We start from the raw sequence: 114,640 nt of genomic DNA on the forward strand, positions 1-114,640 counted from the left end.
ATCGGGGTGGTGGAATTCCATGGTACCGTGCACATTGACAACAATACCACTCAGTGATTGTTTGTGGGTCGTGGGGATCATACATGTCTGCCATAGAGGGGGTTTCAAGGTCTTGTGGTTGGATGGTAACTGCCATTGTTGAATATTAAAATATTGAATGCTAATGTCTAAATGCTAAATGCTAAATGCTAAATGATAAATGATAAATGCTGAATGCTGAATAATAAAATGTTGAGAATGTATTTTAGATCAATGCCGATTTAGATTTTAATTGATTGATTGATTGGTTGATTGGTATGCTTAATTGAGAATGTTGATTGAATGTTGAAAATCGTTTAAGAAAAATAGGTTTTGTATAAGATTGTATATTATTATTCAAAGGAGTGTAAGTATTTGGAATATATATAAATTTTAGATTAATTTTTTTTTTTTAAAAAAAAAAAAAAATTTATAAATGATAATGATTTATTTAGAAAAATTAAAAAAAAAAAAAAAAAAAAAAAAAAAAAAATGTGGGAAGAGTAGAAGTTATATATAAATAAAATAAATTATATATAGAGAGGGATTACAATAATTTTGATATATATAAAATGTATAAATTTGAGTTAACAAAAATAAAATAAAATAAAATAAAATAAAATGGCCAGACCTTAAAAATCAAAGCACCTTTTTTTTTTTTTTTTTTTTTTTTTTTCACCACCACTACCACCAACCAAACAACAACAACAACACAAACGGGTCCACCACCACAGCCAACTTCTTTAGTGGAATTATTATTTTATTTTATTTTATTTTATAAATTAACCAAAAAAAAGTTTTTGATAACAAAGACTTATAGAATTCTTTTCTTTTTTTTTATTTTTTTAATTCTTCTTCTACTTCAACTTCAACTTCAACTTCAACTACTTCAAAATTTTCTTCTATTATTTCTTCTTCTACTTGAACTTCTTCCCGCTACTTTTTTTTTTTTTTTTTTTTTTTTTTTTTTTTTTTTGGTTTATTTATTTATTTATTTTCTAGTGAGAGAGCAAAAAAAAAAAAAAAGAAAGGCGCGGGTTTTTTTTTTTTTTAAACTTTTTGCTCAAAATCTGTTACTTTTACTTTACTATTATAATAATAATAATAATAATAATAATAATAATAATAATAATAATATACTTATATATAAGTAGTTATTACTATATTACACTTCTTTTCTGTCTGTCTGTTTGTCTGATTGTCTGTCTTTGAGGGCTTTTGGCAGACAAAAAAAAAAAAAAAAAAAAAAGAATAAGACTTGTGGCCATTTTAGACTTTAAAAATGAACTACAACTACAACTACAACTACAACTACAACGACATCAACTAACTACAAAATGATGAAAAACTAAAAACAGTTAGCTTCAATCTACTTTATTGAATGAGCTTCTTCTTCTTCTTCTTCTTCTTCATATTCTCCTTCTTTTTTTTCCCTTTCTTTCTTTCTTTCTTTCTTTTTTTTTTGCTGGTAGATAGGATAATTAAGAATTAAGAAAAAAAATAATTTTGAAACTTATCAACTTTCTCTCTCTCTCTCTTTCTCTCTTAAACTATCTGCAGCTGCTTCTTCTTCAATGATTTTAAGAAATAAAATAAACTTAATCTCCATTGATGAACATAAGTTGAGTAGGTTTTGGTGTTTGTGACTCCATCCCTCTCTCTCTCTCTCTCTCTCTCTCTCTCCCTTCTGCTCTTTGTAAACTAAAATCAGGACATATTCCCGGGTTATTGGAGACAGAGAAACAGAAACATAGAGATGTAAACGTTGAAGTTCAAATTAAAAAAAAAAAAAAAAAAAGTTTATTGTAAAAACAGACAGTTTAAAAGGAGCAAATGAAAGAAAAAAAATTATATATCCCTTTAAATATTTTAAACCTTGAATAAATAAAAAATAAAATAAAATTATTTAAGCCTGATTGTTCAATGGTACAAAAATTCCAATAAGCGAATATTTAGACTTTAAATAAGTCTTAAGTCTTTTTTTTCTTTTTCTTTTTTTGCTCTGTTAAGGAACTTAAAGTGGAGTCATATATATATATATATATATACTTTTTTTTTTTAATATTTTTATTATAATTATTCTTCCTCTTCATTTTCTTTTATTTCATATTAAATAAAAACATAGTTAACATTTCTCTCTTTTAGTCAAATAATTCAATCCGGTAGCAAAGTCCTGATCTGGGAGTTCAAAAGAAAAGGGGGGGATTGGGGAAAATCACAAAATTGGCGCAAAAGATCTTTTTTTTTTTTTTTTTTTTTTTCTTCTTTTCCTCCCACCATTACTACTACCCCCCACAAGCAAAAAGCTTACTAATAAAATACTTAGGGCTTTTAGCTTGAAATTCCTTCCCGTTGCCTTAATACCACCACTACTTAATACTTAAAACTCAACCACCACCATAACCAAAATAAACTTTCTTATGTCTTGCCATTTTTTTTTTTTTTTTTATATTTTACTTTACTTTATTTTACTTATAATTATAATTATATATATATATATATATATTTCAGTTGCTTGCGCTTTTTACCCAAACAGGATTCGAAGAATCAATTTGTGATAGTAGTACTTTAAAAAAAAAAAACAAATTCAATGTGGGGGAGGAAAAGTATATAGAAAGATTTTTTTTTTTTTTTTCTCCGAGAAAATGAGAGCAATGATTTTGATTCGCAAACAACCCTTTTTTTATTTTATTTTATTTTTTTTTCTTCTTCTCATCATGATAATCTTTATAAATTCTTAAGAATAAAAGGTTTTTTATTTTATTTTATTTTTTTCTCATTTTTTTTTTATCATCTTCTTTTCGGCACTTTTGATTCTCCCCACATTCTCCTTCTTTTATTTTATTTTTATTTTTTTTTTTTTTTTTCGTCCCACTTTTTGGTCATCTCTTTCTCTAACTCTCTTTTTTCCCCACCATAATCATTATCAACTTTTCACAAATCTTGCTATGAATTGAGTTGAATAAAAGCAATCATTGAGAAATCAAAAAATTTAAAAAAAAAAAAATTAAAATAAGAAATAAGAAATATAAAAATATTGTAAATATTAAATCATTATAATGATGACTTGAGCGATGTTTCGCCGACAATGTTTTGTTTTATATTTAATCTACATACACACACTTTTTTTTTTTTTCAGGCAATTAAAATAGTTCAAATTTACTTGTTCAGTTAAAGAATCCTCGTGTTTTTCCTCTTCATCTTCTTTAAAAAAAAAAAAAATTAATAATAATGATTACTCTATTTTTGAGCATAAAAATAAAAATAAAAATAAAAATAAAAATAAAAATAAAAAATTTATAATTCTATATATAAAACTGGACTTTGTCTTGTTTTGATTAATTTTGGTTTATAATTAGAAAAAAAAAAAAAAAAATTTGCCCCATCGCAAATCCTTTTTTTTTTTTTGCACCAATTGATATTCCTAATAATAACAATAATAATAACAATAATAATAATTTCTAACTTACAAGTCCCAGTTAAGTTTTTCCTTTTATATTATAATTATATAGTATTATGGGATCATCATCGGTCTTCATAATGTGACCCGAGATGTGAAATAAAAATAAATAAAAAAAAGTTTAGTACAGAATCTTAATAATACATACACTCCCCTCCCCACAAAAACCCAAATTCGCACTGTATTTTAATAAAAAAAAATTGAAAAAAAAAAAAAAAAACTTTCAAACCATGTGATTGATTGGTGAAGACAAACAAAAACAACAACTACAATGTACAACGGTTATTAATAGAGACTTTACTGATTCAAACTTTCTTGCATGGTAAACCAAAAGATTTTTTTTTCTATCTCTCTTTCTCTCTTTTCTTGTCACCGTTATTGATATTGGTCTATAAACATTTTAAACTCTTATTTAAGTTAACATCGCTAAACTGTTTAATTTTAATTTTAATTTTAATTTTTTTTTAAAGTAATAATTTAACGGTCTGGCCATTAGAAACCAAATTCCATTTAGAATTGAATATATATATATATATATATATATATATATATATATATTTAAGTCCTAATTATAACTACCCATCTCATATACAATTCAACGTTATAATGATATATGAGTCTCTATTTCTAACTTTCATTTATTCATTCATAACCAGTTATATATATATCTATATATTTTACCATATACTTTAATATTCTCCGTCTTTTTGTCCTCGTATTGTTCTTTTTTATTTTTTATTTTAACACAACGCGTATGCTTATTTTAATTTTTTTTTTTTTTTATGTTACCAAAATAATCCAACGAATATTTAATTTTTTTTTTCTTCTTCTTCTTCTTCTTCTTCTTCTTCTTCCTGTTCCTGTATTTTTTCAACATTCGGGACCTTAATCCGCAATCAATTACGTCACAAAATCCTGTACATATTAGAAAGAAAGGAAAATATGAGCGTTATTATATGAAAAAATAAAAAATAAAATAAAAAAAAAACTCCGTCGGTAATAAATATTTCCTTGAAATTGAGGAGGGAAAAAAAAAAAAAAAGAAAAGGATTACAGGAAAAACATTTGTAGTAATTTTCTACTAATTTATTAGCAATCGTGATCGTAATCATAATGAATGAATAAATGAAAATCATTTCAAAATCCTCGACTTAGAGCTGAATTTGGTTTACTAACTAAACTGCAAGTGATTTAGTTCACAAAGATTGAAAGCCACATGAAATAACGAAAAAAAAAAAAATAAGAAAGAAAGAGAACTCCATAATTAGCATCACATATTTTCTTAGAAATATATTTTAAAAAAAAAAATAAAAATCAATGTGACAGATGCAGAATAAATGTGATGTTATTGACTTTAATCATACTCTTTTATAAAATAAAGGTGGGTTTAAGGGGGGGGGGGGGTAGGGGAAAAAATAAAATAAAATAAATTAAAAAGAAGGTAGTATTTCTTTTTTGTTACTATATTTAAAAATTAATTGATTGATTAATTGATTGATTTCTATTCTTACAATTGATGACTGTTGATTTTATTTTATTTTTATTTTATTTTTATAATCGTCTATTTTATATATATATATATATATATTTTGAAAACCCAGTAGTAAGCCTATCAAATCAAGTTCTCTCTTGTTTTAACTAAGAAAAAAAAAAGTAAATCAAAGTCAGTGGACTGCAAATGCATATATGTATGTATACCCAATGAAAAGACGATACTTTTTTTCTTAAAATAGCTACTACTACTACTATAGTAGTACTACTATTGATATTTAAATGGTGTAATAATTATTAAATAAATAAAATCAGCTCTTTCTTTAACAAAAAAAAAAACTATCACGATAATCTAATTGACAAATGTATGGTGGAATTGGTGATAATTTTGGTAATTTTGTTCAGTAATTTTATTTTATTTTATTTTAATATAATTTTATTTTTAAATAAATAAATAAATAAAAATAAAAATAAAAAAAAAAAACACAAAAGACCTAAATATAGATATTTGGAATTTTTTTTATCATTTCAAAAATCCTTTTTTTTTTTTTGATTCAAAACTTTCTTTTCCTTCATCTTCACCAATCGGAGATTCGCTTGTTATATATATATATAAGCTTAATCTAAACATCTTCCGAATAATCCTTCTTAAGTTTAATGGCTTCTCCATCACAGGGTCCCTTAAAAAAATCTCTTGATTATGTTGTAGTTTTATATATATATAGAAATCATCTCAATTGACAATTATAAAAAAAAAAAAAAGAAACAAGAAAAAAAGGGTATCTCGTTTAAACTACCTTAAAAAAAAAGATTAAAGCTTTCAAATTCATTGATTTTAACAAAACAACAAGCTCTCTTATTTCTTTTTTTTTTCAATCAATCTAACCTTATCCTAATGATCGTTTTGAATCTTCATATATCTTTCTGATTGATATTCTTAAAACATCTTTTTATTAATAGTAATAATGTATCAAAACTTTTTTTTTTTTTTTTTTTTTTTTTTTTCAGTGTTACTTCCGTTCAACGTCATAGGCAATAATAATGACTGGTATATCATAATCTATTCGTGCTCAGATATACTCACCCATGTGCACACATATACGCACATATGGCTCTTACCTCCACGGTGATGATGATGATGATAATGATCATCATCATATATATTTGTTTGTAACTTTTTCTGTTTCCAAAAATAACAGTTTAGATCCTCCATTTTTTTTTTTTATGAATAAAATTGTCAAATGGCTTCTATCGGATATCTTCAATTTTTTTTTTTTTTTTTTAAAAATAAAAGAAATTTAAAACTAATTGATTCTCTTATTAACTAAAATAAAAATAAAAAAACGGCTTCTTTAATAAAAAGGCATCCTCAAAAAAAAAAAAAATAAAAATAAAAATAAAATTTTTTTTTTTATTCTTTAAGGCACTTATTCCAAAAACTACATTAATTCGAGTAGCTTTTAGCAACATCTACCAACTCCCAAATATGTCACTTTGCATTGTTATTATACACCCTATTTTAAGATCTCTCTTTCAAATATTTTCACACACACACACACACTCTCTCACTCTCTCTATTTTCAGCAAGCCATGACTTGATGCCGTATGTTTCAGAATATCAACATATTGATATGAGTATTAAAAATGGTAAGTATAAACTAGATATGTTAGTTTACCTTTCCAAAAAAAAAAAAAATAAAAAAAAAAATAAAATAAAATTGGCATTAATCGATAAAAAAAAACAACAACAACAACAACAACAACCAAATATAAGCTATGACGATATTCTTAAGCATAATATTTATTCCAAAGTTTAAGATGGCTATTACCAAGTTTGATTATCTTATTATTCGGTTAATTTGCCCTTTTTTTTTTTTTCTTTCAAAGACTCGCTCGCTATTTTTTTTTTAATACTTGCAATCGGTCCAAATGTTCTTTTTTAAGCTTACAATAAACTCTCAAAATCCTTTTTTTTTTTTTAAAAAAAAATTGTGCCGTAATATATAAAAGTAAGTATGTAAGTAAGTAAGTAAGTAAGTAAGTAAGTGAGAAGAAGAAGAAAAAAAAAGCCTTGTTAGCCAATCTATTTTTTTTTTATCAAGGACCAAAAGTTAATTTTTAATCCAAATCTTGTTGAAGTTAAATTTAAATCTGACTATCAAATGCCTTTTCTGTTATTTTCTTTTAGGGCTTCTGTCTGAATCAACGGCAACAAAATTTCCTATTATTATTATTATTATTATTATTATTATTATTAATTTTTTTCCAACGTCTGGCTAACTTGAATTTTTCACTTATTTTTTCGCTTGTCTTAAACGTAATCACTTTTCCTTTGAATTACTTCTTCTCTTTTTTTTTAAAAAAAAAAAAAAAATTGATCAACTTTTTAGAATCATGATTCTTCTTTTGTCTTGAAAAAAAAAAAAAAATACAATTATTAGGATTAAATTATAATAACGGCTATTTACTACCTCTCTTTTTCCCTTTCCGCTTAAAAAAAAATCTTGCTATATATTTTAAAATTGAAATATTTACATCATAAGTACCTGATTTAGGTATTTTTTTTTTTTTTCCCTGGACCTAAACTTTTCATTTATAAATTGATCCAACCATGAAACTGTTTTCTAGAACTCATAATTATAATCTTCTTTCCCCTTTCCCCTTCCTTACCTCCCTTCCCATGGAAACTATATAATCCAAGGCGTTCTCAGACCCTTAAGTTGGAGTTGTAGTTGGAGTTGTAATAATAATATAATATGTTGATCACTTTGTTTGTTTGTTTACATTCCTTCCCAAAACAATTTGTTTTTTTTTTCACAAAACCGGGTCAAACATTGGTATATAAAATTTATGTCGATAAAATAATAATAATAATAATAATAATAATAATAATAATAATAATAATAATAATAATAATAATAATAATAATAATAATAATAATAATAATAATAATAATAATAAATAAATAAATAAAAAACCACTCAGCCACGATTAACAAAAAAAAATATACAAAAATTTCAATCACTTTTCTTTTGCATTTAAAAAAAAAAAAAACCATGATAGTATTGCTGCATCGGTTTCTTCTACAATAATAGACTTTTCTCTTACAAGCAAGCAAGCAACCTACTGCTCATCCCCAACATTAGTACATTCCACAGCTGGCAAGGTGCATGTTTGCGCACGAGGGAGCGAGCAATTGAGAGTAAGAGAGAAAAGTTTGGGTTTCTCTCACCTTGAGCAAACCAAAAAAAAAAAAAAAAAAGCAAGAAAGAAAGAAAGAAAGAAAAGAAAAGATTGCGCAATCTACCTCAAGGGAGCAGCACCCAGTAACGATTTAGATTAAAATATATGTGGTTTCAAGTTTAGAACGGCTTATTGAGAATGTGTGCCTGAAGCTTTCAGGAACCAAAAAAAAAAAAAAAAATTCATTTTCCCCCCAGAAAATATTACACTACACACACGTGTAAAAAAAAAAAGAAAATATTCAATTATATACAATTGTATAACAATTTTTTTTTTATCAATTTCAACTACCAAAATTTCATCAATCTCAACCAGCAAAATTTTTTTTTTTTTTTGAATATATAACATCCTTCTTCATAAAAAATTAAACATATTGTATATTAAAATGCTTTCTCATGTTTCAATTCAACAATCTTTCATTTTTTAAGATATCTTTTTTCTTCCCCCTCTTGCAATCATTACTTTGACTCGTAGTGCCATCTCAAAGTACTTTTACAGCTCTGTTTTTTATGCTGGGATCCGCGCTTTACCTTATCATTTCCTACCAGGACCCATTGATCAGGTCTCTAGACAAACCTTTCCTCAATACCAACAACAGTTACCTCAGCAATTAGATTCCGACACAACACTCTGTTCTATGTTTAGGTTCATGATTGACCTCAAGGTTTAGCATAAGCTTCAGGAAGCAGTATGGCCTAACTGAAAAAATGATACAATCCAAAGACCAGCTTAGTACAAATTTAAGAAATTTTTTATTCTCTCGTGATATCTCGGCTAAAACACTCAAAAAAAAAAAATCGATTCCAATAACATTTTTCTTATTTTTTTTTTTGGGTATTATGCGAGACTTCATCTTTATACAATATTTGTCAGGTTTCAAGCGGGGCTCTCGTATTTCAACAATCAAAAGATGATGGACTCATTGCGCAACGAAAACAAAATTAAAAGCTCAGCTTGACTTGATTAAGCAGAGTGGGACCCGCACCTCCCCTCCCTTTGTTTTGGCACAAATCGTGCATGTCAAGGCCAACAAGAAATTCAATCAATACTGTAGACATTGTTTTTCTCTCCCCAATATATAAAAAAACTGTACTTAACTGCATTCCGTTTAAGCTCAAATGCAATCAATGATTTCAATATTCGTATGATTATGTTGGCAAAATGAGTTCAAACAAAGAAACGGAAACAACATTAGGACTTGACTAATTCAATAAAAAAAAACAATCTCATCAGCCCATTAAGAGAATTTGCTGCACTTTCCAAGTTACAGAATTCCCCCTCCCCTGAAAAATGATATTTAGACTGCGTCACCGCCAAACTAACCTCCTCCCACTTATTAATCAAAATTTGCTGGAGGCAACTAAAGAGATTCCCCAACGCTAACGAGTCTCAGGCACGCGCTATTCAGGCTGCCATTTCAAACAGCCTTACCTTAATTCAGGGGTATTTACAAGTCAAAACTCCACATTTTTATTAATTCAAATAATTCTCATCTAACCCATTAATTATTATAATAGCCCCCCCTCCCCTTTCCTTTCAGGAACAGGCAAAAACTAAAACAATCATATCCATTATTGGAGTTCTTTTGGAACCTCTTAATGACAATCAAAAACGTATACCGCTTAATAATAACAATTATAGAAGCCTAAATCTTTTAAGATTCTAATCTGCGCACTTTAAAACACTACTGTTGATAAACTTGTTATTCACATCAAAAATGGCTTCCCCGGTGATAAGGGGATTCATCTTAAGTCCACACAATTTGTGCGATTGTATTGTAAAGAAGAGATTGACCTGGAAATTCACTACAATCTTATTGAATTTTGAGCAGTCTCAAAACATTCTAAAATTTTAAAATTAAAAAGATACATGCAAAAATTCGTAAATTGGTGAATGATAAATAATTAGTATAGGAAGCTACCCAAACTGCGGCTGATGAAAATAAGGAAATCCAAAATAGAAAAAAAAAAAAAATCAAAAGAATTTTTACCATAAAGGCTCAACTTAAAAAAAAAATATAAAAAAACTGCAACTATATAGTTACACTTTCAAGATCTGCTCAAAAAAAAAAAAAAACTCCTAGCTACTCAAGACTTTCCTTTTAATACAATTAATGTTGACGAAGCAGCACAAGTTGTAGATACTTCAACTCTTATCCCAGTCGCATATTCAGCCATCAACCAGCACAAGCTTGTTGATGGCCCGCTCCTGCTTCCACCCACTGTGTTGTCTCCTCAAGCCTTGAGTTTGGGCTGCAATGGGTCTCTGCTTCATAAAATACAAGAAACCAGCTCAAATTGTATTGAGATGCTAAATATACAATTTCTAATGAATTCTTCAATTTCATATTCCCTTAATGAAAGGTTTTATAACGGGCAAATTCAAAACGGAATCAATGAAAAAGATAGAACATTAAAAGATCTCAAGTATAAACCTTATTGCCTCTTTGACTTGGTGTCGGGCGTGCACAAAGAATCGCGAAGGAACAAGAAATTGAATTTGTGTTACATCTCTTCACCATAATCCAAGTATATCATTTGTCAGTATCATCTCATTTTACAAGGAACAAGTCGAGTGACTGAGAGCCACTTTTGTTTACACGTCGGGGGAACACGTTTTACAAATGGTTTCTTTTAACACTTTAGACGGGTTTTAAGGACAAAAAAAAAGGATGCGTTTATTTTATCATGCGTGAGGGCATACCCATAAAAAAGATGGCGAAAACCACACAATTAGGTTTTTGGATAATGAGCAACGAGCCAATGTGGCCATGACACAGGCACGATGGGTGCTGTGAATTGAAAAAGAAATTGAAAAAGAAATTAAAAGAGAAATTAAAAGAGAAATGGTGTAGGAAATTTATTAGCAGAACTGAAAAGATTCACTGTTTATGCTGCATAAAGGTCTTGAAATAGCTGATTATCAAGATTAGATTATGAGCCGCATGCCTCACCCTTGTCACGACCTCAACCTGGTTGTACTCTTTGATTGTTTTGTAAAGTATATAAGATTCTTTTTACTTCTTTTTTATATACATATAATCAATTCACAACTAATTTTTTTTTTATCATGGCTAACTTATTCTACGATGAAGTCTTGCGATGGGATTATCATGCATCGATGAATTTTCCTCAATATATCCCGTCTCTCAAAAAACAAACAAGAAACTATAACCAACCCGTTCCTACAACGTTTAAAACCGCTGCTGAGTACATTCAAGTATTTACCAACATGGTATTACTTGAATGCTGGCATGCCATCAAATCTCCTTCAGACGAAGATACCCCATCACCAGTACCCTTCACGTGCACACTATTAAAAACCTTTGACTATATCGATTCATACAATCCTCAATATGGAAGAAAAAGGAAACACCAGTTACAGGGACGTGTATCCGACGTATTTGTTACGGTTTCTAAACTTGAGTTTGTAAAAAGTGCTGCATTTTGTAATGACTTGATTTTGCTTTCACAAATGCCTGAGAAAAAAGAAACTACAGCTGCTACTATATTTCCGGACCCAAAGACCCCACACGTATTTGCACATATTGTTAATGTCCGGTTTAAAGGCAACCATGATGTAACTCTCAAAGTCAAGATGATTCCGTTACATGAGCTAGGTTTTTTTGAAGGAGCCAAGCTGCAAGGAATTAGAGTGTCGAGGTGAGGAATAAAAAGCGATCAAAAAAAAAAAAAAAAAAAAAATAAAACGATAAATTTACTAAACAAGGTTTTAGCAACTTGATTAGCTTTCAAAGAGAATATACGGCTGTAATGAACTTGCCAAAAATGGTTATGCGAAATCACATTCTCAAAGGAACAGTGAAAACAATTAACTCGGCTAAAAATGATAACCAATTATTGCAGTATACTATTGAATCATTTGGCATAAATCAATCTCAGGCACAAGCTGTAATTTCCAGTCAAAATAATTCATTGACACTTATTCAAGGGTATGCCAAAAACTTTGATACTATGCTTATTTTTTTTTTTCTTTTCTAACTTGTTAAAGACCACCAGGAACAGGGAAAACCAAAACTATTATTTCCTTAATTGGTTCACTGCTATCTCAACCAAACAAACCAGTTCCCGACAACTATAAAATCTTGGTCTGTGCCCCTTCAAATGCAGCAGTCGATGAGATAGTATTGCGACTTAAAGATGGCATTGATGGATATGGAGGCCTAGTTATTAAACCAAAGGTGTTGCGTTTGGGTAAAAAAGAATCTGTAAATGTGAATATCCATGACGTTACACTGACTGCCATTAACGAAAAAGAATTGGAATTTCATAAAATTGATTTTTATTTAAAACAACGCCGTAGTTTATATGAATCTCTAGAAGAGTCTCAAATACAACTTGAGGCAATTAACAAACAATTGAATTTTTTAAAAGAGACGCGAAAGAAAAATGAAAAACTTAAAAATGAAGCTAAAGAAATACAAAACAAACTACTCAGCATTAAACGTAAACTGAGTGAGTGTCATAGACACATTGATAATTATAATTCACAACGGAATTGGAAGTCAAGAAAAGCAATTAAAGATTGCTGCATTCTTTGCACAACTCTTTCTGGAGCTGGCCAGTTTTTAGTTTCCGCTCAGAAAATAGACTTTAAAACTGTCATCATTGACGAAGCTGCTCAAGCTGTTGAAGCATCCACTTTAATCCCGCTCCTTTACAATTGTAAGCGTCTTGTACTTGTGGGGGACCCTAAGCAACTTCCACCTACAGTATTATCGCCAGTGGCATTTGGGCTAGGCTACGGGAGATCTCTTTTTGAACGGATATATATGAATGCCTCAAAAAGTGTGATGGTTTTGGATACTCAGTTCCGTATGCACCCGGAAATTTTGAATTTTCCCAACCAGCAATTTTACAATGGGAATATTAAAAATGGAGCTAAAGTTTATGAAAAAACTTATCGGAAATGGCATGGGAAGGACTCCAAAGCATTTGGACCACTGTGTTTGTTTGATATGGATAAAAGTCATCATAAAAAGCATCTAAAAACCATGTCACTCTACAATGAGTTTGAAATGGAGCTAGTTGGAAAGTTATTTGAGTTGCTGAGAAAAATACTATTTGATAATTGCTTTCGAATAAAGAAAAAAGAAAAAGATTCAATTGGAATTATTTCTACCTACAAACGACAAGCTGAAATGTTAGAAAAAAAATTTATTAAAAAGTTTGGTGAAAAAAGTCTTGAATTTGTTACATTCAACACTGTTGATGGATTTCAAGGTCAAGAAAAAGATATCATTATCTTATCCTGTGTGCGCGCATATAAGGATGATGTTGAGGACAAGAATGTTGGATTTTTACAAGACTTGCAAAGAATGAATGTGGCCTTGACAAGAGCAAAGTGCTCATTATGGGTCATTGGAAATTTCAATACACTACGAAGTCATCCGACCTGGGCCCGGCTCTACAATAGTGCACGATCCCGGGGGTATGTTTTTCGTGTTGAGGGAGATTTAAGTTTCAAATGGATAAATGAAGAAAATGAAGAAGAAAAAACTGGGATTGAAGAACAAAAAGGAAAAGACAAAAACACGGAATTATATTGCCATTTTGACCGTTTACAGGAAACAATTGTGTTTTAAAAAAAATCCTTAAAAAGGAAAGATATTCACTGCATGATGTGGTGTTTTAAACTTTTCACATATATACTGCCAAAAAAATATTTGTATTCCCCCCTAAAGCTTAATAAAAGATATTGAAAGCATTTTTTTTATAAAAAAAATAATAACTCCGAGATTATTATTCATCATTGATTTTGTTGAACTTGCTATCTTTTATGGAATTGATCATTGACAGTTTTTTCCTTTTTTTTTTCCATCTGCGGCAAAAAAAATTGATGGATGAGGTGAATTTAAATTTAAATATAACAAAATATATAAAGCTTTTAAATTCCTCATTTCTTCCCTTTCCTTTCCTTCTTTCTTTCTTTCTTTCTTTTATACATATATTTATATATACTAGCAGTTCGGTTTTACCTTTTTATTTTTTTTATTTTTTTTGCTTTGCTTACTTTCTTCTTAAATGTCCGAGTTCACCAAAGAGATTTATGACGAAGTACTCAACTGGGATTATTTCTGTACCAAAGATAGTCCTGAAAATATATCTCCAGAGTTCCGCAAAAAGCAACAACAACCAGAACCCAACTCCTTTTCAACACTCAAGCTATGCAAACCTTTACAAGATTCATTCAACTCTGTGCCTGATTACCTAAAAGCCTTTCAGCCTCTTTTACGATTAGAGACTTGGGCTGGGGTTTCAAAATCTAGGTTTCAGTTGCGTGACGATGACTATTTTACAATCACACCCTATGAAGATAAGTATATTTCAACTCCAAAAACAGCAATAAGTAAACACCAGCAAGTGACTGTGGTAATGAGTAGTGATGATTTTGAGAATTTTGAAATAGCAGCTTCAGATGTGTTATTAGTTACATTTTACGATAAGATTAAATTTCGAAATCAGTTTGTAAAGTTAAAATACAAGTATGATTATGCATTAGCTATTGTTTCCAAAGTTATATACTCGTCAAAAACACAGATCAAACTGTGCTTGAATATCAATCTGCCTTTTGAAGACTTTGAGGTCTTCCCAAATCCAATAAGAACATGGAATGCAATTAAATTGACAACGTGAGTTAAAATCCAAAATTTAAACAGTTAATATTTTTAATTAACAAAAAATGGAATAGGTTGATACCTGTTGAACGGGAATATAATGCGATTCATAAGCTTGGGGAATTCAAGTTGAAAAATCAGATTTTGAAGGGTATTCCTTCAGTTATTTCCGAAAATTGGGAAAATGATCCCAATTCCAAAGAATTTATTAGATTGGCTCAACAGGAGCATGGCCTTAATCAGTCTCAAGCTGAGGCCATTTCTGGGATTTTGCGTGTAAAGGGTGTTTCGTTAATTCAAGGGTATGTATAAAGGTCAACTTTTTATTTTATTTTTTTTCATTTTATTTTATTTTACTAACAAAATTAGTCCTCCAGGAACTGGAAAAACAAAAACTATTGTGGCTATGATGGGTGCTCTCTTATCATACTCTCAGATTTCAAAATTCCCACCTCTTATTATGGGTCAGAAACTTCCTGAAAAGTATCAACCTATCCGAGGCTTAAGGGTGGAGCAAGAAAAATTGACGGACTATATTTTGGAGTGCAAAGTGAATGAAGATATAATTGAAGCTATTCATAACCACATTGATGAGATTTCTGAATTTCTTGATAATGAAATCTTGCGTCTTGAAACGGAAATAGCGATTGAGCCTCCGATTCGGCGCATTTTGATTTGCACGCCTTCTAACAAGGCTGTTGACGAGGTATTATATCGCGTGGTTACTGGTATGCTTGGATTAAATTTGCAAATGGAGAAAGAGAAGGACAAAAATATATATCCAAGGGTTGTGCGAGTTGGTCGTTCAACATCTATGAAACAAAATATTAAGGATTACTCCTTGGAAAACATTGTGAAAAAGCAGTTGGGGTGGTGTCAGGAGTCAGTTATTCAAAAATTCTACTCTGAAATACAGTCGCAGTATCTGTTAGTGATGAATGAAGTTGAGAGGTTGAGAGAAAGAAACAAAGAAATTGAAACAGAAATTAAAAATGTTAAACAAATGATGGATTTAGAGGACAGGGAGTATTACAATTCAGAAGACGAAAACTCGTCACAACTTAAAATTGAATCAAAAAGAACAAATATTGATCGAAACACAGCAAAGATTTCTTCTTTAGAAGAGGGACGCTCCAAATATAATCATGTTTTTAATTCGCTAGAACAAATTATGGAAAAATGTGGAATACTCAAAAAGCTCAAGACTAAAGAGGTTTTACAAAACTCTAACATTGTGTGTTCGACATTGAGCGGATCAGGTCAGCGAAATATTGTTTCAGCCGAAGTGAGCTTCCCGCTTGTTATTATTGATGAAGCTGCGCAATCTGCAGAGCCAACTTCTTTAGTTCCATTTCAGTTTGGGTGCGAGCAATGCATCATGGTTGGGGATCCAAAGCAATTACCCCCCACGGTGATTTCTAAGATTGCATTAAGCAATGGGTATGACCGGTCATTATTTGTACGATTTTTTGAAAAGAAAAACCAGGTTCATTCAAATCCTGTATTAAGTGAGGATCAAGATAATGACGAGTATGGATCTGATTTGGAATTGGAGTGTGTTGGTAGTGGAAGGGTAGGCAAACGGGCAGTATTTTTACTTAACACACAGTACCGAATGCACCCTGAAATTTCACAGTTCCCAAGTGAGGAGTTTTACAATGGTCAAGTGATGGATGGTCCCAACATGAATGTATTGACTAAGAGTGTTTGGCACAACTGGAATTTTACGGGTCAAGAGTTTAGTGGAAGCAAAACATTACTTGGGCCGCTTCAGTTTTTTAATTTGCACAATGGGGTGCATGAAAAATCGGAGAGAACCCCATCATTGTATAATAAAGATGAGGTAATGTTTGTTTTTGAATTGTACACGTTATTAGGGAAAGAATTGGGAAGGGAGAATATTGCAGGGAAGATTGGGATAGTTGCGCCATATCGGGAGCAAATGTTTCAGCTTCGCAAGAAGTTTAGTATGGAATATGGAGATTCAGTATTGGATGAGATTGAGTTTACGACAATAGATGGGTTTCAAGGTCAAGAAAAGGAAATCATTATTTTTTCATGTGTGCGAGCATTTGGCAGTTTTAATGGGCAGAAAAGCGGGCAAAGCGAGAGAAAAAGTGTTGGGTTTTTAGGAGATAGACGGCGAATGAATGTAGCCATGACACGGGCCAAGAGTTCTTTATGGGTAGTTGGACATGAGCAGACGTTAAGATCGGATTCAACTTGGGGCCGGTTTTGTTCTGACGTAAAAAAACGGGGTCTTGTATCAGACGTTGATTGCGAGTTTTTCAAAAACAAAAAGGTAGAAAAGTCTTCTTCGTTGACAACAACTACACCGGAGGTTGATGAGTTAACTCTGATTTTAGAGAAGATGTATTTGGAGAATATGTGATATATATATATATATATATATATATATATATAGTTTACAGTAGGTATATATTTAAAGAATTTCAGATAGGTAATATTAATCAAGTATTAAAAGAGAAAAAAAGAGTATCCATGGTATTAGAATAGGAATATAATAATATTTATAAGCTTAGGGAGTTTAAGTTGAAAAATCAAATTTTGAAGGGTAATTCGTCAGTTATTTTTTGAAAGTTGGGGAAATGATTTCACATCCAAAGATTTGATTTGATTTGATTTGATTAGATTGCCTCAACAGGATCATAAAAAAAAAAACTCTTCAAAATTGAAAAAAAAAAAAAAAATTAGTTTCTTGAAACTCCAATATTATGTATTCAACATTGATCTAGTAAAGTCAGTAAAAATAATTTTTTTTTTTTTTTTTTTTTTTTTTTTGAAAAGAAAAAATCATATTGGGGAAGGGGAATGGGAGGTTTTAGAAAGTCATAGAAGAATTAATCAATAAATCATGATAAAATGAAGTGGAGGTAATAACACTTGTAGTTGAGTTGTACACTTTTTTAGGCTGGGAAAGGCAATTGCTATTATATATATATATATATATATATATATATATATATTTTTCTTGTGTATTAGTATTTAACAGTCTTAAGATAAAATGAAAAGAAGTAAGAGATGATAACATGTGGCTATGATTCATACCAAGTTATTGTTAATGTTAGTGGAACGTTAAATTAATTAGTATACTATTATAGTTTTTCAAAAAAAGAAAAAAAAAGATTGAGATAGAGCTTGAGAAGCTAAGAAATCACAAATAGGAAAAGTTCAGCTATATTGTGGTTGATTTTTTTTTTAGATAATTAACAGCTTAGATTAGAAAAGTTTTTTTTTAAATTGATATAAGAAGTTCATTTAGTTAGTTAGTTAGTTAGTTGCTTTATGATAAATAAATATATATATATATATATATAAAGAAGGAGTAATTTACCTCGGAAGGAAGCAATTTCCGCGGTGAGTTAATTGATTTTATTATTATAAGCTAAGAGATTATATGGAAATATTGGAAAAAGACATTTATTTATCCATGTTTGTGTATATATTTTAATTGAAACAGAATAGATTATATAAGTTGGTTGCAATTTTTTCTTTCTTTCTTTTTTTTTTTTTTTTAGTTTATCTGTCAAAATAGAATAATTCTAGTAATAGCAGTTTAAAGCTATCGTTATATATTGCGTATATACTTGTGTGAGTGTGTTTTTTTTTAGATATTTTAGATATTAATCACCAAATTTTATTCAGTAAAAACGACAATTTTAATAGATATGGGGGTCACATATTTTTTAAATGTAGTAGACTGATAGCTATTCCACATAAGCTTTGATATTAAGATAAGAAGTATATAAATATATCAATATTCTTTGTTTATTTTTGTTAAACAACACCAAACACAAGTAGTATTCATTAATAATTAAAATTTAAAATTTAAAATTTAAAATTTAAAATTTAGAATTTAGAATTAAAAATTAAAAAAAAAAACTATTATACTAACTATTTAAGATATTTATTTTTATTCTTATTTATTATTTAATAAAGATTTTGTTTAAACAAAAATCTATATAAATAATTGTTTATAAAAAAAAAAAAAGTGTTGGTTGGTTGGCTGTTTATATGTTGCCATTAATAGTAATAAAGTATGGTCACGTGTACATATATATATATATATATATATATATTTTTTTTTTTTTTTATTATTATTATTAAGACAGCCGCATTTAATGTTCATCACTATTAAACTTGTAGTTTGAAAAGCCGCAAAGACCCAAATTATAAAGAGACACACGTTTTTTTTTTTTTTTTTTTTTTTTTTTGGGGGGGAGGGAAAGGTGATACAACACAAGTATTGGCGATATGTTTTCCCGGAATACACATGAATAACCGGTTATTGTTGGGTTAGCAAGAGAACAACAACAACAACAACAACAACAACACTTTGTATTGTTTTGATGGAAAGAGTTTTTTTTTTTAATGATTCAATCAATCCATCAATCCATCAATTCCATCAATGTTCATGAATAATCCATTGGATGATATCTTAAGAGCTATATAGTAATAAACTACGTAACATAATTATGTTATTATTATTATTATTATTATTATTATTATTAAAGTCCAAAGGTATTTGTTGGTTGACAGTTTTGCCCCCCTGAAGTTTGGCAAGCATTTTATTTTTCCTTTCTTAAAAAGACCAAATGGGGTTATTGATGGACGAAAACACAGAGAATGATAATATTCTTTTGAAAAAATAAAAAAATAAAAAGAAGAAGAAAGAAGAAGAAGAAGAAAGGAAGAATTCATTGCGCCCAACAAATGTGAATTTTAAGAAATTTGGTTATAACAATTATTAATGCTGTGAAAAAGTGACTGAGGTGTTTTTTTTTTTTTATATTTCATCTATTTCTTTAAAAAAAAAAAATTACAAATAGCTTTTAGTTAAATCTTACGATTGATGATGTTAGTTTTTATTATTATTATTATTATTATTATTATTATAATAATCAACAATAATCATTAAGAGTAAAATATGTTTGATTGTTTGATTGTTTGATGACAACCCAACATGATGTATATATTAGTTTGTTTGTTACATTTTGGCGGATCCTGGGCAAAACAAATATTTTAGAAAGCAGAGCACTATGATTGGTGGAGAGCTTGTTGGTTGTTGGTAGTTGTTGTTGGTGATGGATAAATAGCCCATCAAAAGGGTTAGGTTTTTATATATATTTATATATATATATATATAAATCAAAAAAAAAAAAAAAAAGGGCCGGTTTCGTCCGTGCATTAAAGTTCGGGAATTGGGGTGGCTGGGTAAAAAGAAAAAAAAGAAAGAAAGAAAGTTATGCTGACATAATGAATGATGTAAGAATAATTGCACGGCGTGTATGTAAATGAAACCACAAACAGAAAAAAGCGTTGGGTCTTTTAAAAAAAATAAAAAAAAATTAAAAAAAATTAAAAAAAATTAAAAAAAATTAAAAAATAAAAGAGTTACCCGGATGTTGGGAAAAATAAAAAAATAAAAAAATAAGATGCCTACAAACTATATATAACAAATACTAACAAATATTAACAAATATTAACAAATATTAACAAATATTAACAAATATTAACAAATATTAACAAATATTAACAAATATTAACAAACTAACTAATTAACTAAGATTGATTGATGTCAAACAAATAAACAGGACAGTCAACCAGATAACCATTAGAGTCGAGAAGCATGGAAGGGTTTTTTTTTTTTTTTTTTTTTAACAGAATGATTGAGTTACCAATCATTATATAAATTACAAATAAACAAATATTTTGGAATTTTTAATTGTTTATTCAGATCGGCATTTGATTGATCTTTTTAATATGAAATTAAACTAAGAAAATATAAAAAAATATAAAAAAATATAAAAAAATATAAAAAAATAAAAAAATAAAAAAATAAAAAAAAAAACAGTACTACCACCACCAACTTTTTTTTTTTTTTTCTAACCCTTTTTTTTAAGGCCCATTTTGTGTGTGTGTGTGTGTGTGTGTGTGACGAAAAGATGAATGAAAGTTTTTGGTGAAAATTTCGGGAAAGATTGGAAGTGCGGCTGAATGGATTATGATAATAAAAATATAATAAAAATATAATAAAAATATTTGTATGTTTGTTTGTTGGTGGGCTTTTAAGACAATTAAAATATAAGTCTTTATATATATATATATATATTTATATAAAATTTAAAAGATTTAAAGATTTGGAAAAAAAAAATTGACTTTCCATGAGTCCGTAATTCCAATCAATTAGTCCTAAGAAGAAGAAGAAGAAGAAGAAGAAGAAGAAGAAGAAGAAGAAGAAGAATAAAAAAATGTTCCGAGATTTTAAAGTTTCAAAGCAAAGAAAGTAAAAAAAAAAAACAAATTTTTGAATTGTTGGTGATAATAAAAATAATAAAAATAATAATAACTGATAACAACAGCTATTGCTATTAAAGATTGAATTGATTTCAATCTATAAATCTACTACAATCCTTTTTTTTTTTTTTTTTAAATATTCTATCTATTGATAATAATCATAATAATCATAATAATAATAATAATAATAATAATAATAATAATTTTTTTAATCTTTTTGTCTTTTATATATAACAAATACAATTTTGCAATTGATAAGACCCCATCATGGTTCTAGTATATATATATATATATAATTGATACTTTTAGATTCTTTTTAGATAAATCTAATTGTTCAGTATTCTAACATCAGAAAATTTAATAAGATCATCATTATCATCATCATTATCAATTTATAAAATGTAGATATTTGTTGATTGTTGAATTTTTAATAAAATAAATAAAATAAATAAAATAATTAAATAAAAATTAAATAAAAAAAAAAACAAAAAAGGCCCACAAAAGTTTTTTTTTATTTCTTTTTTAAGCTAATAATGGGACATATATTTTTTTTTTGTTGAGAAAAAAAAAAGTTTCCCAACCACCACCAAAACTTTTTTTTTTTTTATATTTTAATTATATTCTATATATTTATATATTTATATGGAAATATATAAATCTCAACGGATTCCCACTTTTTTTTTTTTCTTTCTTTTACCAAAATTCTTTTCAAATTTTTCTTCCTTTCTTCCTTTCTTCTAATTCTTGATTTTTTTTTTTTTAAAAAAAAAGAACTTGTGAATATATATAAATATACTAATTCATTTATTTATATATATATATATTAAATCCAATCTTTCAATATTTTCTCTCTCTCTCTCTCAAACTCTTAAAATATTGATTGTTTTTTTTTTCTTATATATATATAATAAACAACCCCTAATTTATATATATCCAAATTTCCATTATACCATTTATATATAAAAACACTATTCCATCTTTTAATACATCATCTTTTCAATTGACCACCAGTCCCCTTTTATTTTGAATCGTAAGTATTTTTTTTTTTTTTTTTTTTTCATTTTATATTTCTGCTTAAGTTCAGCCACTTTACTTTGAACTCCTATAATATTTTTGTTGGTTGTGTGTTTTTTGTTGTTACATACAAGGTTTTTTTTTTTTTGTATTAAAGAAATCTTGTTGGGGATAGTCGTTCACCACCAAAAAAAAAAAAAAATAAATAAAAAAATTATATATAACATATATACACTTTTTTTTTTTTTTTTTTTACTGACAACAAATCCTTTTTTTTCTTTCTTCCAATCAAACCAGATTTTTTCAACTTTTTAATAAATTTGATTCATTTCTCAGGTCTTTTTTTTTTCCCATTTATAATTACCTATTTTTTTTATTGAAAATTTAGGTAGATCTTTTTTAAATCATTATTATCAAAAACTTAATTAATCCGGATCCAATACTAACTCTTTCCCTCCCTTCTCATTAGCAAATCCCTAAATTCAATTCAATTCAAAAAAAAAAAAAATGCAACCAGTCACTGGCGTTTCTACCCCTCACTCGGCTGCTTCGTTGAGACCTTTCAATCTCGCCCATGGCTCAATCGAACACACCCTTCTCGTTCCTACCGCCCTGTATCTTAACTTTACTCAGATCAGAGACCAATTCTACACAACTCTCCCTACACCAACAGAAGACTTTGTCGGAGATGACGAACCCGCTTCTTCTACAGAACTTCTTGCTGCTTTCCTCGGCTTTGTAGCTTCTACCGTCGTCGAAGAACCTGGACCATACGATGAAGTTCTTTCTCTCGTCCTCACCGAGTTTGAAACTAGATTCCTTCGCGGTAACAATGTTCACGCAGTCGCAACTGCCCTTCAAGCCTCTCCAGATTCAAACACAACCACCGCTAAAGTCAAGAATGTCGTTAGATCATACTATGCTGCAAGACTCGCCGCTAACCGCCCAATAAAATCTCACGAGTCTGCTCTCTTTAGAGCCATTGAAGATGGCCAAGCCTCCATCTACGCTATCTTTGGTGGCCAGGGCAATTCGGAAGATTATTTCCAAGAACTTGTCGAGATTTACTCCGTCTATGGTGACCTTGTCTCTGACTTTATTCAGCTCCTTGCTGACAAGATTCTCTCTCTCTTTAGAACCCACGAAGACGCCAAGAAGATCTACACAAATGGTTTCGACATTATGAAGTGGCTCAAGTCTCCAGAATCAACCCCAGATGTCGACTACCTCGTCTTTGCCCCTGTTTCAGTCCCAATCATTGGTATCATCCAACTTGCCCACTTTGCCATCACTTCAAAGGTTCTTGGCAAGACTCCTGGTGAACTTAGAAAATACTTTTCTGGTGCCACTGGTCACTCTCAAGGTCTCATTTCTGCCCTTGCTATTGGCTCTTCCGAATCTTGGGAATCCTTTGAAGAAGAGGCTCTCAAGGCTATCACTATTCTCTTCTACATTGGCTTTTACGCCCAGCGTTTCTACCCAATCACTTCCTTGACACCTACTATCCTCGAAGACAGTGTTGCCGAGGGTGAGGGTAAGCCTTCTCCTATGCTTTCTGTCCGTGATCTTTCCCGCTCTCAGCTCGAGTCTTTTATCAAGGACACAAACAAGCATCTCCCCAAGGAAAAACACATTGGCATTTCTCTCGTCAATGGTGCCAGAAATATGGTCGTCACTGGCCCTCCTCAATCCCTTTACGGTCTTAACCTTGCTCTCAGAAAGGCAAAGGCTCCCTCTGGCCTTAACCAATCCCGTGTCCCCCACTCCCAGAGAAAGCTTCGCATCACCAACAAGTTCCTCCCCATTACTTCCCCCTTCCACTCTCATCTTTTGAAGGATGCCACTCCTTTGGTTCTTGAAGCTCTCAAGGATGCCAAGGTCAATTACCAATCCAAGAATATCAAGATTCCTGTTTTTGATACTTTTGACGGCTCTGATCTCCGCGACTCTTCTGAAGACATTATCTCCAGAGTCATTGAGCTTATTAACTTCTACCCTGTCAACTGGGAAGTTGCCACTAAGTTCACCTCCACCCACATTGTCGACTTTGGCCCCGGTGGTGTTTCCGGCCTTGGCCCCCTTACTCACAAGAATAAGGAGGGTACCGGTGTTCGCATCATCCTCGGCGGTGTTCTTGATGGCTCCCTTAACAATGAAGAGTATGGCTATAAGCAAGAACTTTTCGACCGTGATAGCAGATCTGTCAAGTTTGCCATTGACTGGGTTAAGGAGTTTTCTCCTAAGCTTGTCTCGGCTTCTAACAATACTGTCTTTGTTGACACAAAGTTCAGTAGACTCTTGGGTAGACCCCCTATCATGGTTCCTGGTATGACACCCACCACCATCCATCCGGAATTTGTTGCTTCCACCTTGAATGCCGGTTACCACATTGAATTGGCTGGTGGCGGTTACTTCCACCCCACGATTATGACCGAGGCTATTGAGAAGGTTGAGAAGACCACCTCTCCTGGTGTCGGCATCACCATCAACCTTATCTATGTCAACCCTTTCATGATGAATTGGGGTATTCCTCTTATTAAGACTCTTCGTGAAAAGGGCTACCCTGTCGAGGGTCTTACCATTGGTGCCGGTGTCCCCTCTTTGGATGTTGCCAATGAGTACATTCGTGATTTGGGTCTTAAGCACGTTGCCTTCAAGCCTGGTTCCACTGAAGCTATCAATACTGTTATTTCTATTGCTGCTGCTAACCCTACTTTCCCCGTTGTTTTGCAATGGACTGGTGGCCGTGGTGGTGGTCACCACTCCTTTGAGGACTTCCATGCCCCCATCTTGCAAACTTATGCTCGTATTAGAAGACAGTCTAACATCATTCTCGTTGCTGGCTCTGGTTTTGGTTCCCATACTGACACTTACCCCTACTTTACTGGTGAGTGGTCTACTGCTTACCACTATCCTCCCATGCCATTTGATGGTGTTTTGTTTGGCTCTCGTGTCATGGTTGCTAAGGAGGCTTTCACTTCTCCTGACGCTAAGACTGCCATTGTTGACGCTCCTGGTGTCGAAGACAAGGACTGGGAGAGAACTTACAAGGTCCCTACTGGTGGTGTCATTACTGTCAACTCTGAAATGGGTGAACCCATCCACAAGCTTGCTACCCGCGGTGTTTTGTTCTGGCACGAGCTTGACAATACTATTTTCAACCTCCCTAAGCCTAAGCGTCTTGAAGCTTTGAAGTCTAAGCGTGCTTACATTATCAAGCGCCTCAATGATGATTTCCAAAAGACTTGGTTTGGCCGCAATGCTGAGGGTAATACTGTCGATCTTGAAGACATGACTTATGCTGAGGTTGTTTCCCGCTGTGTTGAGCTTTGTTATGTCAAGAAGGAGTCTAGATGGATTGATGTTTCTCTTAGAAACTTTACTGGTGATGTCATTAGACGTCTCGAAGAGCGTTTCACTCACCAGGCTGGTCAACAGGCTGTTCTACAGAGCTTGTCCCAGCTCGAGGAGCCCTTCAAGCTCCTTGACTCTTTGTTTGCCAAGTACCCTGCTTCTACCAAGCAACTCATTAATGCTCAGGATAAGGACCACTTTTTGATTCTCTGTCGCAGACCTACTCAAAAGCCCGTCCCCTTCGTTCCTGTCTTGGACGATAACTTTGAGTTTTACTTTAAGAAGGATTCTCTTTGGCAATCAGAGGACTTGGCTGCCATTGTTGGCGAGGATGTTGGCCGTACCTGTATTCTCCAGGGTCCTGTTGCTGTCAGATGGTCTACAGAAAAGGATGTCCCTGTTAAGGATATTCTTGATGGTGTCCACAATGGTCTTATTGAGTCTCTCCTTAAGGACATTTATGGCAATGACAAGAAGAAGATCCCCACCACTGAAGCTTTTGGCCTTCCTGCTTCCCAGCCTAGCGCTGATATCGAAGCCCAGGTTGGTTCCAACATTCTTGTTTCTCGCCAGGGTTCTTCTATCTCTTACAAGATTTCTTCTAATGAGTCTTCTCTCCCCTCCATTAACGAGTGGATTGATCTTATCGTTGCCGACAAGGCTGGCTGGTTCAAGGCTCTTTTGACCACTGACATTATTGTCCAGGACACTAAGCATAGACCCAACCAGATCCGTCAGCTCTTTACTCCTGTTCAGGGTCTCAATGTTGACATTGCCAATGCTGACTCTGATAAGCTCACTGTCACTGTTTCTGAGCTTATTCATGGCAAGCGCACTAATGTCATTACTATCTCCAAGACTGCTTCTGGCACCATCAAGGTTGAGCTTATTGAGGAGCGCACTTTTGAGCGCGCCCCTGTTGCTTTGGAGCTTCTTTACAACTACAGACCCGAGTTTGGCTTTGCCCCTATTGCTGAGGTTATGGCTGACCGCAACACTCGCATCAAGAACTTTTACTGGCGTGTTTGGTTTGGCTCCAAGGAGTCTATTGACTTGAACATTGATGTCACCAAGCCCATCCCTGGTGACAACACTGTTGTCGATGTCAAGGCTATTGCTGACTTTGTCCACGCTGTTGGCAACAATGGTGAGGCTTATGTTTCTCGCCCTAGCAAGACCACCTTGGCTCCTATGGACTTTGCCATTGTTGCTGGCTGGAAGGCCATCATCAAGGCCATTTTCCCCAAGGTCATTGACGGTGATATTCTCAAGCTTGTCCACCTTTCCAACAGCTTTAACATGATTCCTGGTGCTGAGCCCTTGAAGGAAGGTGATAACGTTATCTCCAAGGCTATTCTCAAGTCTGTTGTTAACCAAGAAACTGGCAAGGTTGTCAGTGTTACTGGTGTTATTTCCCGTGAGGGCAAGCCCGTCATGGAGGTCACCTCTGAGTTCTTTTACCGTGGCGACTACAATGACTTTGAGAACACCTTTGAGCGCAAGAGCGAGGCCCCCATCCAGATTAGCCTCCAGACTCCTAAGGACGTTGCTGTCCTTTGCTCCAAGGAGTGGTTCCAGCTTGATAACACTGACATTGAGCTTCTTGGCCAGACCCTTACCTTCAGAACTGAGTCCTTTGTCAAGTACAAGAACAACACTGTCTTCTCTTCTGTTGAGACTACTGGCCAGGTTCTTTTGGAACTTCCTTCCAAGGAGATTATCCAGATTGCCACTGTCGAGTATGAAGCCGGTGAGTCTCACGGCAACCCTGTCATTGACTACCTCCAGCGTAACGGCAAGACCATTGAGCTTCCTGTTTACTTTGAGAATGCCATTCCTCTTAACGGTGGCACTGAGCTTGTTTTGAGATCTCCTGCTTCTAACGAGCCCTACGCTAACGTTTCTGGTGATTACAACCCTATCCACGTTTCTCGCATCTTTTCCAAGTATGCCAACCTTCCTGGTACCATCACCCACGGAATGTACTCCTCTGCTGCTGTCCGCTCCCTGGTGGAAGTTTGGGCTGCTGAGAACAATGCCGCTCGTGTCCGTGCCTTCAAGTGCTCATTTGTCGGCATGGTTCTCCCTAACGACGATATCCAAGTCAAGCTTGAGCACGTTGGTATGATTAACGGCCGTAAGATTGTCAAGGTTGAGTGCATTAATGTCGAGACCCAATCCCCTGTCCTCACTGGTGAGGCTGAGGTTGAGCAGCCCAACTCTTCTTATGTCTTTACTGGTCAAGGTTCCCAGGAACAAGGCATGGGTATGGACCTTTACGAGTCTTCTCCTGTCGCTCGTGAAGTCTGGGATCGTGCTGACAACCATTTTGTCAACAACTACGGTTTCTCTATTGTTGACATTGTCAAGAACAATCCCAAGGAGCTTACTGTCCACTTTGGTGGCCCCCGTGGTAACGCCATCCGTGAGAACTACATTTCCATGATGTTTGAGTCTATTGATGAGAATGGTCAGATCAAGTCTGAAAAGATCTTTAAGGATATTACCGAGACTACTGACTTTTACACATTCAAGTCTCCCACTGGTTTGCTGTCAGCCACCCAGTTCACTCAGCCCGCTCTTACCCTCATGGAGAAGGCTTCTTTCGAGGACATGAAGTCCAAGGGTCTTGTTGCCGCCAACTCTTCCTTTGCTGGTCATTCCCTCGGTGAATACTCTGCCCTGGCTTCTCTCGGTGACGTTATGCCTATTGAGAGTTTGGTCGAGGTTGTTTTCTACAGAGGTATGACTATGCAGGTTGCTGTTCCTAGAGATAGCCTGGGTCGTTCCAACTACGGTATGTGCGCTGTCAACCCTTCGAGAATCTCACCCACATTCGACGATGCTGCTTTACGATTTGTCGTTGACCACATTTCTCAACAGACTAAGTGGCTGTTAGAAATTGTCAACTACAATGTCGAAAATACTCAATACGTTGCTGCTGGTGATCTTCGTGCCCTTGACACCCTGACCAACGTTCTTAACTTCCTTAAGATTCAGAAACTTGACATTGTCAAGCTCCAGCAACAGCTTTCTGTTGAGAAGGTCAAGGAGCATCTTACTGAGATTGTTGAAGACGTTGCCCAAAAGTCGTTGGCTAAGCCCCAGCCCATTGACCTTGAGCGTGGTTTCGCCGTCATTCCTCTTAAGGGTATTTCTGTCCCCTTCCACTCTTCGTACCTCCGTGGTGGTGTTAAGCCCTTCCAACGTTTCCTTGTTAAGAAGATTCCTCAGAATGCTGTCAAGCCTGCCAACCTTATCAACAAGTACATTCCTAACTTAACTGCCAAGCCTTTTGAGATTACAAAGGAGTACTTTGAGGAGGTTTACAAGCTTACTGGTAGTGATAAGATTAAGAGTGTCTTGGACAACTGGGAGAAGTACGAGAGTTCGTAAATGTTTTTGAAGAAAGAGGGGGGGGAGTTTTATGGCTTTTTTTATGGATTTCTTTTTATGTTGTTCATTTTATGTTGCTTCCTAAAGTTTTTTTGAGAGAGGACTTTAGTGATGTTTTTTTTTAATGCAACTTTAATGAAGAATATGGAAAGAAAAGAAAGAAAAAAAAAATTTAAATAACAAAAAAAAACCTCACCCTTTGATAATCAAATGGAGAAAAAAGGAATGAAAGAATAAAAAAAAAAATTTAAAAAAAAAAAATTTGGAACTTGTTTAATGAATGATAATAAAAAAATTTATATAATTTTTGTTTAATGTAAAAAAAAAAAAAATAATAAAACTTTTTTAAAAAAAAACTCCTTTTCAATCTTTTAGTAAAAAATAAAAATCATAACCTTTTAATTTAAGAGAAGAATAGAGAATGCATTTTTTTTTTTTTTTTGACAAAAATCCTAATTTTATATATCTAATATACGCTTTAATTTTTTTTTTTCTTTTATTTTTTTTTTTTTTAATATGATGAATCTTCTTTTTTTTTTTTTTTTTTTTTTTTTTCTATTTCGATCCTTGATTAGCTCCTCGTCGTACTTTTTGATACATGGCCATAATTTTCGCAGATGCAACCTTGCGTGGCCAAAAGTATCCAGCAAACGACCACAAATGCTTGCGCAACTTATCCGGATTCCGTGCGCCCGGTGACCCAGATCGCGCCTCTTCCTCCTTTACCTTCTTTTCAATAAAGTCTCCTACAATTACCATCTCCCGTTTTAACATATCCAAAAACTCCTGCTTCTCCAGCCCATTCATCCCCTTTTTCAACTTCCGTAGACTGTGTCGCACCGGATGTAACTGGGCTTTACACTCCTGCTCATCCATGCTCTCGTACTCAACACTGTCATCGGAATCTTCTCCATCGTCTTGATGCGACGATGGCTGTTGACCGTGGTTGTCGTATACCCGTGGGCTTCCTTGACTTTGCAAAGACCCCGCACGTCGAACCCCTCCTCCTGCACTACCACGCATGGACTGTGGCCGCGAATTTACTGGTGTCGAACCTCTCGACCCATTATATCCGTTGGCTGGCGAGCTGTAATATCCATTGGTCTCGCCATCTTGGCCAGATCCGCCATTAGCCTCTTCACTGCGTGTCTCTTTGCGCTTGGGTTTTCGGGCAACAGAAACGTTTGTATTTTCATTTTCTCCCCGAATAACTGTCAACAGATAATCAACACGGCGACCCAGATGAACAGCGCCAGGAACCTTGGCTGCAGCCTTGACAACAGCACCACCTTCAGTACGCTGCTGCTTTTTCTCCGCACGATGCTCCTCCAAAAACATCTTGTCGCCCATTCCAAGCACAGGATCGTCACGGATATTGGTCCAGGCGCCATAACCATACTTTTTAACGCCAATCAATAGACGCGAGTCCTCGGAAGGCCCCCATTCACAAGACCAACCATGAACCACTTTAAGCATCCGTGGAATGATCCAGTTGGTGTTCTCATCGGGAACAAACTCGCGAATAGCATCCATGTCTTCAGGACGCTGCAACACCAGCTCAGCATTAATACCCTTAACACCACGATACTCAAACAATATGGCACGCTTTTCCTTGCGGCGAATGAGGTGGTTGGGCACTGTTGACTGATTGCCATTGGCTGTCGAAACAGGTGTATTGGGAATACTGCTGTCTCCAGATTGCCCTGCAGATGAAACAGCAACTGCTGCTTCTTGACGACGTGATGTCTCCTTATCAACTTCTTCCTTGCTTAACCTCATAAGCTCTGCATAAGCTTCTTTGACTAAAGAAGGTTTCCGGTTTGGAAGTGAACCATCACTAAAAAGTTTATCCCACATTTTAGAGAGATCGCCATACCGTAAAAGAACCTTGTATAATTGTCGCACTTCCCGCTCTGCGAGAACATTCAAATCAGTATCTTCTTTAGATCTTCCATTATTCGTAGAAGAATTTCCACCATTTCGAGTTTTGGCCTTACCACGAGAAGCCGTTTCATCCTCCTCAACTTCGTCTTCGATATCAGACTCAACGAGTTGGCCAGTAGTTTTAACAGCAGCTCTTCGTTTGCCGTAAAGTGTCATTTGTTCACTGAGAAACTCTTCATTCTTGCGTTTTTCTTCATCAGCTTTGATCTTCTCTAGCTCGTCTGCAGGAATAATATCGTCCCACTTGACATCAGCCTTGTAGTCCGTAACTTCAAACTGTTTGAGAAAATCCTCACCGCCAAGATGTGATTGTGCAAGCTCAGTTTCAGCACTTACATGATCTTCAGCGTGATTAAGAACGTCGTCAAGATTCATGTCTTCCAGCTTCTTTTGGTTATTGTTGTTTTTGAACATGTTACCAGCACCAAATTTAAGAATGGCAGAAAGCTCTGCAGAAGAAGCATCTTTTTCGGAATCACTGGACTTTTTTTGGTATGTAACACCCATAGAAATAACGGCATACTCCAAAACCATTTTTCTCTTGGCACGCTCCAAAATCTCTTCTTCAACAGTGTCTTTAGACAAAAATCGGTAAACCATAACATGATTTTTCTGTCCAATGCGATGAGCACGAGCCATAGCCTGTAAATCAGCCTGAGGATTCCAATCAGAATCAAATAAAATCACAGTGTCAGCAGTCATAAGGTTGATACCTAAACCTCCTGCTCGAGTACTTAACAAGAAAACAAAATCTTGACTTCCAGGAGCATTGAAATGATCAATGAGTGTCTTTCTTGTATATGATTGTACTGTACCATCCAGGCGCTGATATTGATAACCCTTAATAGAAAGATAATCGGCTAGAATATCAAGCATGCGGACCATTTGACTGAAAATTAAAACTCTATGACCATCCTTTTTTAGCCTAGTGAGCAACTTGTCCAACAAAACCATTTTACCACTGTTCATAATTAGGCCCTTCAAAATAACTTCACGGTTCCTAAGATCACCATTATTTTGAATATATCGCTCTTCAGCAAATGGGAAAAGATAAGGATGATTTGAAGCCTTTTTGAGCTCAACCATAATGTTTAAAAGACTCATCTGGTTACCACCAGTGGTACCAGCATTAAGGGCTTGAAAGTTTCGAGAAATGATGTTGCGGTAATACTCGGTTTGCATATCAGACATCTCGACACGAAGAATACGTTCAGTTTTTGAAGGAAGTGACTTTTCAACATCTTTTTTCAGACGACGTAAAATGAATGGCTGAAGACTTTTATGCAAAGATCGGATGAGTTCTTCTTGATTTCCAGTATCTGCTTTATCTTGCTCCAGATCAATTTCTGCAAACTCCTGAAACGCAGCGTTGTTGGATTGTCCTCCCTTTAAAAATGTAATCAATGCGATAAGTTCTTTAATGTTGTTTTGAAGAGGAGTACCAGTGATGAGAAGTCGATTGGCAATTTTGAACTCTGAAAGGGTAAGAGTAAGATTTGATTCAGGATTTTTCAATCTGTGAGCCTCATCAACAGCAAGAAATTGCCATTTGATTTGTCCAAGCTCATTTTTGTCACGAATTGTGTACTCGTAAGTAGTGAGAAGTACATTGAACTTGACTTTTTTAGGATTGTTTTTGACGAAAAATTCATAATGTCGAATCATTTTCCGAGACTCATCATTTCCGTTGTAAACAATCACATTGAGATCGGGAGCCCAGAGCTCTAAAGTTTCTTGCCAAGCGGAAATAGTAGATAATGGTACAACGACCAAAAATGGGCCATTTTGCTTTCGAGCGTAAACCAACCATGAAAGAAATGCAACTGTTTGAACAGTTTTTCCAAGACCCATTTCATCCGCAAGAATTCCATTTTCATTGCGCGACCACAAAAACGCCATCCAATTTAAACCGGTTAATTGGAAATCTCTTAATTCGCCGCCTTTGACAAAGCTTGGTTGCTCAGTAAGCTTTTCAAAACTTGGTCGAGGTCCAGAATACACAGTACCATGGGAAGGGGAAATTTTGGAATTTTGACGTGCTTGAAATACTTCAACTTCGTGAGGAGCAATTTTAGCAATAACTTCAGCATCCTCCCAAGTGCTCAGGTGATAAGTAAGACCTTTCCATTTCACAAAGTACTCGAGTTTAGTATGATTTGCTTGAGTGGTGACGCGCTGGGATGCAATGACACGTTCAACGGTTTTGTATATGTTATATTCGTCTCGCCTCTTATTCATCTCTATGCTGAAGATTTCAAATTCGTCCTTGTAGGTATTTAAATCACCCAAGTATAAGTTCTCAGGGAGAACATACTTCTTAATGTAGTTTTCCACTCGTTTAACACCTTTGCGGTTTTTGAGATTGTCGTAAGGCTCCCATGTATTGTGTATATGAGAAATACCTTGCCATTTTATCAAGTACTCTAAATCGCTTTTGGGATCACGAGTAGTTGCATCTTCAATCTGACGATGATCAACAATAACATCAATAGATTCTAAATTTTGGTTAAACATTAATATAAAAAAAGCAAAAGATAGACTTACCACTTGGATCTTCAACGATGTAATCTTGAACATAAGCAGCTTGAGCACGTTTTTCATCTTCGGAATCCATTAAATCAGCGTCATCATTGTCCTGATCAATGTTATAATTGACAATTTTACTTGTTCTAGAAGAAAATCTTGTTGGTGTATACTGAGGGGTAGATGAACCCGACTTGATAACACGCTGTTTCTTCTTGGCACGACTAGAAGCTTCATGCTTTTGAGATTGGAAAAATTCACCATCCTCATCTTCTTCATCATCATTAGTTCCGGCATTGAACCCTGTATCTTCGTAAGGTTCAGCATAATAGTCGTAAGAATCATTGCTATTAGAACGTTTAGAGCCTATTTTTGATTTTGTACCAGCTTTCGATCGCTTCTTTTTCCTCCGAGAAATAGAAACATCTTCTGAGTCGTTATCTTCATCACTGAAATCATTGTCTGAAGAAGTTGGTCTTGAGCTGCGAGAACGTCTTGGTTTCTCTTCATCCGCTTGAAAGCGCTCTGGAGATTTATGAGCACGCGTGCTACGACGAAGCCCATAAAGAGATGGATTATCATAAAACTCCGAGTGAAGTGGAGCCTTCATACCATTTGGCTTTGAAGTCATTGGCGACAAGAAATATATCTGTGAAACAGTTCAAGTTAGATTATACGGTGTTAGAGCGCGTTCATAGTAAACAATATAGTGTGAGGAAACCTTGAATAAATTTTTTCCAATAAAAGGGAGTGTGTGCATCGTCATTTTGAAAGTAAAGGAGAAGAAAAGAGAAGAAAAAGGAATATTAGCACCAACAATTTAAAGACAACATAAGTAAATAATTTTCATGAATGATTGAATCTGAAAAAATAGAACTATAATAAGCTTAAAATAACTATACTAATCATAAAACCAAAGGTGTTGTGATATAGGATTCAAATAAAAAGAAAAAAAAATGTTTATTCAAAACAATGGAATTATAATCATACCTGTAGGCAAAGGCTCAGTAAATATCAAATAATGATAAATCAAGATTTAAAAAAAAAAACTTTACAAAATAAAACAAAAAATGAATAATGAGAAATGAGTAATAACGCGAAATACCTCCGTTATATTTTTTGTTTATTGTTTGTTTGTTTGTGTGGGAGGGTGCACTGATGGGTAAGTGAAGAAAAAAAGGAAAAAGTGAAGGATACCAAAAAAATTTTACATAGGGTTCGAATTGGCAGCATGGCGCACAAACAAAAAAATTGGTGGCAGTGACAAAAAACAAAAACAAAAACAAAAAGGACAGCAAGCATTCTACAGTCATTACGTGACAGTAACAGTAACAGCACAATCGTCAACAACATAGGAATAAATAAATTTCAATTAAATTATAAAAACCATCTTGGTTCATTTAATTACAAATAAGTTGATATATGAAGAGTTGTAAATTTACAACAATAATGCTCAGTATTTATACGTCGTAAAGCATTATTGGCAGGGCATAAACGATACAAACAATAGTGATACATTCTAGCTGTGAAGCCGTTATAGTGACTGATATACATAACTCGATAACATTCTTGACAGAAAACTATAGTTAATCAACGGGTATCAATATGAGAACCTTCTTTTAAATATAATAACACATTATTCCATTATCAGTTGTACTAGGATAAAAAATTAAACTAATATAATCAAAAATCAAAAATCAAAATAATCATAAAAGTAAACTGAAAAAAGTATGAATCAAAAGAAGATTAAACCCAAAGACTATTGAGTTAAAAATATCATTAACCTTTAAGAGAAGATTGATACAAATAGGAGTAGCAATGTAATGTGGTGGAAGGATTTTAGTTTGAAAACAATATTCTGAGAATAAGGAGTCTAACGGAAAACGAAACCAAGCCCAAAATCAAAATCAAAATCAAAATCAAAATCAAAACCGAAACCAAAATCAAATTTTTAAACGAAATGAAATGAAAGAAAGAAAACGGTATGTATAGATTAAAAGGTATCAAGCGGTAATAGAAACATGATGATAGTAATTAAGTAGTAAGAAAAGTTAAACTCGTCTAAAAACTTTTTAAGTCAAGTAAAAACATTGATAAAAATTTTTATTGTTAAAAATCGTTAGGCCGACTTAAATTATAAAAAACAAAAATGACAGAATTCCAGTAGAGATAAAGTTAATGGTAAGAGTAAGAAAATTTTGGGGCAAAGCCAGAGAAGCAGAAAATCTATTTATACTTGTCAAGTTATCACGTGTAAAAATATTTGAGAATGGGATATATTTGAGTACAAATAAAAGTAGGGTAACTTTAGATAACAATAACATATGGGTTAAATAAACAAAGTTATCATATGACAATTTTAATTTAAGTTCTGTCGGACTAATTTTACACCTACTTTGTAAACTCATATATTTATGAGATTTCATTTAGATAAATTTATAAATGAAATCATACATTTAAAATAGATTAATCTTGATTTTTTTTGAGTTTTATTTTAACGGGAAAATAAAATGAAAAAGCCTGGCAATGTTGTAGAAGTTGTGCATAATCATAATCTCAATTAACTGTTTAAGTAACTGATTCCATAACATAAAATGATTACCAGTTAACTTTTTTTATTTAAGATATATATATATATATATCTTTTTAAGCAATCAATACAAGCTATAGAAGCTAAAATATATAATTATTTTTAAAAAAAAAATAAAACGTACTAGAAAGTAATTTGTTTATAATCGTTCTATTATTCTATTTTGGATGACATTAAACAGCATTTGTCAGTTTACTTTTGGTTGAGCTGTTTTAAATGGAATATCGATATAATCATTAGCTAGATAATGATGCATAAAAATATTCCTAATATTGCATTACTTTTAATTATTTAACTCAATTTTAGTTTTTTTTACAATAAATCAGAAATTTTTCTAATTGAATTGTCAAAACAGTTCAGCTATTTAAATTTTTATTGTTTGTTTGGTTGTTTTTATTTAAGGGTTATAGAATTATATAACATTAGCATCTGCGCTATCTTTTGAATTTTTAATAAATAAAAGATTTGCTTTTTAATGATTAAATTATTATTTGAATAATTTTTCATGATTAAATTATCATTTGGATAATTTTTCACAACCTTTAAATGTCATATTGTGTTTCTTTTCTAATTATGCTTATTATAGAGCTTAAAATAAAAAAAAAACCGTTACATAAACATGGCATTAACTTTTCGTTTGTATTTGGCATTCTAATAAACCATTATGATTTTGACTTCAAAAAAATAGCATAAATTATTTAAGAAGTGCAGAAGAATTTCAAATCAAAATGGTAGTTTTTTTTGATCAAAGTAACTATTTTTACAATATAAATACTATATAGTTCCTCATTTTTTGAATGATTTTTATCAATTTCTACAATTGAAAAAATTAAGAATGAAATTTTCAGCTTTTATATATCTGGCATCATTTTGTTGTATATCTGCAAAAAGCTATGGAACTGAAGTTCAGCTTATCCGAAGTGATGGAGATGTTATTACTGGTCTAGAGAAAAATGGAGTTGAGTCTTACAGGGGAATTCCATTCGCTAATGCACCTTTAGGAAATCTTAGATTTCGCCCGTCAATTCCTTACAATGGGTCTCTTGATGGATTTCGCGCAACAGATTATGGACCATCTTGTTATAACCAAAACTTTGTTAAAAACCAACAGTCACTGAAATATATTTTACCTTTAATTCGAAATATCACACCTTCCCTTTTGGATTTTGCAAAATCAACAGATCAGTCTGAAGATTGTTTGAATTTAAATGTATATCGACCTGCTGGAGTACCTTCCAATGCAAAACTTCCCGTGATGGTGTGGGTTTATGGAGGCGCTTTTCAAACTGGAAGTAGTGCTATGTACCCAGGGGAAAAATGGATTCAACATAGCGTTAAACTTGGAGAGCCCGTGATTTTTGTTACCATCAACTATCGTCTTGGACCCTTTGGTTTTCTTGGAGGAAATGCAATTGCCGATGAAGGGTCTGGAAATCCAGCTATTTGGGATGTCGTTAATGGGTTTAAATGGGTACAAGACAATATTGCCGATTTTGGAGGTAATCCAGATCGCATTACTGCTTTAGGCGAAAGTAGTGGTGCGATGATGATCACGCATACAATGTTATCCTCAATTTGGAAAAGAAAACCTCTCTTCAATGCTGCGGTTTTGCAAAGTGGAAGTCTTTTGCCATTTGGACCTGTTGATGCCCCTAAAGCTACAGAATTATTTTGGTTTTTTGCAAATGGTGCAGGTTGCGGCACTACATCTTCTGGTCAAAAAGCTACAGAAGAAGAAGCACTTAAATGTTTGAGATTTTCCAATACTAAAACACTTTGGGATGCACAAAGTTACAATATGAATCCTGGTGAAGTTTATGATATTGCAAATGAGTTTATTGTTTGGGGCCCAAGACAAGATGGTTATATTCTTGAAAAAAATCCACTCTTGTTAGCAGAAGAAGGGCGGCTTCCAGATATCCCAATTATTATTGGAAATCAGGAAGATGAAGGAACTTTAATCTCCCTCATTACAGCGACTCGTTCAAACGAAGAGTTTGAAAGTTTAATGAGAAAATGGTTCCCCAGTGGTGGTGAATGCCTTGAGACAGCCTTAAAAATGTATCCAATGGATAAAGCCGAAGGAGCTCCATTTAGAACGGGAAACGCAAATGAGCTATATCCAGGCTTTAAAAGATCATCTGCATTCCTTACTGATCTTTTATATGTCAGTACTAGAAGACAATTTCTTAGTGCAACTGAAAAAAATAGGTCTCCAAGATACACATATTTTTCTGACTCTCTTCATAACAAAGTTCCGTTTTTGGGAACTTTCCACACTAATTGCATTATTTTTGAGTTTTTTCTTGATAAGTTTTATCCTAGCAACGCCTACCGGGGATATTTTATTTCTTTTGCAAACCACTTTGATCCTAATACAAACAATGGAGGTCTTATCCAATTTCCTCAATATCACGAATCCACTCAAGATGCAGTAAAAATATCTTTTAAAAATGGAAGCTTAATGAAGGATGATTACAGAAGAGACCGAACAAACTATATCCTTTCACACAAGGAGTTTTTTGAAACTTATTAAGTTAAACAATAGGTTAATTGATATACTTTTCCAATACGAAATATTTAAAGATATTTATTTTTTTTAATTTTTGATGTAATTTTTTCGCATAGTTTGACTTTGGAAGCTAGAAGCGGCGTGACCAGTTCTCCTTTCTCAGCAAAAAAAGATAAATTAACAGCATTATGCAAATAATCTGCAAACTCTCCGAATGCCCTTAAAGTTATAGGTAAGTATATGCGAAAAAAAATTTTCAAGAAGTCACAGTTTGTTTATGTAATAATATCAGTATTGTTATGTAATAATTTTTTAGTATTTAAGGGTAAAAATTTTTTCGTAGACTTTTGCTTTTTTTTCTACATTATCTCAAATTATTGTGATAAACCAACCCTTTATATTTCCAAATCTCTCAATTATTAAATTACAATGTCTACTGAGCTCACTCACCCTTCTATCGTTGACGGATGGTTCCGCGAAATTTCTGACACCATGTGGCCTGGTGAGGCTATGACTCTTAGAGTCAAGAAGGTTTTACACGCCGCTAAGTCTAAATACCAAGATGTATGTTTAAAAGTTTTTTTCATTCTCAATTGTTCCATTTGTTAACATTTTTTGCAGGTTCTTGTTTTTGAGTCTACTGACTATGGTAATGTCCTTGTTTTGGATGGTGCTATTCAGGCTACTGAAAGAGATGAGTTCTCGTATGTATTAAAAAGCAATCTGGCCAGTTAGGAATCTAGTTTATTAACACGTTTTTAGCTACCAGGAGATGATCACTCATCTTGCCCTCAACTCTCACCCCAACCCTAAGAAGGTTCTTGTCATTGGCGGTGGTGATGGCGGTGTTCTTCGCGAAGTTGTTAAGCACAAGTGCGTTGAAGAGGCCGTTCTTTGCGATATTGACGAGATGGTTCCTGAAGTTTCCAAGCTTTACCTTAAGGAGATGAAGAAGGGTTTTGAAGATGAGAGAGTCACTGTTCACATTGGTGATGGTTTCAAGTTCCTTGCTGAGTACAAGAACACTTTTGACTGCATTATTACCGATTCTTCTGATCCTGAGGGCCCTGCTGCCTCTCTTTTCCAGAAGCCTTACTTTGAGCTCCTCTCTGACGCTCTCACTGAAAAGGGTGTTATTACTACTCAGGCTGAAAGCATCTGGCTTCATCTCGATATTATTAAGGATCTCAAGAAGGCTTGCAAGTCTGTTTTCCCTACTGTTGAGTATGCTTATACTACTATTCCTACCTACCCCTCTGGTCAAATTGGCTTTATGGTCTGCTCCAAGGACCCCAATGCCACTCCTAAGGTCCCCCTTAGATTTTTTGACGACGAAGAGAATGACAAGATCAACAAGTACTACAACAAGGAGATCCACTCTGCCTCTTTTGTTCTTCCCACCTGGGCTCGCAAGGCTCTTAATGAGGCCTAAATGGCCATAATGACTTTATGAAAAAAAAATAATGTAATGTTTCTTTTTTTTTCAGGCCATACAATGATTATTTTTACACATATAGATTACGTGTAAAAGTATGGCTCTTTCTTTTATGTTTGATGACCCCCCTATTGTTTTATGTAATGAATTTTCAGTTTTATTTCTTTTATTATTAAATTTTTTTTATAACAATTGAATTCTATTTTATAGATTTCAATGTTATATTTTTTTATAAAATATTTTAAATCGATTTTAACCTTTGTTAATTTATCATTTTCAAGCCTTCCATTGTATTGTAAATATTGTAAATTTATTGTACCGCTAAGCTATATGGCCAAAGTTGACAATCCGCAAAAAACCCTTACCCACCAAAATTTTTTGTTGATCTAATATTTTTCTTCAACCCTCACATAGATAGTAAGTTATTAATTTCAAACCAAAAACACATATAAGAATGACATCTAAACAAATAATATTTCCCGGTGACTCAGATACTCTTGAGCATGCTATTGAAAAAATTTCTTCCCCGGTAAAACTCGGTCCTAATATTTTTCAAAATCCTGTTACTGCTCCAGTGCCTATAAAAGCGGGCTATCTTTCCACAAAAAAGATCAAAAATGGTGCTATTATTTATGTGGAAAGCTCTAACAAACGAGTAAGTTAATTATTAGGATAGTATTATTTGTATGTTTTATATATTTATAGTTGCTAATTTTTTTACAGTATACGCCTGTTTTGGGTGACAATGTTATAGGAATCGTTTCATTGCGACATTCAGAAGGATTTCGCGTAGTGTTACAAGAATACAGTCCACCAGTCCAACTAGGGCAGTTTGCTTTTCATAATGCCACTAAAAAAAATAAAGTGAATCTTTCACCAGGGGCTGTCGTTTATGGAAGAATCTGTGCCGCTGACTTAAATATCGAGACGGAAATGGAATGTGTCAATTCGACTACTGGACAATCTGATGGCTACGGGGAGCTTAAAGGTGGACATATTATTGACGTTCCTTTAGGTTATGCTCGGATGCTTTATTACGAAGGTGGGCCTGTGCTGAAAGCCATTGGTGAACATGTGAGCTTTGAAACCGCTGTTGGATTAAACGGCAAAGTCTGGGTGGTTTCAGATGATGTACTCACAACTTGGAAAGTAGCTAGGTGTATTGAAAATGGCCAGTATTGGAGTAAAGATGAAGTTGAAAATAATGTGGCATCTATTTTTGCTTCTACATGATACAATATATCATTTAATGCTATTGATTACTATAATTGATAATATATTACATGATATAAAAAAATTATATTATTATTAATTTTCATTAAGCCAACTCGAATAAAATCGTATATTTTCTTCGGGGACAACATTCATCAAACCCCCCAGCCCCATATCACATGCCTCTGGTTCCGAATAAGAAAGGCAAGGAAACATGTTATTACTATTATCCAAAAAATGAGAAATGTTTGGTTGTCTCCTTTCAACGGTCTTTGGTGGATTCATGTTACTAAGACTATACGCAAATTCATAAATGCGTTGATCTTGGAAAGGAACATCATCAGTAATGTGGTCATAAACATTTAACGACTTGGTATATAGATCTAAGTTCCTTAGGTTTGTAGTACTTCCATACTCAGTAGGATGTAATAGGCCAGTGTTAACAGTTGAGTGAGAAACACTGTAATCAGAAATTTCTCGATTGTAGTTTTTCTCGTTGTAACTTAAGGGTACAAACTTTTGAAAAGAGGTGGTCGATGATGGATCAATAACTGGGGCCATAAGCTCTTCAAATCCAGCATACTTTCTATATATATGCATCTCAGACTCCGGAACAGAGGGATTTAATAAATCATCTAGCATGGTTTCAAGAGGCTTCTCATTGTATGTGTTGTCATAACCCGAATTCATGTATGGGTCTTCAATTTTAGAACCTGTAACAAAGCTCCCACCAAGAGAAGAGTTAGAACTGTTCCTTCTGTTAGGCTTGTCCTTAGAAGTATCACCTTTCAAACCTCCCCAAAATCTTTCTGAAAGCCTTGCCGGTTCGGAAAGTAGCCGATGAAAGCTGGGCTTCTTATAAAATCTAGAAGAAGCTTGGACAAGAGCGCCAATTCGAGTTGAAGGTGTATTTGGTCGACTTTTTACATCGGTTCTTTTTGGATGAAGGTCATGAAGTTGATGAGATACAGCAAGAGCCGGAATGTCAGCACAAATGTCCGATTTAGTAGTTGTAGGTTGTTCGCGATTACGAATAGGCTTTTGGGCTTTTTGTTTTGCTGTAGTGGTAGATTGCTTGTCTTTTGACTTCTGTCGATGAGAAAATGCAGGTTTTCGGGTTTTGAAAGGGCCTAAAAGATAGGCCTGTTCATCGTAATTTTGATAACGAAGCGTGGAATTCATTTCAAATGCAAACAGTTTATGAAGTGAAGTGTAGATTCTTGGCTTGTAGTATTCATTCCAATAATTATCAAACACTGGGAGATAAGTCAAAATAGCCCTTTGAATTAAAAATTCATTAATTTGAGGATTCTCTGAAATAACAATATTTTCGTGTAACGATCGAATCTGATGAAGCACTCTTTCTGGTGCTGACTGCAAATGGCTAGGAGTCCACCATTTAATATAACTTCGGCGGGGCCCATCATTGATAGATAAATTATTGTGCAAATAATAATCAGTAGATAAATCCCAAAGCCTTGGGATACCTTCTTTCCATTGAAAATTTCCCAGGAAAAGATTGATTGCATCTTGGCGTTGAGCATCAATAAATGAATTGCTATAAAAACGTCGGATACTTTCGATTAGATCTCGTGAATGACTTGACCATTGATTAATTTTGCGATAGGTTTCCACAGTGTTGACAAGATGTGATCCGCCGTACTGCAGTGCAATTGTATCGCCATGGTCATGAAACATTTCTGTTAATAGATCAACTGCATCAGAGTCATACTCAATATCAGTGTCGCTGATGACATTTAAAACATGAAGTTGATAGCCTAAAGCTTTTTTTGCAATCACAAACTGAGCTGCATTAGTTCGATCTAAGCAATCAATGCAATTAGTCCGGCAGATACCACTTTGAATCTTAATGCTGTCCACGCTTCCCCCATTATGAAAAAACCCAGTCCGCTGTAAAGTTTCGTCAGAATATTTTTCGAGAAATTCAATGACATCTTGGTCATGTCTTGATGCACGACTCATATCCCATGCAGTGTAATGCAACTGATTATCTTCAGGTAAAAATTGGTTGAGATATTTGATACACTCACTAAATTTTACACCAAGCTTCATTTCCCTAGCATGTTTTTCCCTCCTTTTTATCAAATTAAGAATTCGAATGTTAGGTCCGTATCGTTCAAACATATCATCGAAATGCAATGCTGCAGCAGCAAAAAATGGATCTGGTGCATTTAACTCAATTGGGGGCTTAGGTGACATGTTGGTTACATCTTGGGACCAAAATAGCGGAATGCTTCCTCGATGTTGCACATATGAAGTGTACCTATGATTGTTAAACAATCCATCAAATGGGTCATGAAAAGATGAAACATTAATGTCGGCAACTATCTGCTCAGTTTCCACCTCATTAGCAACTCGACCATGCACATTTGCACCTCTTTTCAAAAATCTTGCACCAGCAAAATATTGAGATCGTCTTGCAATAATTGTTATGTAAACTGTTCGACCATATATGTCAATTTCTAGAAAAAAAGGTTTCGTCAGTAATTATGTAAAAAACAAATCAACGCCAGACTTACTTGCTTGGTCCATAAATCCGTGAATAATTGGCAAACACCATCTAATCGAATTTTCAAAACTAGATATGAATGGTTTTAAAAGCGCGTGATTCCAAACGAACATTTTATTGTAGTCTTCGAATGACTTTCTTTCTTTTCGAATTTCCAAATTATGTTTTTCGCGAACCAAGTTCGTTTGTAAAGTTTGAGTAATATCATAAGTGTAGCTGTAATAGAATGTCTTGCTCAAGTCTAAGCTTCGAAATGTTGTCAAATATCTGTTCTCTTCAGACCTCCGATCAGGTTTCCTGTACAAACTGCTGTGACATAACGGTATCAACTGCGTTTCATCAATATGATAAACGTAATGTCCTCCAATTAAAGCGACAGTGCTGCGATTCGTAATAACTGACATATAATACCCCATAGTGAATCGAACAAATCCCATAATCCCCCAAGCAGTTAACTTCTTGGTAAATCCACCATTATTTTTGTTCACATCTTCAAAAAGAGCCAAAACTTGCATTACCTCATGTCTATTGTATGGCCCGCCATACTCACGAATAGATAATTGATCTTTTGGGACTCTTAGGTCAATTTCAAGAATTCTAAAACGAATCTCACGAGCGTTCGAGCCGACAATATAAAAATGTGTTCTGGTTTCATATAATGTGAACTTTTGTAACAAAAATAAAACTTTAGACTGTTCTTTATCTTTCCTTGGAGGCACTTGTTGATTGACTGTGTATTCAGTTTCTGGTTCTGGACCTTGTGTCTGATTATTGTCATTGCCATAGATAACTGGGTTTTCGTTTGTCTCTGCAGAACCAAGACCATCAGATCCAAAAAAATCTCTGGGTTGTCCCGAATGACTTTCGGGAACACTTTCGTCGGGAAATAAATGATCCCTATTCCCCATGATAAGACTAATATATAAATTATATTTGAATGAATTCACCAAAAAGTGCGAATAGTTGAAATGGCAAGTGTCTTGTTAATTACCCGGCTTGATAACAATCAATATTAAGTGCCCCGTGAACTTAAATAATCTCAAATATATTATGTAATAAACGATTAACTTAACTACATAATATAATCATTATGTAATATTTGGTAATGCTTTTTTTTTTTTTTAAAGTTGCTTCCTTTTTCGGCTATTTAAAATTTTGAAAATAAATTGAAATTATCTCTGATCCTAAGCATATTTGACTTAATACGAAAGCTTGACTATCAGATTTTTAAATACATATGGCTCTCGAAGAACCCAAATTTCCCAAAAATTTGCCCGATAATCAGCAAAAAATCAATAAGAGCAAAGATGAGAAAAAACAGCGTTTAGTTAAATCAAAAGTCACTGCGCGCAATGAGAAGATTCAGGGCACAAACGATTCTTCTATAGTTTCCAAGCGTTCCGTCGAAAGGTTATATTGGTCTAAAAGAACTCCTGGAATTAATGGGAAAATAATCCAAGATCAAAAGTCAATTGTTGAATTTTTTAGACCGTTTGTCTCTAAGCCTCAGCGAAGATCTCCAACCATCAACCGAGGCTATTGGACAAGAATGGAAGCTATTATGAATCATATTGAGTTCACAATCAAGTCTAGTCCATGCTCTAAAAATGTTGTTGTTGGTCTTGGTGCTGGCTTTGACCCATATCCATTTCAATACCTGTATAATCATGCTCAAGAAAACAAAAACTCTGAAATCGTTTTTTTGGATGTTGATTTTCCCGATTTGATTAAACGTAAAGTAGCAATGATTAAACAAGCTCCTGAGATTTTAAACGTTATTGGGGAACAATTGCCAGTATCTGAAAAACTTAAAGATGCTGTTCAGCTTAGAACCAGTTCATATATTGCACTTGGCTGTGATTTGACTAAATTAAACGATTTCACTGCTGCTTTAGAAGGTTTATTTGATTCAGAAAATACCGTTTTTACATTTACAGCAGAGGTATCTATTACCTATATGCCTCAAAAAGATGCTGATTCTGTTATTGAATGGGCATCTAAGTTTAAGCACTCTCGATTTGTGCTGCTGGAGCAAATTCTTCCGTCGGGTCCTGCCCATCCATTTGCAAAAACAATGTTAAAACATTTTAATCAACTAAATACGCCATTAAACAGTGTATTGAAGTATCAACAGGTAGCGGACCAAAAACATAGGTTTAAATCTCTTGGCTGGGCTACAGTTCAAGCATCAGATTTAGCTACATTTTATGATACAGCTATAACGAATGAACAGAAAGAGTTTTTAGACTCGACCGAAGCATTTGACGAATGGGAAGAATTTATTCTTTTTTGTCAACATTATGTTATTCTATTTGCTTCAACAAACAAATTAGATCAGTCACCATTTATTAACGAGTTTTCTTTGGTGGACACTTTGATAACAAAACCCCATTATAACATTATAACTAAGGCGGCACCTGTTTCATTCCACAAACGATTTGCGGGGGGATCAAAATTTTCATCAAATTCACTTATTAGTAATGGTGGTCTTTCCACAAACAGAACAAATGATAGCATTTTGATTTCAACTGACAGCTCTACTTCTTTTGTCATGGAGCAAGAAACATTACAAGAACGAATGTGTCATACCCTTACATATCTTGAAAGCAGCAAACAGATCATGTTGGTAGGTGGACGATTGGCTCCAAACAAGCCTCTGAAAGACTGTTGGTTATTATCTGATAGTAAATGGGAAAAAGTTCAGGATCTTCCATCTCCTCGATATAGGCATCATACAATTTCGACCAAAGATGATGATGTTATTGTTTTTGGTGGTCGTGGATTAAAAACAGATTCGATGGACTGGGTCAAATTTGCTTCTGGTTCTTGGAAACCGTTAAATTGCACTGGTGATAAGTTACCAAATTTATACAGCAGTGCAGTTGCATGGGATAAATCAAATTCAAATGGCTATATTTTTGGAGGTTATATGAATAACAATACCCTTAATAAAAATGTTTTCTATTTTGAGATATCATCATCAGGTGTTCTAATAACTGATATTTCTAACAATTTTGATGCCGACAGTAAACTTTTACTTAGCAGAATTGGAGCCAAGGCAAGCTTTTTAAATGGGTTGATATATGTGGTAGGAGGTGTTAGCGACAGTCGGACCAAGAATATGAATTATATGGTTGTTGAACTTAATCCTAAAGACAACAAAGTATCTCCTCTTCGATACACTGATAATCTGTTAAATTCTAGTTCGTTGGAAACTTCACCTATTTTGGTTGGTTTCAACATGGAAGTTCTTAATGATTCCTTAGTTACATATGGCGGTGGCGCTGTTTGTTTTTCATTTGGCTCTTTTTGGGATGATATAACGATTTTCCAACCTCAAGAATCTAATTTGAAAAGTCTTCATGTTATTCACAAATCTGCTAAATTATTCAGTCATATTCCGCTAAAAAAAGAACATTGCAAGAAATCCGACATCCCTTTATCTGCCACAGAAGTTGATCTTGATTTGATAGGTGCATCCTTCCAAGATTTCTTGGAAAAGGTTTATATCAAACAAACACCTAGTGTGTTTCGTCATTTAGACCTGGGACCATGTTTAGAAAAATGGAAAGATCCAAGTTATCTCAAAAGTACCGTGGGTGAAGATTATGAAATTATTGCTCATATTTCTGAAGCATCTAATATGAATTTCGCTGCTAAAAATTTTGAATATAAAACAATGCCATTTGGGGATTTCGTTTCCAATGTTTTTGCACAAAATAATTTAAAGAAGTATTATCTTAGGTCTTTGTCAACAGATAATCCTAAAACACATCCAGCTATTTTTCGACAAGATTTTCCCCAACTCGAAAAAGACTTCATTTTACCACCTTCACTTGCAAATCTAAATCAAATTCAATTCTCTTCCCCACTTCGTATAGCAACACCCAATACCGCAATTTGGTTGCATTATGATGTTACAGCTAATGTTTTGTTTCAGATTGTTGGTCGCAAAACTGTACGCCTTTATGCGCCTTCAGAAGTTTCTCATCTACATATATCTCCGGGCGCCTCAACGTCTGTTATCGAGGATATATTTGCATATAATACCGAAGATTTGGCTCTGAACTCACAGCCTCTTGAAGTTGAACTGCACCCTGGTGATGCAATTTTTATTCCAGCATGCTGGCTGCATGCTACCAGGTCTGAGGAATCATCTATCTCACTCAATTATTTTTGGAGAGATTTGGACGCTCGGCATTATGCCGCAGGAAAAGATGTATACGGTAATAGAGATCTGGCAGGATATGAACAAGGCCGAACATCAATCAATAAACTTGTTAGTTCATTTGATGGAACTCCTCCCGAAGTAAAAAAGTTTTATTTACTACGCTTAGCAGATGAGCTGAACAGCTGTATCCAGAATCTGTAATAAATTATTAGATATGATAGATAATCAAGTAGATTTACTTGGTATTTAAATAACATATTAATTCATCTAGTAATCAAAGGTATATATACTGTATTAATTGTGTGTTAGTAACGAGGTTATCAAACAGAATTTCCTTTTGCAAAGCTTGATAAAAATTGGGCAATTTTTGGATCCAGTCCTTCAAATCCTTTTATATTAGAATCAGGTCCTTTACTCGTTTGGGTTGTATTAGTAAAATTGCCAGATTCTTTGTTTAAATCTTTTTCACCAGCCTTTAGTTTTTGGCGCTTGAGAGGGTGAGATCTCTCGTCATCACTCTCTTCACTTTCAGAGCTCGATGCATATGTAGGCGCCGATGTGTCAAATGTGACAGACTTTCGGCCGTTGTTTCGATGGCTGGCTTGAGATGTAGTTGTTTCTTTTTCGTCGTCGTCATCATCAACTATTGAAAATCCACCAAAAGTTTTATCAGTGGGATCCGAAGGAGGGGCAGGAGGTGTCGAAGTACCAGTAGCTAAAGAATTTCCCTCAGAATCATCTTCATATAAAAATGTAGATGATTTAGATGTAGAGCCTCCATGCTTTGAAATAGGCGGTTCGAACGGTGGAGTAGTCGATCCTTCTGTAGAGTGTTCTGATTCTTTTGTTTCTTCTTCATATCCCAGCATTTCACTTAGATCGTTTCGAAGGTCTTTTACTTTAAGTTGCTTTTGCTCCAAATCCTTCAGTTTGTCTTCATCCTCCTTTAAAAGAGACTCGCTAGATTCAGCAAGAGATTTAAGCTGATCAATCAAATCTCGTCGAGCAGATATTTGTTTTGATAGGTTAGCATGAGCAGATATTAGTCGCGGCTCCAAATTGCTCAGTTTTTTGGAATATTCCTTTGGAGCTGGTAAAGAATCACTTTCTACAAGAGCCGTGTAGTCAGCTAAAACTGTTTTAGATGAAAGATCAGAAACAGCGATACTAGCAGTTAAAGATTTGTGCATTGTGAGCAATTTGCTTAGAAATGCCGGCAATTCAGCAGGGGTTGCTGATGTTGATGATAATTGCCCAAATCTACTCGATGATCCAGCAGCAGCACCAAATTTCAATGACCCGCCTAATCGCTTTGGTTCTGTAAAAGCCTGTTCCACTTTATTTAAAACGTCTTCTGAAAAAATATTTCGTTGGCGCCAAACATCTGCTACACGTTTAATTCTTGATTTAGTATCAGCATTAGATGTTTGCCGAAACGTAAACCCCATTGCTTCAGGTACTACCTTTGCAAAAGCTTTAACAAACTCATCCCGCTTTTTTGCGCGAGATTGTTGAACAACCTCGTTCGCTAAATATACTAAGGCAAGGCGCTTGTTTTGAGGAGCTAGAACAAAAAAATATATATACAATTAGTATTCATATTTATAAATATCTTACTGTAGTGTTCTGATATATTTTCAAACATACCTGTTCTAATCGCACGATCCCATATTTCAGCAATAGGACCGGCGTATCTGCGATGAAACATAACCTATAATACAATAAAAAGTAATATTTTTCAATAGAAAAATATTTCACCACAGGTTAATAAACAATTTTGAAAATAACTTCGGCATTTGGTGATGCCTTGAATTTGAACTACAAATTTCAAATTTTTAAAACGTACCCATTGAGCAATACTAACAATGGAGTCTTGTGTTTCCGCTAATGCCGAAAATTTGGCCAAAACGGCATCCTCATTAAAAGACATAATTAAATATATATTTAAAAACTCTGGTCTAAATGATTTTCTTGTGACGAAATCAATAAAAAAAATTAATAAACATATGCTTATGGGGTATTAAAAAGTAAAAAATTAAAAAAGATGGAGGTTTTTTGATGACATTTGATTTTGTGTCATGACATTTTAATGTTTGTAATATATATTTTGTAATAAAACTAATTAATAAAGAGCCACCCATGAGCACAAGTCATCTGACTATTTGAAAAAGTATTGAGCTTTTTTTTGCATACAATCGATCCCACTTGTCCAGTTCTTATAAGAAACCTTAAGCAAAATGAAAATTGAAGAAATTCCTCAAGAAACCGAAACGCCCGTCGTAGCTTCGAAAGAATCAACTTCACCTGAAGTTGATAATTCACCTGAAACTATAGCAAAAGAGCGTGCAGAGCAGGCTTCTTTACCCTACATTTGGCGTCAAACTTTACAAGACGTAACTATCACTATTCCATTACCTACGGGAACGCGCGCTCGTGATTTAGCTGTGGTTATTGGTAAAAAGTCAATATCAGCAGCTTTGAAAAAAACAGGTAGTGAACCTTATATAAATGGTGATCTTTTCAATAATGTTCAAACAGAAGAATCGACCTGGTCTGTTGTTGATCAAAAAGAACTTGTCATAACTCTTGAGAAGATCAACCAATCTGAATGGTGGCCCCATGTTGTTACTAGCGCACCGAAAATTGACGTTCGCCGCATTGAACCAGAAAATTCTAAGTTAAGCGATCTAGACGATGATACAAGAGCCATGGTAGAAAAAATGATGGTGAGTATATAATCTTTTTTTTTGACATTGGTATCATTATTGGTACACTTGGCTTACTTTATTTTTAGTTTGATCAACGACAAAAGCAAATGGGCATGCCGACTAGTGAAGAGCAAAGAAAGCTTAACATTTTGGAGAATTTCAAAAAACAACATCCAGAGCTCGATTTTAGCAATGCCAATATTGATCTAAAATGATTTAATTTGTAAAAAAAAGATTGTATTAATTTATATTTAACCATTTTATTTGCTGTTTACTAATATATTTCGCGTTAATAATGAGATTTATTTTTCTTCTGTCTTAAAAACCAAATTTAAAAGCACTCATATCAGGTTCTTTGAACGCAACAGCGGGTGCTGGCTTAAAATTTTTGAAAGGGTTATTCTCATTGGATTCCGTTTTAGTTCCACCGTCATTCCCTTGACCAGTTGCTGTTCCATTTGATACTTCGGGTAATGGAGCTGCTGCTGCCGCCGCAAACGCTGCCATGGCTGCTGCATTTCCTCCAAATAAGGAGTTTCTTCGAGCTGCAACTGCTTCTCGAAGCTTTTTATTGTCAAGTATAGATCCACTTTGTGAATTCAATAACGAGATATTTGGCGAATCTTTTTGGTCAATGGGGGTAGTTGCAATAGATGTTGGCACAGTGATTTTTCCTAACAAAGCAGCTTTATCCAGTATAAAAGTCCAATTTGTCACTAATGCCAATGCCAGAATATCGCATCCCATTCGCCTGTATATGCTCGCTGTCTTAAGAACAAAGTTAAATTCATCTCGAGGCTTTAGTTGAACAGCACCAAGTAAATTCTTAAGGTTTTGTTTGCGAAGGTTTCGATAAAGCATTATCAAAACTGGATCGTCAACCAAAAACGACTTGTTGTCAAGAACTTGGCAGTCTTCTTTTGCCATTTGAATTGAATCTTGACATTTATCCAAGATTTCCCGTGGAGATTTGACAAGTGCTTGAATGGATGATTCACGATCACCTAGCCTCCAAAAGGCCCAGCTAGTAGTCCAGCGATCTCCTTCCAGCACAGCCTTTGGTAAAACATAACGCTGTAAAAGTCCTTTAAAAGCTTCATGGTCATCACCCCCATAAACTCGTGCAATTGCAATTGCAAGTGGTATATCATTCATATCTTTGGCGATGACATTAACAGCCTCTCGAAGAGAGTCGCCTAGCAAAAAGAAAGCTGCAGCATATTCAAACCGATGTTTTCCTAACAAAGCGTACGCATTTTTTTGTGCAGTTATTTTATACTTCTCAGTATTAAAATCATTTGCAAGAAGTTTCATGGTTTTTACTTGTTCTTTATGCCAAGATGCAGTTCTCCAAAGACCCAAAAGCACTTGTTTTTTCTTCAGTGCAAAATAATATAAAGAGCACTTGGTGGGGTCTCTGTTATTTTGAATGAAATGGTTTCGGGCAAGAAGCTCAAATACTTCACGAAGTTTATCTGTCCTAAGCCAATAAGCCATACCAGTGTCTCTGGCGACAGGCCACATAAATTTAGTATCAGAATTTCCTTTAATGAGATCAAAAAGAATATCTTGCGATTCACTGTGAAGAGCCCAGTTGAAATCTCTAATATTCATTGACTCTTGGACGCCTCTATGAATTAAAAACAGTCTGTACCCAAGAAGAAATTTGATACCATTTGCGTCAATAGAACGCAAATTTTCTTGAACTTTTGCAACCCCTTCGATTACACTTGCAAGAGTTATCTGTTGATGTTGGGTTAAAAAAGGCAAAGATACTTTTTGAAGCCATTCTTGCAGCTGCTCGGCGACAGAAGAATCAAATTTTTGGAGGTCATCAATCGAGGATGTGGGAACTGCTGAAAAATGCTCCTTTTTCTCTGTCTTCTCTTTCATGAGATCCAAGACCTTTTCTGGTTCAAGATCTAAATTGCTTGAAATATCAATGACATTATTGTCTAAAACAACTCCAAATTTGATTTTTTGTAAAAGAAGAACTAATATCCATTTAACCATATCAAGTTTGTCCGCGAATAAGCACTGGATTAAAAATTGAGGATGATAAACCGGTAAAGGGCCATTAAGAATTGCGCAAACTTCAAATAGGCCATTGTGATGAGTTGTTTGTTTCGATTTATCTCGAGTAGAACCCGTCAATATTTTGGTATTAGTATCGGTAATATGAACTTCGGGATCAGTGATGAAAAACTGGTTACCAGCACCAATAGCCAAACTACCTCCATATAGCCATATCGAATCACCAATTCCATGAGTGGTATACATAGAAATATCGATTTTTTTAACTGGTGTCCAGCATGGAGTTTTGTTGGTATAATCAAAACGAAGTTGTGAATAAAGAATAACTTCAGAAGAAAGACCAACAGCCAAAATCCCTTGAGAATCCGGAGTTCCAGTCCAATCTAAATCTGATATGGGAGATTCAAATCGCTGCTCAAATTCAAGCATTTGATTTTTCATGTCCCAAATGCTTAAATTGAAAGAGGTAGAGCATGTAATTGCAACTTTGTTAATCGAAGAAACTTCTACTCTCGATGCATTTTGTATTCCAGTTTCAACTAAGTCGATTTCTAACCACTCAACTTCATCTTTAGACAAGCATGCCGACCAACTTCTAAATACTCCAGAAGGGGACATTGTAGCAAAGACAACATTTTGGCTAGGTTCCTTGCTGTAGTTCAATGTAGCATTCCAGCTCACTGGGTCTACTCTAACAGCAGTTAACATATCATCTTCTAATGGAAGTTTGAAAGTGCCTAAATCTTTAATCATATCTCCATTATCAGTATTTTGGGAGTTGCTCTTGGGTAAGGATATCTTCCAAAGATGACCGGTTTTATCAGGGTAAATGGCAACAACTCCATGTCCATCAAGTACATTTTCACTTCCAGGTAATGCAAATAGCAATATGGCTTCTTGCTTAGATCTTAAAGGTTTTTCAGATATTTTAGAAGCATTGAAACGTTTGCAGTCCCATAAGCAAATACTGTCTTGTAAAATAGTCAAAAGATAATCACCGTTCCCCAAAATAGTTGCTCTCTTAATAGATTTGTTTGCATCAGTAAGAACAAGCGAACACCGTTGCAGAGTAACTGAACCTTCAAGCTTATGTATTTTCCAAACATAATTCTCGTTAAATCTGCTAATAGAGAGCAAATGTTGACCATTAGCTGTTCTAAAAAGTCGTTGCACTGATTTGTTATGACCTGTAAGGATTGCATTAAGTGACCAATGTTTTTTGGTAACTGTGGGATCAAGCATTCTATCAATGAAAGCAGTATAATGTAAAAGAACACCACGATAATCGTGAACTATGATCGAAATATCTTTTAGTCGGGTGTCATTGGCGTCTTTAGTGAAAGTGGAGTTAAAAAATGAAAAAAAAGTCAAATGTCTTGCATCGCTGGGAAATCTTGAAGGTAGGTTGAGATCTTTTACAAAAGGTTTGATGGAAACGCTTTTATCATGCTTGTGGCCCAAATTTTCGACGGTATAGACATCCATCTTATTTTCTTCTGTTAAAATAACACATAAATCTGGCGAGATCTGTGCCAAATCTGTAATTCGTTTTATGGATGAACTTGGAACATCATGTGAACGAATGATGGCATTTTCAATTCCTTTTGCTAGGTCACCATTATCAAGCATAAATGCAAATCTTCTCAGTTTTGGATCATGGTCTATCCCTTGAAATAAATCAATCTCACAGCAAAGGTTTAAGGTAGATGATTCGCACACATCAGTTGGTTGCCAAACGCGAAGATAATTGTCACCGCAAGATGTATATAATGTGTTTGCAATCGATTGGTTGGGATATAGTGACTGGCGCCAACGTAAAGTAGTGACAATGTCCTTATGAGGAAGATATGTGAAATCAAAATCTAAGTTGTCATGATCAAATGATAGGCGATTCCATATTTTGACATTTTGGTCATAAAATCCAATTGAAGCAACAAAAGAGCTATCGGGAGAAAAAATTGCTGTATGAACTTGAGTTGATAATTCACGAGACCATAGTTTTTTGCAGTCTGTTTCTTTTACATCCCAAAGGTTTAAGTATTTGGAGCCAGTCAAAAGCTCGTGTTGAGTTCCCCAAGAAAGACTGGTAATAATGCCTTGACTTTTTTCGTTAGAAAACTCTATTAGTTTATCCCACTGTAAATGTTAGATTTTAATAATATTAATGAAAGGGGTTGTTTCTTACTTTTGGAGGTTTGTCAAATCTCTTTGTTGGGGCATATATCTGAACAGAATTTTCCTGTGACACAGCAAGCTAGAGCAGGTTAGTGGTGCTTCGTTTCTTTCGAGTCAAATATCAAAATGCAAAGCATACCCAGCCAGATTCTCTATCAATGGAAATAGAGATACCATCGGAGTTGAGATAAATAGTTTGAATGAGGTAAGATGTATCTTGTAAAATTATTAAGTTGTTTCCGGAACAGTAAGCCTACACATAATTAATAATTGAGATTAAAAAAAAAAAAATGGACATACTAAAATTCTGTTTCCATCCCAATTGACGGTACAGACAGAGTTAGGATATCTGTTAGGCTCTCCAGGTAGAAAGCTAATAGTCATTCTTGTTTTCAAGAAATTTAAAATACTTTATATTTGTTAAAAATTAATCAGTTGATGAATGAATGTTTAGTTTATGTGAAAAAAAAAAATAAGGTGATGATGATAGTTATTGATAAATTTAAGTGGTGTATGTGTTGTACGACACGTACTGCAAAATAATAGAAGCGATAGACATTTTTGCTACTAGATGCTTTAAGCCAAACAAAAAACAGTATAAAGGAATACAACTTGTTTTTAGCTCTCTCAAAAGTGATGATATTTTTTTACCTATGTCTTTTACAAATATGTAATATCTTATATAATCCATCAAATAACCATTCGACAACCTTCTCTAAAAGCTTTTGCAATTATGATGTCAAAAAGTTAATAATTTAACAAGGATATTGACACAATCTCTGCCAAGTTGCTCTTGGCTTAGTTAAAGTAATAAGAATTTAGAACAGTTTTCATTAAAAGTATGCTGGGGAATATAAAACAGGTAGATTTTTATGATCGTCTTGCCATAAAGTCAAGATACTCATTATTTCTGTATCTAGGTCTTTCGCTTCCGAAAACCTATTTGCAAGATCAAGAATACCTCGAGCACCAACATAGGCTTCTTCGTGGTTATCTTTAATTTCAACATTGATAACATGCACTAGTTTATTGATGTTGGCACCTCTATTCATTAGATCATAACAGACAGCATCAAAACATCGTTCTTCACATGTGAAAACTACGTCAAATATCCTTTTATGTTCAATCCAACGCTCAGGATGATCTTTAATCTTGCGATTTCGATCAAGCATCGTCAATACACCATTTGCTGTATATAGTCGTATATCCTTTTTGGATAGGTCGTTGTACATGGTTTTATATGGTGTACCAAACGAATAGGTATTTGGACGGTCTATACTGGACCCTGGTAAACGAACAGCAGAACCAGTTCCATAAGATTCAACAATGTAGCCGGCCTTCTTTAATACCCGATGAGCTTCCATTGATCTATTTTGGTTTGAAGCACATACGGTGCAAAAGCGAAGATCTTTATTGGCTGACATGTTCAAAAAACAAAAGTTTAATAAAAAATTCTGTTGAAATAATAGAATGGGGAAGTAGTATGGTGGCGATAAGACGTTACTCGCTCGCATTTTTTTTCAAAAAAACCCTTACCTTTAGCTATTTTAAATGAAAAACGAACCAAAAACGAACCACATAGTCGGAACTATCCTTATCCATATTTTTTTTGATTTTCAAAAATCCCGGGCAAAACTAAATACTCAAAAAAAAAATCTAAGAAAAATATAGATAAATATGAGCTTTGTAGATTGGTACTTTTTTGAAAAAAAAAAAAAAAAACACATAATTGTGTTTAATAAGTAATTTTTATCAAACCATCTAATATTAATAATTTAGGGGAATTATTAAACCGAATTTTTGAAAATTTGCGATAATACAAAATTATAACTAGTCAAGTAAAAAAAACATATCTTTTGTATTTTAAACTCACTTAATTATGTGATCATTAATACCATATTTTGAAAATTTATCTTATCTTGAAATAATTTTAATTAAACAGAGAGTTTAAAAAACTGCAAATAGATTAGAGATTAAAAGTTATTTAACAATTCAATCCTCATGGTATATTTAGATTTTGCAAGCATATGATAAGAAAATTTTTCAAGAATTTTTATTATTGAAATCATCATTTTAAAAATATTCCATTGCAATGTAACTTCAATTACGACTATTGATTAGATCAACCTTAAAAATCTAACATCTGTTAAGGATACTTTACAATTGAACTCATAATTACAAAGATACAGCCTGCAAACAGTTTAAGCTTGAAAATTTTTCTAATGAAATTCATTATGCCTATGGTTCTGTTTAAGAAAAATTTCAACGTTTAAGTAACCATGTTTTTTTTTTTTTTTTGAAGGGTTTTAAACTAAGAATTAGTTGAAAAGAATAGCCATTTACATATCATAAGCACTGACTTGTTTCATTAAAAAATATCCAAAATGCACCAAATGACTAAAGTAAAAATAATTAAATCTTTAGAAAAATAGTTAAATATCTAGTAAAAAATGGCTATCTTAATGAAATTCAAGCCAGTTCAGCCAGATAAATTTACAATTTATAATTAGCAAAAGTATTGACACAAAATGCCAAAAATGAAGCTATTATTATTTAGTCTAATAGATATATATATTATCTATTTTAATAACAAATGTTTATTTTTTAAGCGAAATTTCCGTAATGATTAGCAGATTTACGGTATTTTGAAAGACTTTTCATTTTGCAACGCTGTCGAATCAATTTAATCGAACAAATATGCTAATTTTTTTTTCAAAAGATCTCTGATGACATAATCCTGTGGGGAGAACAAAGTTTACTACTCTTAGTCTATTTAGCTTGTATGCAGAAAACAGCCGCTTTTACCCAAGTCTAGAATGCAGTGGCTTAGAAATGCTAAATTTTGACCAATTTTTATTCATCCATTATAAATATTTCAAACCCATTTATCAAAATATTTGTAAGAATTTAGTGACGTGAAAACCCATTCACCAACTGATTTTCCAATCTAGGAGTTAACCAAAAATATACACATGTTGATTTAATTAAGTTATAACTTAAATAATTATTTATGAACGTAAATGTCTTAATACACACTCCCCCTGAATTATAAATTGTAAATACTTGCCATATCATCTGAATACCGAGTATATTGATTTTTATAAAAAGCTAATAGAATTAAGAGATTTAGTTTCAGTGTTTTGAGAAGCAACGAAAGTATGTCAAAATCAAAAAATCAAAAATCACAAGGCAAAACAAAAAATAGGTAAATCACCAGTTTCCTTGATAAAAGGTAATAATGGGGGCCCATAATCATATTTTTCTTCAATTGCAAAATAATCGAACTTTTTCCATGAGCTTACCAAGAAAAACAAATGGGTCCATCTTAATTAATTTGTATCTATTAAAATACTAGTTGCCTAAACTGAAGCCGCCTTTGTTTTTTTTTAATAGCAATGCCAAGTAAAGTATCAATAGTACGACAAGTTCGTATCCTCTTAAATCTTCAAAAACTTCGGAGCGCTTTTAATCTCAAATTCCGTAGGTTTAAACAAAATCCTGATTAGAAAACCGTCATTCAAGTCTCATTTTTGAATTTATCTAGACAGCAATTTCTAGGAACTTAGCATATAATTTCTTATTTTTTTTTTAAAAAAAGTTATTGAAACTCTCACATTAACAAAAATATAGGCAACTGCAGCTCTACATTATGATAATTGAATCAATTAAAATGATAGCATCAATTGAAAAACTGATTAGTGTCTAAGCCTTTCAAAATGAAAAATTTAACTTTATGTTTATAAAAGAGTGATTGACTTATTTAACGCTTGCCCAGCATGATTTTATACTGTTTTTGAATGGTTTAATAATTATAATTATAATTATATAGCCTGAGAAGCCCATCTAATAAGCAAAAGAATATTAAAGGTTTTTTGATGTCCAAAAAAATATTTACTTGATTAGATGAATTTTTTTTATTAAATCTTTAATAGTAAAGACATCACAACTTAGTCAAATGATCGTTCTATCGTTAGAAAGCAAAGAGAGAAAACATAAATATAAAACTATGAAGCTTAAAACAACTTTGAGATTCTATACATTGAAAAAAAAAACCCCCAGAAATGATGCTCTTTGAAAGAAAAAGAAAAAGAAATATGCATGTTAAAGTGACATGAGAGTAAGGCAAAATTCAAAGCCAAGGAAAACTAAACACTGGGTTTACAAAATTTAAAGCAATTTCAATTGTATGAAAATGATAATCCCTAGTCAAGTTCTTGGGTTTTGAATCGATGAAAAAAAGGGTTAGGTTTTTTATCTATGAAAAAATCTATTTATATCTGAAGCTGCAAAAAAAAAAAGTATGAAAATAACGGCTGAAAAGGAATGGTGGGTTTTAAGCCTAAGACTAAGCGTGAGCGAGCCGATCCGATTGTAAAAGTACTTATCCGAGAGTATGCCCACATAGTCGGGTATCATGGAGACAAGATAATTTTGCCAATTACTACAATAAAGGTTTGTTAATAATAAAATCTATAAAGAAAACTTATTAAATATTTTTTTGATAACTTCAAATTTTGGAGTTTTTATTAATTGATGGCAAAGTAAACATTTAAGACTGACTTTTTTTTTGTGTTTCTCTTTCAAGTGACTTAAGAATGGTGACGAAGAAAAACGATTCTTGCAATGCCAACTTCTGTTACAATGTTTAAAATAAAATGCTATATAATTAAACATAACCATGTTTATTATAACATTAGTTAAACTGGATTTAGTTGTATTATCACGTGAATAACACATGATTTTTTTTTTTTCCAAACATTTTCTTCCAGTTTTTTCTAACAGGTCAAAGACCGAAATTCGCCTTCCTTTTTTTTTTTTTTTCAATAAAGCTAAATAAATATCTTTATAGATCAACCGCATCACCATTGACTATCTAACAACAAAAATAAAAATATGCCTTCCAGTTGCAAAGATTTGAAAAATGCTGTTGCGATTTGCTTACAGCGATCCCCTTGTGTTATGATTGATAGAAACACTCCAAAACAATGTATTGAAACTGAAGAACTGCGACGCGAACTTCCAGAAAAATGTCGACTTCAACTAGCATCATTTTATAAGTGCAAGTATGTCTAATCTATTTTCTTGATTTGAAATTCATTTTGATATGTTGTTATTAACATTGATAATTAATTTAGACACGGACTTGTGGATATGAGGTGAGTTAAATTATTTGGCATATAATAAATCAAGAAAAAGAAATATTAATATAATTTTTAGAAAACGATTTCGTGGAAATGCACCACTTTCTACAGGCCGTTACGATGCAGAACTTGCCAGATTATCATCTGGAAATTTTAACGTTGAAGAAGAACAAGCCAAACTTGAAACTCCACTTACAGTGAAAAGCCATGCTTCAGGAATAAAACCTACAGATAGAACTAAGGAAGCTTAACCAGTTATTTGGACATTTCAGAATGTCTGAGCACATCATATGTTTGGGTTTTCCCATTTTTTTGTTTTTATTATTCTCGTCATTATCATTTTGTTTTTATTTTTGAATCATAAGTTTTCTTTCTCATTCTCTCTGTAAATGAATTTTTTATTTAAAATTGTATATAATCCCCCCTCATGAATCACACATCTATCCTTATACTAACACAAAAGGACTGTCCCCCTCTTTTTATTTTATTATTATCCTTTTTTTTTTTGTACTCATCTAGTTTGGTACTGTTGTCCAAGGGTCAAAATTGAACTTATTAACTCGTCAATAGAATCGCTAGTCACACTAAAAAAATGTTAGAAAGATAAAAAAAGAATGATAAACACATACATTGGTGAGTTAACCACAACTCTGAAAAATTCACCGCGACTATCTTTTCCATGTTCAGGTGCATAATCAACCAAGAATTTTCCCGTTTCATGTAATCTCTTAGCAATAAATCGTGTTGCATTGGTATTTTCATTGGGAATTTCAGATAATACGCCATTTGGAGCATAATAAAAGCATATTTGAAGGAATGGTGGAGGAAATTCCGAAACCAAAACTAATTCGTTTTTACTAAGAACTTGTTCAGCAAGGTATTTAGAGAGACTAATCGCATAGTCAATGCGATCACGGTATCCTTGAGTTCCAAACCATCTCCAACCAAGATAAAGCTTAACAGCATCGGGACGACGACCACAGCCCATAGTCCCATCTGCCAAATCGTAATTTTCTTCAGACGAAAAATTGTTATGGAAAAGATAAGGAGCTTGCAAAGAGTTAGCCTCTTGCAAAACTCGCTGGTCAGGAAATAATAAAAAGGAGCAAGTAGCAGGAACGCCCAAAGCTTTATGAGGGTTAACCGTGATGCTGTTAGCCCTTTCTGAACCACTCAGCTTATATCTGTATTTTTCTGAAAAAGCGATGTTTCCTCCCCATGATCCATCTATGTGAAACCATAAGCCATATTTTTCAGCAATATCAGCAATAGCATTAAAGTCGTCAAAAGTTCCGTAGACCGTAGTTCCTGCTGTAGCATTAACATAAAGAGGAGTAAATCCATTTTCTTTTGCTTGAATGATTTTTTTTTCAAGGTCTTCGGGTATCATTCGCCCATCTTTAGTGACGCTGACGCGAATTACAGCATCTGATCCAAAACCGCAGAATATGGCAGCTTTCTCTATACTATAATGAGCATGTGAGCTAGCGAAAATGACAAACTTATGACTTCCATTGCCATATCGTTTTGTTTCAGGGTATAACTTGCTTCGAGCAGTAGTCAAACTTGTAGAATTAGAATAGGATCCACCAGGGAAAGTAAGACCTCCAGAATAAGGACTACTGAATCCAAACAATTTAGCATATTCATGAGATGTTTTCTTTTCAATTATAGTTAAAGCAGGAGAAACGGCTAAGAAAATTGTTAAAAAGTTTTTTCAAAAAAAAAAAAAAAAAAAAAAAAAAAAAGAAAAAGAAAGATTACTTACTAAAGACATGCGAATTAGTGTTAAGAATAGAGAGAAGCAAATCGGATGCAATACCAACTGGGTTTGTTGATGCGTAAAGTTTATCCATGAATCCCTTATTCCAGGTAACAACGGAGTGATTCAAAATATTATCTACTTGATCAAAGAGGTCTTGTAGACCTTGTCCTTCTTCCGGAACATTGAACAATTTAACTAAATTATGCGGGGTTTGTGGTGTTCCAACAGAACCGTCTTCTGAATCGGCTTTGGTCACATATGTTAAAATTTTCTGAGTAAGAGTTTCCAAGATCAATTCAAGATCTTGAACTCTGTTGGACTCCAGGTTGGTTTGTATAGGTCTCTGAGCAGTTGTCACCATTATTCTAAGAGATATTTGCTGAGAATCGGGATGCAGAAAAATTTCCTAGAAAAAAAATTTTTTTTTACCAATCAAATTTAAATTGATGCACACCTAAAAAAAATATGACTCAAATATTTAGTGTGCAGAGTGCGATCCAGAAATAAAAAGTGGGGATGTAGGATCTTAGATCAGTAGTAACCTAGTAAGAAAAATTATGAGTGTGTAATCAGTCAAAATTGATCTGGTCCAACTTAGAAACGAAGATTTAAAAAAGAGTGGGAAAAATGATAATCAATTAAGATCAAGACTTTAATTTAAGGATATTTAAGGATATTTAGAAAGATAAAAGTTTTTTTATTATTTTATTATTTTTCTTAACTCTTAATTCTTTATTTTTTATTTTAATTTTATTTTAATTTTTATTGTACCGTTTAAAACGAAATTTCATCATCGGCTTTGACATTGTGAAAGCAAAATTACTTATTATATAAGCTTACAAACACAGTGTTTGGATTAGTTATTTCACCTGCTCTAGATTACCTAATATATTACATACGTTTTAGGGTCCCAAAGAATTTTAAATTGATACAGTTACATTAACTTATTAATTATGTAACTATAATGTAACTATATAAACTTTTTTTATTTTTATAATTCGTGTCACAAAAGTCTATATTTTTCTAGAATCATCCAGTGATTTCTATGCGGCTTTCAAAAGACCTTAACGGGTCTGTTGAAAGGCCATCACAAATCTCGCAAAAAGTTATATAAAGGGGATGGATCGCTCTCAATCACTTTTTCTCTTTCCCTTTCTCTTTCTTTTTTTTTTTTACTTCAATATTTCTAAATTAAATAATCAATCAATCTTTAACTAAAGATTTAATATAATAATACATCGAAAAACAATGAGCAAAGCTATTGGCATTGATCTTGGTACCACATACTCCTGTGTGGCCCACTTCGCTAACGACCGTGTCGAAATTATCGCCAACGACCAAGGTAACCGTACTACCCCATCGTTTGTCGCTTTCACCGACACTGAGCGCCTGATTGGTGATGCCGCCAAGAACCAGGCTGCTATGAACCCTGAAAACACAGTCTTTGACGCTAAGCGATTAATTGGTCGCAAGTTCACTGACAATGAGGTTCAGACTGATATCAAGCACTTCCCCTTTAAGGTTATCGACAAGAATGGCAAGCCCGCCATTGAGGTCCAATTCAAGGGTGAGACTAAGGTTTTCCAGCCTGAGGAAATCTCTTCTATGGTCCTCACCAAGATGAAGGAGACTGCTGAGAGTTTCCTTGGCACCAAGGTTTCTGATGCCGTCATAACTGTCCCCGCTTACTTCAACGACTCTCAAAGACAAGCCACCAAGGATGCTGGTTTGATTGCTGGTCTTAACGTTCTCCGTATCATTAACGAGCCTACTGCCGCTGCTATTGCCTACGGTCTCGACAAGGGCGCCAAGGAGGAGCGCAAGGTTCTTATTTTCGATCTTGGTGGTGGTACTTTCGATGTCTCCCTCTTGACCATTGAGGATGGCATTTTCGAAGTCAATGCTACTGCTGGTGACACTCACTTGGGTGGTGAGGATTTCGACAACAGATTGGTCAACCACTTCATTGCTGAGTTCAAGCGCAAGAACAAGAAGGATCTTTCTTCTAACCAGCGTGCTCTTAGACGTCTGAGAACTGCCTGTGAGCGTGCTAAGCGCACTCTTTCTTCTTCTGCTCAGACCTCTATCGAGATTGACTCTCTCTACGAGGGTATCGATTTCTACACTTCCATCACCCGTGCCAGATTCGAGGAGCTCTGTGGTGATCTTTTCAGATCTACCCTTGAGCCCGTCGAGAAGGTTCTCCGTGATGCCAAGATTGACAAGTCTCAGGTCCATGACATTGTCCTTGTTGGTGGTTCTACCCGTATCCCCAAGGTCCAGAAGCTTGTTTCTGACTTCTTCAACGGCAAGGAGCCTTCCAAGGCTATCAACCCTGATGAGGCTGTTGCCTACGGTGCTGCTGTCCAGGCTGCCATCCTTTCTGGTGATACTTCTTCTTCCAAGACCCAGGATCTGTTGCTTCTCGATGTTGCTCCTCTTTCCCTTGGTATCGAGACTGCTGGCGGTGTCATGACCAAGCTCATTCCCCGTAACTCTACCATTCCTACCAAGAAGTCTGAGACCTTCTCTACCTACGCTGACAACCAGCCTGGTGTTCTTATCCAGGTGTACGAGGGTGAGCGTGCTCAGACCAAGGACAACAACCTTCTCGGTAAGTTCGAGCTTTCTGGCATTCCTCCTGCTCCTCGTGGTGTTCCTCAGATTGAGGTTACCTTCGACATTGATGCCAATGGTATCCTGAACGTCTCTGCCGTCGAGAAGGGCACTGGTAAGAGCAGCAAGATTACCATCACCAACGACAAGGGCCGTCTTTCTAAGGAAGACATTGAGCGCATGGTTTCCGAGGCTGAGAAGTACAAGGATGAAGACGAGAAGGAGGCTGGTCGTATTGCTGCCAAGAACGGTCTTGAGTCTTATGCTTACTCTCTTAAGAACACAGTCTCTGAGGAGAAGTTCAAGGAGAAGGTTTCTGAGAGCGACCGTGAGAAGCTTGAGAAGCAGATCACTGAGACTATTGAGTGGCTTGACAGCAACCACACTGCCACTACTGAGGAGTTCACTGACAAGCAGAAGGAGCTTGAGGGTGTTGCTAACCCCATCATGACCACCTTCTACCAGGGTGAGGGTGGTGCTCCCGGCGGTGTTCCCGGTGGCTTCCCCGGTGCTGGACCTAGCGCTGGACCTAGCGCTGGACCTAGTGCTGGTGAGGGTAGCGGCCCCACTGTCGAGGAGGTCGACTAAATATAGACTAAAATTTGTAAATATTCCATTAATTTTTAATTTTTTTTATTGAAGTCCTTTGAGCCTTGATTACTTTGAACTATGACAAATACCTGCTTCTTTTATATAATTCAGATTCTCTCTTGGGAAAAGGAATTTCTACTTCTTTCCATAAGCAATTACTACTAAAAAAGTTTTTGATTTGCAGCTTTTTGCTAAGATTCAAAAAGAAATAGGGTTATTACAATAACTGAAACCTCAGGTAAGATGTTTTTTTATGTCGTCGTGATTGTCTTTATTTGATTCCTTCGTAAAAATAGTTTATTGGATGTTTTTTAAGATTTTAATCTGACTGGGTTTTATTACACCCTCTTGGAGACATGTTTTTATCTAAACCCAGTTTCTTTTTTTTTGTCAGATAAAATTTGTACTTGACAATATCTTCAAATTCTTCATTATGAATTAAAATCTTTTTAAAATAAAAATATTTACTTGAAAATTTGGCTTCAGCTTAATTAAAGTTGCTAAAGCTGCATTACTAATTCTAATAAACCGCTGCTTTAAGTCTATGGTATCAAGAAACCTTACATAAGCCTAATATCACATTATTTTTATATTTTTTTTTAGCAAAAATCACCATAAATTTATTTAAAAAAATGTTCATTTTTTTTTAAATACAACAAACCAATTCACTCAACAGTTGATTGATTTTCTTAAAAATGTCGGATGATGAGCCTCTTATAGAAGAGGCTTCTTCACATGACATATTAAAAAATAATAAATTACATTCTGTTCCAGCAAATATTTTTAACGAAAAACATGACGACACCAATGAAACTTCTGAAAAAACTTCTGCTAATCCAGAGAACGAATTAGGAATGATTGAAACATGGTCTATGGACCAAGATCAGCTAGAAAGGGATTTCGTTGAAAAAGCTGATAGAGCTATTATTGAGCGAGAAAATGAACTTGATCAAAAGCGCCTTGATAAGACTATTCTTAACAAGGAACACCATTTACGACACATCCAGCGCCTTGAAGAAAAGCTATATAACTCTAGGACTAAAATCAGCGAAAAAGAAAAAATTCGAAAAGACATCGATAAACTTGAAAATGTTGATATAAAAGCTCTTGACAATGATATTAAAGATATTCAACAACGCATGAAGCAAAGAGAAAACACCTCGGCTGGCCAAACACAAAATGCAGATGGTCAATCTGGAAGACATACCGGAGAAAGTGAACATGACTATCTTGTAAGAACTGGCAAAATAACTCCTTTTTCATCAACATTTATGGGGAACCCAAATCTTGAAAATGTTATCAACAATACTACTGAGTCTGGAATGACTCATCAAAAACTTCGGCTTCCAGGGCTCGAGCTCGAACAGATCTCGGATGATGATGAGAGCGACGGTGGCTCATTTACCGACAAAACTTTTCCTGCTAAGTCAAAACTGAAGAAAGGAAGGAATATAGATGATAATGATGATTATGAACCTATTAGTTCTAGTAATACCGAAGATGAAGATGAAGATGAAAATGAAAATGAAAATGAGAGTAATTATGAATTAAGTGATGTCGAGACATCTTCAGTAAAAAAGCGAAAAGCCAAAGCACCTAGACCAAAAAAAATCAAGCCTAATTCGACTGAATTAGAAAAAATAGAAGATCTAGATGATGGTGATATTAATGTTTATAAGAAGCGATTAGCAAGTTGGGTAAACAAGCGACAGCGATACAGAAAAAAGTTTAACCAGAAAAAAGGTATAATCGAGGATACTGATGATACAAAACTAGAGTGGATGAAGCCCCATCCTTTGCACAAGGATTTTAATCTTGACGGCGAGTTCAAAGTTCCGGGTGATATTTACACAAGTTTATTTGATTACCAAAAAACTGGAGTTCAATGGCAATGGGAGCTTTACTGCCAAAATGTGGGGGGTATTATTGGTGATGAAATGGGTTTAGGTAAAACTATTCAAATTGTTTCTTTCATTGCTAGTCTTCATTACAGTGGTTTGTTAACAAAACCTGCAATCATTGTGTGCCCAGCCACGGTTATGAAACAATGGGTAAACGAATTTCACCGATGGTGGCCACCTCTTCGAGTGGTTATTTTACACTCAATTGGATCTGGTATGGACTTAAAGAAGGAAGAAACTTTTGAAGATTCTTTAGAGAATTCAGAAAATGGATCATTAAGCTTAAATTCTCTTAGACGCATGAAAGGGGCACAGGCAATGGTTAATAGTATTGTCAAAGATGGTAAGCTATACATGGTTTTTTTTAGATGAAACTAACAATCATAGGGCATGTCATAATAACGACGTATGTTGGCTTAAGAGTTTATGGTAACTTATTACAACCGCAAGAATGGGGATATTGTGTACTTGATGAAGGGCATAAGATTCGAAATCCAAACTCTGATATTTCTTTAGCAGCAAAGGGTCTCAGAACGTCTCATAGAATCATCCTTTCTGGAACACCAATACAGAATAATCTCACTGAACTATGGAGTCTTTTCGATTTTGTTTTTCCGGGGAAACTAGGAACATTACCTGTTTTTCAGTCAGAATTTTCTCTTCCAATTAACATGGGTGGTTATGCCAATGCCACTAATGTCCAAGTTCAAACCGCATATAAATGTGCGGTCATTCTTCGCGATTTGATATCTCCCTATCTTTTAAGAAGAATGAAAGTTGACGTTGCAGCAGATTTACCAAAGAAAACTGAAAAAGTTTTATTTTGCAAGCTTACAAAAGTTCAAAAGGATGCATATTTGGCATTTTTAAAATCTAATGAGTTAAAATCCATTCTTGAAGGAAAACGGAAGGTTCTTTTTGGCATTGATATTTTGAGAAAGATTTGCAATCACCCAGACTTAGCTGACCGAGATAAACTTGCTAATGACCCTGGATACAAATATGGAGCTCCTGAGAAATCTGGAAAGATGCAAGTTATTAAGGCTCTTGTAGAGCTTTGGAAAACTCAAGGCCATCGGACTCTCCTTTTTTGCCAAACAAGACAAATGATGGATCTTTTAAATTCATTTTTGATAAAGTTAAATATCAAGTTTTTACGAATGGACGGCACTACACCTATAGCGCAGCGCCAAAATCTTGTTGACACTTTTAATGAAGACGAATCATACCACTTGTTTTTGTTGACCACTCGTGTTGGAGGTTTAGGTGTTAATCTGACGGGTGCTGACCGAGTAATTATATTTGATCCTGATTGGAATCCATCGACAGATGTGCAGGCCAGAGAGAGAGCCTGGCGTCTTGGACAAAAGAAGGAAGTTTCGATATATCGACTAATGACAGCAGGAACCATAGAGGAAAAGATTTATCACCGACAAATTTTCAAGCAGTTTTTGACAAACAAAATCTTGCAGGATCCTAAACAGCGCAGGTTCTTTAAAATGAATGATTTGCATGATCTTTTTACTCTGGACGAATCTGAAGACCGTGATACTGAAACAGGAAGAATGTTTCTAGGAACAGAAAAACGGATTGCTAAATCAAGCAGTCCTCCAGAAGTCGAATCATCCAAAACATCTTTACCTCCGAAACCAGCTCCTCATAACGATACCGAAAACGCTGATGGCGATGATTTTATGAAAGTAGCTAGCATGAGTGGTGTGGCGGGGCTTGAAGATTATCATAATAATGAATCTGAAAAACAAGCAAACATTGTCGAAGACGACGATTCTAACAGCTCTAAAGAACCAAATACTGAGGATGATCGGTTTATGGAGGGTCTTTTGGCTAACTCTGGTGTTTATAGTACTTTAAAGCATGACTCGATCATGTCCGAAAATCACCCAGAAAAAGTACTTGTAGACCGTGAAGCCTCGCGAATGGCTAGGCATGCAGCTGAGGCATTGCGTGCTTCTCGCCGCATTGCAAGAAAGGCCGAAATTGGTGTCCCTACTTGGACAGGTAAATTTGGGGAAGCTGGACGACAAATAAGCAATCGCCCAAGTCCGCAACCTGTATCTAAAATCGGTGCAGCCATAAGTGAGAATCCTGCTCATCCAAATGCTATTACATCTGCTAGTCGACGTGCCAAAGCAATTCAGAAAAATACAGGAAGTGTTGTTGATACTGCTACAAACATATCTACGGGAATTCGTGGCAGTAAAACCTCTCGATCACTTCTTCAAGGTTTACGTCAAAAACGTGATTTGGAGCGGGGACCGGGACTAAATACATCTCAAGTACCGGCTGCTTTAATAACCAAAGATGATGATGTGGAAAACGATGGATTAAATAACATTAAGCTTGTACGGAAGTTTCTAGCGCAGGCGCCCGGAAACTGCGCAACGTCACGGGACATTATCACCAACTGCGGAATTGCCATGTCTGGAGTCCAGGACGTTGCTAATGTACGTGAGATGCTCAAGCAAATTGCAACTTGGAATAAAGCATCTGGAACATGGACTCTAAAATACGAGTTAAATTGATTAAGAATAGAGTATATTTTTTATGTAGACAAATGTGAAGTCACTATCTAACATCTTATCAGAACTTTGGATATTTTTTATCAAGTGCCCGAATACCGTGCTATCCGATGCGTTTATTTTTTTTTTTTTTTTTTTTTTTTTTTGACTTAAGGCTATGCAGATGTTGAGTGTGGTGTCGCTGATGGAATCGTATTTGCAGATGAAGGAATAATACTAGAATCAGCAGTAGTCGAATTATTTGCTATAACTGGAGTGGAATCGGATATCGAATCTGAAGTTGGGCTCGAACTGGTGGAACTAGCTTCCTTATTTTGTTTTTCCCGAGCTGTGCTACGGGCGTAGCGATCATTAGACACTGATAAAAAGGATGAAGTACACAGGTTATCCTGGCGTTCCCATGAATTATCATACATCTCACTGGTTTCTCTGTGAGCTAAAAACCGGTTGATTCTTTCCTCCTTGGAGAAGCCAAACCCATAATTTGTGAGAGCAAGGGACAAATCGTGAAATGTTTTTCTAGAGGTTTCTTTGCGAACTTCAACAGCATTTGTTGCATGATTCATAAGAAAGCTAAATTGAATAGCACCGACAGCTAAGGAGCCAATAAGAAGATACAAAACCATTTTTTTGTGAGCTTCCCATTGGGATTTTTGATACGCAGGATCCTGCTGCTGCATATGTTGGCGATAGTCATTGTGAAAGGCAGCCCAGCTGTCATCCTCATATGTGATATTGGTCTTATATCTTGTAGCGCGGCTAAAGTCACGACCATAGACGTTTTTTGAGCGGGATCTTGGCGAATCCTCCCAGCCCTTGTTGAAAAGATCAAAATCACGGCGTTTCGCGTCGTCTTTTAAGATATCGTAAGCAGCAACGATCTTTTTGAAACGATCTTCTTTAAGTTCTGGCGTCAGACTATCATGTAATCCGTCTGAGGCAAGAGTCGCATCAGGATGATAGATCTTAGCAAATTTATGAAATGTTTTTTTGATGAACTTTTTATCAATTTTGGTGCCTTGGGAAATATGAAAGATCTCATATGGTGTGGGGTGTTGGACGGTAGGCCAAGAAACATTAATAGGTGGCTCCTCAGAAGGAGCTTCGCTAGAAGAAGCAGTGGCATAACTCCGCTTTGACAGTGTTGGACCGCAGTACCATTTTATATTTTCAGATTTTGAAGAGATCAAACCAGCGCGAAAGCATGGCCGGTACTTCCGTGCGGTTGAAGTTTTAGAAAACAGTGGAGTGGGATGTAAAGAGCATCCTTTTCGTAGAAATGAAGATGGAATCCGATAAGACATAATTAGCTTTTTTGTAGGGTAGCGATTTTTTTATGTGATATACAATAATATACCAGTGGTTTTATATAAAAAGAGAAAATCAATAACAGAAACCAAAAGAAAAGCTTAACAAACGTTGAAATTTTTATTTAGCGGGGGTCGATGGTCAGCAGTTGAGAGAAGCTTTGGGGGCTCGCGCAACAAAAATGGGTAGAGGGGAATGGGGTTTGGGATATCCCGTATGGGAGGTTTAAAGACCCGTAAAATAATGTTTATTCAAAAGTGTAGAAAAAAAATTTTTTGTTACGAGGGAATTTCAACACATTTATAATTATAATACAAGAGCATCACGCTACAAAACCCCCAACCTCTAAAATACCATTATCTATATTTCTCATTTTTATGCTCATTTTTCAATGATTCTGGACAATCTTTTTTTATCTTGAGAAGTTTTAATTGCTAGTTTTGGCTGTTTTATTTTTTGCACTGCAAGCCGAAACTACCAGCCGTATTACACCGAGACGGACCAAATATTAGATCACGTGAAATCATAGATATGCTTTTTGAGGTAGGGTAACTCAAAGCCGGTACGTTACCTACCTAAGGCTCGTAATAAACCTAACTGTTTTCTACCCGCCAACCCCACAAAGACATATCGATTAAAAATTACATCTCAAGTGTTTTGAATATTCTCAGTTGTAGCTTTTTTTTTTTTTTTTGATTCATTTCTAAATCTTTTATAGGCTTTATCAATTCACTCTTTGTTCTGCTTTTTTTTTTCTTTATTCCATACACACTTATCTTTTTAATGTCGCACTCCCATCATGACTCGACGTCCGTGGTCAGGACTCACTACGATGACATTCAATTTGCAATTGATAGCAGATACAAAGTTACACGCGTACTAGGGAAAGGTACATATGGTGTGGTTTGTTTAGCATATGAAGCCAACGACAATAGCAACCGTAAAATTGCAATCAAAAAAGTCATGAAGATCTTTACCAATGAGACTCTAGTCAAGAGGGCTATGCGCGAGCTTAAACTAATGCGCCACTTTAGAGGCCATAGAAACGTATCCCTATTTCAATTTATAATATTTTTGCCTTTATATTTGATTTAACATTTTTTTAGATTATTTCTTTGTTTGACTTAGATATGGTCAAACATGCTCCATATGATGGCTTGTATTGCTACCAAGGTATGCTCTTTTTTGTTTCAAAAATTTTTAGAAAACAATTATTAACTAATTATCCTTCTGATAGAACTTATGGACTTGGATTTGGCCCGAGTTATCCAAGGCCCAATTGAATTAACGGATTTTCATGTTCAAAGTATTACCTACCAGATACTTTGTGGAGTTAAATACATCCACTCGGCTCGCGTTATTCATCGTGACTTGAAACCTGGAAATATTCTTGTTAATTCTCAAGGGGTAGTCAAAATTTGTGACTTTGGTCTTGCTCGTGGAATCAACGAAGATACAGAGAGTGAACGTATTAAAATCACACGCTATGTGGCAACCAGATGGTATCGTGCACCAGAGCTTATTATCAGCATGAAAAACTATTCCACTGCTAGTATATCACTTATTTTATTTTATTTTTTTGAATTTGCTGATGTTTCAATTTGACTAACTTCTTTTTTTTTTTCAGTTGACATGTGGTCGGTCGGTTGCATCATTTGCGAATTACTTGGAAGAAAGCCAATATTTAAAGGAAGAGATCATCTAACGCAGCTAACCGCGATAACTCAGGTTCTGGGTACTCCTCCAAAAGACCTGGTTATTCGTATTGCCTCGGTCTATGCCTGGGACTATTTTGCTGCATCTGTTCAATACCCCAAAATTCCCTTTGGAGAACTTTACCCAATGGCAAACAATGGCGCACTTGATTTAATCGAACTGCTTCTTCAATTTGATCCTTCAGTCCGTCCCTCAGCTGTTGATTGTTTGAACCATTCATATTTTAACTTTGTCCGGTCTATTGAAGATGAACCTGTGTCTAAAGAATATTTTGATTTTTCTTTTGAAAAATTAAGTAATACGGAACTTGAAGGTATGAAATGGAAAGGAAAAAAAAAGTTTTTTTGTTGGATTTTATATATCTAACTTCATTTTTAGTGGAACTAAGAGAAGAGGTCAAATCGTTTAGAAAAGAAGTGCGCAACGAACCTTATACCCCAACTAACTATACCCGTGGTAAACGCTCGAGTGGGGCTCGTAGTAGTCAGTCACAGTATCACTACCAGCCTCGTACTCAATTTGCCAAGTACTAAAAAGGAGGAAAAAAATTCCTTATTTTTCAAATCAAATACTGTATTTCGATCAAGTAACCATTATGTATACCTAGATAATCAATAGTAAACATATTGAGTCTTTTTTTTAAAGATATTAGTTTTAACAAAAAAAAAAAGAATTAACTCCGATGCGGGGAGTCGAACCCCGGTTTCCACGGTGAGAGCGTGAGGTGATAACCGTTACACTACATCGGAATTGAATAAATAAAATATTTTTATTTGTTTATTTAAATCTATTCAAGAAATAAAGGTAAAAAGCGACCTCTGTATTTGGACTAAAAAATGGAATAAATATTTGTCTAGTTTAGAAGGAAATGACATTTGGAAGATTTTGAAGTATATTAATCCAAAAAGCAATGATACCATTATACCACAAATTAGAAAAGAAGATGGAACTCTCACTACTACTGTTGACGAAAAAAGACATGAAATATGGAAGGCACTTCTACCTGAAATTGATCATGGTCTTGATAGAGAGTTTGAAATTGATGACGATTCTCGATGGCCAAAATTAGAGCTTGATGAAGTTGACTCTGCATTGGCTGATACCCCAAATGATAAAGCTCCAGGAGACGATGGAATTACTGGCAAAGTTTTAAAGATGGCATGGCTAAATAAAGACTTTAAGGAAAGGTTTTTCAAGCTTCTCCAAGCTTGTGTGAAGTTTGGATACCACCCAAAAGTCTGGAGACATGGCATTATTGTTGTTATACCTAAACCTAAGAAACCTGACTATTCAATGCCAAGAGCATACCGACCAATTTCCTTACTTAAGATTCCATCTAAAGTACTGGAAAAAATTATACAAAAAAGAATGACCAAGCTTACAACACACTTACTTCCACCAGAGCAATATGGGGGAAAACAAGGTTATTGTGCTACTGATGCTGTTTTGGAACTTGTCCAAAGAATTGAAACTAGTAAAGAAAAAAATTTCAGCTATGCTCATTGATATTCAAGGAGCTTTTGATAATGTTAATAGAAATATATTGGCACACACAATGGAGGATATGAAACTACCCAAAGCACTTATAAACTGGACGTACCAATTTGTAAGTGAAAGAGAAGCTAGTATGCTCATGGACCGAAGAAAAGGATCAGTGCAAAAAATTAGTACTGGAATTCCGCAAGGTTCACCTATTTCACCACTACTTTTTTTGATATATTCCACACCAATGTATCATGCCATTAAAGAATGGGGTGGAACTCCTTTTGGCTTTATTGATGATGTGACTATTACCGTTGAAGGTAAAATTGAAGAAAATACCAAAAGCTTAAGCAACATATTAGAAAAATGTTGTAATTGGGCTAAATCAAAGATGACCAAAATTGATTTGGGTGATAAATTGGGTTTTATTCATTTTACAAAAAATGTGAAACCTAAAGATGAAAAAGTGCAACTTACTTTACCTAATGGAGAACTTCGTGAACCCCAGAAGGAAGTTAAATTGCTTGGAATTACTTTGAACAATCTGCTTGATTTTAAATTTCATATTTTGAATAAAATCAATAAAGCAAGAAAAGCTGTTGGTGCTATTTGGCATCTTGGAGGCGTGCATAAAGGTATGCGAGGGTCTGCAGTCAGATCACTGTATATTGCTTGAGTGAGACCAATTGTCGAATATGGCTTAGAAATTTGGCATCATAAAATCTTGAAAGGAGAAATCCACAAGTTGGAAGTGATGCAGAACATGGCTTTAAGAAGAATTGTTGGTGCTTATCGCACAACTCCTATTGCGGTACTACAAAAGGAAGCTGGTATTATGCCATATAGTATTAGGCTAAAATTTATGGTGGCATGAAAAGCTATTCGTTTACACCTAAATATTAGCAAAACTAATCCTATTAATGGTCATTTGTTAACATTGATTGAGAAATCTCCAATTGCAAAGCTAACCACGCTTTACATGTTGGCGAAAGATGATAGAGACTATATGATTAAAAAGGATGAAAAACGAAAATGCAAGAGGGTTGAACCTCTTACACTGAAACAACAACAAAATCAGACGATTGGAATTTTGAAGAAACAAGCAATGGAAGAATGGCAAGAAATGTATTGGAACAGCAGTAAGGATCTGTGGTATCATAATATCACAGTGGAGTCGAAATGTACTGATAATCTTTCCAAAATGGTCACGGGAGTGATCATGAAGAAAGATAGTCGAAGGATCTTGAGTAATATTACTCAATTTCGCACAGGCCATGGCAACTTTGGCGCATGGTTTAAAAAGTTTGGAATTGAAAAGGATAGTTACAACTGCAAATGTGGAGAGCTGGAAACAGTTCATCACATTTTAGCTGAGTGTCCTTTGCTTGAAGAGGAAAGAAAAGGACTGAAACGGATATCTCCAGAGATGGACATGTCGACTCTCTTAAACAGTTTAACTGGCTTACAAGAGATTGTAAGCTTTATCTCTGCTTGGAGGGATTAAGAAATACAATTACAGCGTTGATGAAGACAAGTGGAGATAGGTTGGGAAGGTTTGGTTATTTTTAACCCCCTGTTCCTCGTAAGCTGGCATCAGGACTTATTTTCGGGCTGTTGGAGATGCAATGTTGAAGGCAAAATTAAAAGTTTATTACCAAAATGAAAAGATATATAGTATGGACAAGAAGGATAGCGCAGATGCTGATGTTATATAATTCTATAACCCTTGAATAAAAACAAACAAACAAACAAATCTGGACTAAAAGAAATTTGGTTGATATATTCTGGAAATTATTTTTTTGAATACAAAAGTTACTGGGCTTAATTCCCAACTACTTTCATTTTCCTGGGGAAGTTTATGAGTGTACACACTTCAATTGAATCCCCAGGCTACCCTGGCAAGCAGGAAAGTCAAATTTTCTATTAAGAATAATTACCTGGGAAGTAACTACAAAACATATATCTGTCTAAATGTATTAAAAAAACTTGCGTCCCTGAAAATAAGTGAAAATGGGTCGGGTAAACTTAGGGCCGACACACTGGATACACAGACATCAGGAATAAGGACCTGTCTTCCAGGATACCTTGGGTGCACAAATCAAAGCCAACCGTACTGAAAATGTACATCAACAAGACTGAAAGTCATAGGCACATATAATGATAGCGTTGTACTTCTATCATTTAAATTAAAAAAAAAAAAAAGTGTGAAGAAACAGTGTTAAAAGTGAGTGTTATATATGCCTATAACCTTTAAATAAAAACAAACAATTGCAATGAAATTTTTAAATTTTTTGATAAAAATTAACCAAGTATTAATATAATTATTTAGATATTAAAATATTGAGATGATGATTCTTCATAATTACTTTTCGCCACTTGATAACATCTAATCATATCGTCGTGCCATAATCTACTGTGTCTGTTTCAGAAATTACACAGTGACTACCTGCGTCACACATCTAAACAAAAATAAAAAAATAAAAAAAAAGAAGCGCCCCCCCATACCCTCCTCCACGCCTTATAATCTATAACTTTTCGAACTGTTATTTTGTCCATGAACACGAACCTCTTTCATTGATTCAACATTTGTCACAGTAAATGGGCAACCAACTCTCGCTTACGACTCATACAGCTGCCACAGTGGCTATTGATGCGTACATTTCGGAGCTGAACAATGTGCAATATGATAGAAATTTGGGAAATGCCCGTTTTTTGAAAACTGTAAAAGGTGTTAGCGACAACTCCTTAGCGGTAGTCAAAGTTTTTATCAAACCATCACAAGATATAGATCTTAGCAATTTTTCTAGTGAACTAATAAGTATGTATAATCACTTTCAATCAATGCTTAAAATTTGAGAATTAACATGAAATAGGACAACGTGATATTCTTTTAAAGATTGAAAATGCATTACCATATTCGAGGTTTTTAGAAACTGACCGTGCCGGATATTTGGTTAGACAATATATCAAAACTAACCTATATGACAGAATAAGGTAAAAAAAAAGTATTTTTTATTTTGTATTTTATTTTTAGCTTTCTAACAGTTTTAGCACACGACCATTTTTAGAACCTATTGAAAAACTTTGGATAGTTTTCCAAATCCTAGTTTGCCTAGATAAATGTCACCAAAAGAACGTTTATCATGGTGATATCAAATCCGAAAATATACTTGTGACATCTTGGAATTGGGCTTATCTTTCAGACTTTGCACCATTTAAGCCTGCTTATATTCCCGAAGATGATCCATCTCAGTTTTCCTTTTTCTTCGACACATCCCAACGACGTTCTTGCTATGTTGCTCCCGAGCGATTCACCTCTAGTGGAGAGTCAGTCGAAGGAGGTCTTACTTCTGAAATGGATATTTTTAGTTTGGGTTGTGTTATTGCAGAATTATTTCTTGAGGGTTCCCACATTTTCTCTTTAGCCCAACTTTTTAAGTATCGTCGAGGAGAATACACGCCATCCTTTGCAGGGATTGAAAATGAAAATGTCAAAAAAATGGTTGCTAGTATGATTAGCTTAAATCCAGATGATAGACTAACTGCTTCGGAATATCTTCAACAATGGAAGCACCGCATATTTCCCGATTATTTTTACACATTTTTACATGAATTTATGAGTGCAGTATCGTCAACTACTGTTCAAAAATTTTCAATACAGTCTATTTTAGATAATAGAATGTCATTTATATATCAGCATTTTGAAGAAATATCTTTAGCATTTGGATTTCAACCAGCAATTGAAAAAATTAAATGGGACAGTTCACAGTCAGTTATTCCTGGTGTATTGGAACTTCCTGGAACACGGCACTTAGTTAAACAAAATACAAATACACTTGATTTATCCAAAGATGATGGTGCATTGATTGTCTTGGCAGTTGTATTATCAACGGTTCGAAACGTGTCCAACTCATCGCTAAGACTTAAAGGCTGTGATTTAATTTTAGCACTTGGAGAAATGATTAATGATGAAGCAAAATTAGATCGTTGCCTTCCTTATCTTCTTTCATTTTTAGACGACGAATCAGACATTGTCCAAGCGACTGCCATTAGGAATATGACTGAACTTCTTGGAATGGTCACTGTCATTACACCTTTAAACGGCGAAATCTTTTTTGAATACATTTTTTCTAAACTTGATTCAATTTTCCGCAGCAACCCGGGGAAATCCACATTTGTCAGAGCAATGTATGCGTCTTGCTTTCCTACACTATCAACAATAGCATCTCGCTTTTTGGAAATGAGCCAGATTTTGAAAACATCGGGAATGCTAGATTCCTATGACCCAGAAACTGAGAATGGGGCACGGTTTGATATTATTCCTTATGATGTGAATCGTCAGAGTATTGTTGAAAAGTTTGAAGAACATACCATTGCCTTACTCTCAGATAACGATAGCGCTGTGCGTAAAGCACTTTTGAAGGAAATCATACCATTATGTCTATTTTTTGGGAAGCAAAAGACCAATGATATTATTCTCAGTCATATTCTCACATATCTTAATGATCAAGATTCATCTCTAAAGATTCAATTTTTTGATTGCATTATTGGTCTGTCGCCTTTCATTGGGCCTGTTGGCTTAGAAATGTATATATTGCCATTAATGCTACAGGCACTGAGCAATTCTGAAGAATTTGTCACATCAAAAACATTTGAAACGTATAAGGCATTTTCGGATCTTGGTCTTATTAAAAAACAGCACGTCTGGGATCTTCTTAGAGTTGCAGTGAGATATACGGTTCATCCAAATCCATGGATTCGTAACGCAGCATTTGCTTTTATTTCTTCAACGACTCGATGGATGCCTCAAGCTGAAATTTACTGTTTGCTATATCCAATCATTGAACCATTTCTTGAAAACGATATCATCGATTTTTCTCAGGCATCTCTTGGCAGTAATTTTAAGCCGCCACTGTCCCGTGCAACTTTTAATGCTGCTATATCTTGGGCCACAAAAGCCCAAAAGTCACATTTTTGGAAAATTGCTGCAAAAAGCTCTGGTGTGTTTACACCCGATTCTATTGCAACTCTTCCGAGATCAATTGACGATGTGAAACAGTCAGCAGAAGATAAAGAATGGATAATGAATTTGAAGGAGATGTCTGTTAGTGACGACGATTTTTGGAAAATGGCTGTTCTTCGAGAGCATCTTTATAGATTGGCAGAAGCCTTGACATTAACTCAGAAGCCATTAAGTAATGATGGCAATGTGCCAACCGTTGGACCAGTTTCAGTAAAGGCATTGAAAATTCCCATTAATTCTTATGAATTTCCAAACAATGATTTTGATTGGAATAACAATAAAACCAACGATTCGCTTTCCAATTTTGAAGATATACAAACTGCCCTTAGCGAGACAACAAGCAAGTCAAGTGGTCCGAGTCGACGCCCTGCTGATATAACTGTTAATTCAGATGGTGCTACAGTTGAACTGTCACCAGCTACTATTGGTACTGTCACTACAGATGTTTATGGAACAGTCGAACAGCCTTTTTCTAGTATTTTACCCAAAAATGTTGAAGATTCAGAACCTCGATATTTGACAAAGAGAAAAATTCAACTAAAGAAAGAACATGAGTTTGACCCCTATGTTGCAAAACTTTTAGATTCGGTAAATGTTACACATGCTCGTGCAGAACCATCTGATTTTGGTCCTCAGGTTATTCCTGTCACGCACTCTGAGCAACTTCATAAAATCAGCTCAACCACTACTCCTCTTCCAAAATGGGAACCCTCAGGAGTTTTGGCATCACAATTCTCTGAACATCAGTCCGCAGTTAATAAGATTGAAGTGTCGCCCGATCATTCATTTTTCCTATCTTGCTCAGATGACGGCACAATTAAGATTTGGGACTGTTTACGGTTAGAAAAGAATGTGATCAATCGCTCTATACACACTTATAAGTGTGGTCCCACAAAAGTCAAGTTCATCTGTTTTATGGAAAACTCTTACACATTTGCGGCTTCTTACACCAACGGTACTGTGGAGTTTATTCGAATTGAAGTAACTTTAGCAAAGGGAGCATCTCAAGTTCGATTTAAAAAGTTTGTTTCAATTCGAAAGTTTAGTTTACAACAAGATGAATATGCCACTTTTATGAAACATATTAAAACGGCTGATGCTTCAATGTTAGTTATTGTCACAACTAAATCACGAGTTATTGGGTTTGATGTAGGTACATTGGAAGAAACCTTGGTTCTCAAGTGTCCCGTTAGTCATGGAATACCAATGTGCTTTGTGGTCGACAATGAAAAGAATTGGCTTCTTTTGGGAACATCTCTGGGGGTTTTGGATTTATTTGACTTGGGTTTTATGATTCTTGTCAAAACATGGACATTTGAAAATCCAGCACCCATTCGCAGCCTTCAAATAGCACCAAAATCTCAAGGTGTATCATTTTTCATGCTTGGTGGAACCAGTAAACTTGAAGCCAGTGTATGGAATCTTGAAAAAATGACTTGCTTAGAAGTTTATAGCATTGCTCCTGTTATTGAGCAAAGAAAAAGTTATCGCCCCATCAGTTTTGAAGAGAGCTTGACTGGAAGAAGTAAGGTTAAATTTCCCCGTATGGAGGATCCTTCTGTCAAGTCGGAAAGTTTGCTTTGTATGGCTGTTGAAATTGAGCCTTCTAGAAAAGTTGATTCTTCTGATAGAAGGGCTCTTCATGACATTAATATTTTGGCTGCTGGAACAGACCATAAAATCCGGTTTTGGGATTCTGAATCTGTTGATTCTTGTTTTATTGTGAGTGGGCTAACTTCAGATTCGGGTACTCCATCTTTTTTCACTACCTACAATAATTCTGCAATCAAGATTGTGGGAGAGCGCTTTACCCATAAAGCTTCTTCAGGTGACAATAAGTCATCATCTGCCTACACACCAAGACCCCCACGGCCTTCTGTAATAGGTTCTGAACAGCAAGAGCTTTCTAAAAACCACCAAGCATCTATTGTTGATATTGCTATTTTATATAGACCGTATCAGATGATTGTTACCGCAGATAGAGCGGGTGTCATCAAGGTATTTATTTAACTGTGTATATATGAGTACAGTGTAATTTTAATCATATGTGGATTTCCACATCATCACTTATTTTTTCAGTATTTACCTCATTTCATTACCGGGTCATCCTACACAAAAATTATCACAACGAGGGGTTTATTCGGTTTTTAAAAAAATATATCTAAACAAATTTGTCTCTTTTTTTTTGATTATTTAAAATAGACCGCTTGAACAATGAGTGGTTTCAATCTTGGGGTACCACAAAATATTTCCAGAAGACTTTCCACCATTAACCGCGACGATGCTGACGATATACTACCTGAAGAATCCTCCCAGCATTTGGATAGTATGTTATGCCAGAATATTTAGTGTGTATTTGTCCTAACATTTTTAAGGTATAATTCAAGCGGTGTCTATGGAATGGCGAGAGCTTATGGATGATGACGCTAACACTCTCGAAGCTGCTCTTTCTTTAATGGATAATTCGTCAATCGGAAAAGCCAAATATTATAACCGTTTTGAAGGGCTTAAAAATGAACTTCAAGAAATGCTTAAGCTTATTGTGAACAGTGAGTTTTTTTTTTAAAAAAAAAAATATCAATTTCTAACTTGAAATTTAGATAACTATCAGGGGTTCAACACATCTATTGGTTCCTACCGCAGTGTTGTACACTCTGTTTCTTCAACACAAAACAATATCAATGAGATTAAGGAACAGCTGACGAGTGCTCGATCTGATCTGGCAGCACGAAGAACGGAGTTAAGAGAAATGCAAGTTACATCGGCACAGTATGACCAAATGATTACGATTCTGGAAGATATTGAAAGCCTGAATTTGGTTCCGGATAAGTTGGAGCAACAAATTTCACAAAAGCTTTTTTTGTCAGCATTCAAGACACTTTCAATTGCAACTGTTAAAGCGAATCAAGAAGACATTGCTCAGATTCCAGCTCTACAGGCAATGAAGAGTTATTTACAATCTCAAGAAGTTAATCTGTACTCTGTACTGGTAGAGGAACTGCATAACCATATTTACTTAAAATCACCATATACAGACTCGCGATGGCATTCATATCGACAGGGTGTGGATGACTTTGGGACTGTGGAACAAGTTTTGGAAAACAAGATTCGGTTTGAGCTTTCTGAAAAGACGACTAGCGAAACATCCCAGCTTGATGAATTTCTGAAAAAATTAAAGAAGGACGATTTTTTTGTTGAAATTAATTCAGAAACTGCAGAGTCTGATTCGTTTTATTACATCCGACTTCTTATTGAAACCCTGGGAAACTTAAACCGGTTACCCAATGCGTTTGAAGAAATCATTCAACGTATGCCTTCGGAGTTGCATAAAATGATTGACAAGACAATTGTCGAGGTTGGCCAGCGGTTCCCTAAAAACTTAAATATCCAGACGAGCAAGTCGCCATTTGCACTTTATGAAGTTGGACTGCATGCAGGAGATAATAGAATGGCAGCACTGAAGGATCTTACTTGGACGTTATATTCCAAGTATATTGCGATTTTACAAGCTCATAGAGTGATCTACGAGGTGACGCTAAAGATTTCTGATGCTCAGGGCAAGAGTGGCACTTACGACTTTGGTGGAATTTATCAAGCTATTGAAAACGACATCAAGACGTTTCTTAACAGTTACATTCAAACTAGTAAGAGTGAAGTTGTCAAAAACACTCTCGTGGACGCAGTAGTGTTATCTGAAAAAACGCGATATTCGTTTGACAAGATTAATCGCAAGAAAAACCATTCACTGTTTAAGTTTTCGAAAATGGACATTTTACAAGATGGCGTTAAGGACGAATACCAGCAATTACAAGTAGCATATGAAAAGTCAGTTCCTGGTCTTGTTGCATCTGCAAGAGAATCTGCACATGATGATGAAGATGGGCTTAATCCATATCTTCCTGCAGACTTGAAGGTTGCACATCAGCTACTTGTTTCACCCAATGTATTTAACATTCGTGTCATGTTGGAACCGACTGTTCAGTTTATCCAAAAGGCTGATGCCATTTTCCCTGGCGAAATTGCAAAGCCGCAAATGTCATTTGTGGAGAATTTTATGATGAGCTCGTTTGTGCCGCAGCTCGAGTATGCCCTCATAGAGGTGTATAACAAGGTGATTGCTTCGATTTATGATGGAACATCCAGTATTCTTACTGAGACCAGCATCAACTGGCCTCGAATTTCCAAACTGCCTGTGCTGGACGATGTTGTCCGTTTTTACGATTACTTGAGACGAACATGTTACTTGTTAAACACATCAGCGGTGTACCGAGAACACTATGTGCGTCTTGTTCTTCGGGTAGTTGAACGTTTTGGCAAGGCTTGTGTATCAAGTTTTGACTCTAAAGTAACATTCCAAGCAAGAAGCGCGAATGATGATTCTAAGTTGGTTGTCAAGCGCAAGCTTGGAGCTTCTTGGGTTGGAGATCCTACATTGAGAAAGGTAATCAGCAATACCGATTACCACGATGCCAGCACAGTAGTTATCATGGCAACGCCTACCAACGTGGTGACTTCGACAGTGAATGGACAAAAGCTGTCGCCGTACCAGCAAGAAGTTAACTTTTATTTAAACAAAAGAGCAAGCCAAAAGTTGCGCCATGTGACTGGAGTTTTACGTAGCGACCTGCTATCTTATGCATCATTTCAAGGGATTGCTACATTGGCGACGTCACTGCGGTGGCTGGTACTTAAAATGAAGCAGCTGATGCGTGTGATTGATAAGGGCGCGGAAGATGTGACAGTTTCTGCATCTGGAGAAATGGCTGGTGCTGAAGGGTTTTCGGCGTCATTGCGCAAGAAGTGGCTACTGATTGAATTAATTCGGCCTGTTGAAGATGTTTCTGTTTTGCCAGTTGGCAACTCGACGTCATTGTACGGCGGACCAAACAGCAGTGCATTAAGTCTTGCGAGTTCGCTGAGCAATGAAAACAATGACAGCGAGTCATCCACAAGCCAAGAGGTGAAGCTAGGCGGGATTTTTGGGGGGAACATGGAGAGCGTTGCACTGACGCTTTCTGGGACTACGGTTGACCTATTTGAAAAGGCAGTGGACCAGTTGGAGCGGTTGGCAGAAACATGCGTGCTGACCCTCAAGGCCGATGTGCGGTGCCGGGCACTGTACTATATGGACGCTACTGTGAAGCGAGGGACATTTTATGTTGGGCAGAGTTCTAAAGTGGGGACACAGGATGCGAGCGAGGTGCTTGTGGGACAGCTGGACACGGATTTGACGAAGCTTGATGGAATTATGGAAGAGACTCTTGTGCCGCTGGACCGGCGGACGGTTTTAGGGGGGCTTTCTAAGTTTATGGATCTGCTTGTTGTTGGGTGCGCAGATGGAATTGATTATATTAATGAAGGCGGGATTTCAAAGATGGGCCGTCATTTGGTAGTTTTACAGCAAATGCTTAAGGGTCTTGAGGATTCACCTGCGGATGTGGACTTTAGTCAAAGCAAGGCATTTTTCAAGTACGCAGAACTGACGCCGGCCGCGGTGCTAGATCAAGTAAAGCGGCGGACGGATCTGGCTGTTGCGTTTGGATATGACCAGATTAAGACACTTTTGCGGCTGATTCGGTCCAAGAATATGCGCCGGTTCCAGTTGACGGGTAACCGGGAGGCAGAGCTTGCGGAAAAGGCGGCATATAATGAGGACTTGGTCAAGTTACATGAGTATTACTGGGGGTCTGAGAAGGTGAATGTTTAATAAGAGTATATATATATATAGTAAGTAATAGATATATTTATTTTATATTTATATTATTATCATAATCACCAAAAAAAAAAAAAAAAAAAATTTTTTGTAAAAAAAAAACAAATGTCTAAAAAATTAAAGAAATTTATGGATATGAGGGAGTGTACTCTGGGAGAAGAACACAAGTCTGGTCAGGCTGGGACTCGAACTGGGAGAAACGGGCAAATTCGTACAGTGACATTTTGGGGTCATTGAGAAAGAGAGAGACAGAGAAGCCTGCGGGAGTTTGCAAAGCAGGCGATGCGGTAACGGAGTTCATATAAGAAGAGGAGGATGCAGTAGGATCATCAGGAGGCGAATCAAGGCCTGGATAGTACCAGCCATCATTGGTGGTGTTAGAAGAAGATGATGAAGAAGAAGATGATGATGATGATGGGGTAGATGAGGTAACGACCGGAACAAATGGGGGTCCGAGGGCCGTGCATGCAGCAGCAGGTTGGAGTGGTGACGTGACTGCAGACCCGTCAAGAATGAGGGGTCCCTGGTGAGCCCTTGAATGGAGCGGTGCTGCGGCGGGTACCGAAGACTGCTGAGGGTCGGCAAAAAAGGGAGGGTTGGCCACCACGATGTGAGGCGGGGCCGGAGCCAACACTGCATCCGAGGCCATACTAGTGCCATGGAAGTACGTAGCAGAAGTCATGTCAGGAGACCCTACGGATGTCAAGTCAACATCAACAAGGTCCATGTAGAGAGCCGGGTTGCTTCGGGGGTGCGCTATGGGCGATGCAAAGGAGATACCAGTTGTGGGGAACTGCGCGCCAGCCAAAATGTCCTTGTAAGAGAGGGTTGCCATGGGCTGTTGAGGGTGACAAGCCGGGGCTTCAGTTACTGCTGCAAAAGTGTACTCACCTGTTGCAGCTGCCGAAGTCGCAGCAGTAGCCGCGCCATCAAACCCAAACCCTGCGATGGCGGCTGCCGACACTGGCGATACCGGGATGCTAGCAGGAGTTGACGAGGTCATGGGCACATGCATGGGCATTGCGGTGGATACCGATGCTCCTTGGTCCATAAAAAGCGACGTTGCGGATGGTGACGTGCTGAGGGGCGGTGATGGGAGTGTGGAAGCGGCATTGAGAGGGTAGGATGAGCCAGAAAATGAAGCACCAGTGGCAGTTACAGCTGGGAGCGGAGCGCCGGGCATGAAGGAGTATGCAGAGTAGATGTCACAGGCAGTTGCTGTGGCAGTTGCGGCAGCGGTTTCAGCAGCGGTTGCAGCAGCGGTTGCGGTTGCAGTTGCTGTTGTTGCTGTTGCTGTTACAGTTGCTGCAGTTGCTGCAGTTGCTGCTGGGCGCAGAATGTGGGGGGTTGTTGGGGATGGAGGGAATGCATAGAAAGAGGAGGAGGAGGAGGAGGATTGAGTTGGGGCTGTTTCTGAAAACCCTGGACTGCGGAGATAAGCTGAGAAAAGATCAACTGCTGCAGCTGCAATTGCCGGGTTGACCGGGGCAGGTGGGGGCGGAGTGGCGAGTTTGTCACGAGCCGCAGCGGCGTCGGGTTCCGATTTCGGAGTGACGAACGCGGGGTCCATGGGGTTAGTTGGGTTTTGGGGCAGCTGGGGGTAGACATTTTCTTGGGATGACGACAATGACGACAATGACAAATCAGTTGGAACCGGTGCTTTAGGTGTCTCAGGAATCCGGGTCTGCTGCTTAGAGGTTTGACGTGAAGTGGCCAAGACAATAGCAGCAGCAGCAGCAGCAGCAGCAGCAGCAGTAGCAGTAGCAGTGGCCGTTGGAATTTTGGAAGGTTTTGCTGGTGCTGCTGCAGATTTTGAAACTGCGGCAGCCGCGCGGTTCTTTATAGGAGAGTTAGCAGCCGCAGAGGGGAGGTTTTCATCTGAATCAGCACCAGATGATGACGATGATGATGATGATGATGATGATGATGATGATGATTTGGAGGCAGAATTTTTGCGGGGCTTTGTGCGACGTTTTACAGTTGCTGGAGGAAGCTGAACGCCATGGACTCTATTGAGATGACGAATGGGAGCAGCAGTTCCCCCAGAAAGCAGGTAGGAAGTTGTTTTGTCCTGGCATACAGAGCAAGTCCAAATGGCCTGGCCGTCTGCATTGACAGTTATTGGTTCGTCAGGGTTTTGTTTAGAGTAGGACCAGATTGGAGATGTCCGTGGGCGTCTTTTAGCGGCAGATGATGGAATTGAATTAGAGTGTGAATGTTTTTGTTTTGTAGTTTTTGAAGATGAGGATTCTGTTGAAGAAGAAGAAGAGTGATTAACAGAATTAGCAGGAAAATCTGTGTTAATTGTAGAAGAAGTTGGTACCGCAGTAACAATGACTGTTGGTGGTGCTTGGATTGTTGATACTGGGACCAGAGAAACTGGTTGTGAAGCCATGGTTTGTTCTTGTTCTTCTCTTATTGCTGGTTCAGAAGAATTGAGTTGTTGTAGTTGCTGTAGTTGCTGTAGTTGCTGTTGTATTTTTGTATTTGTTTGTATCGAAGGTTTGTTGTTGTTGATGTTAGCTGACAAGAAAGTTGACGGTACTCGGGTTTTGAAGATTGCAGGAGTTGAAGAAGAACCGACCAAAGCTTGTTGTGACTTTGACTTTAACTTTGACTTTGATATACGGCTCAAAGTCTTGACGGGGACTTTGATAGAAGTGTGCATAGCAGCGGCCGCAACAGCTGAAGGCCCTGGATGGACGGCTGGAGCTGGTGAGATTTTTTGTGGGCTGCTTTGAGCTGCAGAAGTTGGCATTTGTGAAAGATAGAAGGAAGAAAAAAAGAAGAAAGGAAGAAGTGCGATGGAGAGAGAGGGAGGGGTAAAGGCAGTTAGTTAGGTAAGTAAGTAAGTAGGTAGGTAGGTAGTTATCAGTTATATGATAATGATAATGATGATGATGATAAGATAAAGTGATTAGAAAATAGACTTGAAAAGTATAAAGGAAGAAATTGTTATATATATATATATAAATATAGTAATTGTTAAAAAACAAATCTTTTTTTTTATTTTATTTTTCTGTTAAAAAAAGGCGACCCTCGGGAGTTTTTATAAAAAAAACGGAAGACAAAATATTTGCTGGGGAAGTAAAAAAAAAAATGGATGGATGGCTGGCTGGCTGGCTAGCTAAAATTTTTGGCGAGGTTTTTGAATATGTTGGATATAATAATTATAAATTATAACCTTTTTTTTTTTTAACTCTCTCTCTCTCTCTCTCCTGAGGTATTCTAAGTTTTTTTTTTATTTTTTTATTTTTGGCGAGCCTTATGTCTCACTATACTCTATAAAAGCTTTTTATTATTAAATAAGACCTCGATATTAGCCGGTTGGTTGGTCGGTGTATCTTTAGACGCATGCAGCCCAAAACGGGAAGAAAACGCTAAAAGACTGGTGTGGCAGCTTTTTTTTTTATTTTTTTTTTATTTTTTTTATTTTTTAATGTTTTTACAAAATAGTCGAGGTAATATGACTAAGCAGATTTTAGGGCGCATATGGGTATGAAAAAAAAAATATATATATATTTTATATATATATATATATTAATTTATATATATTAATATCAAAAATTATTAATCGCAACAACATCAACTAATAACCCTTACAGCTACAGGTGTTCAATTTCTCGATATATATATATGCTCCCCACTCTCTTTTTTGTTTTTTTGTTTTTTTTTGAAACGTTTCTAATGACCTTAGACGTAGTAAAGTCAGTTCTTTTCTGAAAAAAAAAAAAAAAAAAAAAAACACTAAAAGTCTGACCAGTTCATTGCACCCAAGACTTAAGCTGGTGTTGTAAACCTCATGAATAAATATTATTTCACCCCTGGCAAAGTCCTCAAAAAAAAAAAAAAAAAAAAAAAAAATTTAATGCAAGGCCTATGTGAATTTATATATATATACCCTAGTCACCCCGTCGGCGGCGATAAACACACAGAAAAAAAAATTAGGAATTGAGCTTTTGTTTTGTTTTATCGCTAAATTTATATATACATTAATAAAGTTTTTTTTTTATTTTATTTTTTTTTTAAAGAAAGAAGGCAGTTGATGATGAAGTTGTGTTAGTTTAACGTGCAAAAAAAGCTTAAAAGAATGGAGAGAGAAAGGTAGGAGGAAGAGTGTGACGGAAAAGTTGTTATAAATAAAAATATATTTAGATATATATAGCAGTTAAATAGCAACCATAAGATTATATATTAAAATCGTCTTGTCTAACTAATTAATTAACTTATTAACTAACACCACTACGAAAAAAAAAAAAAAAAAAAAAAAAAAAAAACGACCTTATGGTTAGCTGAGATGAGATGCCCGATGTTTTGGGAAAGAAAAAAAAATATAAATGTTTTTATCTTTTATATTTTAACAAGATAATTTATTATATATATATATATCACATCAATATTTTATTTTTCTATTATATAGTAATAATAGTAGTAGTAGTAGTAGTAGTAATAATAATAAATGACAAACTCTTTTAAATTCCTGTGATGAAAATTTGAAAATTTTTTTTATTTCCTTTCTTAAGAAGTTATCCAAAGTCTGCAAAAGGTTTTGGTGATTGATATTCTTGCTCCTACATGATGATGATGATGATGATGGTGATGATGGTGATGATGGTGATGATGGTAATGAAATAAAAATTATTTTATTTTATTTTAATATATATATTACATGATTGTTTCTCTTCTCAGTTCCTTTGGGCAACCAGCAAAAAAGAAATAACAAAAAAAAAAAAAAATACCCCTTCTGAACCAAAATGTTTGCACATATATATGTACATATATATGTACATATATATATAATAAAAATATAAAAAACGCCAGTATCGTATGTTTTAATATTTAGTAGTAGTAGTTTAATATTTATTATTATTTGTTTAGTTTAAATATATATAATTTTTTTTTTTTTTTTTTTTTACATATTTGCCCAACTTTGGACATATCTTCATCATCATTCATGTAATTCATGTAATAATCCTCGACTTTAAACTTTTTATTTATTTATTTTTTTTCAATAACCGATATAATCTTTTTAATTTTATATATATATATATATATTTAACTTCAAATTTTTTTTTATATACATATATATGTATAATCTCACCACTTGGATTCTGTTATTTATTGCTCATCATATGTAAGCTATCAATAATTATTACTGTTTCTTTTTTTTTTTTTTTTTTTTTTTTTTAGTATTGTGGCCTGTTCTCATCTAAAGAAATCATTCCAGTCACTACACTTTTTGCTTGTTCATTCATTACTACATCAACACCTCCTTCCATTTTCATTTTGTTGTATATATATATATATATGTATTTTGTTGCGATGCGATGAGATGAGATGATAATCAAGTGGTGGTCTACATATATAAATATATATATATTACTTTTAAATATAGAATATATTTGAATTGTTGGTAATGCTACCTAATGGGAGTTTATTTATAATGAAACAACAAAAGGTATACTACCGTCAATGTAAGCTGGTATCTATACGAGATATTACAATAAAGGACTTGGAATGAATAATAATAATAATAATAATAATAATAATAATAATAATAATAATAATAATAAAAAAAGTCACTAATAATTAAATAGTTCAAAAGAAAATTTTTTATTGTCATTATCAATTTTGATAATATATCATTACAAATTAAAGGCCTTTTTAACTCCTGAAAAAAAAAATTGTTTTTAACTATCTACAATGTATTTATTTACCTCCGCCTTTAAACGTCCATGAAACTGGAGCTGACCAACTGAATGGACAATTATCAGTAAGCTTATATATATATATATATATATATAACAAGTAGACGGTTGATTGCATCCATTCAAAAGTTTCCAAAAAGAAGAAAAAGATATTGAAATATATAATGATTGCGTAGTAAATATATGAATCAAGAAACAAACAAATACAAGGTTTCCCAGAGTCTCTTCTCAGTAGGCAAAGACATAAAAAAAAAAAAAAGGGTTGATTACTGCTTCCAGCATCTGGACATCAGCAAGGCGGAAAGAGAGAGAAAGAGAAAGAGAAAACAAAAAAGAGGTTTTAAACTAAAGAATTAAAGAATTGTCATTTATTATACTTATTATGATTTGATTAAGAATTGATTTGTTTACATAACTGAATAACTTTTGTCTTGAGTGTAAAACAAAATACAAAAAAAAAAAATTACAATTAAATTAATTCAATTATATATTTTCAATTAAAAAAAAACAAGGTTGAAAATCTAATGCTATTTTTTTTTTTTCAAGATATCATTTATAAGATATATAAAGAATCTCAAAATCTCGATCACACTGGGGCTTTGTGTTGTTGTATGTTGTATTAATCTCATGAACTAAACTAAACTCTACCTAATATTTATACTACAATATTTTTTATTTTTATTTTTAATTAATAATAATATTTTAAAACAAGCCTTAGTTAAACATCTTTACAAGAGAAAAAAAAAATAATATATTATTTTGTTTATATATATATATATATATATATTTTAATTTATTTAAAAATAATTTAGAATGTTATTTTATCAAAAAAAAAAACAAAAAATTAAATTGTTTTAAAAAGTCATTATCAAAAATCAAAAATTAAAAATTAAAAATTAAAAAAAAAAAAAAAAATTCAAAATGCCCACTTTTTTTCTCTTTTCTCTCTTTCGCGTTTTCTTTTTTCTCCTTCTTGTTCAAACTGGCACGTGGAGTGAGGCCACCACCACCACCACTATCATCATCATCATCATCATCATTTAAATTTAAATAATTACAATCACCAAAATTAAATTAAAATAAAAGAAAAAAAAAAAAAACTACTCTTTTGATTTACAAAAATCAATTTATTTTTTTTTTTTTTCTAAATAATGAATATCAAAATAAAAAAATAATACTTATGAGATTGAAAATAATTACAAATACTTTTCAAAATGTATTATAGTATTTTTTAAAAAAAAACAAATGAATATATTTGTAAAACTCCTATTTTTTTTTTCTCTCTCTCTCTCGTTACCAACATTTACACCCCCCTTATAAACCTTATGAAATAGGTTAAATCACCGATTATATATCTCATTATTTCTAGTTTTTATAGTCATTATGGGAAAATATATACCAAAGTCTAGGTTCAAGAATTAATAAAAAAAAAACTTGTTGTTGTTGTTGTTGTTGTTTTTTAAAGAATATTGTTAATTAATTCTTTACTAATACCTTTATAATATATATATATACACCAGATTACTTATTACTAAACTGAAAGGGGATTTTCTTTAAATTCAAAATCCTTCCAAATCGCCGTTTTTTTTTCTTTATTTAAAATTTTTTTTTTTTTTTTTTCATTCTTTATCTATATATATATAAGTTGCATATACAAGAAAAGTCTTTAAAATTACAAATTCTAATTTCGTTCTAACTTTCTTTCCAGAGTCTTGGTATTTATATATATATATATATATATATAAAACGTTACTACTTTAAACACCAAAAACGCGGCTCTCAATCTTCTTTTTTTCTTTTCTTCTCCTTAAATTTTTTAATTTTTTTTTAAATTTTTTTTTTTGTTTTCTTTTAACAACAGTTTAATTGACTAGCCATTAATGGTTGTTAGTGTATGAAATTATAGTTGATTTGGCTTCTCCGAGCTAATGTACAGAAAGTCTTTTCTCCAAGCGGTGGGGTCAAACGGCCATCTTCCCGCTTGGGTGGGGGTATTTTTTTTTTTTTTCATATAGATATCTCTTTCTTTACTGTAAATGTACCATCATCATAATCATAATCATCATCATCATCATTATAAGGGGGTGATGGAATATATTTACTATTTACTACAAGAAAAAAAAAAAAAAAAGGGAGAAGAAGGAACCACAACATCCGCGTACTTAACATATTGGATTATCTCTCTTTTTTTTTTTTTTAAAAAATTTTTTAAAATTTTTTTCTTTCTTCTCCTGTTTCTATTTTTTTTTAAGGAGACACGGTTGTAGAGGAAAAAATGATGATATTGAGGAAAGAAGGCGTTGCCATGAAGAACAAGGGAGAAAAAAAAACAATATTTGGAAAATGATTCAGATAGGCTTCGGAGGAGGGATCGGAAAGCTGGATCATTGAATAAAAAGAAGAAGGAAAAAAAAACAAAACTTTAATGGAATGAAATAAAATGGTTTGCTGGAGTCGTTGTTGTTGTTGTTGTTGTTGTTGTTGTTGTTGTTATTTTAAAAAAGAAAATTATATATAAAAAAAAAAGTTGTTTGCAACAAATTAAAGACGATGAATAAGTGGGAGGCTGTTAACAATAAAAAAAAATAAAAAAAATAAAAAGAATTTGGAATATATATATATATATATATATATATATATAACTATAACAATAACAACAAGAATTTCAACTTTCTTCTAATATTAATTTCAGTTACTTTTAAATTAACCAAAGTTTAATATTTCTTTCAGAAGTGCGGGGAGGGGGAGGAAAGGAAAGAAAAAAAAATACCCGTTTTATTATAATAATATAATAAATATCAATCAATTAATCACCACCTTGGGAAAAAAAAAAAAATTAACTATTTATACAACCTGATAATAATAATTATAATAATAAACCCTGTACCTTTTAAAACCACATGGAAGACAACCCGTCTTCTGTGGAGCCTTGTTTTATAAACACTGTGTCTATGAGAAAATATATATGTTGATGATATAAAAAAAAAAAAAAAAACAAAATTAAATATAAATAGAAAATACCAACCTTGCAAAGAAGACCTCCGGATGATTTGTAGGAGTTTTTTTTTATTTTTTTTTAATTTTTTTAAATTTTTTTATTCTAATGTCTGATGTTGGTCTCAGAGTTTAATATTGAAAAAAAAAAAAAAAAAAAAAGAAAATAAAGAGTATTCTTAATCTTATTAGATCGAAAAAAAAAATAACCCATGAAAAGAAAAAAAAAAGCATAACCCATGAAAAGAAAAAAAAAAGCAAAAAGTATATACCCAGTTATTTATATATATATATATGTCTATGAACATTTGAAGTCTCTTACATATATACTTTAAATAACAAAAAAAACCAAAAAAAAAAAAAAAACAAGCGGATCAAATATCATCATATCATCCTTTTTGGACCAAAAAGAAATAAAAACCCAATCAATATACCCGATCATTCATCTCTTGCGCCTTTTTTTTTTTTTTTTTTTTTTTTTCTTTCTTCTTATTATATTAATCTTTTGTTTTATCATCAAAGGCGGTTATGGAAGAAAAAAAAAATAAAAAAAAATGAAAATCCTTTTGGAAGCGAGATGAGCAAAGCAAGCAAACGAAAGACGTTGTTATTTTTATTTATTTATTTTTTCATCTAATCGTGCAAGTTCTGGGTTATATTAAAAATAATATAAAAAAAATAAGCGTTTCTAAATCAATTTCGTTTCTCAATCTTTACAAGATAAATCTTTTTTTTTTTTTTTTTTTTTTTTTGCCATGTTGTTGCATATCTTGAAACTCGTTCCTGATCAATGTCTAAAACTTGCTTTTAAATATATATATATACATACATGTGTATGATGAAATAGAGTATAAATTTCATCATCTTCTACTCAACAATTGGCTTATTTTTGGCCTTACCATGTGAAAACCTTGTTAATATATATATATATATATATATATATATATATTTGGAAGAGAAAGAGATTTTAATCTAAAAAAAAAAAACAAAATTGAAATAATAGCGAGACATAATAACAAAGTTAGATCTTTAGCGATTATATTTAGCGACAATGACGACTTTATATTAATCTTTTTTTTTTTTTTCTTGTTCTTGTTATTTAAAAAAAAAAAAAAAAAAAAAAAAAACCTCCCCTCACCTCTCATATCCCGATGATGATGCCTTGTTTGTAGTATTTCAAAGATCTTCTATAAAATTTCTTTGTTAGAGAAAGGAATATGATTTCTTTATTTAGTATCTTTTTTTCTACAACATATACTTTTCTTCTTCTTCTTCTTCTTCTAATATATATATATATATATATATATATAGATCTCTTCATTACCTTAGTCTATCTATCACGGTTAGAACCTTCCATTTCCCCTAATATTTATACAACATAAGTTTACTTTTTAGTTTTTAGTTTTTTTTTTTTTTTCTTCTTCTACAAAGAGTCTTATGCACTATGGATTTGTGCATCAGGAACAAGGCTTTTTTTTCCTTCTATTGATAAGCTCAAAAAATCAAAAATAGAGGGGGTGGGCGGCGGTTTCTGTGGGGTGTTTTTTTTTTTAATTTTTTTATTTTTAATTTTTAATTTTTAATTTTTAAATTTTTAAATTTTATATTTTTTAATTTCTTAATTTTTTTTCTGGTGTTTGTGTGCCTGAACTTGGAGAGGAAGATGAAGAAGAAGAAGAAAAAATTATTTTTTTTTCATGTAGGTACTGGGACACACATTAAATGGAAGAAGGAAGGAAATAATAATAATAATACAAAAAACAATTACTTTGATGATGATGATGATGATGATGATGATGACTATTAAAATAAAAAATATCTCCAAAAAATCTGTGGATTTGAAATTTTTTTTTTCTTTCTTTTTTCTTCTTCTATTTTCTCGCGATATATATATATATATGGTTGAAAAAAGATCTTTAAAAAAATCTATGAAAAAAACAAATAAAAATAACCCGCCATTATGCCTTTTAAACTACCATTTTATAATTATATATATTAGCTTTTCTTTTCTTGCAATAATCATACCCATATGATAGATATAGATAAATCATCGTCACCCACATGTTCATATTAAACACTGTGCCTTTCGATACAATTACCACTTGAAAAAAAAAAAAAAAAAAAAAAAAAAAATTACATTCCTCGTGATAGTAGATTTCAAAGAGATTTAATGAATAAGAAGATCCAAATAGATCTTTCATATATATTATCAATAAAAGAGATGGAAAAACACATGTTAAAGATGGCTTTTTTTTTTTTTTTTTTTTTTTTTTCTTTTAAAAAATGATGAATGGTCTTTTGATTAATTATTTAATTAACATCACCAAAAAAATATACTTTTTTGCAACATTTTGAAATTTTTTTTTTTTTTTTTTAAACATTTGAAACAGAAACATTAAAGAGAAGCAATTAAGTTATTATTCTTTGAATTGACAAACAGAAAAAAAAAAATTCAATAATGAAACTTCTTCTTTGTTTAAGGCCCTGAAATTTATATATATATATATATATAAGACCCGAGATTTTAAAAGGCTAATAATATACCTACTTTCCTTTTTTTTTTTTTTAATTTCATTTTAATTGATTCCTAAATAAAAGAAAGATAGAAATTTAAAAAATAAAAATAAAAAAAACAACATTTTGTTTATATTACAAAGAATCTTGTTTTAATTGAAAGATTCAAAGAAATAAGAGACCCTTTTTTATTTATTTATTTATTTTTTTATTTTTTTATTTTTTTATTTTTTTATTATTTTATTATTTTTGGTTTCAGCCAGATTTTGGGAAATTGGGTGGAGCATGAAAGGTTGAAAAGAAAAATTTTTTTTTTTCTTTCTTTCTTTCTTTTAAGAGGATTATATATATATATATTTTTTTTTTACTTTTTTATTATTTTATAAAGATTAAAAGATATATGGGGACCCAGTTTGTCATCTACACATATCATATAATATCAGTTATTTCAATGATTCATTGATTCATTTAAATAAAGGATAATTTTTTTTTTATTATTTTAAATACATTTAAAAAAAAAAAAATTATATATATAAAATTATATATATGTATTAGAGTAACAAAAACAATATTTCTGTTAATTAATTAATTGCTAATTACTGTTAATTAAACAAAAAAAAATAATAATCTTTGTATTATTTTTTTTTTATATTTAAAATCTATTGACCTCCTTTTTTTTTTTTTTTTTTTTTTTTCCTAGTTAATTAAAAAAAAAAAAAAAAATCATGCCAGAATTGCATATATATATATTTAACAATTTTTTTTTTTAGCAAAAAAAAAAAAAGAAAAAAATTGTTTACCATAACTGCCAACTTCTCAAAACGAACTGATTATTTTTTATTTTTTTTTTTTTTTTGGTACTAATGTTCAAGTATTAAATAAATAAATAAATAAATAAAAAAAAAAAAAAAAATAAGCATTGCACCCAAAATGCAACTCTGGAGAAAGCTAGCTGGCTTAAAATTTCCTTTTTTGGAAAGTCATGTGGTGTGCGGAATCCCTAAATATCTTACAGTGATTGCCCTAAGTATATATATATATATATATATATATATATACTATCAATTTATAAATTTAAACCAAACCAAACCAAACCAAACCAAACCAAACCAATCTATTACTACTACAACAACTATAAAAAATATATCTATTTGGATGATTTTTATTTAATCGATCCAATCTATCTATCTACCTATCTTTCATTTATTTATCCATAATATACCTTAGAAAAAAATAATATATATATATATAATACCAAGTTCTGCAGTTTGCTCAAAAAGAAAAAAAAAAAAAAATAATAATAATAATAATTAAATGTAATACAGACTAATTTCTAATTGACAATAAAGAAAATGAAATATTCAAATATCCAACATTTGGTAATTATCACCTAGTTAATCCTAATAGGATTATTATTATATATATATATATTTATACGATAACAATCTTTAATATTTGTTAGTAGTACATTTATTTTTTTTATATTCTTTATTTTTTTATTTTTTTGTTATTTTCATTATTACTCCTTATATACCTTCTCTTTAAATATCATTTTCTCCTTTTATCTTCTTCAAGTTGGACCCATAAGAGCCTGCATCACTATTTTGTATGTTTGTTCGGTTAATGCTAATCAAAATTTTTTTTTTTTTTTGTAATCTGCAATTATAGTTAATGTGATTTGAACATGTGAGATGAGCATATGCCCTTGAAAAAAAAAAAAAAAAAAAGAACAAAAGAACAAAAACTATATATATATATATATATATACAAGATTTGACGTGCCTTATCGAAACAACAAATACAATTAGAAAATTAGTCAACGGAATTTAAACAAAGCTATTAAAGCAATCTACAAAAAATACGATACGTAGTAGATTTGAAGGTTTATAAATTATGTATTGATATTAGTTTCAATGGCTTGAATTCCGTTCTAAAACAAGAGTAGGGAGAAGGGGAGGGAAAAATTGAGTTGAAAAGTTATTTTGTTTTGTTTTGTTTTGTTTTGTTCTGTTCTGTTCTGTTCTGTTCTGTTCTGTTCTGTTTTGTTTTTTTAATTGTTTTTTTTAAAAATAAGCATCAAGACAAAAAGTTAAGTATGTAATTGTAATATTTTAAAGATTGATTCCCGGAATAAATAAATAAATAAATAAAAGGGTTATTGATGAAAAGGGTTTTTATTTTTAAAAATATAATAAAATAAAAAATATTATCAAATTGATAATTTTTTTTTTTTTAAGACCAAAAAAAAGTTCAAATGAGAAAAAAAAAATTTTTTTTTCTTTCTTTCTTTCTTTTTTATTTCAAAGCCATAAAGAGGTTGCTTTTAATTTTTTTTGGATTTTATGATGGCGCATAATTCTAAATTGGAATAAATGCAGTTAATCATTTTTGAAAAATGTTTTAATAAAAAAAAAAAAAAAAAGTATTTAAAGAATAATTAAAAGAAAGAAGCCGAGCAAAGTCCGGAATATATATATATATATATATAAACACTATCGAAGAGATAATAGAAAGAAAGAAAAAAAAAAGAACGAATATATATATTCTTTATAAAGATAAAAAAAATTCTAAAAAGATAGAATTAGAAAAGAAAGAAAGAAAGAAAGAAAGAAATAAAAGACGACGACGAAATTGTAAATTTTAATATAAAACGGAGGAGAGTTTAAGAAGAAAAAAAAAAAAAAAAAAAAAAAAAAAAAACGATCCGAAAGAAAGGAACAAACAATTACGCAAGTAGAAGTAAAAAAAAAAAAAAAAAAGAAAGAAAGAAAGAAAAAAAAACGAGTTTTGAATACGCAATCGGATATCCCATTTCAAAGTATATATATGGTTTTAATCTATTATATAACACCATAATGTTGGGGAGAATATATATATTTATATATATATTTATTTCAATTGTTTAGATAGATTTTTTTTTTTTTTTTTTTTTTAAAAAAGAAAGTGATATATAATAAAATATACCGTTGTACATAATTTTTTATTTTATTTTATTCCATTTCCTTAAAACTTTATGACAGAGTAGAACAAAAAAAAAAATATAAAAAATATGGGTGGTTAAGATATAAAATGAGAAGTGGATATATATATATATATATATATATATATATATTTTTTGTCGTTTATTTTAATAAGAATTGGAAACAACTGCTGCCCACTCAAGAAAGTCATATATACTTTGAGATGAAAGGGAAATTTAAAGATGAAAGTGGAGTTTTTTTTTTTTTTTTTTTTGATTTTATTTTATTTTATCATACATTTTGCCCTTATTTTATATATAACAAGAACAATAATGATAATAATATTTTTTTTATTATTATTATGAGAATAATAATAATAATAATAATAATAATAATAAAAAAAAAAAAAACAGAATACTAAAATGATTTTATCACCAAGTGATTATTATTATTATTACTATTATTACTATTATACCCACCATTATCCAATGTACATCTGGTCGGAGGTTTACCAAAAAAAAAAAAAAAAATACTTTAAAGATAAAATGAGAAGGGCTTTTAAATATGTTGCTGTTGTTAAAAATTTTTTTTATATATAAATCGACTAGTTATAGGGTCTTTTTTTATTTTATTTTATTTTATTTCAATGACCGTTAATTATTAATAATAAATATAAAAAAAAAAATCTTTCAATATTTATTTAAAAAAAATAAAACAATTTGAAAATGAAAATGAAAATGAAGTTAAGTATAAAATAAATAAACCAACAATAACAACAACAAGATTTTCTTATTACCTTTTATAAATCATATCATAAACTTAACAATTTCTTGATTTGAATATTTAAACACATCACTTTTAACTCCAATCTTTTCTTCATCTAACCCCCTGAATAATTTTTTTTTTTTTTTTTTTTAAAAATTGATTCTCGATTCCAGTTTCTCGGCACAGTTATATATATATATATTAATTTCAAAAGAAAAGATTGAAAAAAAAAAAAAAAACTCTTTTTAGCTACATGATGAGAATTAAGATATTCAAATAAGAAAAGGAAAGATAAAGAATATTATTGATTAAACTAATATGAATACCAGCATACTCATTATTATTATTATTATTATTATTATTATTATTATTATTATTATTATTATTATTATTATTATTATTATTATTATTATTATTATTATTATTATTATTATTATTATTATTATTATTATTATTATTATTATTATTATTATTATTATTATTATTATTATTATTATTATTATTATTATTATTATTATTATTATTATTATTATTATTATTATTATTATTATTATTATTATATTTGCATCTTTCCAAAATTAGCCATATATTGGCTTCTTTTTCTTTTGATTTTTAAATATATATATATAAAAAAAATAAAATAATAAAAATATTAAAAAACTGCATAATTATTGAATTGTAGTAATTCGTTTTTTTTTTTTTTTTTTTTATAAAGAGAAACAAAAAAAAAAGAGGACTTCTTATTCTTTTTTTTTTTTTTTTTTTTTTTTCTTTTTTCTATTTTCTTTATTCTTTATTTTCAATTTCAATTCATTGAAAAGGTAAATCACAAGTTATTTTTTTTTTTTTTTTTTTTTGTTAATTCAATATTCTGCAATTAGATTCTTTGGGAGACCAATTTGAAGAAGCAAACTTTTTTTTCTTTTTTTATTTATTTTTTTTTTTTTTTTTTTTTTTATACGCTCATCAGAGACATTCAAATTGACTTTGGTGAAGATTAGAAATGATGAATTCTTGATTTTTAAAAAAATCTTCCACTGTGTAATTAAAAAAAAAAAAAAAAAAAACTTTTTTTTTTTTTTTTTTTTTTTTTTTCTTTCTAAGCCGTTCCAAGTCTGTGTGATTAAAACTCCACCCAGACAGACAAACAGACCATGCTGCCAAACACATGCTCACTAAGGTGAGGAATAATCCATTAAATTTTCTTGTTTATGGTTTTGTTCATCTGCTTTAGAGCTTTTTTTTTTTTTTTACTGGTCCCATGTGAACGGAATCCCTCGTGCTTGTTTCTCGTGTTAATCATCATCATCATCATCATCATCATCAAAAAAAAAAAAAAAAAAGGAAGGAAAATGAAGGGGAAAAAAAGGCTGGCTGCTGCTGCTGCTTTTTTTTTTTTTTTTTTTTTGTTTTGTTGTCCTTTTAAACCCCCTGAAAATTTTAAATGGTTGCTTAAAAATTAAAATCTAAGACTATACGGCTAACAAAAAAAAGAAAAGAAAAGGTACTTTTATATATATATGTAATACTTTGTCAAATTGACTTTTTGAAAGACTTAAACCCATAGTAAAAAAAAAAAAAAAAAAAAAAAAACCCTCTTTTTTTTTACTAACTACTTAATAAGAAAGAAAAAAAAAATTATTAAAACTTCTTAAAAAGCAATTTTAAGGTTCATCTAAAATACTCGTTTTTTTTTTTATTTATTTTTATTTTTATTTTATTTTTTTATTTTGGATGAATGATTGAATAATAAATTTATTAAATAAATAAAAAAAGCATTAGGTCCCGCTGCAGAACTCTTAAAGTGGTTTCATTTTCCTTTACAGAGTCTTGCAAGCAACCAGACTCAGTTAGTATATATATATATATATATAGTAGATATGGTAATACAAACAGCAGAAGCAATTGGCTTGAATAGAAAGAGAAACAGAAAAAAAAAAAAAAAAATCTTTTTAAAAAGAGTTTCTCGCATTTCTCAAAAAGTGAAGATTTTTATAAATATATATATATATATATATATATATATATATATATATATATAAAACACAGTGATATAAATATAAATGTCTTTGATGATGATGTTGTTGTTGGACGTTTTGGAACTTTTGTGATTTCTCTATTTTTTTTTTTTTTTTTTTTTTTTTTTTCTTTCTATGTTGGTTTTATATTGAGACCAACGGATATGCGCCTTCATCCCTTCTTTTTTTTTTTTAATTTTTCGTGTTTCCCCCTTACACATGTTTGACCATGTGAAGTCTTGTAATTATTATTATTATTATTATTATTATTATTATTATTAAGCTTAAGGCTATTATATTATTAATTATTAAAAAAGAATAAATAATTCTCGTGATATTGTTTTGCAGCCATTTTATATCACATGCACACACACACACACACACACACATCACACTCACATGGGATAAAAGGCTGAATCAATCAGGTCACGGGATCCTCAAGAAATTCAAAATATTTTTGAATTTTTGAATTTTTGAATTTTTTATTTTTTGAATTTTTTATTTTTTTTATTTTTTTTTGATTATCATTGCATGTGGTCTTATAATGAAAATGAAAATGAAAATGAAAATGAAAATGAAAATGAAAATGAAAATGAAAATGAAAATGAAAATGAAAATGAAAATGAAAATGATGATAATAATAATAATATTCATCCATATATTCTTTTTTTCTAAAGTTGGCAAGACAAATAAAAAAAAAAAAAACGTAATATTTATTTAACTTTTTTCTTAAACAATTAAGCATGATGAAGAATAGAAATAAAATGAAATATAATAGAAAAGAAAAGAAAAGAAATTCGCTGGGATCATATATATTCAAAATATTCAATCTCACGTTTAATATATATATTTTACAACAGTCGTTCTTTAACAAAAATTAAAAATAAAAAAAAACAATTCTCATATGAATATAATAACTTACTCATTAAACTTTTTTTCCCATTATTATTAATTAAAAAGAAAAGAAAATAAAAATGAAATAAAAAAAAATGAAGTAGCCTAAGTTCACCATATAAAAAAAAAAAAAGAAAGAAAATACCCTATTAAGACCTTAAAAGTTAATAATTAACAAAAGAATTAAAAAGAATTTAACCTCAATTGACTTTAAAATGTTTTCATCATTCCAGGAGCAAAAAAAAAAAAAATAATAATAATAATAATAATAATAATAGACTCAATTAAAGCAAAACTGGGCTGGGCTCGGAATATATTTTAGTCTTTATTAAAACTCTGTTATTCGCTTTTTTTTTCAACTAAGCAACTAAACCATAATTTAAACATTTTTATTAATTTATAATTTTTTTTTTTTTTTTAAAGAATAAAATATAATAAAATAAACACGAGTTCTGCAAGGTTGTTTCAAGAATTAGAAGCGCCATTGAAGTTTATTTCAGACCTTCTCTCTTTTTTTTTTTTTTATTTTATTTTATTTTATTTTATTTTATTTTATTTTATTTCAAAAAAAAAAAAAAAAACCTTCAATTACTTTGATATAATCATATTAAAAAGAAAAAAAAAAGTTTTCCCTTAACACTAAAGGTTATTTCAGACATACAAGAAAATGATCTTTCAACCGCCTTTAAATAATTATTATTATTATAATTGTAATAAATATAATAATAATAATATTTCTTTTAAAATAAAAAACAACTGGAACAATTGCACATTTTTTGTTTCCCTTCGTCCACTTTGTTGAATTAAGCTTGTTGAAGAAATGAAAACAAAAAATTATTATTATTATTATAATATTGTTTGTTGTTCACGTTACACATAATAAAAAAATAAAATATTTACTTCTCTTGAAAACAATAAAAACAAAAAAAAAAAAAAAAGCTTCGAAATGATGGAATAGAAAACTAATTGAAAGAAAAGAAATTACTTTCATCATTCTCAAGAAAATAAAAATTTTTTTTTTTTTTATTTTGTATAATTGCATGAACAGTTTGATGAAATGATCTTTTAATAATTGATGATTGTGATTTGTGATGATGACTCCAGATGGCTCATTTTCCTCTCTTTCTCCTCCTATTCCCCCAGAATTTTCATCTTAGATACTAAGCAAAAAAAATAAAAAAAATAAAAAAAATAAAAAAAGTCAGGTATATATATATATATATATATATATATTTAATGTTTCAAAAAAGGCTTTTGAAAAAAAAAAAAAAAAAAAAAAAACAAAACGCTTCATATTTATCTAAAAATACTACTAACAAAAAATAATAGGTTTACCACGGATCGGCAAAAAAAAAAAAAAAAAAAAAAAAACACTAATACCTCGGGTATTAGCTCCATATAATATTTATTAAAAAAAAAAAAAAAAAAACTAAAATCTTAAATACCTCTCTTATTGGACCTTTTTACTCATGAGGTAATTCTTTTTTATTTTTATTTTTATTTTTTAAAATTAAAATTAAAATTAAAATCAAAATCAAAATCAAAATCAAAATCTTGTTGGTATGACGATATCTAAAAAAAATACTAATATTATGTCTTTAAACTTGTATAATCATAGAATGGAGAAAAGAAAGAAAGAAAAAAAAGAAGTCAAAAAAAAAATATTATTTATTATTTAAATGAAAATCACAATAATATTGAAACTACTCCGCATTTAAAATTTATTTTTTTTCACATCATGTCGTAACTACAGACTTTTTTTTTTATATAATTATTATTATTATTATTATTATTTCAAAAAAATAAAAAAATAAAAAAATAAAAAGCCAAAATCATAGTATTTATATTAATCATTGTCACACTGCTTGATTTTGTTGAATATTATATATAAAGAATAATATATATATTATTCTTTTCTTTCCTTAATGAGTCCCAACCTGCATTTCCAAAGTTTACGACACTGGAATTGATTTTGTTCAATTTTTTTTTTTTTTTTCATTCACTAGTTGTATTCATTGAAACCATTGATTATAATATTTCCTCTATTAAAATTAACAAATAATAATAAAGATATCCATTTGAATATAAGTTTAGTCCATTAGACTATTAATACATTAAAAGAAAGAACTTCACAATGGTCAAATAAATAACAATTCGGCAATCACTTTATTCACAAACAACTCCTAATTAAGAGTTGTTTGATTCATTATAATTATAATTATATATATATATACTTTCTTTCGATATAATAGAATCTCAGGGGTTGAAGTAGCAAGACTAGTTTGTCTTTTTTTCTTTTTCAAATAAAAAAAAAATTTTCAAACTGAGTTTAACTAACATGATATATGAATTTTTTTTTTTTTTGATATTAAACTTACGATATAAATAATGAATCTTTGTATATATATACAAATATCATTTTTAAAAAAACAGATAATGAATTAAACCAAAAAAAAAAAAAAAAAAAAAAATGGCCTTATCTATGTAATTATTATTAAAACTCTCGTATTTATTCCTTCTTCTCTATCCTTTTTCCCTTTCTTTCCCGGCAAATCTTTCTTTCACATATCACCGACAATGATCATCATATCATCACATTAAAAAAATAAAAAAAATAAAAAAGTCTTTCTGCACAGCTCCTGGCCGCATATCAGTTTCGAAAGCAACGGCGCAGGAAACATGTGCTTATCCAAACTTTTCACTTCTATTTCTAACAAATTTTGAAATGAAAAAAAAAATAAAATAAAATAAAAACTTATTTGAACTTCTGCTTAAAAAGTTTGACCAAAGGTTTTTTTCTTCAGGCCATTTCAAACCTCCCCTCCAATTACCAAATATAAACAAGTCCCGCTGCCGTTACCCAACATTGTTTTAGCAGCACATATAATTGCGAGAAAATAATAATAATAATAATAATAATAATATCTCCTAGTAACCGAAAATAATATTTAAAGAGATGAGATGTTTAAGGAACAAACATACGGTTGGTATTTCTTTTTCTTTTTCTTTTCTTTTGTTATTCTCAATTTCCATGAGAATACAAGTAAGTAAAATGGAAAACAAAAAAAAAAAAAAAAAAAGGCAGATAAGAAGAATCCCGACAATTCAAAAATCATAATGTGATGAGAAATATCAGATATTAAAAAATTTTTAAAAAATTTTTAAAAAAAAAAAAAAAAAGGAAATAACATTTATTGTACTAATGGTATTTTGTATTTGGGAAACGAACCAAGGGTATACCGAACATTTTATTAGTTTTTTTTTTTTTTAAAAAAAAAAAAAAAACATTTTGAAAAGAAAACAAATTTCTTTCTCAGTAACAAGAATAAAATAACAATCAGGGCGCTATTTCCAAAAGTGGATCTTGTACCTTACACAGCATAATGGTAAAATATATATTAGTACTTGACTTTCCCGTTCACAAAATCATTCTATATATATATATATATATATATATATATTTGAAAAAATTATTCTCGAATCTTATAAAGATATATATAAAGTTCCCTGGTAACAAGACATACTTGGTCCAGGAACGAAGCTCTAAAGTCGGATGATTATATATATATATATCATTAAAAGAAGATTTTTACCTTATTGAATATATACTTTTCTGCCCCTGGACCTGAATAAGACCTACGATTTTTTTTTTTAATTATAATAAAGGGTTTATTGTTAAAAATTTTTTTTTTTTTTTTCTGTGAAAATCTTTTTATTAACCCTAATTTCCTAGGCTGTAATGGTGATGGTGGTTCTAGTTAGTTTGTTCCCTCCACCCCCCAACAAAACAAAGATTCATTATTTCTATGCATAATTGAAAGAGAAAAGAACAACAAAAGGCAATATTAATTTGAATAAAGAGATTGTTTTTTTTTTTAAAAACAATCAAAAAGTCATAAACATAAAGTTTGGCATGTTTTTTTTTTTAACCGCGTTTTGTTTTAAAAGGTTTTATTGGCTAGGAACACGTAATCTCGCGTAGGTTGTAACGAAATTTCTTGTCACATCTAATGATTACCTAATTACACATATTATAATTAGCAAATAACAACAACAAAAAAAAAAAATTCACGCGTTCTGAAGAAAAAAAAAAAAATAAAAATAAAAATAAAAAATAAATAAATCAAAATATCTAACCTGGAAATCATCAATCTTTTCAATCTCAAGACACAAGACACAAAGTTAAATAGATGAATTATATCTCATTATGCCATTTGAAGCTACTGTAATATCAGATGACTCTGATATCGACGAGCTACTTTTCGAACCAAAACAAAAAAAACCAATCCTTAGCAAGTCCAAATCGCCCGGCGCGAGTTTTGCTACAACCAAACCAACGTAAGTAAGCATTCTATCTCTCTCTCTCTTTTTTTTTTTTTTTTTTCTTCTTTCTTTTTTTCTAGGAACCATGATTTAACATTTTATTTTATTTTATTTTTAGAGATGTTATAAATATTGAAGAAAGCGACGATGATATATTCATCAGTGGGTCGCAACTAAAGTCTCCAGAAAAAATACAACAGCAGCAGCAAAGCAAAACAACAACAAACAATAACAGCGACTTTGGCAGGCCCAGATCGCAGAGCAGTTCGTTTAACTTTCTCAATGACCAAGACTCGTTTGAATTTTCTCCAATTAAACTGGCTCCTCCACCTCTTGTAAAAGCAGCAAGCGGTACTAGTGTAACGACAACAACAGTAACTACAATGACATTCAAAGAGCCAGTAAAACGTACAACCTCTAATATTAATAATACCAATTCCATATCTCCGTTCCCCTTTTCTTCATCACCCTTATTTGTTTCCAATAATAATCCTGATGAATCTGACGACTGTATGATTTTGGATACACCTAAACCTGTTTTAAATAAGAATACCAATGTCAGTCCACTTAACCGGTTTAACACCATGGGGCCTCTGTCACCCTTAAAAAAAACCATTTCATTACCTGTGACTACTTCATTGTCTCCCAGTAAAAAAGATTATTCAACTACAAGAAAAGATCCGTATGATTTTTTGTCAAGTTCACAGTCTCCTCCACGCTCGCAGATTGCACAACCAATAATTACATTGGGGAATGATTCAGATGACGAAATTGATATTGTATCTATAGCATCAACACAGCAAAAAAAACGAAGGCTTACAGTAAATGGTTCAAATACATTGAAATCTGCATCTACAATTACTTCATCCTCTTTAACGCACACAAGCACTTCGACGTTTTCATTTAAAGAGTTATCTAAAAGTACCTTTTCATTGAGTTCTAATGCTATCAAATCAAATAATGCAAGCTATGGATTTTTGGATAGTGATGATGATAATAATGATAATGATAATGATAATAATAATGATAATGATAATAATGATAATAATGATGGGGAGCCAGAAAAGGCTTGTAAAAAACGTTCAAAATATGAATTTTTGGATAGCGATAGTGATGAAGAAGACGTTGAATTTGGGTTTTTTTCTCGACCCATTATTAATTCAGGAGTACCCAGTCGAAGTAGCAGTGTTGGAGCACCAGCAAATAAAAAAGTACGTACAGCAACTCGAGCATATAAAACGACTTCAGATCTTGCTAAAATACAGCGTGAGCAAGAACGAGAAAGAAAGAGACATGAGAGAGAACAGGAAAAATATCAAAAGGCTTTGGAAAAAGAAGCCAAGAAGATGGAAAAGGAAAAACAACGTGAATTGAATCAGGTTAATCAGGTGAAACGTACTACTAGGGATAATGCTGTTCACGAATTGATACTGCAGTGTCACACTAGTCTCATTCAAGATTTGGAAATGGGGAAATATATAGTTCAGGAAATATCAGAAAAGTATTCGTTACCCTTGCAAAAGATTACATCCAGTGAACGGTTAGTGTTTGACAAAGCACAGACTCTTTGTTTATATCGCAAGGTGGTTGCAGAATTTGACAAGGATGAAGGTATGTTTAAGCCCAGGCCTGAGAAAATTGTTGAGGAGCCTACAATAATTGTGATGTGTAAGGCTGATGATTATGCCAATATTGTTAAGACGGAAGAGAATCTTGTTAAACATGCAGTAGCCATCAAAAAAAGGCATCCTAATAAGAAGGTCATTTATGTTATTGAAGGTGCTGAGCAACTTATTAAAAAGGTTAGAAATAAAGCTAGCCGTGATATGCAGAATCGGGTACGGCAGATGATGGGGGAGTCTTCAAATCGGCGGAAACGTAATCAGAATGAGAGCAATTCTGAAGATATACAACATATTAATACGTCCCACTTTGAAAACACATATATTCTATTACAAGTACGATACCAGTTTCGTGTTGTTCATACAGGTGGTGTTGCGGATACTTGTGAGTGGTTGGTAGATATGCTTCAAGATATTGGGACTGAGTATTATAAGAAGTTAAAAGCTGAGGCCAATCCAGATTCAGATGTTAGAGTCAGGAGTGGTAACAATACTAAAGAAGAGTTTGTGAATGCTTTGGAACATATCAAGTTCGTAACACCTAGTGTATCTTTGACTGTTTCAAATGAGTATAAAAACATTTATGAGTTATCAAAGGAAATGAGGAATCCTGCTGGGGTCTCTGAGTTGGCTAGTCTGAAAAAGGGCAAGGCGTCCCAGCGCATTGGAGGGGCCCTTGCTGAATCCATTCATTTATTACTGACTAGTGATAATCCCAATGTGTTTCTGTCGGAGTCTTGAATTATGTTTTTTTTTTTTTTTTTAATGTGTGTGTGAAAGATTGACCCACTAGCATTTAACCAGGGGGGGTGTGGATTTTTATTATTGAGAAATATATATATATATATATATATATATATATATATATAGTGAATACTATATACACTTACACTATTGGAATAATTAAAAAAAGGATAAATAGTGATTGTTCAAATGGATATTAAGAAGGTGCATGGTTGTGGTGGTTGTGGTGGTTGTGATGATAATAGTACGGTTATTTCACACACACACACACACACACCAAGGTTTTATATATAATTATATATGTTGACCCTGGTCGGCTCAATTTGAGAAAAGGGACGGGGGGTTGTTGTTGTTGTTGTTGTTGCTGCTGCCTTAGGGAAGCTCAATTGAGAAGAGTACATGGATTTGGTGGTGGTGATTTCCTAGGCTAATTTTATAATATATCAAAAGGTAATTAATAATTACTTTAAGTTATTATGATTTGATTAAGATAGATAGATGAAGATATATATATATATATATATCTTGAGAATATTTTGAATTGTTTTTTTTTTTGATGATTTAGTTTTAATTAATCAAAATATGAAGTTTTTTTTCTTTCTTTAATTTGATAAAAGTAAAAAAAAATAAAAAAAGATTGTAAGATGGAAAATATGGAGAGAATCGTTTTGAAGAGAAATTAAAAATATCCGATATTATTTAATAATAATGCATATATATAAAAAAAAAAAAAAATAAAAAAATCTAACCGACATGATGATATTAATTTTTAAAAAAAACCAACTTTTTAGGATTCACCAAAGTATTTATGAAATATATATTAATATAATTAATTAATATAATTAATATAATAAATAAAGTTAGAGAATCCCTTTTTTTAATATCATTAACATGAAAATGCTCTCCTTCTTTTTTTTTTTTTTTAAAAAAAAAAAAAAAAAAAAAAAATTGCGTGATGAGAAAAGGTGGATTTAAAAAAAAAAAAAAAAAAAAAAAAAAAAAAAAAAAAAAATGCCAAAGAAAAGAAAACAGACCCACAATTGCCTTAAAGGAGAAATAAAAAGGTTAGATTGAAGAAAATTAAAATAAAATAAAATAAAATAAAATAAAATAAAATAAAATAAAATTTCTTAATATATATATATATATATATATCCATTCATTTTTTTTTTCTCTCTCTGTTCAAATGAATCGGTTTAGATAATAAGAAATGATAATGAGGAATCATCGATCTCTCTCTTTTTTTTTTTTTTTTTTTTGGTTCTCAATTTTAATTTAATGGAGTAGTAGGAACTTGTTAAATTAATTAATAATTTATTCAGCAAGGGCAAAACATTAAATTAATAAGTAAAATATCAACAATATGCATCATCATCATCATCATTTTTTTAGGCTTTAAATGGTGATGATTATTATTATTATTATTGTGATGGTAGATTTTGAAAAATGATAATAATAATAATAATGATAATGATGATGATGATGATGATGATGTTGGTGGAGCTGGAGGTTTTAAGATGCACCCAGAAAAAATATCGTTAGAAACAACAACAACAACAACAACAACCCCCTTTGATAAAAAGAAAAAAAAAAGTTGGGGTTTTCTTAAATAAAAGAAATAAAATAATAGCCATTTAGATGGTTAAAAAAAAAATTTTTGCAAATTAGATAAATTTATAAAAAAAACGTTTTTCATTAAAACTATTTAAAAAAAAAAAGAAAAAAAAGAAAAAAAAAAAAAAAACAACTTTGAGATATACGACATGAAGAATAAAGAAAATATTATTTGAAGTATTTGAAGTATATTTGGAGAATAATTATTATTATTATCTATATTATTATTATCTATATTATTATTATCTATATTATTATTATTATATCTTCAAACGATTATGATGGTACACACCCCTTTTTCTCTACTAAACTAATGCATCAAAGTACCTGAAAGATTCTTATGCACATACATAAACACATAAACACACATACACACACACACACACACACACACACATACAAAACCCTTAAACTTTTTTTTTTTTTTTTTTTATGATACACCTTCATCATAAAGAGTGCCATAACCAAACAAACAAACAAACAAACAAGGTATTCAAACATCTTTGTAAAATAAATTTTTTTGAAAAATAAAAAATTAAAATTGTTTCAACATTTGGAAATTGTTTATCAATACAAACAAACAAATATATATATGTGATATTGTTTCTATTTTTATTTTTATTTTTTTAATGAGAGTTTGTTTGTTTGTTTGTTTGTTTGTTTGTTCGATTTCTTATAAAAAGCCTTTGATTCTCCAGATTTTAATAACATTCATTCATATTCAACTATAAATTTAATAAACTAAAAAAAAAAAAAAAAAAAAAAAAAAAAATTAAAGTCCAAATCACCTTGGGGACTCTTAATATCTGACTACATATATATATATATATATATATAAACATTAATTGTCTCTAACAATTGTGTCAAATCAATCAAAATCATTTTGAAATCAATAAATGTGTCTCCTTCAAATTGTTCAGTTTAATTGTGGTCATAGTCGAAGTTTCCTATTTCCATGTGGGAAAAAACCTCAACCATGGGGGTGTCATGCTGAAAGATCACATTGTGATAGAAATAATGGATGTGAAAAGTGTAAATGATGAATTATTTGAAAATAAAAAAAAAATAAAAAAATAAAAAAGGATTTTTTTTTTTTTTTTTTCAAATTTTTATATTTTTTATATTTTTTTTTTTATTATCAAGCAAACCAACAAATGTTTAAGTTCCTCCTGGCCCCTTAAACTATCCTCATAACGACCCAAGTCTTAAAAAAAAAAAAAAAAAAATCACAATCTAATGCGAGTTTACAAAAAAGAGATTTACTAGATGAAAAATATAACAATATATATATATATATATTTGCATAGACGCATATGAATATATATATATATATAAATATTTATTTATTTATTTAAATAAGTAAAAAAAGAAAGAAAGAAAGAAAGAAAGAATATTGGAGGTTGAGGAGTGGAAAAAGGAAAGTTGGGAAATGTACATTAACTTTTTTTTTTTTAATTATTTTTTTTTTTATTTTTATTTTATTTTATTATTTCTTGTTGTTGTTTTTTTTTGTAATTAAATATATTTTGTTAAATTAATCCTCTAATAAAAAATATCAATTATTTTTTTTATTTCTTTTTTTTTTTTTAAAAAAAAAAAAAAAAAAAAAAGGTCCTTTATCTTAAATTGAATCCATGAAATAATAACAATTAATAACAATAATTATAATTATAATAACCACACTAAACCTTGTTATTTATATTAATTTCAAACTAAAAAAAAAAATAAATATAAATATATTTAAATCGCTTAATACTGTAAATTAGTTCTCATGACTCTCTGTTGCTCTTTCTCTTTAGGCTATAATGGGAAAAATCAATCATAATGATATTATTAATTAGATAAAAATTACTTTGCTTATTATTTTATTTTATTTTATTTTTCAGTATTATTAGCAACTTTTAATTCAAATTATATTTAAACTGAATGAATACTAACATGTGAAATTCTTTAATTCCCTATCTTTATTTTATTTTTTTTTATTTTTTTTTTGAGGTTCACCGTCATGGATGATAATAGATCCTCAAAAAAAATAAAATAAAATAAAATAAAATAAAATAAAATCTCTCTCTCTCTACTATCCCCCACACACATTTGTTTATTTTCTAATCATTTTTACCCTCAATGACGTATTTCCTACTCAATTCTTTTTTTTTTTTTTTTTTTAAATCAATCTTTTCCTTTACTCCTTGCCCCCCTTGGTTTGTGGGGTAGATAGAGTATATTATTTTAAATAATTGGTTCACAATTGATCAAATTCATGTCATTATCACATAAATCATCATCCCTCATATTTAAAATATCGATAAACCTTTTTTTTTTTTTTTTGCTTCTATTTGTTATTAATTGGTTTAATTCAAAAAAAATATATATATACTATTTTGAATTAATCAATTATTAAAAACTATTTTATTATTATTATTCAAGGGTTTTTTTTAAAAAAAAAATAAAAAAAAATACGCAAGATTAGTATCAACACTATCCTCTTTTGATCTTATACTGTATATTATAGCTTTCCCACTTCACAATAAACTTTTGTTTTAACTTCAACTATTGCATTTTCAATCAACCTTGAAAATAAGTCCTTATGCCAGTTCATGGGAAACACGAGGTCAACCAACATTAAACTTACCAAACTTATTATTCCCACTCATCTTCATCAATTTTTTTTTTTTTTTTTTTTTTTAATTAGGGCTATTCTTTTAAAATACAAAACTTTTAAAAGTATTCATAAACCATAAAAAAAAAAATATCCCCAAGTTACTGGGCTTAAAATTATTCAACTACCTTTCTTTCTTTCTTTCTTTCTTTCTTTCTTTCTTTATTTTTTTTCTTTCTTCAAAGTCACTTCTGAAGACAGTTTTAGAAAGATTGTAAAGTACATTTCAACTCTATTTTAAAATAAATAAAGTTATGATATATACCACTTATCGTTCTTACTGTGCTACTAAGTTTCTTGCCAATTCTTTACTTACTACTTCTTCAGAATGCCAATTTTTTTTTTTTTCTCTCTCTGATCCGGTTATTGCTAATATTTAAGTGTAAACCAATAACAACAGCCCTTCCCTGCTATCATAAAGTTTAGTCTAACACTATATATATATATATATATATATATAACCAAATCCCTGACTTCTTTTGTAATACCGCAATTGAAATTATTATACGATATACACAAACAGTTCTTCTTCTTCTTCTTCTTCTTCTTCTTCTCAAACTCATATTCTGAATCATTTCAAACTTGTTAAGTTCTGTTTTTCTTTAAAAAAAGAAAATGGTCTTATGATGATCCCAAATTTTTCTAAACTATATTTCATTATTAATCTTATATACAAGCAAAAAATATATACAAGTATACCTTACTTCAAACTTCTTAGTATACCTTTTTACATGTTACCAAGATTCAAAATAATATCATTAGCTTCCTTTTTTTTTTTTTTTTTTTTTTTTTTGAGTTTACAAAGTTCTCCAAATGATTAAAGTAAATTGCCCTTCTTCCTTTTTTTAGATTTAATATATATATATATAAAATGAATAAAACCAAATTTTTTTTTATCGCCCAAATAAAGTTTGGTAATACTTGACTTAGTCCAATTGCAGTATAATTTTTTTTTTTATATGGTGATATCGAAACTTCACATAACCTTGAAACCCCTTTTATTTATTTTTTTTTTTTTTCCTTTCTTTATTTTGACTCGCCATCTTTAAAAACTTTTTTTTCTCCTAGTAATTATTACCTATTAAAAACATGATCAATTTCACTTAAAAGTGCTTTTTCCATATTTCATACCTTTATTTCCCCTCTATCAACCATAGTAATTAATGTTTTATCCTCAAGTTTAATATTTTGTACAATGGTCTCAATTGCTTTTTAAAATTAATATATTTTAAAATCTTTCAAATTGCATTTCCCTTTTAATCTA

General features: G+C 32.6%; 25 protein-coding genes across 25 annotated transcripts in view; 16 read left to right on the top strand and 9 right to left on the bottom strand.

Annotated features, from left to right (window-relative positions):
- SAPINGB_P005427 (uncharacterized protein) overlaps nt 1-136 on the bottom strand; it is a gene marked incomplete at both ends in the record, with an annotated part of 240 nt that extends 104 nt beyond the window's left edge. Inside the window, one exon of the mRNA XM_032000141.1 lies at nt 1-136. This exon is cut by the window's left edge and continues 104 nt beyond it. Within this exon, the coding sequence (XP_031856032.1) occupies nt 1-136 (136 nt within the window).
- Nucleotides 137-11,281: 11,145 nt separating this feature from the next.
- Nucleotides 11,282-13,817, top strand: SAPINGB_P005428 (uncharacterized protein; the record flags this gene model as incomplete). The annotated part of the gene is made up of 3 exons (XM_032000142.1): nt 11,282-11,874; nt 11,961-12,164; nt 12,224-13,817. 3 exons carry the CDS (start codon nt 11,282-11,284, stop codon nt 13,815-13,817), a joined length of 2,391 nt encoding a protein of 796 aa, XP_031856033.1.
- A 439-nt stretch (nt 13,818-14,256) lies between these two features.
- On the top strand, nt 14,257-17,241 carry SAPINGB_P005429 (uncharacterized protein; the record flags this gene model as incomplete). Its single annotated transcript, XM_032000143.1, has 3 exons — nt 14,257-14,864; nt 14,924-15,151; nt 15,219-17,241. The coding sequence occupies 3 exons, from the start codon at nt 14,257-14,259 to the stop codon at nt 17,239-17,241; spliced, it is 2,859 nt and encodes a 952-aa protein (XP_031856034.1).
- A 5,447-nt stretch (nt 17,242-22,688) lies between these two features.
- Nucleotides 22,689-28,931, top strand: SAPINGB_P005430 (uncharacterized protein; the record flags this gene model as incomplete). The annotated part of the gene is made up of 1 exon (XM_032000144.1): nt 22,689-28,931. The coding sequence occupies one exon, from the start codon at nt 22,689-22,691 to the stop codon at nt 28,929-28,931; it is 6,243 nt and encodes a 2,080-aa protein (XP_031856035.1).
- A 555-nt stretch (nt 28,932-29,486) lies between these two features.
- Nucleotides 29,487-34,029, bottom strand: SAPINGB_P005431 (uncharacterized protein; the record flags this gene model as incomplete). Its single annotated transcript, XM_032000145.1, has 2 exons — nt 29,487-33,370; nt 33,420-34,029. The coding sequence occupies 2 exons, from the start codon at nt 34,027-34,029 to the stop codon at nt 29,487-29,489; spliced, it is 4,494 nt and encodes a 1,497-aa protein (XP_031856036.1).
- Nucleotides 34,030-36,823: 2,794 nt separating this feature from the next.
- SAPINGB_P005432 (uncharacterized protein) lies at nt 36,824-38,524 on the top strand (the record flags this gene model as incomplete). Its single annotated transcript, XM_032000146.1, has 1 exon — nt 36,824-38,524. One exon carries the CDS (start codon nt 36,824-36,826, stop codon nt 38,522-38,524), a length of 1,701 nt encoding a protein of 566 aa, XP_031856037.1.
- Nucleotides 38,525-38,929: 405 nt separating this feature from the next.
- SAPINGB_P005433 (uncharacterized protein) lies at nt 38,930-39,932 on the top strand (the record flags this gene model as incomplete). The annotated part of the gene is made up of 3 exons (XM_032000147.1): nt 38,930-39,064; nt 39,122-39,204; nt 39,263-39,932. The coding sequence occupies 3 exons, from the start codon at nt 38,930-38,932 to the stop codon at nt 39,930-39,932; spliced, it is 888 nt and encodes a 295-aa protein (XP_031856038.1).
- Nucleotides 39,933-40,389: 457 nt separating this feature from the next.
- Nucleotides 40,390-41,168, top strand: SAPINGB_P005434 (uncharacterized protein; the record flags this gene model as incomplete). The annotated part of the gene is made up of 2 exons (XM_032000148.1): nt 40,390-40,590; nt 40,659-41,168. The coding sequence occupies 2 exons, from the start codon at nt 40,390-40,392 to the stop codon at nt 41,166-41,168; spliced, it is 711 nt and encodes a 236-aa protein (XP_031856039.1).
- A 75-nt stretch (nt 41,169-41,243) lies between these two features.
- Nucleotides 41,244-44,585, bottom strand: SAPINGB_P005435 (uncharacterized protein; the record flags this gene model as incomplete). The annotated part of the gene is made up of 2 exons (XM_032000149.1): nt 41,244-43,630; nt 43,688-44,585. The coding sequence occupies 2 exons, from the start codon at nt 44,583-44,585 to the stop codon at nt 41,244-41,246; spliced, it is 3,285 nt and encodes a 1,094-aa protein (XP_031856040.1).
- A 329-nt stretch (nt 44,586-44,914) lies between these two features.
- SAPINGB_P005436 (uncharacterized protein) lies at nt 44,915-48,049 on the top strand (the record flags this gene model as incomplete). The annotated part of the gene is made up of 1 exon (XM_032000150.1): nt 44,915-48,049. The coding sequence occupies one exon, from the start codon at nt 44,915-44,917 to the stop codon at nt 48,047-48,049; it is 3,135 nt and encodes a 1,044-aa protein (XP_031856041.1).
- A 119-nt stretch (nt 48,050-48,168) lies between these two features.
- On the bottom strand, nt 48,169-49,778 carry SAPINGB_P005437 (uncharacterized protein; the record flags this gene model as incomplete). Its single annotated transcript, XM_032000151.1, has 3 exons — nt 48,169-49,412; nt 49,496-49,559; nt 49,695-49,778. The coding sequence occupies 3 exons, from the start codon at nt 49,776-49,778 to the stop codon at nt 48,169-48,171; spliced, it is 1,392 nt and encodes a 463-aa protein (XP_031856042.1).
- A 307-nt stretch (nt 49,779-50,085) lies between these two features.
- SAPINGB_P005438 (uncharacterized protein) lies at nt 50,086-50,771 on the top strand (the record flags this gene model as incomplete). Its single annotated transcript, XM_032000152.1, has 2 exons — nt 50,086-50,574; nt 50,643-50,771. 2 exons carry the CDS (start codon nt 50,086-50,088, stop codon nt 50,769-50,771), a joined length of 618 nt encoding a protein of 205 aa, XP_031856043.1.
- Nucleotides 50,772-50,874: 103 nt separating this feature from the next.
- Nucleotides 50,875-55,149, bottom strand: SAPINGB_P005439 (uncharacterized protein; the record flags this gene model as incomplete). Its single annotated transcript, XM_032000153.1, has 4 exons — nt 50,875-54,726; nt 54,776-54,844; nt 54,905-55,018; nt 55,066-55,149. 4 exons carry the CDS (start codon nt 55,147-55,149, stop codon nt 50,875-50,877), a joined length of 4,119 nt encoding a protein of 1,372 aa, XP_031856044.1.
- Nucleotides 55,150-55,598: 449 nt separating this feature from the next.
- SAPINGB_P005440 (uncharacterized protein) lies at nt 55,599-56,129 on the bottom strand (the record flags this gene model as incomplete). The annotated part of the gene is made up of 1 exon (XM_032000154.1): nt 55,599-56,129. The coding sequence occupies one exon, from the start codon at nt 56,127-56,129 to the stop codon at nt 55,599-55,601; it is 531 nt and encodes a 176-aa protein (XP_031856045.1).
- A 3,529-nt stretch (nt 56,130-59,658) lies between these two features.
- On the top strand, nt 59,659-60,157 carry SAPINGB_P005441 (uncharacterized protein; the record flags this gene model as incomplete). The annotated part of the gene is made up of 3 exons (XM_032000155.1): nt 59,659-59,828; nt 59,901-59,921; nt 59,983-60,157. 3 exons carry the CDS (start codon nt 59,659-59,661, stop codon nt 60,155-60,157), a joined length of 366 nt encoding a protein of 121 aa, XP_031856046.1.
- A 260-nt stretch (nt 60,158-60,417) lies between these two features.
- On the bottom strand, nt 60,418-62,032 carry SAPINGB_P005442 (uncharacterized protein; the record flags this gene model as incomplete). The annotated part of the gene is made up of 3 exons (XM_032000156.1): nt 60,418-60,490; nt 60,536-61,598; nt 61,675-62,032. The coding sequence occupies 3 exons, from the start codon at nt 62,030-62,032 to the stop codon at nt 60,418-60,420; spliced, it is 1,494 nt and encodes a 497-aa protein (XP_031856047.1).
- Nucleotides 62,033-62,919: 887 nt separating this feature from the next.
- Nucleotides 62,920-64,875, top strand: SAPINGB_P005443 (uncharacterized protein; the record flags this gene model as incomplete). The annotated part of the gene is made up of 1 exon (XM_032000157.1): nt 62,920-64,875. The coding sequence occupies one exon, from the start codon at nt 62,920-62,922 to the stop codon at nt 64,873-64,875; it is 1,956 nt and encodes a 651-aa protein (XP_031856048.1).
- Nucleotides 64,876-65,573: 698 nt separating this feature from the next.
- Nucleotides 65,574-69,322, top strand: SAPINGB_P005444 (uncharacterized protein; the record flags this gene model as incomplete). Its single annotated transcript, XM_032000158.1, has 2 exons — nt 65,574-67,122; nt 67,167-69,322. The coding sequence occupies 2 exons, from the start codon at nt 65,574-65,576 to the stop codon at nt 69,320-69,322; spliced, it is 3,705 nt and encodes a 1,234-aa protein (XP_031856049.1).
- A 152-nt stretch (nt 69,323-69,474) lies between these two features.
- SAPINGB_P005445 (uncharacterized protein) lies at nt 69,475-70,623 on the bottom strand (the record flags this gene model as incomplete). Its single annotated transcript, XM_032000159.1, has 1 exon — nt 69,475-70,623. The coding sequence occupies one exon, from the start codon at nt 70,621-70,623 to the stop codon at nt 69,475-69,477; it is 1,149 nt and encodes a 382-aa protein (XP_031856050.1).
- Nucleotides 70,624-71,410: 787 nt separating this feature from the next.
- On the top strand, nt 71,411-73,849 carry SAPINGB_P005446 (uncharacterized protein; the record flags this gene model as incomplete). Its single annotated transcript, XM_032000160.1, has 6 exons — nt 71,411-71,674; nt 71,734-71,800; nt 71,865-72,115; nt 72,356-72,656; nt 72,722-72,869; nt 73,279-73,849. 6 exons carry the CDS (start codon nt 71,411-71,413, stop codon nt 73,847-73,849), a joined length of 1,602 nt encoding a protein of 533 aa, XP_031856051.1.
- A 223-nt stretch (nt 73,850-74,072) lies between these two features.
- SAPINGB_P005447 (uncharacterized protein) lies at nt 74,073-75,329 on the top strand (the record flags this gene model as incomplete). The annotated part of the gene is made up of 3 exons (XM_032000161.1): nt 74,073-74,145; nt 74,284-74,460; nt 74,704-75,329. The coding sequence occupies 3 exons, from the start codon at nt 74,073-74,075 to the stop codon at nt 75,327-75,329; spliced, it is 876 nt and encodes a 291-aa protein (XP_031856052.1).
- Nucleotides 75,330-76,423: 1,094 nt separating this feature from the next.
- Nucleotides 76,424-80,858, top strand: SAPINGB_P005448 (uncharacterized protein; the record flags this gene model as incomplete). The annotated part of the gene is made up of 3 exons (XM_032000162.1): nt 76,424-76,643; nt 76,699-76,819; nt 76,877-80,858. 3 exons carry the CDS (start codon nt 76,424-76,426, stop codon nt 80,856-80,858), a joined length of 4,323 nt encoding a protein of 1,440 aa, XP_031856053.1.
- Nucleotides 80,859-81,062: 204 nt separating this feature from the next.
- Nucleotides 81,063-84,555, top strand: SAPINGB_P005449 (uncharacterized protein; the record flags this gene model as incomplete). The annotated part of the gene is made up of 3 exons (XM_032000163.1): nt 81,063-81,174; nt 81,224-81,397; nt 81,449-84,555. The coding sequence occupies 3 exons, from the start codon at nt 81,063-81,065 to the stop codon at nt 84,553-84,555; spliced, it is 3,393 nt and encodes a 1,130-aa protein (XP_031856054.1).
- A 133-nt stretch (nt 84,556-84,688) lies between these two features.
- SAPINGB_P005450 (uncharacterized protein) lies at nt 84,689-87,319 on the bottom strand (the record flags this gene model as incomplete). The annotated part of the gene is made up of 1 exon (XM_032000164.1): nt 84,689-87,319. One exon carries the CDS (start codon nt 87,317-87,319, stop codon nt 84,689-84,691), a length of 2,631 nt encoding a protein of 876 aa, XP_031856055.1.
- A 19,302-nt stretch (nt 87,320-106,621) lies between these two features.
- Nucleotides 106,622-109,100, top strand: SAPINGB_P005451 (uncharacterized protein; the record flags this gene model as incomplete). The annotated part of the gene is made up of 2 exons (XM_032000165.1): nt 106,622-106,752; nt 106,856-109,100. 2 exons carry the CDS (start codon nt 106,622-106,624, stop codon nt 109,098-109,100), a joined length of 2,376 nt encoding a protein of 791 aa, XP_031856056.1.
- Nucleotides 109,101-114,640: the final 5,540 nt, after the last annotated feature.

Source organism: Magnusiomyces paraingens, assembly GCF_902498895.1.
Source record: "Magnusiomyces paraingens strain CBS 517.90 genome assembly, contig: contig4, whole genome shotgun sequence".
Lineage (NCBI taxonomy): Eukaryota > Fungi > Ascomycota > Dipodascomycetes > Dipodascales > Dipodascaceae > Magnusiomyces > Magnusiomyces paraingens.